The 144,179-nt window shown below is 37.5% G+C and overlaps 3 protein-coding genes across 5 annotated transcripts; 1 reads left to right on the top strand and 2 right to left on the bottom strand.

Annotated features, from left to right (window-relative positions):
* Positions 1 to 48,458: 48,458 nt before the first annotated feature.
* Positions 48,459 to 77,999, bottom strand: slc9a8 (solute carrier family 9 member 8). The gene is made up of 16 exons (XM_088937604.1): positions 77,643 to 77,999; positions 75,197 to 75,378; positions 71,959 to 72,039; positions 70,403 to 70,461; positions 65,981 to 66,064; positions 65,628 to 65,729; positions 65,061 to 65,095; positions 64,669 to 64,812; positions 60,407 to 60,545; positions 59,475 to 59,580; positions 58,661 to 58,777; positions 57,905 to 57,987; positions 57,202 to 57,313; positions 56,691 to 56,911; positions 52,236 to 52,382; positions 48,459 to 51,486 (listed from the first exon to the last, which is right to left on the bottom strand). Exons 1-16 carry the CDS (start codon positions 77,891 to 77,893, stop codon positions 51,373 to 51,375), a joined length of 1,977 nt encoding a protein of 658 aa, XP_088793730.1. The 5' UTR covers positions 77,894 to 77,999; the 3' UTR covers positions 48,459 to 51,372.
* A 4,949-nt stretch (positions 78,000 to 82,948) lies between these two features.
* On the top strand, positions 82,949 to 119,766 carry b4galt5 (beta-1,4-galactosyltransferase 5). 3 transcript variants are annotated; one of them, XM_088937666.1, is made up of 9 exons: positions 82,949 to 83,374; positions 104,686 to 104,808; positions 106,107 to 106,220; positions 106,912 to 107,036; positions 110,430 to 110,546; positions 111,233 to 111,420; positions 112,365 to 112,487; positions 112,800 to 112,901; positions 113,415 to 119,766. In XM_088937666.1, exons 1-9 carry the CDS (start codon positions 83,269 to 83,271, stop codon positions 113,560 to 113,562), a joined length of 1,146 nt encoding a protein of 381 aa, XP_088793792.1. In that variant the 5' UTR covers positions 82,949 to 83,268; the 3' UTR covers positions 113,563 to 119,766. The 3 variants fall into 3 exon arrangements, with proteins under 3 accessions (XP_088793792.1, XP_088793791.1, XP_088793794.1); XM_088937665.1 differs by lacking the exons at positions 112,800 to 112,901; positions 113,415 to 119,766 and having other exon boundaries at positions 111,886 to 112,443; XM_088937668.1 differs by lacking the exons at positions 82,949 to 83,374; positions 112,800 to 112,901; positions 113,415 to 119,766 and adding an exon at positions 103,892 to 103,992 and having other exon boundaries at positions 111,886 to 112,443.
* A 5,216-nt stretch (positions 119,767 to 124,982) lies between these two features.
* emilin3b (elastin microfibril interfacer 3b) lies at positions 124,983 to 136,006 on the bottom strand. Its single transcript, XM_088937697.1, has 4 exons — positions 135,472 to 136,006; positions 129,874 to 129,993; positions 127,964 to 128,286; positions 124,983 to 127,670 (listed from the first exon to the last, which is right to left on the bottom strand). Exons 1-4 carry the CDS (start codon positions 135,636 to 135,638, stop codon positions 125,857 to 125,859), a joined length of 2,424 nt encoding a protein of 807 aa, XP_088793823.1. The 5' UTR covers positions 135,639 to 136,006; the 3' UTR covers positions 124,983 to 125,856.
* Between the last annotated feature and the right edge of the window lie 8,173 nt (positions 136,007 to 144,179).

The raw sequence follows: 144,179 nt of genomic DNA, 5'->3' as shown, positions 1-144,179 counted from the left end.
CTATGCTGAAAAGAGAAGAAAGGAAACATAACTTTTCAGCTGTGGAGCTTTCTTCGGGTATGAAAGTTTTTTATTTAAAAAAACGTTTATAGATACTGTACAGTACGTGCTTCCACAGTCAGCCCTTATGTTGTACTGTATGAAAGTGGCTATTCTTGTTCTTTCCCACATCTGAAGAATGGAATTATAAATTGTGGTTATGTGTCTATATTCTTGTGGAGTGACTTAACATTTTTGACTTCTATTTCATCTTCTCCTCCAAAGGAGCGAGTTATCCTTCATTGCTGTGTTTTTCAAGTTTCTGTGAATGCCAACTAATAATACAATATACCCTGGAATGTGTGACTTGAATTCACCCATCAAAAGAACTGAATGCTGCGATTTTATTACACTGTAAGGACAATCAAATCCCTTTACTTCGGGGGACCCAACTCAAGTCTGCTGATGTTTACAGTCTTCAAAATAAGTACTGTAAAGTCATTGGTTTTCCTTGTGTGCTGAATTAAACAAAGGGGTCTCTTGTAAAAGTTGACAAGACAATAAATACTACTGCCTATGGTTTTAGCAGTGATACTAAAGTTTGTGTCTGTGAAATGATGGTGATTCTTAAAGGTTTTAAGTTTCATTTGTCATAAATATATAGCACATACTATACTCATGTTGACCTGTTCCTCCACTGTCTTCTATTATTCCAGCACTAGACCTCTCTTCACAAGTAGTATACATCTCTTTTGCTTCCTTCTGCCTCTATCATTGGAAATGATTTAAATGCCAAGCCGGTGGATGAGTGGAAGAGACACAAACAAAGGCGATTGGTCGGGCTGAAGTGAGGGTCAGAGCCAGAAAACTTGGTAAAACACAGTTCCTAGCCTGGGCAAATCCAGAAGACAATGATGTTAAAGCAAGCAGGGGCCGAAGCCAAGAATAGAAAAGCCAAGTAGGAAGTAGAAAACACAGCAGAGGTTAGGAATCCAGGCAAGGCAACACGAGAAAAGAGGAACAAGGACTGGAGAGGCTCTGAAACATGGAATTCATTGACAGAGCCCTGAGCAGTGTCAGAGCCGTCCTTAAATGTTCTGCACCACCTATTAGGGGTGTGGATGTAAATTGCTGGCAGGTGATGAAGATTTCCTGTTGGCATATGTTTTCATGGTAACCAGCATTGAGTGACAGGTGAATGAGAGGAAAGGTGACAGCTTGTTATGCATATTGAATGAAGAAAGAAATTTCAGAAGGCCAGGTTTTAAAAAGAGCAGAATGTAGCCGCTGCCGAAGACATAGTTTTAGGACACCCATACCCACACACAGTGTCCTGGGATGTTTAATGGCCAAGTAGTCAGGATCTCTGTTTAACATCTGCAAGAAAACGAGCAACTAGCCTCTACTGATGCCAACAAAGATAATAATCATGTTTTACTCATTAATACCCAGCAGAGTAATAAAGTTTTCCAAGACTTTTGCCCTCATCTCTTCACCTCTGCAATCTCCAGGAGCTTTGGTCAAGATCACAGAATGCTTACACATACAAAAATAACCTTAGTAAAGTCATAGGCAATCTGAGTTTCTGACTGTACTGTTAGCACTATTAAGCTTAAATATAAAAATCTTTTCGTAAGCAGGATGGAGAGATACAGTACTGTATGTGTCACTTCATTCCAAGTCATCCCAATTAAACATTCTTTTTAAAAGGCTGCTTTTTCCCTGCCCCAGCCTTGATTCGATTCTGGTTGCTCACTGGCTCTGACAGACAGAGCGCCACTTTCTAGACTGCAGACAACTCCACCATGCCAATGGACTGGATCCCCTACTGAGGCTGGATTTTACACTGTCTAGATTTCAGACAGGGGTGAAGTCACTTCTATAATTGCCTCCAAAGTGGCTTCAATTACAGAGTTTGTTACATCAGCATTCCAGCTAATCTATTTTGCCCCAAAATATGTCTGTGTATCCATAGTGTACCCAGTACCTCCCTACAAATGTTTTGCAGAGTGTCCTATAACACAAACCATTCCATCGCTTTCAATGTGACTGCTATTAACTGTGGAGGTGCCCTTTTGAATGGTGCTTCCCAATGACAGCTCTCAAGTTGCCATTTATCTTCTGTATAGAGTCAAAAAGATCTGTTTTGTAAGGTTTAGTGGTTGAGGCACCCTTTAACTCTTGAATCTTGATTGTGTCCATAGAATAATTTATGTTAACGGAAAGAAGTAGATCACATTTTGGTCATGCAGTGACTGTGATAATGTAGTCAGATACCTTTTCTCATATTCAGAACTCTATTAATTAGACCCTTTTTGTGCATTTTTTTCTGTAATCTCACATTATACAGTATATACTGTAGGGTTATACTGAGGTCTTGCACACTAAGTACTGGTAATAGAGAGTAGGAGTTGGGCCTCTGCCAACACTTTTAACTGGCTTCAATGTGAAGCTCTTTCAGAACACTAGCCCTAAATGTCACAGTAGATCTTGCAAATCAAATACATATTGTGACTTCTGGCTTAACAAAAGAGTTTAGATGGATGTTAATATTGATTTCTGTGCTTCAGTACATCGTAAAAATAATGTCTAATATTTTTTCCTTAATGAATTCAGAACACTTATTTTTAATTATCATTTTGCCCATACCAGTTTTACTACATATCAATCATATGAAATATGATTTGGTACCAATTTGGGATAACCATAATTTATAACACCAGCTCACGAAAAGCTTCTGAAAAGGCTGCAGGTTTCCACTGATATAATTGCACATAAGCTGCAATGGGGGTCACAGAAACTCAAGGACAGCTTTTCAGAAGCTTGGATTTGAACTTGAAATATTCAGGTTGTAACACTCATCCTGTACTCTAGGTGAAGATTTTGAAAACATAAGGCATTGGGCAAATGTATCAGTTATATAAATTAAAAATAAACCCAGCCAACTACAATTTCACTTATAAAGTCAGTTTTTAACATTCCTTTGTTTTATTGTTCAATGCATATTCTGTTCTGTATATAATTTTACAATAAGATTTTTTTTACCTAGTCATTAGCCACATATGGCCTGTGTCCCTCCAACAGCACTGCACAACTTGAGCAAGGTGGGCAAATTAGAGGGCATTGTCTGCCCTTCCTCTTTCTCTCACTTTAGGAGTAGTTGCTGCTAGCCCATAGGGAAAAGAAGTAATTGGTGATTCCTAATTGGATTTGTATAAAACAAAAAGTACCAAAGAGAAATACTTGATCATTTGACAATGACACTACAGTTTTCAATGTGGTAATACACCATATGACTGAACTATTCATACATCCGTACTGTACTATATGTTGATGGATTGTCACCTGGAGACTGGAGAATGGTCATAGACAAAAATATAAGATGGGACAAATGTTGTGACAATTTATAAAAAGGCCAATTGAGACACTTTTTTCTTAGGCAGCTCAGCTATTTCAAGGTAGAACTTTTTGAACAGTTCTGTAAATCATTTATTAAAAGTGTCTTAATATACTGTCTCACTTGTTGGTTTGGCAGCATCAGCTCTGTTAATTGTAATATGCTGGGAAAATTACTGAAAATTAGCAAAATAATTGGGGCAAATCACACCAACTTAAATATCCTCTACAAAGAAACGGTTGTGAAGAAGGCCAGTGTTATGGAGTGTGTGTATCATCCCATACATTGTGAATTTACACTACTCCCATCTTTCATCTCTGCTACAATATCTCTCTCAAACAATCTAAACTAATTCTCTTATCCCCTATGTATACTATTGTGCTGGTTTCTCTGTTGGTAATGTTTGTTTTCCTTGTTTTTGTGTTGGACTGTACCATTAAACAAATTTCCCCTAGAAGATAATGAGGCTTGAATTGAATTGACTTAATACCTGCTAACATGCTGATAACCCTGAATGCACACTTTTAGCACTGTTGCAACTGCTCTTTAAATTATTATTAGTTTCCTTGTTAAAAGAAATTGAAAACCTGTGACTGAAAACTGAAAAATTTGGATCCTTTTTCATGCCATGATTCTACAATCATTTTGAAACAGTTTTATCTCATAGTGTGCAGCCACTGATAAATAACTCTATGCAATACACAGGGTTTAACAGCTCCCTAGAGGCAAATGTCAGGACATTGTAGTGTTCGCTCTTCTCCGGGAATCATTAAACAGAAATCATTGTGCACAGGAACTTGGACAGCAACATCAGACAGAAAGAAATGTACATTTTAAAATATTTTCATTTGAAAAATATTATTTTGCAACTTTTTAAAATTTCAATAAACTAGCTGATGGAAAAACACAGTTTAGTTTAAACAACAAAGGACTTCCAATTGGGTTATTATTGTGGCTCCACAAAACTGTACTTTTTTATGTGAATTAATTACTTCAATTTTCAGTTCCTGGCAGAGCAATACGTCAGGTAAAGGGATATCAATTTATCTGTCTTTATACTTCACAACTACTCCACACAAAAAAGTGTTTCAGTTTAATTACTTTTTCCCCAGCTTTCAGCACGACATCCTCCCAACAAGTCATCACAGAATCAAGATGTCAAACTGATATAATTAATTACTAACCAGACACACGTAACATTGAAACCTTTCAAAATGATTGTAGAAATTACTGTAGTTAGGACACAGTGACACCATCTTGTCAACCTTTCATAAAGATAAATGTCTTTGTTACACTTGTAGTGGCAGAAAACTAGGATACAGTTGGATGGTTCTGGATCTAAGCAGACTTTTTAGTGCACTTCCAGTAGGAATCAGATTTAAAAGAACTGCAGTATGTTCTCTGTAGCATTTAAAGATATTTTAAAAAAACAGCTCCTTTAATCATATAAAACCTGTCTGCTGTGTTTATTTGTTGAAATCTCAAAGTACAGAAAACCTAGTTAATGCAATCCCCTCTATATTATACAGCAGTAATCCTTTAAAGCAATTCACAGGCTGTCATTAATACTTTCACATCCTTGCTACGTGGACATAAATATTTAAAGAAAATGTCCGGGGATGAAAAGAAGAAGCATCAGTTATAGGCCTTCTTAAGGGCAAACATATTAGGTGGAGTCCTAATTAAAATCATATGATCAGAACAGTTTTCTTCAATCACTGCCTCCCATAAGCCACTATAAAATCCAAACTTGTTCGTCGATCACTGTTATTAATTAGTAAATTAGCTCTATCAGTCTCAATGTGATATTCTGTTTCTTGTATCTGAGTATCTGAGAATGCCATATTGTGATGCATTTCCGTGTTTTTTTTTTTTTTTTTTTTCATAAACAATCTCTTTACTTTTTTAAGCCACTGCATATAAGGAGCAAGTGTTAGATGGGTCTTCCTCTGTCTGATATTTCTCTTGGAGTTGTTTTTATCCATTTTACCCATAGAAAGGGTAACATTTCTCTTTTCCAGAAACCATTACCAAAGGTGTGCCTACTATCAGTTGTGTATTTATTGTTTAACCTGTGGTCAAGGACAAAATATATCCAAATGAATAAATCATGTATAAACTTATTATTACTGAAGCTAACTTTCATCTGCCTTTTTCAGATGTGCTTTCTTTCAAGTATTGTTTTGTACTGGCTCACCTTCCCACCTTCTTTTTGAAGGTCTATACGCTTTAATGGAAACTACATTTCTAAGGGTAAGCGTTTGATTTCTACTACAGTATCTTTTTCAAGGTATTTTAACTTGTAGTGAACTAGAAACTACATTTTTGCAGTCATTGGTACAGTCACTTACATCAGCAAGCTAGGCTACAGACAATATCCATGTTCCTACCTTTCCTTAAACTTAAACTTCTTTTTCATCATTCTTTTCCCTCTGTCTCAGTGATCTGGCAGCAATGGCAGAAATGTTCCCTGACAAAATTGGTTAACCGTCAGGAAATAATCTTTCAGTTAAATATGTGCATGGTGAAGGTTTATGTTAAACGTACACAGAGAAATGAATTATTTAACCTAAATCTCTGAAGCCCCAGGCAGTTTCCCTGAAAGTACAAAGTTCATTTTCATAGTGATATCCGTGACAATAAGTGTTAAAATAAAGTGTTAGGATTCTGAGAGGATTCTGAAAAAAAGAAAGCAAATAGTCTTGTGCATGTGTAAGAACACGGATGAACACTCTTTCATTCAAGCTTTCTCTGTAAATTCCATGCTTCCAGGAGTGAGCATTGTGAAGCTACATTATAATCATTTTCAAGAAAGACAGCTTTGTTCTGCCCTTTTCATATTTAACTGGCTGAAATGATAGTTTCTTTCATTGAACTTTTTCTCTGGTTTTGGTTTCTCATCTGCTCTTTTTGTTCATTTTATATACAGTAAATTAAACTTAACTCTTCGTGGACACAGGCTTCAAAGAACTGTCCTCACTGTCACATACAGCACCATAGAGAAATGCTTTGCTCTTCATATTGCACATAAGAGCTTGGTAAGATATTAATTGAGGTGACAATTAAAGAAGGTTGGTCAGGGGTGGGTATTTACACAGTATATATAGTACTGTATATGAAATCTGATACAGTAACCTTTTACCCTTTTTCTTCAGAACAAAGGAAGAATTTTTATAAAGGAGAGGGCTATTCTTGACAAGTTCATTAGGCAGAAGAGCAAAGCAAATACAGTCCAAACATTCGTTTTGGATGGGGAAAAGAAAGGATGGGGAATTTGATGTGCACAGTGAATTGTTTTGTCATGGGTGTCACGTTCATATATGTGAAACGTTCTTAAACCAGATTGTAGCGACGTTGTTTGTATAATTGGCCAATGTGTTAATTATTCTGTCCCTTAAAAAGACTTCCATGCCAGCTGTCCAATTATAGAAGCAGGTGTCACCATTGTTTGAATTCTGATAGAGCTGTACGTAATCCCACACTACTGTGCTCCTTTGCCCTCACCTGTGATAGCTAAGAGTTAGTTGGCAGCTGTATGAAGGTGGAAGTTAATTCAATGACAGGTCCTGTTCTGTCAGTCCACCAGCCCATGTTCCCATCAGTAACTTTAGCCACATTTTCAGAGCAGAAAGACCACCTTCAGATTCTCTACACACTAATGTGGACAAAAAGTAAATATTTAGTTATTTAATTCACATGATTTCATTATGTTGCTACACCACAAAATGCATACAAAGTCTAAATTTATTCTTAAGTCCTAAAAAATGTATAGCGTGTAGTCTTTGTGGATATTATTAAATATCATAACTACAAAAACAGAAGGTTTCCACTTCCTAAGGTATCTTTAGTAGCTCCAAATTTAATGTTTGTTAATACTCGGTCCCTGCCAGCAATTCTACAAGATTCTGGTTTAAGAGGGGTGGATTTATTTCTTATCTTCACGTTTCTATCTGATCTGCTTTGACCTTTTTACTGTGCATTTCATCCATAACACATACAGTAGATCATTTCCATTTTCAAATTACTGTTGCATCTTCCTATATAGCTGGTCTCAATGGAATGCACATGAATTTAAATAGAGCAGGAAAATTTCAGAAATTTTCATTAAATGATCAATTATCTGCAATATATTCAGGATGCAGCTTATTATGGGTCACTGCCAATGTTAATCACAGCTCATGTCATCTATATGTAACCAATGAAGTGTCACATCCAAACAAATTGTGCGAAGCTGTCAGAAGTCTTTCTAAATAATAAGGAAAACTGACATTTCTGCTTGGAAACTGCATTTTATATGTAACCTCACTTCTGTCCCCCTTATGAAAATGTCCTTTGTTACTACTGGAAGAAGATACAGCATATTGACCTCATTCGTGGTATTTTGAGACATTATAACAGAGGACTTACTGTTTACGTTTACTATGTATGACAAGAGTTCATTACTCCTGCAGTACTGCTCCTCAGATAACTTTTCTGAGGTATTTATCCTATGATAATGCAAACCATATTAAAAGTCCTAAAATATTTTTATGTTAATAAACCTGTCCTGAAAGCAAAGCACTGGTATACCAGCTCTATAGAACTACACTGAATAATTACTAGTAGGACAGGTTTAAAACTTACATTAAATGTCTATGATTCCTCATGAATTCAATGATTGCTTTGCAATAGCCATTTGCTTCATATCAAGTTAATGTGACAATTGACTACAGTACAGCATATCTTGGAATATTCTGATTATACTGAGCAGCTGTAGTAATACACCATTATTCCATAGAAAGTCTGCTGTGTTGACTTTGTGAGCGCCCTCGTGTATTTTCAATAAACATATCATGTCCTCTCACAATCTTCTCTGTTCTTGGCTAAACAGGTTCAGTAAAGCTGCTCAGACCTATACTATTCCTGTAATATTGTGTTGGTCTGATAACGTTCCATGAGCCATTGTGTAGTATTCGTGTCTCTTGACATGAAAGTCAAGTGATGATTTCTGTTGGAGTATAACTCCATACTACTGTGAGCCTTCAAGCCTTACGAGAAACGTGTCTTTCGTATAATGGATGGATGATAGAAGTGACCTTTCTTTTTTCTTTCCTTTTCTCTCACTAATCCTCTTTTTTATATTTTTGTTAGTCATCATGTAAAGGTAATAAATTCCCTGTTCTTAAAGGAGAATGCCAAAAGGAGCACATCATGTATACTGTATCTTGAGTGTGTGTGTGTGGGGGGGGGGGGCAGTACTTTAATTTAACAAGCCAGGATCTTGGCTCCTTCTTTATTAAAGACTTTAAGCTACAAAGGTTTAATGCAGAATGTAGGGGGAAGCTGCAATGCCACATCGTACTTTTAAAAGATTGACAGATATTTCTTTTCAGAACATTACAGTACAATTGCTGATTTGATTGAAATTGGCTGATTGGTAAAGTACTGGTGTAAGTTAAATACTTCATCTAAATACCTCATGTACTATAAATACTTTAAAAAATATATTTTTCATTTATATTGAAACAGCAAATTATTTAATAAACACCAAAGAGAGAATTTAACATATATGTTCAATGGTAATTTTAACATGTAGAAGAAGCATTAATACTAGAATCCCTGTAGTAATCATTCTGATTGTTTTTGGTTTATGAATCCAATCCAGTTCCATTCAGATTTAATAGAGATGAAATGGATGTGCAGTGTATCAAACCAGGAAAAATGTTCTCACCGCAAAATTCCAAGAGTTGTGTTATAAAGCTAATGTATTCCTGCATATACTGTAAAGGGGAAACTACAGTAGAATTATCACAATTCATCACAACTGCAATCAGCTAGCTAATGTTTTGCCACCTTTTATCCATTTCAATGTTTACAATCGCAGCATTTGAAAATCGGCATGTCAATAATTATTATGTAGCAATTATGTACAGTCAACTTTAGGTGAATAATGATTGTTAGGAAAGCATGCCATTCAATGTCTGTGCATATTGTTATATTTAATGATAAACCTTCTTAGATATTTTTGGTATGATTGGCTTGTGTAATTGCCTCCATTGTACAATGTTTTAGAATGTAATGCAGCAGGGTAATAGCAGTGACCTAATTACATGGAAACCCTAGCAAGATAGAGTCTGTACAAAGAGCCTGTCATGTTTTCTTTATATCCTCTTAAATTCTTGATGGAATAGGGTATTAGAAAGTTGAGTTCCACATTAAAATTAAAGTAAGTTTAAGGTGTTGCTCTTTAATACCAGAGAATAGGAATTACATTTCATAAACAGAGAACAAAGAGGGTTAAATATGGCAATTAATCTAATATACAAAGTGCTGAATGCAAGTCATTGTGCACATTGCAAGTGGGAAATTATTTTATATGTTGGGTCGAGCCCTACCCCTATATAAAAATTAGAATTACCAGTCATAATCTGCTGGGCAGCTCAATGGCACAGCACTAAGGATTGCTGTGTCACAGTGCTGGGGTCCTGGGTTTGTTTTCTGGGGTGTTGTGGAGTTTGCATGTTCTCTGTGTGTTTGCGTGGGTTTTCTCCAGTGTTCCTGTTTCTTCCCACAGTCCAAAGACATACCGTACTGGTACTGTAGGTTAATAAGCTTCTGGGAAAACTGGGCATAGGTGTGAGTGAGTGCATGTCTGTGTGTGCCCTGGAATTCACTGGTGACTGGCGTCCCATCCAGAGCCTACCCTGCCTTCAACTCATTGCTTGCCAGGAAAGGCTCCAGCTCCCCTGCAGCCCTGTATTGAATAAAGCAGTCAGAAAATGTATGAATAGATTTTCTAAGCTTTTTCGTCCAAACGTCTGTACTTTAAAATCTCGTTTTCATCTATAACTGGGATCATCATGAACTGTTAAATGACAGGCTACTGTATCAAACATCTGGAGGCAGTATTATATTAGATAAGCAGCTTGAAGCAAAGGACCATAATAAAGTTTGGGAAAGGCTGAGCATGAAACACAAAGAAAGCACTTGTCAAAGCACTTCACTGAAATACAGACCATGTGCCATGTGTCAGGAACTACAGTATATCCTTACACCTTAAACATCCTTTTAAGTGAAGATCTGTACACATTAGCCAGCCAATCACAAAAACAAAAATCTTAGCAATCTTAATAACAATTGGTGAACTGTAGATGTTGTTATGTGTTTGCAAGATATTGGATTGTGAAAGCAAGGGACTGGAGATTAACATATAAATATGTAGAGTATGTCAAGGATAGATAGAGGTCATTGTGATATATGATATTCAATTACTTGGTAATTAAAGGCAAAGAAAAAACATAATTGCTTTCATCACATTGAATTTGCTTAGTGTAAGACATATTTTAGTATTAGGAAAAATAAAGATGAAAGGTGGGCTACTGTTGTATCCTGTTAGAATCACAAAAACTATTATAATTATTATTAAAACTATGATTAATTAATTCTAAAATTTCTAATGGCTGAGCCAACACATTTTAATACACAATTTAAACATTTAGGTTAAATCACTTTTATTCTTAAATTGCTCAACATACATTTCCATAACATTTGGATATGAAGTACTGAACATTTCATGTATGCTTCCCTTTTACATACCAACATTATCATCTTTTTGAGACATTTGGATTCATTTAAACTTTAATTAAAGTATTATTATTTTCATTGTGTTATTAATATTAATTGGGGTAGCACTTTACCATCTTACATTAGAGCATACATTATTTTGATTTTTAATTTTTGCGAAACCTTAAAGTCTTCAACCCATATCGTCTTTGAATTTGTCATTACATTGCTGTATAGGTGCAGGTAATACATTGTTTTAAACTATTTTTAAATGTTCACCCATACTTTTCTTCACTGGTACTCAGGTCACTGTAAAATGTGGAGCAAGATTTACAATAAATGACATTTGCAATGCTAATCAATAATAGTTTAAGAACCAAGAAGTGAGAAATTATTGGATCGTTATTCAAAGTATCGGTGTGTCCTAAAGATAATGTCATCCTTGCAGGAAACAAAATTGCTTGTGTGCCTTTGATGAAAATTATGGAAATTAGGCCATGACTTTGTGTTAGCTTAGCAGTGCAAACAAGCCCTGTTTGAGAAATTCAGAGCAACTGCTGAATTGGCTATTATAGAATCCTTCATTTTGTTTCAGGTTTTTTACAGAAAGATTGGGATTTGAGAATTGCATTTGTACACACCCTTTCACGAAGAGCTAGTTCCTCACTCAGACATTTGCATATGCAAAGGTCACAGGCCATCGTAGATCTGTTTGTCATTTGCCTTACTTTATCTCCACAATGCCATACAGTGAATTGACTGGAGGAGTGATTTAACTTTATTGTCTATGCTATAAGCTTGCAGGTACCCAGCAGCTCACAGCTGCTTTCCGCTAGAAGCAGAACATATTCAGGAAGACTCAAGCCATCCGACTAAGGAAGCACTTGTTCATATGGGTTATCTGTGGCATGTTTTAATGAAAGACTTGGAGCATTCATCCATTTTCTAAATGCTTCTTACATTTAGAGGAAGGTTGCAGAGGAACCAGAGTCTATACCAGCAAGCAATGGTCACGAGGCAGGGTACATTCTGGACAGGATGCCAGTCCATCACAGGACAGACACATAAACATGCACATACTCACACCAAGGGCCAATTTTCCCAAAAGTTGATTAACCTACCAGTGTGTTTTTGGACAGAGGGAAGAGACCAGAGCACCCAGTGGAAAACCACATGATAATGGGGTGAACATACAAACTCTACGCAGATAGCACCCCAGATCCAGAACTGAACTCATGGCCCCAGCACTGCGAAGCAGCAATGTAAACCACTGCACCACCGTACCACCAGCCTTGAAGATTAGAGTTATTTTTTTGAAAAATTTCAATTTAACAAACAGATAAACCTGTTAAGCATCGTTGGAACATGAAACAAACCCAGCCATGTTGTTGAAGTCCAACAAGCAAATGGTCTAGAATGGACCTAGATATCATCCTCTCATTTCTTATGTTCTTTTGATTCAGGATATTCACATTTGACACTATAAACATAATGTTAAATTCTAATTGCAGATCAATTGGAAGTTAGAAAGCTCATGTTTAAACCCCAACTCTATCCTGTCACTTTAAAAGACTGGCTCCATGCTTAGGAAATTGTTATGAGACAAGAACTGCTTTACATTTGAATGTGAGTTTAAACAAGCTGTCTTGCATCTTGGCCTATTCCCCCTGGCAGCCTTGGGCGTAAGAAGATGGCAGCTGCTTTGCTCAAATTTAGAAAGACCTTAACATGGGTCACATGACTGGTTTTCAGTCTCTGCGATGAGATGATGACATTTTCCTTGGTGACAGTATGGTGGGGAAAAATATTCTTGTAATAAGTAGTACATAGGAAATGCACCATTTTTTTACAAGTCTTAAAAATACATTACTGGAAACAAACAGCAAGGCTTAAGACTGCACAAAGAGTAGTTCATTCACAGGACAAGCCGCAGACCCAATAAAATGTGAAGTGTTTAACTAACAAGCACTTAACTAGATTGCTTTCCATAGCTGGTGTCAGAATGCGCTTTGGTAAAAAATGAAGAAAAAAACAGGATCATGTGTCAATGCAAGCCGTTCGAGCAGGTCAAAGACGCCTGAGTCTAAGCTGTTAAGAGACCTTACCTAGCAGGTGTCACTAGTGGAGGTTATATTACAAATTAAGTTTAATTTCTTTTCAGCTTCTGTGCCAAAGTTTGCCTTCTTTGTGTGATTTACCCAGTAAGGAAAAGTTCCCAAGAATAATAGAATGTGCTCTTTTAATTCAATTTGTATTATTTAAACTGTGATATATTCATTTATTTCAAACAATGGCTGGTCTTCAGGCAGTGTAAATACACAAAACTCTATTAATATTTTTGTTTTTATTCTAATACAATAACTATGACAACAAAAACTGAATCACTGGTATATTCCTGTTGTAGGTATTTCCGTCTGTTTAAAAATGGGATACTGCATCTTTGCTTAATCTGATCTAATCTGAAGTTTAGAGACAAGGTTTTATTTATTTAATTTTTATTTCTTTCTTAATTGTTTGATTCAATTTCAAATTGAAAATTGATCTAACATACGAAAGTATTTTTTATTTGATCAGATTTACAAACTATACCAATAACACCTAAAACTATTCACAGACATTTCACACAGAAGCAGTAGCTGTTCCACAAGAGCTATCCCTAATTGATTTTCTTTACATATCAAACATTCTAATTTCTCCAACATTTTTTGCACATCTTACACAAGTATTGCTTCTAAACAAAATTAAGTACCTGTGAAAGGAAAAAGGTGATTGAATCTATTGGGGTGCCTTGTAATTATATTGGACGTTTGGTACAAATCCTGTGAATGATTATTTTTCCAAATTAGACATAAGGCATTTTCTCCATAACACTCCACTTTCAATTAAATTAAAACGTTTGAGCCGCTGGTTTCTTTCATTTCAGTGATGTTTACTATGAATTAAGGATAGTTAATATACAGCATAATAGACGATGATAGAAAATAATACTGATGAGGTATCCCAAAAGTTGTAATGAGAATCCTCTAATTTCAGAACCATAAGCCCTTTGGGAGAAGATATTAACTGCCCATTACCAGGCAGATGACTGGAACACCTGCACAGTTTTCACATCAAGCCTTACTCTAAGTTACTCATACTGAAGCACATTTTGGCTTTTCTTGTAGCCCAGTTCAGATTTGCATATCCTGAGATAGAAAGATCAGACTTTTGTGAAGGATAACGACCAACACAGAGCGAGAGCACTTCACAGCATGATGTGGCTGGGTAAAAATCGTGGAAGTTCATCTGCCTCTCAAGTGCTGTTACCTAGCTCAGGAAAAGCTGTTCTTTTTAGGGAGAAAACCATTAGATGCAATGGGAAAAACTATAACTGGATTTTCATATTGCTTTAAACTATTTTTTTCTTGATTTCCCTTTAATGCATTAGAAAATGTAACACTCACTTCCACTTGCACAGAGGTCTTGTCTCCTGCAGTGTAAATTGGACTGAAAACACAATGTCCTTTCCACCTACTGTACATCATCAAGAGCTACAATATGTCATTTGCATCTCAATATTTTAAGATTGGAAAGAGCACCAATATCATTCTACTCTGTTGCCTGCTGTTACTGTATGTGAAAGGAGATACCACAGTGTAGACTGATTTTTCACACCAAATACAATCTCATATTTCAACATTAGGTGACAGCTATACTGCATATAGTGTCCTCTGTAATGGGTGTATAGCATAATCAACTAGCTGTCTGTCCTCTGTTATACTGTATCAGCCTAAACGACGCTGGCATTATATTTACACATTCTTTACACTACCATGCTCCCTTGGAAGAAAAATAGCTATCGACACAGGGAAGAGCATGAAATTCTGAGCATAACCCTTAAACTGTCACTCATGGAAATATAATTTAGACAGAGGAAAACTAATGATGCCTTAAGCTGCCACTTCACTGAGCCGAAGTTTAGAAAGATGTTCATATTTACCTTAACAAAATTGTGATACCCTACAGCAAGCATGTTTCAACCACCTGGTCAAACAGAGGCAAAGTGGAAAAAAAAAGACAGCTGGTTTTAAAGTGAGGAGTATGAAGCAAGTGACGCTTTATGGCAAATGTAATGCTATCTGCAGACAGCACATATACTGTATCACAATGCAGTGACATTACTACGGTATGCGATTTGTTACAGTAGAGTTATGTTTCTTTAGGATTTCTGTAATCTACTGTAACTAATTGACAATTGAGTATAAAGTCTCTATCACATGCCACACATAGATCGACCCATCTCTTATACAACCCTGACTTACAGTAAACTCTGAGAGATTTGAACTGATGTTTTGAAATAATTTTTAAGAAACTCATGTGATACAAAAATTAAAAGCTGGTGTTTTAGAACAATATTCCATGACAATTATAATATTCAACATTTTATATAATTTAGTGTCTATGCATTTTTCACACAACTGTAGACTAATGTTCAATTTGCTTAAAAATGCCTATTGAAAAAAGCTTTCTTGTAATAAAATCTAAAGCCAAAAAGGCTTTAGGTCAGTTTTCCAGCAATTTATTAAAGTGACGGGCTGGAGCGAATACATTTGGGAAGTTTTTAATATTAGTCAGATGTGTGACTTAAAAATAGCGGTGAACTTGAAGAAAGGTGAGGAGACGGATTTGAGGAAAGTACAAGGTGTAAGCTTTCTCTTAGAGCTCATTCTCACAAACGAGAAGAAAGGTGTAGCAATATGCATGTCTAGATTTTAGAACGGGTTTTTGAGTGTCCATCAAAACAGCAGTTTTCCTACCTTACTGGGAAAAGACGCCAGTCCTTATATAAACTCATGGATGACAAGCAGTGTCCAGAACTTATGTGGTGTCACCAAAGGTAGAAGAATGATCTTCTCATGAAAGAGAAACAGAAGAGAAGAGTCACGTTGTCATTGTACTGCCATTGGTCCCTGTGGCCGGCTGCTGGCTCCTCCTGGGGTAGTACAGCCAGAGATCAGCTGAACGCAGAGTCACAATCCAAAGGCGAAGATGCACTAGTCAGTCTGCAGATCTGCTGCTCTGTTCTCTCTGCCTCCCTCTCTCGCTCGCTCTCTGTGCCTGTCTCTCTCACGTTCTCTCTCACTGTGTGCTCCTGCATCATCTGACAAGAATGGCACGACATGGTCCGGCCTGAGGTACATTAACCCTTTAACCTCCTCAGCCAGCAGGCAATCCTGCCTCAGCTCCAGAGGTGACAGGTATGTTTAGCAAAAGACCAAGGAGTTCCCTTTATCTCGTCCCTCTTGTGTTCTTATTGTTCCATTATCCTTTGTGGAAAATACAAAGACACAATAAAAGTGAGAAACGGCTAGGACAAAAGGGAGAGTAAGGTGCGGGCTGGGAGGTGGGAGAGTCGGAGATATATTTATTTCTGGGTTAAATTTGTAAAGTGAGATGGAGTCATGTCAGTGTTGGTTAGCCTAGTAGCTAGTCCATCAGGGTATCAGAGGGTAGAGGGAAGTAAAGTGAAATACGATAGCATATACAGTAAAGCACTCATACCAATGTAATTATAGTGATGTATTTTTTATATTTCTGTGTTGAACATAAAATGAAAATCTGCATCTACCACTATGGGGGTAATGCTTGTATCTTTTTGCAAACTGCAATATGAATTGCTATTTTGAATGAAAATAATAAGCTTGCTGATGCCTTTATCTACTACATCACACATTCAAAACAATTCCTTTGATGTACAAATTCACACACTGAATTACAGACGTGACTGTGCATATTGTAAAGTAAAAACAGCTGAGATTATTATGACTACTGTAGCTCTCTGTCTTCTGTTATACTGTATCAGCCTATAACTGTACATTGCCCTTTTACACAGTAAAACATTGTGAAATAGAGATATTGTAGCAAATCCAGGAATAGATAATAGGATCTGAACCTCTGTGTGTTGAAGAGACAACCAGTCAGAGACGGGCACAGTCTTGATGTGTCTAAATAATCATCTTCCTATTTATGGGAAAATCTGTAAAGACTTGAGTGTTTTGGGTTCATTGGAGGAAATGCAATACAAAAATGTAGAACCAAGCAGTTGTGAACATTTTGCACATATTTCAAAATTATACAAAATGATGATGCATTAGTCACAGCTGAAAGGGAAGACATAAAATGTCTACAGTTTTCTGATGAACAATTTTCACAGAAAGGAAATTGAACCTCATCTAATCTACATGTTATACCCTTCCTAAAGTTTTAGGGCATATTCACATAGATTTTCTATTTTGTTGGGTTTTTTGCTGACACAGGGTTTCTTTTGATATCCATGCAACTGGAGGTAATAAGAAATGTGATTTGATGTGTACCACAGCTCACTTTACTTGCCTCATCTTTCCTCCTCGTGACAGGATGAAGAAAAAAGATTTTCAGATGAAAAACAGGTCTCGCCACAAATTCCGATTTTGATTTCTCTCTCAAAGATGCCGGTCCTTAAAAAAACATTTTCTACCACAGATTCCACACATACAAACCCAGTGAAGGAGTGCCATTATTTTTGTCTTTCTCATTTTTCTGCTGTTGTTTTCCTGTCTTTATTGAAACCCGTTTGCAGGCTAAGACCATATGTGCCCATTTAATATTACTTAAAATGATAAAGAAACTGTTAGCACTGTTGCATCACGGTTCTTGGATCGTGGGTTAGTTTCTGGGCTGAAGTGCCATCTGTGTGGAAAATGTTCTTCCTGTGTTTGTGCAGATTTTCACTGGGTGTTCCACTTTCTTTCCACCTTCCAAACATGCAAGCTGAGTTAATTGGTTCTCTAATCTGAGCTGTATGTTAGCCCATTCCTGGAATGGAATAGCATTTCAGTTAGGATGTAGTCCTGTCATAATATCTGTGCTTTCGGGATAGGCTCCGGGTTATCCTAAATTGGAATCAGAAGTTTTCTGAAAATGGATGGGTCTGTATCATCACTATGGCATTTGGATCAATGAGTATCGGTTCAGCTTTTAACATTTTAATGTGAGCAAGAAAATGAACAGGTACGATCCTTGCATCCTTACAGTCAGAGACAAGCAGATGATTAAGCCACCTTCATCAGAGAACACGGGATTGCGCATTTTGTTTTTTGACCTTCCAAAATTTATATCATGGCTCATAATTACAACTGACAAAAAAAACTTCCTGCTGTGAAAAACAGCAGCAACAGTTTGGAAACTTTATTCCAAAGCGCACCTTGGACGTCCTGGGTTATAAATATGATGGCTTTAACACTGATATGAAAGTCCATCAGCATACAGTACAGTATGTGCGCATTTTTTTTACTGACTTTTCATCAGCATTTAGCATTATTCAGGCAAACAGGCTGGTGAGGAAGCTTTTGGATATGGGAGTACATCATACATTTAGTCAGTGGATAGAATTGTTTTTTTACTGATTGACAACAATACGTGCAAGTGAGCTCGGGGAAATATCTTACGATCAGTACACCAAGGCTGTGTGCTGTCCCCATTGCTTTTCACATTGTATATTAATGACAACTGTTTAATTGTTAAGCTTGCAGATGATGTTGCCTTGATTGGACTTTTCAATGATGGTAATTACGAAAAATAACATTTACAGACAGGAGATAGATCTTTTTTATAATCTGTGTCAGGATAATTCACTGTTTTTAAAACAAAGAAAACTAAGGAAATGATTGGATTGATTTTAGAAAGTTCTATTCCTCTGTGTTAATGGAACTCATATAGAAACAGTAAGTGAATATTGAGTACCTTGGCAATATTATCGATTGTAAATTGACTTGAATTGCCAATATGAGCCACACTATAGGTTATATGTTTTAAGGATGTTCAAGACATTTGAATCTAGAAAGTACAATGTTGACACTTTTTTATATTATTTTTATTCAGAGCATTCTAACCTTTTGTATTCAGAGCTGGAGAGGTGTTTGTCCTTGCAGAACAAAAACAAGTTGAACAAAGTGATCAGCATTGGTGCATCCTTAGACTCAAAATATGTCTAAAGGAATGAAATATTCTTAATCTTGCACATAAAATCTAAGGTGACCTCTTTGCACCATTTTAGAATAGCTCTGGGAGGATGTACCAGGTTCCCTGTAGGAAAAAGAGAGCATTTACAGTACTTCCTTCACATCTGAAACCATTCAGCTGGTGAACAATGAAAAAGTTGTTTGCAGGTAGGGATCTCCTTCTTCTTGTTTTTAGACTATTTACAAGCAAACAAATTGTCTGTTTTTGAATCATATGGTACTGGAAGAGTTATGATTGAGTGATGTCGTTGAATGTTACTTTGTATTATGGTATTGTACTGTTGGTGAATTGTGTTATTGACATATATGTGACCATTTATGAGCGATGTGGAGGATGATGTCATAATGTTTGATTTTAGGCATGTCTCAGGTCTGAGCTGCAAAGGAATACGTAGAGGTAAAGTCTCCACCGAACACTGAAAAAGCAATGTTTCACAAAGTCTTTTTCTAGTGTACGTCTCCACAGCCAGCAGGTTTATTGCCTTCTGTCTTTTTACTTTTCAGTGGAATTAACCTCTACTTGTTCCTTTGTTACAATGTTTGCCACATTACCAGTTTGTCCTTGGTGTGGGTGCGTTACATGCAAAAAAAGAAGAAATGAAAGAATATCTGTCACAAAACCAGGTGTACAGCCACTGTTCTCTGAAGCATTGCAACCTTTTACAAAAAACTACTTAAGAATAAAATAGCACAGAATCTTTCTGCTGGGGAGATAAGCACGTTGTAGGCTGACATTTATTGAGTTATTGTACCTCTCTACTAAGTCTGTAAGACAGGAGGCAGTGGATGTGAGACAATGCATGAAATACACATTGCAACATGAATGCTGTCACCGTACAGAGCAGAGAATGAATGATACACAGTATAAAGTGGACTGAATAATAATTAAGAATTGCTGCACGTCTTGAATACTATTTAGAATTAATGTATCAATGTAAGGGATTGGTATAGCCAGGGTGCATCAATGCTCTTACAGTATAATGGATGACATCTATCTTCAGTGGGTGCCGATGAAGTAAAGTACTCATTGGAAAGGAGCACTTTTTGATATGCAAAATGTTTTATTAACAAAGCAGATGATGAGAATATGATTGTACAATGTAATTATTACTCTTAAACAAATACAGCGTTTGCGTATTTCAACATGTGTGGCATGGTGTAGTCTCTATTATCAACGTAGGCTCACACCTTTAGGTTCCCGGGTTTGATTCCAGTCTGGTGAGTGTCCTGTGTGGTTTTCATGCTCTTACTGTGTCTGTGTGGGTTTTCTCCAGGTGTTTCAGTTTCTAATGTCATGCTGGCTACAGCTGTGTCTCCAAATCACACCTCTGATGGGCTGACACCTCATGTTTGCAGTCCCATCTTGAGTCCAGTGTTTCCAGACTGTACAGTACATCTGCATTCAGATAACATTCAGTGCTGCAACAAAGTGTCTGTTACAGCAGTTTCCACTGTTACATATCCCAGAAAACAGAAACATTCACTAGACTGAAGCACAACCAAGCAACCAACATAAAAGAGCAAATACACAGGCTTCTCCTTTTTTGAAGTTGATTTAATCATATTCTTATTTATACCACAGGACACCAAGAGTAAATAAAATAATTAATCTAACCTTCCTAATCCTAATCATTTTGTAAATCTCAAAGCCTGTAAAGAATGCAGGGATGCTAAAAAATAAAAATAAATGTACTGTTATCATCATTTTAAGGCTTCCACCCTTAATCTGACAAGGGTGTGTGTGTTGAACTGAATGGTCGTTACTCAAGTCATTAAGTGCAGCTGCTACACCAAACTGGAGAACAGCTGGATGATGCGCAGATCTCCAGAACATCACAAAGCAGTTACCGTGTCATTCCCATCTGAAGAGACAAAGTGCTACGCGATAGGGAAAACAGCTTGAGAGAATGCTCACAGAATTTCACAAAACAGAAAACCGTCCCCAGAGACAGATGGGTTAAATCCAATTTTCATGTAAATGTGAAGGAAGACCACGTCTTATCACTTCATGTTCCTGATATCATTCCTTAAAAGAGCTAGTTACAATGCAATGGTAAAATAGTGCACACCCAAACAATACCTTGACTCTGTGTCTGCACTGTAATCCAAGGCACAAGGATGTGCTGAAAAGAGCTGTTAAGAGGGCAGTTTTCTAAAAGCAATGGAAGACATACTGTAGGAGAGCACATACACTATATGGAAGGTATCCAACAGACTTTTTTTTAAAAAAAAGCAACACCTCTAGTCAGGGTTGGGGATGATCAGAAGCCCATCCCTGCAAGTACAAACAAGCACAAGGCAGGGTACACTCTAGACAGGATGCCAGTCCTTAGCAGGTCACACACAGACACTGACATGCACACACTCACACCAGAAGCCGGGGTTAACTTCGAAGTATGGCTATGAACTGAAGGAGGAAACCGGATCACCTGGAGGAAACTCACGTGATCACAGGGAGTACATACAAACTCCATGCAGATAACACTCCAGGTCCCCACACTGCGAGGCAGCAATGCAGAGCATAACACATTCCTGCCAGTGCAAGCCAAGCCTTAACAGAAGCATCAGTACACTAAACCCAGCATTCTTATGACAAATACAAGTCAGACATGAATTGCTGTGGGGTTGCACTGTGGTCACATTTACTGCATCCTTCTATGAATTATTTATTCTATTCTATTATATCATGACCAGGAGCATAGTATTTGTACATAACTGCATGAAAGTATCAATGAAACATCAATGAAAGTAAAGTGAAGGCAGTAGGCAATTTGATCTTCCTCTATTTTACAGATTTATGCCACAAAGAATGTGTTCTTTCGGAGGAGGGGGCGAGTAACATACTAGGTTAGCTTCTGCACTCATATCCGAGTGTTATAGACATTGCTGTTGTGCCTTGATCAAGTATTTTATCCCAGGTGCCAGAGTTGGCCCAGATGTTTAAGTGTGGACCAGCATTTCTGGGGGGATGGACTGGCATCTCATCCAGGAAGCAAGTCATGCACTCTCTAGTGTCTCTACTACAGAAAGCAGGATGAGCTGTACCCCTGGTATGGACTATATCTTTTCACATATGAGTTCTCAGACAGTACTCTAACAACAAAACATTCTCTCATTTTTTTCTCTCACCATAAAAACATCCACTTATTCAGAGCAGGAGTGTTTTTCAATAGCTTTTCAGAACGAGAACTGAATGTGAAAGGCAGCTTTATTCAGCGAAACACAACATTTCAGAGGTCATGTTTCCATGGTGGTCTTGGACATTAAAAACACATTAATAACACACCAGCAGGGCTGCCTGTGGTGTATGTCACAAGGGTTCTAGCTGAGCACTTTACTTACAACACAGGGAACTTTGCACACCTCATTATCTATTATTCTACAAAGTCCTCTTTGTAGAAACACCGTGAAAGGTACAGCTTTGGAAAACCTCAGTACAATATTTGTTTTGACCCAGAAAACTTTTATGATTTCAATTGATGTGGAAAGTACAGAATGTCATTCTTAGACAAAACCAAAACTCATTGTTTTACATGAAAGATCTCTTTCATTTTTTTATATTTCAACACTGTTGTTGAACTCTTAAAAAGAAGCTTTATCTTGGGTTGAGATACTATCAGATTACAAAAGCATTACTAATGTCCTGTTTGGTAAGTAGCATTAAGAGTGTAATGTGATTTGGCACACAGCTGCAAGTTGTAAAATCTTACAAAATAAAAATGATATCTTAAGAGATACTTAATCATTGCAATTAAAAGCAAATTTTACTCTACATAAAGTACAGCAATAAAAAAATAAAAAGAAACTGAACATCATAAATATTTTATATGCAATTAAAATTCTACTTGCCATTGCAAAACCCAAAACCGAAAGAAGAGTTCTGCATCAGCATTGGTTTACTTCTTTATTTCTGTATTTTATCTTGAATGTTCCATTCAAGAGGGTCAATGAGAAGCCCTTCGTCATTCATTCTAAATGTGTTTTACTGTTGATATGCAGTAATTATGCCTTTGAAGTTTAGATTGTTACATGCGAATTACTTTAGGTTGCATCTTATTGAAGTGGAACAGATGAGCAAAACTGGAAAGTGCTCTCAGTGGTGGAGGATTCAAACGAGACATGCTGCAGAAATGCCAGCTTTCTAAAATGAAATGTGAAGAGGACACATTCCAGTATATTTTGTGATGTAACTGCAAACAAACATGGTTCAGAATGTGCTCTCTTATCTTATGCCCTCTTATCCTCTCAAACTCTGGGAGCATATTTCAGAATGGCTGGAACTTTTACTGGTGTAAATCTAGACATCTCCAGACATATTTCATTACAAGAGATGGAAATTCTCAAGGGCGCTGCTCTCCAGCAAGCAACATAATAATTTTACTGGTTTCCTATTTTTCATTAATTCATAAATCAATTCAACACTTGAAGTCAATGACAGAACTAGTACCAATAAAATTCATTAATATACTACTTTGTGATGTTTGACATCTTATTTTAGAAAATTAGGTGATGCAATCATACACTACTGCACTAGAACTCCAAGAAGTACTGTATGTGCACACAAGTGTAAACAAACAGTCAAGGTATCTGTGTGGGTTTAAATCTTAGAGTCACAATTCCCACATGTTCTTTAATAACAAAAGATTATATAAAACGGGATAAAGTTGTACTGTAGGTTGAGTGGTTTAGTCTTTACTTCAAATTTACCCATTTTCTGTTCGTAGTAGGAGGAGTAATGCATAGTTTTTTAAAATCTTTAGTGGTGAGGAAAACCTTTGCACTAGCAAAGCATGAACTCATCCAATAGAGGATAAGCTAGAAAGAGCCCAGCTGTGGTGACCAGCACTCCCAAGGTTTCACAAAGAACATTATACAGGTGTGTAATGCGATCCTGGGACTATGCCAGCTTATAAACAGTATGTTACATTATGGCTAGTAACATGCAGAAATATTGTTTAACTGAATTTTTTTTTTAACCAAAGAAACGTATGCTAAAATCATACAGCGTGCATGCATTTTAGCATGCCTTGTGTACTACTGTACATGTTGGCTTGGCATCCTGCTTTAAAAACAAGGGCATTTTTCCTTTAATTCTTTAATATTTCATGGCTATTTTTGCCCTGTAGCCAGAACAATTGGACAAGCTACTTCATAAAGAATAGTAAAAATACTTTTTAAAACTTAAACTTTATGACCAGTCTTACAGCTGTGGATCATTTTCTATATTTTCAAGGTGTGCCCCAATTATGTCAGTGCCACATTTGGTCTTATTTATATGCAAACGTATGCAGTAACTAATTTGCTCCAAAACTCTCTTCTTCATCTGACATTGCTTAGATAATTGTAATAAATGAGATTTAACTTTTAGTCATACTTCAGAAAAACACCCAAATTTATTAATTTAGTTAAATTAGAGTAATGTCTTTGTAGTTAATCATTTAGAACTGATTGGTTATGCATCTACTGTTATTGTTTTGTATAATAGTGTTTTGTTGGTTTTCTTCATGGTTTAATACGTGTTGCCTAGAGGGAAACTTATGAATTTGTCTTCATGAAATGCAGGATCCTCTCAAAAGCTGATGGTTCATTTGGAATTGTGATATAGTAGGTGCCTTCCTTTGAGTCCTGACTACTTGGTTATTAAAGAGTACAGTGTTAACCCATGAGTCTTGGCTAAATTCCTGTTGTGGTTTGTACCATCTGGCCTTCCTAGAATTGTGCTTTGGTTCAGGCTGCTCACTTCTACACGCAATCAACTGTGTAGTGGGACTGCTGGCTCATAATGGTAGCCTTTGATCATGCTAAGTGTTGCGCTTCAGTTGTTGAGGAGATGGGTCCCCTTCTATATGTGAAGTGCTTTAGGATCCATCAAGATTATTTATACTGTTAATGCAGTAAATGCAATGAAGGATGATTCATACAGTATTCTACTAATCACAAGTTTGTATCCGAGCAATTTTGAAAATATCTCTCGATATTGTACACTGAGCAATCCCAAAAATGCTGAAGGAAATTGTTTCCTGAGAAAAACATTCATATGGGCGTATTCTGTTCAACTTTGATTAGCAGAAAAATCTTTGTTGAAGAGTTTCAAATTTTAGAGAAACAGTATATTCCACAGTCTCACCGGTGAGTGAAGCAGTGTTCATTTTCCTCATATAAATCTGCTTTTGCTCTATTGTTACAAATATCCTCAAGCTCTGTGCTTGCTGTTCTTGTTGAAAGAAGCATATACATTTCTGTGACTCACATGCTACTCATGATGACCATTGCAAACAGCAAATTCTGCCAGCATTGTTTTTGTTCTTTTCTGAAAACTCTGATATTTTATTTGATCAAAATGAATGGTCTACTGTTTCCAAGCACCAGAAAGACTGCCAAGAATACTTTATGCAAAAGCACTTCAAATTATGTACTGTAAATGCCCTACATTTACTTTAAATGTTAACTTTTAAGCAGAAAAATCAACACTGCACATATCATCTCTCTGTACATTGATGTACTTATTTTAGATGGGTTTCTTTTGATGAAGATTTATTCAGTAATGCCTTTTTTAGATGGTCAGAAAGCTGAACACTGCCATTTCAGTTTAAATTAACATTCAGATGATAATAAGTTATCTAAAAGCCTGGTCATGGTTAGGGTTAAAGCAATCTGGATCTTAGTGGAGTGGAGCTGAAAGTACACTCTATGACTGCTCTCACCCTGGTTGAGACAGAAAACACTTCTATACCATGGGGAGTAGTTTAGAATTACCATACCAGTAGCAGATCTGTAACCAGATAGATCAATGGCAGCTGTGTCTAACAAGACACTGTCTGCAAATCCAAGTGGCCACTTGATGCACAAGTGATAAATCTGCAGGTTTACCTTGGCCAGCCTAGGTGAAAATTATGACTGGTGAGCAACATGAAGCCAATTTCATCCATGATGCATTTACTGTGGTACGGTATGTATACCTAATGAGTATATATACTCATACAGAAAGGGAATCGTGAGAGTATTTACTGTGCAGATTGAGGAAGCCTTTCTCAAAAAAGGGGAGTTATAGACATACAGTAGAATTACAGTCATAGTAAAGACTCAGAAAACCCCTTTGACATACTGTACGTCCCACTGCAGAGACCCTCAGGAAACCTGCTTTTCTCTTGTTTTCTCTGTTTTCTCCCTATTTTCTCTTAGCAGAAGTTTAGTATATTTCACTAAAAAGCAACTTACCTGAAATCTATAGCCTAGAATATTTGAAATGTGTGAAAGGTAAGGCAACCGTCGTATGTCTGCTTTCAACTTAACCTGAAAAAAAAAAACATTTGGTGTGAACGCAAGGAAAAGAACATAGTATGGAAATTTACAAGACTGTGAGAAACTGTAGAGTGCAATTCTAAAAATAGGGAAACATACAGTAACACTTCAATCATCTCTTGTTTATGATGCCTAGAGGCAGGACGAAACAAGGCTTCCAGTCAGAAGGGATTAGACAAAACTCTACTTATATTGTAGTCCTGTTCAGTTTGGTTTCTTCTCATTACTTCAAATATATGCACATATATAAGATTATGGATTTTTGTTTAACTTAAATCCAACAAAAGTATTTATTCTTTAAGATTAAAAACAAACAATTTATTCCAAGTGACACCAATTTGCAAGGGCTAAGCATACACATTCAGCTCGTGACCTCCTACTTTTCTGGGTAACAGTATTCCATTGATATATTGTAGCAAACACTTTTCCAAGAATAAGTTTCATCTCATGCATATACTAATGAATACAATACTAATGCATTTCTGTGCTCCAGCATCTGGCATTTTTACAAACTGAATGAAAAGTGCTGAATAAATAAAACAATAAATGCTTTAATTATTTCAACATCTTCTCTAGCAGCTGGGCAACACTCAGCTATTTAAAGAATGAATCACTAAGTAATGTCTCATTAATTATTCTTGTTACCATCCTGGCACATTCTATATATTGCACAAGTAAACCTGGTGCTGTAACCCATTCTAGACATAACTATTACTACACCAATGTGATGTAAATATATTCCATAATACTGTAAATAAAGATACAGTACACACCCTATTGGCCTTCTGTTGGCTTAGATCTGTGTTTTGTTGTTTCTTGTTTTGAACAAGCATCAATTCTAACTGAAATAACTGAAAGAAGCTACTACCAGGAAAGGCTTAACAAATGCCAGATTTAATAACATTTTCATATTTTTTTTATCCCCAGTCAAAATGGAGTTTGCTTTTGCTGAGAGGACGTCACTGCTTGTAAAATTTGCAGGACAAGGGTTAAAACCTATTATAAGTTTTATTATTTTTGTACTTGAAACATAAAACTAGGAGCAGTCCTAGATCTCTAGAGCCCTGTTAGGTACAAGGGCTTTACATTCTGGTTAAACAAGAATGTTTTTACCAAAAACAACTAATGAAACAAATACATTAGCTGTTGGGAATGCAAGGAAACTCAAGGTGTAAAACAAACAAAGCACAAGTAAGTGCATGGTAATTAGTGAAAAAAGTTCATTAACTGTGTCAGGCCAAGCAAAATGCATTTAGGTTGTGGAGATCTGTAGAAGATTGCAGAAATAGTTGAGCATACACAGAACAATGCTACAGAGCAAGTAATGTTGCCAGTCAGAGTTACAAACTGACATCAGCACAAGCGACAAGCCTGTCAAAACTACTGGAGACAAGCTAAGAGCCAGAAGCCATTTTCAAACTGAGAAACAGGTCAGGCAAACAGCAGAGCATACAGTAACCACATGATGCATGGCTAACTGGGTTGGGCGATATAATCTGTCAAGGAGCTGTGGATCTTCCAAACATATCACAAATAAACAGCTTGGCTTTTTAGATTTGGTCCCTATGTTCATAGTCTATTTGAATGTTTTGATCTACAGCTGTGCAGGCAAGGAAGCTCCCAAATGCAATGATAAGAGTCAAGACACAACAAGGGGTTTGAGAACAATCTTTAAAAGGGTTTTTAAATTACATTTTTTAAACTAAAAATGGTTAAAAAAAACTACCAGTACAGGAGACAGATCTAAAGGTCAATCAGAATTCCTACAGTTATGGAACAAAAAAAAATCCATACCTACATCATAGTTCTCTAGAACTTATTAAACCTGGAATCCTGAACTAAGAACATACTGTACTCTATTAATTCTGATCTATCAAAATATAGTCAGGCCAAAACTGCTCAGTTTCTTTCTTGCCATCAAAATCACATAGAACCACCACCATCCTCCTTTAGTGTAGCATTCTCCCTCGAGTATTAATTCACTTATTTTAAAGCACACTGCACAATTCAGTACCTGCTTCATGTCAAATGAATTGTGTATTTGAATCTTTCAACTGCTCTCCATTGCGTTGATGACCCTGCATCCCTTACAGCTTTACAGTAGTACAGCTTTCAAAGAAATATTTAAAAAAAAATTGCAACAAAAAGAAAAGCTTCATGGACAGGGTTGCTTACCTTGCATTCCACTCACATTCCAGTTTTCTACAGGTCCACATCTTTCCTGACTGTGGTTTAACAGTCATGTTCAAGTTTCTGCAGGACAAGGAGGGAAGAGAACTATTAGCACTGTGCCTTATCATTCAGTTGTATTTGTTTAATACAAAAAAATCTGTACGTTTAAAGTCACTATATACAATCAAAAGTGTTATGATACACTATGACTTTGACCATATCTTTTCAGATCTGTAGGTGAGGTGTCATCCATAGGGAAAAGAGGGAAAAAAGACCTTCAACTCTCACCATCTATTCATTGCAGTTCTGGTCTTGTCCACTCTGCAATACAACCAGAGGTATTTATGTATCGTTTATGTCCACTTTTCATGATGATTCTGTTCAAGCAATGAAGTTGTCTTCCTCTGAAGTGAAATGACAAAATCCCAAACCAATCTGAAAATTCCAAATCTGATGGCACAGCACTGTAGCAAGAAAAGGGTTTTAATGTGACGTTTCAATAACGTAAGAAAATGTAAAAAGATATGAAAGTCCTCCTTTGTGTTTCAGATTTAATAGTATTCTGAGATTGTTCTCTGAGATACAATGGTTGCATGGGTAAACAGGTTTGCAAAGGATTTCAATTCATCACAGTAAATTGGCTCCTTGCACATTTGGAAGTTTATTCCTTCACAACTTGACAGGTCTGAATGCAGTAAGCAATTTATGGAGGTGACATCACTGACTTTAAAAGCTTGACAGTATACTGTAGAATTCAGTCACGGCAGAGAATCCATCTTTTGGTTCTGTAAAATTTGCCTTTCTCTGGGAAGTGGCTCTGCGTCTGCTCTGAGCCCGTGAGCAACCACGATCCAGTCCTAACAGGGGCAGAGCAAAGCTGCGCACTTTTCACTGGTGCCAGAAACCGGATTTCACAGGATAATATCTATCAGCCACTGAAGTTGCTGCAGAAGAGAGGGAGGAATTTATAGGGAAAGAGGGGAAGAGGACTCATTGCAGTGAGAATGTCACATAAGTGAAACCTAGACAATGTGGAATTCTGCTGCGGCAGTGGCCAAGGTCTTTTGGCACAGTGGAGTTCGCTGCTGTAAGTGATCTTGATTGAACCCTGGCGAGGGCCGAGCAGAGCTTCACGCATTATTTTTACATAGAATTAATCCCAGCTGCTAGACTGAGGCTTTCTCCTTAAAGACATGATCTGGCCAGCTAGCAGACTATGCTGGTAGATGGGGAAAATACTGTACATCAGGACACACCACAGGTACCAGACAGGGGGCTTCATTTTCCATGCAAGGTCATTGCTAAGAGTGGGAGCAGCACACCTTCCCACTGAGAGTTTTAATAGCTTACACAAGATGATAACCGTAAATCATAATGCATAATCAGTCAAAGCAGCCGTAGACACATGCACTAGCTGAGATGGGTAGTGGAAGATTTTGAAAAAGTGTCTCACAGTGTGAATCAGGAAAAACACTGTGTGAAGACTGAGAGAATTGTATGAGTAAAGAAGTACTGAGAGGGAAACGAGTCCTGCCTGTGTGAGAGAACATCCAGAGGGAAAGAGTAACAGAGAAACGAGGAAGATCTGAAGAAGGAAGGGTTCTGCTCACCCTTCAATGCAAAAGGAGCAACAAATGATCTACAGTATCATCCCCGAGGGGTCCAGCCTCTAATCACAGCATAGCATCAGGCCACTTAAACCACCAAGAAGGTCACAAGCCATGACATCATGATAGGCTAAGAGCTAGCATTGTCACACTTATCTAGAGAATGGAAAGTATAGTCACATTAAATGGCTCAAATTAACAATCCCCCAAGAAATTCATTTTTAAGGGTATTGTATAGATTAAAAAACCTCCTATATGGATCTAATGGCTTTCATGAGAACTGCACATCTTCAATGAAGCAAGCACCATTCACTTGCATACATTTCTTTCTTTCTCTCTTATCCAGCAGATTTCTGGTGACCTAAAAAGGAATTTCCTAAAATATACTGTGGCAGATCCCAAGCTCTGGGAAGAACAGCTCGGGGACCTACCCACATTAAAACAGCCTTGGCGGCTCTGAAAAACCCCCTCTAGGATTAAGATTCTGCTTCTAAGCTCTTATTCAGGGAATCAGCATTTTCAGGGGATGGTGCAGTTTCCAGCATTTTGCGTATGTGAAGCTGAGAGTATGAGTGTGTCTCCAGCTTTTGCTGTGGGCTTCTTTCTCTCCAAACCAGGATGTGCTCTCACCCGCCCTCTCAATGGCTCGCCTCTCTGTATGGTCCCAGGTATTGTCTCAACTTGCCTGTGTGAATTATGATGCTAAACATACCATTTACAGCCAGGGAGAGAGTTGCTCACCTGTGAGCAATTAGGAAAATTTGTGAAGTCTGACCTTGTGAAGGTTAGAGCCCTTGACTGGGGCTCTAGGTAGCACTTCACTAGGGGCATTAACACATGCTATTGGTTATAATATGCATTTGTCATGTTTTAATGTTTAATAAATTACTGGGGCAGTTACAGAAGAAAAAGGCATAAAAGAAAGCTTTACAACCCGTGATATAGCTCTTTAGCCAATTGGAAGCACTGTAGTTAATGTTCTGTTAAAAATATTTCCCATGACAGTAATCAAGCAGTGTCCTGTTTTGTCTCGTCTCAAAGATTATACTGTAATGTGCTTTAACATGCTAGGCTCCATTTTAAGTTTCTGCAGTGTCTCACACTACTCTTGAACCTAGCTTTTAAAATGAACTGTTCACTGACACAAGCTGAAAATGCAGTATGCTCTGCCAAAGGAATACAAAGGCTAGCTACCTTTTACCTTTAAATGTAAATACAGTTTACCATCACATTTAAATGTGAAGCAGTAACCAAAGAGAGCTTTCTTGCTATGCTCTTATGAAACAGCTACCATATCCGCCACTGATATGTTTTGGTTAGAGATGGAAGTGATCAAAAGAAGAACTCTTGAGTGAGCCATGCCGATGTATTAGACTGCTATGCTCTGCAATAAAATGAAAAGGAGATACCAGCTTTTCAGAGCATACTTACTGTAAATAAACATCTTTATATCATTATTTCGTGATGTGTGTAACATTGACAACTTCCCTTTTTCCCCATTATTACCTGGGTGTTCTGACTTCCTTATCAGGCAGTCAACCACTAAAATAAAAGAGCTTAGGTATTTTTTTCAGGAAAAAAATAAATTTTCCTGCTTTACTGCTATTGTGTTGCTGGGGTGTGTATCTTCCGACTGAACCTGTGCTACAGCTCATGGAATGCTCCACATTTAATGTGGTCCTTCTGGACATAAATGTCTCACCTTTTAAAGCAGCCTGACCACAGAGCAATTGGATTCAGTGTGGACAACTGATGATCCGGTCAGAAAGGATGCCCTGGGAATAGCACATGAAAAACAAAGGTAAAAACTGAAAGTCTTGGAGAGACTGAAAGGGAAGCAGAACATGAAGAGGATAGATAGGCAGTCGTGGTGAATTAAGCAGCGCTGTCTGAAGGGGAGGATTGTGATTCTAGGCATGTTTCAGTGCTTCCACCTGAGTCTCTGTGAGGGGAGCCCAATCTGCACCCCAGCATTGGGAGCCTGCAGAGCTGTCACACTCTGCTTGGCCAGATTGGCTTGCCATGCTGATTGCATTGGCCTTGGATATTTTCAGTGACAATCAAAGAAAGACAGGGCTTTTGTTCTCATTTCTCAGTACCTGACCAATTGTTCCAAAAAGAAGAAACTACTGTATATCTGGTATAATAAAGAGCAGGAGTTTGACACTCTTACTCTGACACTGTAAGCACATATGCCACATACTGTATAGCTAAATCTACAGTATGTAGTCTATCTATGCATACTGTACACATTGATTGGAATGGGGTTTAATTTCAGACCTAGGGTGCTATCTGCATGGAATTTGTATATTCTCCCCATGTTTGCATAGATTTGTGCCAGGTGCTTGGGTTTCCTCCAACAGGCCGAAGACATACTGGTAGGCTTCTGGGAAAATTGGCACTGGCGTGAGTGTGTGTGGGTCTGTATTTATCTGTTTGCGCCCTGCGATGGATTGGTGTCCTATCTGGGGCGAATCCCACATTGCACCTGTTACAAGGTCATTTTGCTAAAGAAAAATTGTCTTGTCTTGAGCTCTGAAGGCTTGACAGTCTTGATTCCAGGTCATGGAGTGGAACAAACTCCCCAGAGAGTAATAGGGATGACCTACCATGTCATTTAAATTTCTAAAGGAAGATGATTGGTCAGGTGAGATTAAAAACCAGGAAGCCGTCTTCATCAATATCAGCTGTCTTTAAAGAGCACATCCTCTGGTATGTGCCTTCCCTAGAGGGAGGGAGAGAAGGAAACATCCTACTCACTGTGTAACCTTGGGTTTGTCCAGCTGCGTGAGTTTTGGGAAAACGTTTTCAGAAACATTTGAGAGTTGTTAATTAAAAATGTTTTTATATTGGTTTCATGAGAGATACATATGTTTAGCTGCCAGTAAGAAGATTATCTACCTCACTATTATAAGGGAGGGACTTCAGGAAGAAAGAGGAGCTTAAGGTTTGTGTTCTGTTTTGAATATTGAGTAAATAAGGAGCACAATATTTTTCTATGTAATGAGTTCAGCAGTGTGTCTGTTTCTCTGAGCCCCACCTATACAAAGAGCCAGTTACTGTACCCTGCCCTCAGGTGTGCCACAAATAATAGACTGCACAGACAACCAGGGAATGGATCCCTTCTATTTTCTGTGTTGGTGCGCTGATGACTAGGAGGAAACGTGGCATTTAACACTTCCTCTATAGCCTTGAGCTGATAAGAAAGCTCACTGAGCTAAATGCCCTCCTCTTGTTTTTATACCTTTCTTAAGTTCTTTAACAGCTTTCTTCAGTGCACATACTCTATTTCAAGCTGCATACACAATATCAAGGACAGATGGATATTTTGACAGACATCACAGGTGTAATCTGACATTTCAGACTCATTCAGAGAACTCCCCATGTTACACAAGCCAAAGATCACAGGGCTGGGGGCAGTTTATACAGTGGATGTTTTTAAAAGACTTTGTTTATGCATGGAAATGTACTGTATACTGTGACAATTTTTTCCATTTCCTCAATAACATGTCCTCTCTGCTTAGTTATAATTATTGATTTCATGGGGGCATATCTTTTAGAATGTTCCACTATATGCTCCTTGTCTTTCCCAATGGTATTCGCTAATCACTGTACAGTAAGGTCTTAACATTCATGAAGGTTTGGAACAGAGAACTGTCACGAATAGCCAAATGCACATATAACCAAGTCCACCCCTACAGATTTACATATCCATTTACAATATACATACAGTATATACACAGTAGTACATAGTTACATATGCTTTTTACTACAGCATAGAGTATGTGTAAAAGACATACGGCAACACACCCCTATATGATAATTCAAGTACTAATGAATTTAGACTGTCAGTGAGTCATTTCCAGCCTGTCATTCCCCGCACTGCTGACACAGAACCTGGAGCGTTCATTACAATATAAAATCAAGATCACATCAAGATGCAGATGCTGTGTAGTGGAAACAGTGGCAGGGGGCAGGAGATGCTCACTCACTAGCTAGATTCGGCTCATGACCCTAAGCTGGCGTACCGCTAATTTAAAAGTTGAGGTTAACAGCTTTCAGCTTGATTTCATCCTGCTGTGCTTCTCTTCCATCCCAGACCCCATCAGCCAGACCGAATTGTGAATAAGCAAATTTGTGAAGGTGACCACCTACAGTGTGAGGTCTCACAGTGATCCTGATAAGACAATCCCCTTTCTTTTTCAGAGACATGAAGAAGCACCATCAGCCTCTGTACCTTTAGAGAACTGATCAGCTTCTTCACTTCCAAGTTAGTCATTTGCAATCAGAAAACTATCTCACAGCCCTAAGCCCTAAGCCCTTAGCCCTAAGTCAAAGTCAGTTTTATGCTCTTTGAGAAGATGGTACATTAATGCCTCCATTAACTGCTCACGCACATGGCAAACAATTTCTTACCTAAAAAGCTTGAGAATTACCTTCTCAATGTGGCTACGATTAATAAGGTTTAAATGCCCTTTAAATAAGGGCAACATTAAAGGCAAGCACTCAACATTGGGATCCCTGTTAAGATTACGTTTTAGATACTGTGGCTTGATCATCAGAAATAAAATGCCTACTGAAGTTAAACAAGTTAAAAAAGGAATTATATATTAATGTCTAGAAAGCTGCATCCTCACAAAATATCTGCTATTTACTAGAATATTTTTAAAATATGCAGTACATCAAAAGCAAAAAGCTAACTGTTTAATCATAGTGGTCTGTAAATGCACCAAATATACAGTATAAACCTAAAAGAACTGGTAATGTACTAAACTTTACCACACAGTTGTACTAGGTATTTTTTATGAGAAATGTGTCGAGTGAAATAATTTCTTATTTTTCAAGATAGGGTGTAATGAGTACTTCAATGGTTCTTTCTTATGTCTGCATCTCCCTTTATATGTTATATAAGTGTAACTAATCAGTTTACAAACAAAAACATACTGATAAGGATCCAGTTTTTCAATAATTAGCCATTACGATTACACAGTATAGGTGGTATTTTCCAAACAGGCCTGTGGCTTAAAATCAGAATGAGAATGTTAAAACATCTTTTTACCTTCATCTTTTATGACAGCTACAGTACATGAATTCTCACAGATTTGACCTCATTTGCACATTTTGTTTGTTTTCATTAATTTACGATTCCCATCCAACATAGTGACAGTCTATCATGAGAAAAGGGGAAGTGGTGAGCAGAGAGTTAAATTGAAAACTTAAAGACCCTTGAGTTTCCACATAATACAACATCTTTCTCTTTTTTTGAGTGCGTGAAGTGGTTTGGAACTAACCATATGGTATAGGCATCATTAAAGGTACATCAAGGTATTCTGTCAAGCAATACATTCTTCTTGTTCTTTTGTACACAGCTAGAAGCATCAATTATTATTTTCTTATGTCCCTCCAATTGTAGAGTCTCCATTCCTGCAGGAGAGGTGATGGCTGTATGGCTGTCCTCTGAGACACTTGTCTGGCCATCTGTCTCTTAACCACACGCAATTCTGCTGCACCTGCACAAGGGCTGCACAGGGGGAGAGGACAAGCACAGCTCTCATCCATCACTTTAATTTACATGCTCCTAACGAGCCAAGTCAAGTTTACTGTGGAATCCCAGTCACAGTTGCCCATTAACAGCCAGCCCTAGACTGTAGTGTCAATTGACACTCTGTTGGGTACTGCACTTCAGTGACGGCTGAAGTGGATCCCCTTCTATATGTCAAGTACTTTGGTAACATTTGGGACAACTACAGCTGTATATAAATGCAAGTAACTATTAATTCTTATTCCTGTTAATACTATATTCCTATCTGTTTTTATCAGCCAGTGACACAGTTGCTGCATTAATAAACTAATAACTACTCTTTTAATTTTAACCACTGCTTTGAGTGAACAGCTGATCAGAGTTAATGATCTAGGAGAGTCAAAGCAATACTTTTAAATTAAGTACTTTTAATAATATTTGAGAAGCACTTATTTCTTATATATGAATAAATAAAATGTTTTCTTTTCACTTCTGGGGTGAAGGTAAATTTACCTTGATTGATCACACAAAAACAGGACTTAGTGTACATCATCTCCATCTTATCTCCATCTTCATGGAACAGGGTAAGGCATTTAACAATGTATTCATACATTACTAAGTAAATACTGTAACCGCTTAAAAAGTTAACTGTCCTTATCATACATTTTTATAACCTCCAACATATGAATATGAAACATCTTCCAGGCACTGGCTTTCTAATTAATGCACAAGATACAGATCCATCAGGATTTTCCAATACTGTTTTTGACAAACACTATTTCAAAAGACTGACTGACAACACTGTTAAGAAAGACTGCCAAATGCTTTAGATATCTTGTTTAAATTAACATTACATAATCCAGTAAGAAACAATTCAAGACCCAAGCTCATTGGCTAAAGGTCAATTAAATGTAATAAATGTAGTTTTGTATAAATATATTTAAAAATATTTTTAAATATATAAAATCATTTGTGACACTCTTATAACCTACTTTTTTGGTTTTGTATTTTACATTTACATTTGTAGAATTGATCCTATATCAATGCAGGTAATTCTACATGATGGAAAAAGCAGAGCAACAGTATTAATATGTCTTAGGAAGCCTAACACCCGAAGGGTTGTGGGAGCATGCAACAAGCTGCCATTTTGTCGAAGTCCGTGTCCTGGCGTCTTGGATCAATTTGCTACTAATTAATAGAGGTGCTAACGGCCTCCTCTATCATTTGTAACTGTTGTAATGTTCTCACATAAGTCACCATGAAAAAAGAGGATGTCAATCAATGGTGAAAAGGGTGATATTAATAAAAATCTGCACCACTACTACAAGCAACATCATTTTGGTTTACACCCATTATAGTTTACTTATTAGCAGATGTTTCAGTCTTTTGGTAAAGTGAAGAATTGGAAATGAGTCTCCCGTGGGCTTTTTGCTAATTTTCAAGTGTGTACTATCAGTAAAAATGCGAAATCTCATTTATCATGCATACTTTTATGGACAAACAACAGCTGTTTAATAACGTCAGTTACTGTTACTTGTATCTATGACTCATAATCACATTTATTTTCATCACCACTAGTTTTAAACGATATGGTTATATTTGTGTTTTCCTCCTAGAATCCACTGTATTGGACTAGCAAGTAATAATGACTTTGAGAATGGTTAACAATGCATACATACTGTACTTTCCTTTATTTAATCATTTTATTCTTGATATTACTATTGTAATATTGCAAACACTGTAACTTCAGAGTGAAATGCACAATTCAGTGAAAATAAGTATTTTTTTACTGTACTAAGTTTGTATGGGATACAAACATGGTTCAGATAACAAGGAATTATTTTCCATAAATTTACTCCAGGCTGTTGGATGGATATCATTCATCTCCTTAACTTTATAAGAAGTTTTATTTATAGATCATCTCTTAGATTACTAATTTTAAAAATTCACCCCAGTCACCCCACTTCTATTCAGTAGATAATTATCATGACAGCTCCTATAGAACTAAATTTATCTCGTCCAAAGGAAGTAAATAAGAATATGGTCTTTTTCAAAGTTCTGCAATGCTGTGGATTAGAAAGGATGAAAGACCTTATTAAAAAGCATTATTTATAGCGCAGTCTAACTGTGCCTAGAGAAGACACGTGTCTGAGCAGGCAAGGGGCAGAACTCCATAAAGAGCTTTATTTATGGAGTTTAATTTTTCCACAGTGCAGAAAAATTCCACCGAGTCGAAAAGTGTTGAATAAGATATAAATATCATGTATTTCCCTGTTTTCCTAACTTTTTAGGCTCCCTTAACACAGACAACAGTGACATTTTTGATAAGGGCTTAATAGATAAATACAAAATCACTGTCACTTTTATCAGCTTCTTTATTGCAGGGTTTATCATTGACATTTATTAATGGTAGTTTAATGCCCTTTGCAGAATTAGTCCCATCTATAAATTTTAAAAAATCAACAGCTATCCTGATGTTTCATCATACAGTATGTTCAGATACATATTCAAGCTTCAATGTGAATTCTTATGCATTAAGATGATCATGTTGGGCACATACTGTAGGTGAAATTAAATGTTCTCTTGTAATAACTGAATAATTCTATAGATATGTACTGCCTCTAGGTGAAAGTCAAATAAAATCAGAACCATACACTAGTCTAAATGTCTTCATATGTTTCTATTTTAAACCCATAAAAGCAGTAATTACTCTATATTGTTTGCAACTGCATAGTATTTTTCACTCTTTTCACATGGGACCATATCTAAGGTGCTACTAATTGACAGCAAAGTTGTTCTAACCTTACAGCTGTTCTATCAACTAGAATTTCATGTTATCCCGCTCAGACTGCTATAATGGAACAATCTCAAGAATATTGTTCATGAGGTGAAAACATAAACAAACATCAACAAATCTTTACAGCTAAATTCAACAAATATCACAAGAAAATCACAAAGAAAACAAAAGAAACACAGACAGAAATGTTTTGCTCAGAAAAGACTGTTGTGTTGCATTATCAACACATACCTGTACTTGGTAATGTTTATGTCCGAACTTAGATGACTAGGGGAGGGAGTAGGAATCACACTGTTTTCCACTCATGTCTGTTACATATTCCTTTGTACTGGCATTTATAATAGTGCACATTCTACAGTATCTGCCACTGTACAGCCTTTCAAAACGCCTGCTCTGGCTAGGTACAGATTTTGCAGAAAATGTCTGATTTCACAGTTTTAGCGTCATGACAAAAGCAAATTCCCACTGATGTACTGTACATAAACCTGCGCCAACTACAATACATTTGTGCATCATTTCCAGCTCAAGTAGACCCAATAATAATTGCTCTTAAAGGGCATTTATTAAATATTCAATGATGGGAACAAACTGTCTAAATATAAATTGAATTAAGATGTTTATAGTGTGCATAATGCTTTAAGTTAAACCATGTTGTACTGTACATTCATAGTGGATAAATTAAACTCCTTTAATGAGAACCTTATGACAGAGTTACCATTGTTGGACTAAGAATATGCTGCAGTGTCATGTCCGGTGAGGAAAAACACAGTTTTATCCAATTACATCAAATTAAATGGATACTGACCACTTAAAGAAAGCACGAAAGCTTTTCAAAAACATCAGAATACAAAGAACATAAAGCAGAAATAAGACAACAACTGAGTAACCAGGATCATCCATCCATTTTTGAACTGCTTCTTACAATTCACAGTCACAGGGGAACCTGCAAGCAATGGACACAATGCCTTGTTCACTCTGGACACGATACAAGTCCATTGCAGGCCACACAGACATGCACTCACTCAAACCAGCCAATTTCCCCAGAAGCCAATTAATCTAACATTATGTCTGTGGACTTTGGGAGGAGACCCAAGCACCCAGTGAAAACCCACATGAACACGGGGAGAACATGCAGTACAAGTTTCATACAAGTAGTACTTCAGACAAGGCAAGGCAGCAATGCTAACCACTGTGCCACCAACCAGTATCAGTGAGGTCAATAAGACACTGCAATATTTACCTCATAGAAGGCTATGACAAAATACCTGATTAACTATTTAATCAAGCATTGAGAAAGAAGCACTTAGCTACATTCTCATGTCAGACAGCTTCATGGAGACAGAACTCCACTTAATTATCCAATTAAGGGCAAGCAATTAAAACTTGTTACAGTTTTCTCTAAAGCCAATTAATTCAATGCAGTCTTTAAAAAGAGGGATCTGGGTGCATGTGTACAGCAACTGCACAGATATTCAGCGAGGTATTCCAGATGTTCTGATGAAGATCCAGATGCTCCAGATGGCATTAAGGTCCCTTAATGGGAAGTCTGGATGGGGATGGGATATGGATGAATGCCTGGTGCATCTAGATCGATATATATTTACCACATATTTCCACAGATATGCCAGAGGTTTGTTTCTAGTAGTTTAAAAACAATTAGCCCCAGCTCAATAGGAGTGAATAATGTAAAAATAGTTGAGTGTTTTTTTTGTTCCTTAAAAGCCTGCTATAACCTTGTGCCAATGTCCTCTTTACCTGCCTTCCTTAAAAATGAACCTCTGCTCCACTTCCACAATCTTCTACATAATTAAGCTTTTTTTAAACACTTTACATCTACAGTGCTATAAAAAGAATGTTAATAATGCAATGCATAGGATAGCTTAGATCCATTAGCTACTCATAAACACAAATTATATGGGCTAAATGTCTCCCTCTTTCTCTCGAGGGCTGGAGAATTGCTTTACACCCTTAACTGGAAAAAAAAAGAAAATATCTTCAGGGAAGTGTAGTAGAATATAGCCAAGGCAGCAAAGCACACGAATCAAGTATTTCATGGGGTAAAATGCCTTTTTATGTTAATGAAAACGTTCCACCACATCCACAACCACATCCACATAATTTTCATTTTCTTTACTTTTTCCTCCAGTTTTCCCTTTTCCTATCTGTCTGCCCGCAGAAAACACTATCATTCTTATCTCCAATAAAAATAAATCCACACTGCACACCTCACGAAACACAGGAATATCAGCTTAGTTTTAAGCAGACAAGCCTAATCCAGCTTTATGAAATGGAAAAATAGAGATAGAAAAGATCATATTAGTAACTTTCATTTTCTTTTACACAATCATGGCTAAATGCTATTCATGCTGTTCAGCAAGTATAGCAAACAATACAGATGAACTGAATAATTCACTTTTTTTCACAACAATAGCCCCCAATATGCCTGTCAATACTTTTTTAAAGAGAATATTCAAATCAACACCCAAGTCATTTTTTGTAAACCACTGAACAGAACAGTCTAGTTCAATAATATACTGCATTCGGCCTTGTTGTAGAGTGCCAAAGTGTTCAACAATAATTATACTTGGTTTTATCTGAAGTTTATAATTTTGCTGAGCACAAAATATATTAATAAGACACCTTATTTTTCTCCTAACCATCCAAAGTATGCAAGTGCTTAGCAAATTAACATTGCTCTTTTAAAGAAACATCACAGCTGTAATGCATTGGTAATTGGTAATTTTTATGTCCACGCTTAGTGGACTAGGGTAGAGTAGGAATCAATGTTTAAATATCAAAGGTGAATTTCCAATGGTGAAATAATCATACTGTATATCCATCATCAGAAAGCCACTTATTCTGGTGGCCATCGCAACAAGCTGTGACTTATCCTAGGTCAGAACAGAAGACCGCAAGGCAGGAAAGAGAGCACACAAATGCTTGTATAATCACCAGATAGGGGATAGGTCACCCGTATGTTGTATAGCTATAGAAAAAGAGAGAATGCAGAATAAACAATCAAAACTAGCCAGTGTCAGATCTTTGAAATGGCGAGGAAATGAAACACTCAGCAAGAACCCAGGGAGACACTCATTAAACCTGGGAGAACATGCAGACTCCACACAGATGAGTGCCTGGGGCAGGAATCACACTGACCATGGCATTGTGAGGCAGCAGCACTCGTGGCTCGTGGCTCGTGTCTCCTTGCCAGCCTACGCTACTATGCTTTAAAATATACTGTAAAAAATACAGCTTGCAAAGCAGTGCTGGGCCAAAAATCTCTTGTGAAACAAATATTAGCCTATCCGAAAAGCCCTCAAAGACACAAGTAAACACACAAATATTTTCCATATGAATCTTTGACCAAATAGTTTAAATAGTCATGACTTCAAAAAGTCTCCTTCAATTCAGGCTGTAAGATTCACTCAGAAATCAAGCCCAGTGAGAGAGTAGAATGTTTGATCAGCCAGGTCTTATAAAAATGAACTTGTACTATAAACATGTAAAGCACTTCTTTTTGTAAAAACAGCTGTACAGTATATATTTTATGAATGTATCTTGTTTTTAAGCCAATGTTCTTCACCTGCAGTGACCTGTACAGCATTGTAAAGAAATCAAGGTCAATGCAGGGTTTATTCTAACACACCATCACTCTTTTCATACAGTGCTCGACACATATTCCTCTAAGAGGCATGTTTAAAGAAGATTCTTCCACTGCTTAAGATCGTATTTGAGATTTACACCTACAGAGACAGTGGAAATTGGATCCAGTGATTTATGTGCAAAATAGGGATTATCCTGGATTATCTAAAAAGATAAACAGATTCAGTAAACTGCAGCATTCTCTCACTCCTCTATCTCAACCACCATGGGGCAGTGAATGAGAGAAGTGAAAGGAGATTAACTTCATCTTCCAGTGGGGTTAGATGTCTAAGCAGGCCAGAAAAGATTTATTTTAGGAGATATATTTGTATATATTTAGCACCAAAATAAATGTATTTCTCTAAAGACATAAGTAAGTTTTTTAAAAGAAGCATGGAGATTTTGTAACTATGGATGTCTTGCAAGATGAAACTGTGACAGTAATACTGTGGAAGCCTTAATGCCAGACTTGAGCCCCACTGAACATCTGTAGAATAAGATGGGATGACATGTGGCAACAAGGGCTCAGAAGCCAGTGAGCAGGCCAATGCACAAAAGAGTAAAAGCAATGTAGTGCAAAACATGCATCACAGATGTTCATCTTATATTACTTTCCAACAGTGGCCATACACGTGACTAAGATGAGACTTTCACACGAACCCCATTGTTCACGAATGCTAATCAGCATAATGCATGAATATCATGTGTGTTTGTTGAAATGTCAGTGCACCTACTGTTCTATAAAAACATTTTAGTCATTTTTCTGATGACTTTGAGTTTGTTGCATTATAAGTGATAGGTTTCTTTTGATACACATTATATACAGAATGTATAATGACTTATATATTAAATATATATATGTAGTATTATACAAATACTTTTTTACATATAATATGACAAAAACAGATTTTTTCCACTTGATATGCATGCAACTGACAATGTACAAAAAGGATGGATGCACGTTTTACCCCAGTTTTGAAAGGGGGGAATATACAGTAATTTCATGAGAAGAACAAGTCATTCAGTACATCACAGCTTGCCTTGTCTTCATGCACTGTTTGTTTTGCAGTGTCATGGTGAATTTTTGGAGCATTCCAGAGTATTAAAGTTTTGGAAAACAGGGAATATTGAGAGCTTTATCTTTCATGGTCTTTAAATCCCATTAAAAAAAACAAATATAAAATATCCATGCAAATATAACATTGACAGAATCCTGTACTGTATGGAGACACCTGAAGAACTAAAGACAGACAGTTATCATGGTCAGATTCTAATTTTCTTTTTTGTACTGGAGGATACAGACACTCGCGGATCGACCATGGGATTGAAGTGTGTATTTTCTTTAGACTAGAAAACAATATTAATTTAACCAGTAATAGTTTAATTTCAAAGAACCATATGCACTTGTCTTTTTCCAGTTACTGTAGGTGCAATTAAAAGTCTTAATTATACAAACTGTGTAACTGGGTTTGATAATCCCATTTATAAACAACTTTGCATTCTCTGCATCTGAGAAAGTACGTTTCATGTACACTGAAAAATGGTATACAGTATGTCTATCTTCATTAACCACAGATGTTAAAAAAAAGTTATTATACTGCATTTTAGGAAATAAAAGAGGCTGAAAGTACTTTGATTCTGAGATTTCCTTAAACAATTTTTAAGAGAGATTGGTTTTGATGTCATACAAATTTATTTTCGCTTTTTGCAACAGAATCATTACTGCACTTTAGGTAATTTGCTGATTATTAACTTTTTCACCTCACTTACTGTACCTCCACTCCAAATAATTGCTTTAACGCGTTGAGAAAATTTAACCCTCAGACAACAAGCACTGGTAATTAAACTAAACTGCCTGTCATTATGTTTGACAGTCTCAGGTTCTGATTCCTCTGTGAGCATGAATCACTGCCTTCCTCACCTAATCTTTAACCCTCTTCTGCGTTTGTGGAGACACACGTCTGAGATGCCGATGACAGGCTGACACTTTTGATGAATAGCCGTGCACTCTTGGACACAGCGACCCTGTCACAGGGTGCTGTCTTAGCTGATGATGAGGTTGGCAAGTATAGCTTGTGTATAGCTTCTTCCTTTACTTCACTTGCTCTGCCAACAGAAGCATTTAAACACTCGTATGACGGATTTATCTCCTAAATCAGTCTGCTTCAATCTCACTAGAATTGAACCCAGCCTGTGAAATATAGCTTCCTACACTATTTTGTGCGATAAATACCACTCACTGAGGGTCCTTCACCATTGACCTTGATTTACTGTAAAAAGTTCTTCCTCCAAAGTGTCCACATCATATACAGCATATTTATCTAGGCTGGAAATGTAAAAAAAAAAACAGAGTGCTATTGTTTTGGCATTCAGAACAGAAACACAACTTGGTACTTGACTGAAATCATAAAGTTAGGCATAAGTGAAACATTAATTAGTTGGAAGCACATTTGTTATTAACATGGTTTTGTAGCAAAGCTGCAAAACTGGCAGGCCACATTTACTGAACACATGGATATACATTTGACTGAGTGTATCAGCAAAGCATCTAAAAGGAACCTGTTCTAATTTAATCTCTAAGAACACAATAAAGGTTACTTATTATGATGGATTTAAGAGATAAATCTTTCATAAAAGCGTTACAATAATTAATAGAGGGCATTTGACCCATTTAGCCCCTTCAGTTGCTGGTAGCTAATTGATATCACTTACCTGATGAAGAAATACCATCTTCAACAATGTGAGGGAATTGCCATCAAACACGTTTTTTTGATTCTCAGTGCTTAGTTCTTAGATGCATCTCACCTACAAATACATCTAGATGTTGGTCAACACAGCAAATCACAGAGAATTCCAGTGAGGGAAATTAGAACAGCTGGTGTCTGCTCTTGTGTTGGAACAACAAAATTCTTGCTCCTGACACTTGGAAGTGAAAATAAGTGAATAGCTGACAAAGAAAGGTTAAAAATATATATCTCACAGGTTCCACACAAATTACAGCGTTTAAACTTGCCTTGGTGGATCTGCAAAATGGTGGAGAAAAAGATCTATCTGGATGTCACTGGACCTAGCTAAAAAAAATTACAGCTTTGCTTATTTCTCAGCCTTCACAAGACCTATAGTCAAACAGTTGAGATATTGAATGGAAAACATTAGTAAATTGAATGATCTACTATATTCATACAAGAGTAGTTAAAACTTGCAAAATTACAAAAGTAATGACTTCTTTTAATCCTAAAGAAGACAGACAGGACAGCTGGAGTCGAGTTACTAGAAACCACACATGTTCCATGGGCCAAATAACCTAATCTCAGATGACTTCTCTTTTCTTACTCTATAATGCATCAGCTCTAATGCTCTGACTGCATGGGATGAACAGGATTACTTCTATAAAGAGACAGCCTTCAACCTTACTTAAACAAATCACATTGAACTAAAAAAGACTTCTGTTCATCTATTGAGCTGCATACTGTATCACTAACAACCAGTTGTTACATTCGTATAAAATCACAGGGATGTCTGACAGAGGAATAGCAACCTTATGGACAGCTTGCTAATTAGCTAGATTTCAAAGCTGAGAGAGGTATTATTCTCACATTTGTGATCTTACAATACTCTGACGACCCTGATCAGCTTTAGTACTATAGTATAGTGCTTTGCAATAGTCCCTCAGAGGTGCAACACTCATTCTCATCTGCAGCAAAAAAAAAAACCTGTTTCATCTACTTTTACTCTTTCACTCAACACTGACAGGATGAACTCAAAGGTTTTGGCTCAGCATCTCAGATAACCTGAATAAGGCAATGAATGAAGTAAACAACAGATTTATTCTGGTGTAGGTAACTTATTTTGTATTTCTTCCACAAACACAAGAACTTAATCCCAGATGGGCACTAAGTTTTCTGATTTGCAAATCTGGTTCTTATGAACCAGAGTTCTAGGAACAAAGAACTCCTCAAATTCTGTCCTTGAGGGTAATAGTCCAGTACATCTCCTTAAATCATATTTCAAACCAAACAGATTCTAACTTTTGCGTGAGGAATAAATTGGTGTGCATTGGTGTAATTGAACCCTTCTTGAGTTCTATAAAATGATCTGAAGAGTTGTGCTTAAGAACCAGATTTGAGGCAAACTAGAATGCCCATGTTTAACTCATCATGAAAATGGATTTAGTGAGTTCAAGGTAATGGAGAACTGCAAGGGTTAACAAAATGGCTTTTAAAATTTTAATTGCAAGTTTGATTTTGCAGATATCCCTGTTGCTAGTTTTATTCTTAAATTAGTTAAATTCTTACATTTGAAAATTTTAAAATAACTGTATTCTGATGATTTGTAAAATAAAATGTTTAAATTATCTTCTCATGTGGACTGAAATAAACATGGGGAAAACTTCTATCATCAACAGTCCTATAAACTTCCATCTTATAAAATAAACCTGTCAACAGTAAAAATACTGCCTTTGCAGCCTTAGCTATAAAATACCTCAGACTTATTTTAGAAATGTATAGAACAGACAATGTCATTCAGAGCTCTCAGGGACATTACTCTTGGTACAAGAGTATTCACAGCCTCTAGCTACTAATGAAACAACATTGTAATATAATATCAGTGAATATGCTTTTCATAATAAAAAACTTCAAAAAGGAGGAGAAACCATAAAATATACAAACCAGAAATCAACTACTTTCATATAGTCAATTGAACATACAGTACAGTATGAACAAAATAATTATGGCAGCTAAGAAGTTATAAAAACACCAATGTTACACTTATCTTCTTCTTATCTCAGCCACATCTGAAGATTTAAACTAAGATTACATGCTTTGATAGTGTCATAAAATGTATAACATCCCCTCTCTCTGTGTGTTTCTGTGTTCCTCACTCTGTGTTTAACCAAAACCACACATCAGTAGTCATTAATGATAAACTGCACAAAATATCCCTGGTAGAAAAATAATATATATGTGATGTTTTTCTTCCCAGCCATTACTTCAATTACCATCTAAATTTGGATTTTACAAATTGGACACATAAAAAATTCAACATACTTTGCCTTTGATATTTTAGAGTCCTAAATGTAATTTCGGAGACATAAAAATTATCTGGACCAACACTTGTGAACTCAAGAGTTTTCAGTACTTTTGTGTTGTCTTCTCACAAATATACAATTTAATATGAACTGGGCTTCAATTAGAGAAGACGTAATGATGCCGTATGTGCAAAGATACAATCATTTACAAATTTTCCACAGTGATTTTCGTGAGTACACCTCATATAGATAACAGTATAATCCCGACCAGTAATATCTTAAGTGATTACTAAGCACTTAAAATAATGATTTCTTACACTTATATTTTCTGGACATTCACTCAAAGTACTCTACAGGTAATGGATATTCCCTCCACCACCACCAATGTGTAGCACCCACCTGGATGATGTGCCAGCAGCCAAAGTGCCCAAGTACACGCACCGCACATCGGCTGTCAGTGGGGAGGAGAAAAAAGTGATCAAGCCAATTCATAGAGGGGGATTATTAGGAGGCTATGATTAAAGGCCAGAACACTGGGGTAAGTTTCTTACCAGGTACTGGTACTGGTAATAACCAGGCTCACACCTCATATACTGTAGCTCATATACAGTAACTGCTGGTGCTTAAATTAATGAAAAACAAATCAGACTTTGATTATAAAACAGTGGAGATATTAGTTCACAAACCTGCCAGTTTTCCCCTTTTAATTACTTTGCATTTAAGTACATAAAAGCAGAGTATTTTTTGCCAAATCAAGCACAGCCTTTAATGTTTCAAAATGTAATGTATGTGGGATTTGTGCAATAAGGGTTAACACAATAAAGAAGGAGTATTAGTTTAAGTGTTTGTAGAGTATTCATAGTGATTGTTTGCTTTTTTGTGGTGCTCAGAGGTGTTTCATTTTATGTTTGCAATGCTATTGTATGGATAAATTAGGATACATTTTTCAAATAATCTGATGCAGGACCGCACTACTCTGTAAAACTGCCAGGTGGTGCAGTGAACCCTAAAGTACCGCAGCTTTGTGTGGCTGTCTTGAAAATCTTATGTTAATGATATTATACTTATTAACCCATTAGTGCTTTCCTGTGCTAATCATACTATTAAGTTAGACTAACAGATTGTCTTTAATTACATACAATATTTAGAAGTGTTAGTAATTATATAAATAAATAGTAACTAAATAGTAATTAGAAAATAGATAATTTTATTGTAGATTTTCATTGTTAAAAATATATTATACACGGAGGCTTTAAAATGTATTGTATTTAAAAGCAAATAAGTACATAAAACAAACAAAAAAAGACCAATAATGATCTGTAAAATTTTCAAAAAATGATGGTCACATACTGTAAGTTGCAGTGGAGACAGTACAAGTCTAAACTATATACTGTAATGGGTTTTTCTTTAATGAAACACTTTCACCAAAACAGTCATTTTGTTCAGGTTTTCCTTCAGCATTTTTTATTCATATTTTTTCATTTCAAAACACTTATGGTTTAATTGGTTTTCCTTCCTCTTCAAGCAATTATGACATCAATAATTTCTTTATATACATTATATGTTGCAGTGTAAACTATGCAGGTTTATCCATTTTATTACTTCATTTATTATTAATATTATTTAATATTTAGCATACTGTTTTATATACATTTAATAAAAAACATGTCTAGGTGTTGTTCCCTGCACCATTCCATAGGTCCTTACAACAGGCCTTAGCCACGTTCATGTTTGCGATAAATGTTACACAGAGATCCTGTCTGAGTAACAAGCTTTAGAAAAAACAGCAGATAACAAAACAATAAATTCAGAAAACCCCTTTTGTGCTGATGAGATCAGTTTGGAAAAAACTGAAAGGAAACCTACTCAAAAACACAGCTATTTGTCTTATAATTCAGTGTTTACTTGTAGTATTACATTCATACAAAAACAAGAACCTATCAATTATGAATGAAAAAAAATGTTACAATCAGGATTCATTTTAAAATTGTCAGAACAATGCAATTTTCTTAAACTGTCTGAATATTATTAATTAACAAATTAGTGGAATTTCCAGCCACCATAATCTGCAAAAGAAAGGGGACTCGAAGTTAACACAGTTGGACAGCACTCTAATGTGTCACATTATCAAACCCAATAATTTTTTTTTCAGCAGCAGACCAGAATACAAGTGTGTGAATTTCTATTTTATACACATGGGATATCAATATTAATTTTAATTCTAGTACATAGCTGTATAAAGGTAATATTAATCAAAACAACTGGCAAACATCATAAATGAAACTGTCTCTGTGCAGCTAGAAGGACAGCTGAGATTTTATTGTCCACTTCAGAAAGGTTTTGGAACTCCACTTTTAACAAATAAAATATGTTACATTTAAAAATTGATTGCCTTACTAATTTTAAAAATTTCACTCACCCTCCCCCCAGAAAGAAGAAATAAGTTCACATCCACAACTTAACAAGCATTACATTCATTCTTGGGACAATTTCACAGATTATTTTTTCACATTTTTCCCCAACATTGGGCTTCACTGAACTCAGGTGTGATCACCATTGCTCGAGTGTCAATTTACAAAATGTAAAAGTTTATTCATCTCAAGGAAGCTGTTAGTGCGCCATTTATAACATTGACAACAAGGCTGTTGTGACAACCTTCAATCCTTCAAGCACCCTAAAAAGAAATTAAGTCATTACCAGTGGGGAAGCCTGACACCACTGTCGCTGAAACAAAATAAAGTTGTCCCACTGGACCCTGCTACATTACACAGTCTTGCCTTCCTTCTTACCACAAGACTGTGTGATGGAAATAGCTTGTCATCTGGTTTTAACTGAGCTCAGCGAGACTGAAATGGGAGATCTGAAAGGTTTGATACTGTAGCTGAATTCACTTTCAAGAGCATGCTTTTAAACTCCAACAGCCAATCTGCGCCTAATGTGTTGAAATACCTGCAGCAACTTCTTACATGAAAAACAGGGAGATCAAATACTGAGCTCTTGCAGTACTACAAGTGAATTACTGTAAGTCCTTTTTTGTATAGCAGTAAGAAACAGAAAGCAGAAATAATTCTGGGCTGGTTGTATAAAAACACAGGACGTGGGTGGAAATGTATGAAACTATTTGGTAGTTCTCTCCACAAATCTGCTTAAAGTAAGAATATAACTTCCCTGCAGTGGAAGCTAAAATCAAGTAATTAACCCTTCTAGAAGTATGCACTTAATGAAAGCAATCTTAATAATCTTGAGCTCAGCACTCAAGTCCAAAAATGTTATTTAAACAGAGAAATCCAAGGCTTAGAGGTCAAGGCTCATAAAAGTTTTTTTCCCCCCATAAGATCATAAAAGAGTAAAGATTAAGATGCTTCTGTAACACATGTCTGGAAAGCAAAAAAAAAAATCAAAGATTAAGCGTCAAGATAAGCGTTATAGTTTTCATAGTTTAAGTCCAAGTTTTTTAAGAGCCCTTTTATTTAATCTTATCAGTGTTTTCCTGCAGTCAGGACAGGGGGTTTGAGGGGGACAGGTGGAAAAACAGATCCATCTAGTGAAGACAAAATGTAATTGCAGGCTTTCTGACCTGTCCCCTATTGATAAACGACTGATGCTTGAAGAGACCCTGACCTTCCATACTATCAGTACTAAATTAAAGTCAATTTTTGTGGTCAAGAAAAATCAAACTATCCTACAAAAATTTGAACATTTTAATTATAACCTCAGGTTATTATGACCAGAATAACAGGTAACAGCACCTCAACCACACTGAAGATACAGCGATGCAGAGATCTTCAGGGAGGTGCATGCACACTTCAAACAAACTCCTTGCTCCTTCCTACAATTCCAAATTAACTCTGTATTATTCATTTATTATTCAAAGTAATAGCTGCAGCATCCAATGAAAACACACCCTGTTCTCTATTCCTTACAAGTAATCAATAAGTAATATCAATAAATAATCATTTGCACCCAGAACCTTCCAATAAACCTTCTAACCTCCACCAGTATTTCCACTGACATATCAATGTCAAGGACTGCTAATGATTAAACAAGATAAATAAGAAAATAAATTAAAAAGGATTTAGATCCCAGAAAGTGCATAAATATTGCTTTTTAGAAGCATCCATTTTAAAAAGGATTCTCTTCCAATCTGCCATATTAACCATTTTGGTGCTCTGTAAAATGTTGTTTCACTTGTGTTCTTTGGGCACAAACTCTGCAGAAAGAGCAAACTTCTTTAGGCTGTTTTGCAAAGAATGGTTCTCACTTGTAAATTGTGCAGAGTGCATAGAACATGGATTTCACAGTAGCTCAGCACAGCGGAAAAGCCCCAGCCACTGACAGGGCCCCTTCACAGCAGTTCAGTTTCGTCGTCCTCATCTTCAGACCCTGATGGACCCTGTCTCACCTCTTCATACCACTTGTTAGTTAGTGTCTTCATCTGGATCCGGCCATGAAGCAGGTCCTGGGAAGATGGATGGATGTACAGAGGAAGATGTTAGCCTGTTTCCAGGAACATGCAATCAATTCTGGACAGATTTTCACCTCAGTCATAAGAAACTTAAAGGAATCTGTTCCCACTACTGTATGTATCAGAATTTCGACTCCTCATGGCTGTGTCAAAGCAGATATTTCTTATTCAAGCTCAAAGAAGGTGATGCTTTGAAAGTGCACAGTTGCACTGGTACTGTACAGTATATCCATCTATCGTGTGTTCCAGTATTCATGGGAGCGCACTTTATACAAATGTTTAATTAGCAATGTATAAAGTGGAAGAATACAAAACATTCTTGTTAGAAGTATTCTGTTACCTTATCTTACATTGCAAATTGCATAACAATCAATAATATTTATTTAGTAAATGCTCACCCATTTCCCACTGATGATTTTAGGATCAATTTATTTGAGAGAGAATTCCTCAGCTACGCATGAGGATGCCGTAGCTACATTAATGATATGAAAAAGCAGGCTTGCCAGGATAAGCTCTGGCGCCCTCTGCAATCCTGTACTGGATAAAGCAGTAAGAAAATGGATGGATAAAACACAAGTAGGAGGTAAAAGGTTTTTATAAAGGACAGATAATGATCTAATCTGCCAAAAATGTTTTTAAAAAATGTGAAAATTCAGACCAGACATATATACACAGTATATAAAAGCAATGAATTCAGAAATCCTGAAGCAGGAGCAGGAAGAAGCAGTAGAACAGAGATTCACCTCCTGTGTGAGTCTGCGAGTGAAGAAAGGGTTCAGGTATCTGGCATCCAGCCACATAAAACCCTTCAGGTCCTGCCTCTGGACAAGCTGAGCCTCATACTCCTCCTCTGTCAGCTCTGACAGGTGTTCCGATTCAATTGTGTTACCCTGGAAACCACATAACACAGGAATTCAAAATGGAACCGCAGCAGGAAGCAGAAAGCACACAGAGGCCTAGTTACTAACCAGTGAGGACACTATTAAAATCTGAACCGATATTAGTGATGTAAAATGTGAGTCAGTGAATGGGGACTTTTTTCCCCCAAAAAGCCATTCCATCATACAGTAGCTGACTATTTACTTCACAGAATGCAGATACTAAAAAGGTCAATATACTGTAAGCATGAAGAGGAGGTTTCTTGGAGCTTTACTATATGTCCTACGTACTGTACTTTGGACTGATTTATTTCTTCCAGTTTCCAATTGCAACCACACCCTCTCAATGAGACAAAAAGATAGGCATCTGAAATACCAGCTGTGTATTTCTGGATTTGGTATATTTGTTTCTTTGCAGCCTCATACATGGATGCAGCTTTCCACCCGTAATACAAACGGTATCCATCTTGACATACATACATATCCATCTGTTTTAACATACAAAGTACAGTCACGCACAGAAAGCAACCCAGAGCATATCCCAACATTGTATGGTACAAGGCAGGGTTACACCATGGAAAAAATGCCTGTCCTTTGCAGGGCACACAGTGATCATTTAGAGACACCAATTAATGTTGTCAGCATGTCTTGCGATGTTGGAAGGAAACATGTGCACCTAAAAAAAAACATACAAACATAAGAAGAGCATGCAAACTCCACACAAAAGAGTTCAGACTCAAATCAAGAGCTGTGATATAGCAGTTAATGGCCATTTCCCCAAGCCTATCCCTAGGAAGCAGGGCAATATAGCATAGTCAACCCAAAACATCACAGCCAACAATACAGATCTCTTAGACCTCTGAAGGGCTGGGGCCTGAATTTGCAAAATTTTAAATTACTGCACTTACAAAACCTCACCCAGAAGTCTAATCCTATTGCCACATTGCAACATTGTCAAAAACAAAAACACCAAAAACAACCCTCAGATTGCGCAATCAGATGCAACATACAGTAAATCTTACCTTTTTAATTGTCTGCAATCTTTTACCCATTCATTATTTGCCACATATATTTGCTCATCCAGAATAGTTTAATCAAGGTCCAAATTCTGTCCTCGGATACAATAAATCATGATCCATAATACACCTAAATATGGTAAACACTCCCACATATTCTAGGAACATCTCCATTGCTGCCTCCATACATGTATATAAGATAACACAAGGTGCTTCTACTTGCAAATACTCGTAAATTGATGCTGAATCAGGTACTGATGTTCTCAGTACCTGTCTTGAATGTTCTGAATGTTCTCATGCATAAATGATTCCATTTATTTAGAACATTTTCATCTCTTTTTTTTCCCCCAACTGAGATTTGTTTCTAAAAAAGTAAATCTGGTTGATCATTCTGCTTTAAATTTGGTTTTACATGCTGTATTTTTAAATGAAGTGCACTCTATCAACTGTACATAAAAAGTAATCATAAGAAAAAAATATACATAAATGTACAAGAAAAAAAATCTGCCCAAGCAATATGAAAATCAACAGAGATAAGATTAATAATTTCCCACTTACACGCAATCAGATGCTTTATTCCATTTTTACAGTCAGAATTGTCTCTGTGTGTATATATGAATATACAGTATGTGCGTGTAGTATGCATATAGCACAAAAGGGTAGGTAGGAACTTTGCAGTGTTTATAACACTTTAAAGTGTGTTTTTAAAGTTTGTAAATTAAAAACTTTTTAACAGTAATTTTAAACTCTTTAAGAACCCTGGCACAATAAACATGCATGTCTCATGTATGCAGTATGAAACTGCTCATACTGTATAATTCAGAATGTACAGTATAATTCTGATTATACATATAAAGCTGGTTTAATGGCTTGAAGACATTGCATCATTGAGCAGCAGCACAGGAAAATATAAAAATTAACAATCAAGTGACAACAAAATGTTCTTTTGTTACTGTCAATAACAAATTATTTATGCTCTACTTCTTGGTCATTTCTTTTTAATTTAGAAAGATAGTTTCTTATAAACCACTTCCTATTTTATGGTCACTAAAGCAAATTGTCTATTCTACCTTATTCCTAATTGTTTTATCCAAAAATGTCTACATTTAGTACAATGAAACGTATGGAGTGTGCAATGAGTATAAAGAGTTTTAAAGAGTTTAATTTCTTGTTTAAACTCTGGGCTGCATGCACAATTCAATTCAATTTAATTAGCACATCTCCAAGGTGGAGTCTCAAGACACTGCCTTGGTCTCAAGATGGCATTTTAAGGTTCAGATGATGGTCTCAATTTCTGCACATGTATGCAGGTTAATGCCCATTTAACAATCTTATTATATTCTTATTCATTTTCACAGATTTGTTTTCTTAATTGAACACATAGCAAGAAAAGTATGATATAAACTGTATATATAATAGCATCAGTTTTACACTGGTGCCCCACAAATAAAGGAATGCGAATAGCTCTCCCGTTTAGCAGACTTGCTCTGCCAAGAAATACATTTCCTATCGTAGATCTGTTAAAGAAACACCAAAAAACAATAATGATATTTTCACAACATATGAATGCTATTTAATTCAACAAAAAGATCTGAATGTTTGTAAAAAGCCTTCATTGTTTATATTTGTATCTATTGTGTTAATAGTAAGAAAATAATAAACAGTATATTTTTAATATTTCATTTGAAATAATATGTAAACCTGCTTATAAGCCACAAATTGAGTGGCTAGCGTAAATCCCTGGATATTCTCTACCTATTCGCATACAGTACATCCATACCGGGAACTGACAGAGACTGGCTTGTATTGCTATTGCTCTACTGTACATCACTGTTCCACTGTTTGGGTGGGAGAGAAATTGTGTCTTAGCCCGCTGCTACTGCCACCAGGTGGAGCTCTTATGATTACACAAACCTCCAATAAGAGAGCAATTCCATTTGAGCACACGTTCCATTTGTATTTGTTTCTCTAAATTCTTGCACTTTTCTTATACAGTATTTTTACATAAGCTCAGCAGTTCCATCATAAAGTTCTAATCAGTACCCGCCCAAGCTAAGAGCAATCTTAGTCATTCTGTGTACACTGCAAATCTATATTACAATGAAACAACAAACAGCACACCTTGAAACTAAAGTTAGTAATAAATGCAGTAAAATTCTCTGTTTGTGTCATGCTTACAAGACCTCAAAATAATTCTTCCACTGTGATTTTTAATAGCTTAAGAACAACTAAAGCATTTTATCAAAAGCAAGTGAACAACAAATGTTTAATGCTGAACTACATTCAGCTGAATGTGTTTATACATAAAAGCTGGAAGCGTTTCAATGTAAACATAAAGCTGAACTGCAATAAATAAAAGAATACCTGGTGGTTTAATATGCAATTGTAAATATTTACCGAAATTCTCAGCGATAAGGCTGGAGATTAGATTCCTTTTTTTTCCTTTTAGTCTTTGGTCTTTAAGTTACAATACATACACGTGTAAGAGAATTTCCTCTTAAGTGATTCAGTAAATAAACTGTGTGCGCAATATAGAAAATTATGATAACCTACAGTACATCAGCTCTCTGCCTGTTTTTGCTGGCTTTGTATTTGCCAACAGTATGAAGCCGAAACAAAAGTTTAAACCCATTCAAACTGTAGTCTTTCCTGACAGGGATGGGTCACTGCAGCTTTTGTTCAATTTTATCGGTTCACAGTTGAAACTTTTTAAGTTTAAGTTTGATACATTTTGAAAGTTTGCATTTCTATCCATAGTGGAATGAGCATCTTTAAGAAAGAAAACAGACTAATGTTTGCATTGAAGGAATAGCCATATAATCCCAGAACCTGGGGAGATGATCTTTCTTTTCTCCACCAGTAAAACTGAGAACAAGATGTTTCGGAACTTCATCTACTCATAATAATGCCTAACAAAATAATAAAGGGTATGTGGCTTCTCTGTTTTTTGAAGATGGACACAGAATGTAAGCCATACTAGAACTGAACCTCAAGTCAAGAGAGATAACCATCACCATTCCAAAATACCACAAACGAAGCTCATCTCACCAAACAGCACTTTCTACATACCTATTACCTCAGTGTTTCCCTTTTCCCAAAACAACAAACAGCACCCATCAATAAAAGTGAATCTAAAAACTTCAGTTTGTTGACGTAAGAAATGTTACAAATGCGAGGAGAGTATGGGCGTGAACAACATGGCTATTCACCTTATTCCATATTCCTGCAACACTCTGGATAAAGACTTAAATGCACTTCTACTTTTGTGGAAATGGGATAGACGATATAGGCTCTTTTTCTTTACCATTTTTTCTGTCTTGCTCAGATTTATATCCTTCTTGTTCTTGCGGTGACTCTGGCTGTCTTCGATGTCGATCAGGCGAATGAGGGGCATTGTTCCTCCCCCTAGCAGCAGGATGGTGAAGAGCACGATGATGATGGTGGTGGTGCCAATGAGCTGCCGTTTCTCAATTGGCTCCAGACCCAGATGGAGGCTCAGTGCATAAGGGATGGCCCCTCGCAGACCTGCAAGTCCAAGTGCATGAGAACTGGGGTCTGGCTAAGCAGCAATGGAAGTTCCTTTCACAAAATTTGCATTGAGATCTTAACTCATTTCTCCTTGATTTTAACAAAGAGATTACATCCCCACTGCTGATGCATTTTATAAAAGGGTTTTAAGGTTTAATAAAAAGTATTGCAGTTTGAAAGTTTGTTACAGTCCATTAAACTCTATATACTATCCATGTAATGCTACTATCAACAGGCTGGATTGCGTCATGCTACAAACAGTCAGAGCAGGTCTTGTGAGCTCTTACCACTGAACCACATGATGAACATCATTTTGGGTGTGATCTTATGATCCCTGAAGAAGTTGAGAAGGAAGGACAGGGGGAAGATATTGACAGCTCGACCCACCAACACCAGCACCTACCCAGAAAATACAGTCAGAGAAGAGCAATGGAATCTAAATCACAATATGAATCAGGATCTGACCCCTGATAAGCTACCGCCAGCTTCATCCATTTAATTGTCCTCTAAGACCAAAGACATTTCCTAAAAGATGACAAATCAATCAGATTCTCCTGCTGTAGGTCCTGGCATTGTCTCAAAGATAACAGAATAGAAAAATGAAAAAGTTTAACATTTTCTCTTCCGATTAATTTTCATTTTTCAAACTCCATGAACAATTTTCCATTGTATTATTATGTACATTTATGTAAAAAGCCATGTTATAGAGCCATTCTAAAGGTTACTCAGATTTCAATTTTGTTTTCTCCTTTGAGCATTTAATAGAAAGTTCTTATGGTATTTGTATGAACACAAACATTTACTGATTTTCATCTGTTCAAAAATATTTAAAATATAAAGGTCTACTGAAAACATAAAATTGCACAGTCCCAACACATTTTTCATCAAGTGATGCAGAATCAAACCTCAACCACTACTATACATGAAACAGTTACACATTAAAGCATATATACTGTATGAAAGCCTTTGACTCACAAAAACATTACTTACTATGCACCAGATGACAAAGGAGATTTCAAACTTGTGAGGGAAGCTGAATATGGACATTCCCAGAAAAGCAAAAACACAGGTCTCTGCAGGGGTACAAATCACTGGAGTCACACCAACAGTTTTCAATGTAACACATTCTTGCACAAATAGTTGCAGTATTTAACTACTTCAAAAATCAAATTCAAAACTTGTCTATATAAAGTGCTATGGAAGAGTTAAAAATCAAATTCGCTGTACAAAATGACCACTGACAACAATACAATCTAACTTAGCTGACAAACATTTTACACCCAATATTACTGCATAGAATCAACTGATTAAGTTAAAATTAAGAAAGACTGTTAGTTGATTCCCTGTGCTACTGTTTAAGCTTCTCCATAGGAAAGACTTTGCTTAAGTCTTTATGCTGGTAAGCAGTTTAGAATAATGTTTAAAGGAAAAAGTAAAGGAATGAAAGCAAAGCAAAAAAACAGTATTTTGGTAGTTCCACTTTTACAAGTCTATTTTAACAGAGGGCAATTCTGTAAAACATCTTTTTTTGGTTATACAGTCAGTGCAACTGAGACCAGAAGTCATTTCCTTCATGTAAGTGCATAACCCTCTTCTTCTCTTCTTCTGTAAATAAATGTTAGTGCTACACAGTTACACTGACTAAGTATCCAATTTTATTGCCAGAAGAAAGACATTGTGTGTGAAAGACATGTGAGAGCAAAGAGAGCCAGCAGACAGACGTGACTGTGCTGGGGCAGGACATACCACACATGAAAGCCACAGTGCGCAGAGTCTGCTGCATGAGAATCTGGGTCACTGGAGACAGGTTGTGGTGAGTGTAGTGAGACATCACAATCCCTGAGAACAGGATAGCCATAATCCCTGCAAGGAGTGAGGCAAGACAGCAAGACATTCACAAAGTGTTCAGCTTAGTGGGAGAAATAATCATTCACCAAAAAGCCTCTCTTCCTACAAGACTTCCCCTCTATGATACAGCAGGCTTCTTTGCCTTGGTTTGCAGAGAAGCAGTACCCAAAAGCATAGCTTGCAGTACAGAAAGCCACACTCTAAATTAGCCACAAGGGAAAAAATGTTCTTGCTTAGTCATTTAAAAAAAGTATTTTCACACTAGTGTTTTGCTCTCCACTATGTGTAGAAAACAGTCATACAGCATACATAAATAAAGACATTCTTTGCATGAGAGTAAATTAAGGGGTTTTATTGCTTTGACGGCGATGTATTTTTTCTGCCTTCCACACCTGTTGGCTTTTAAAACCTTCTCTTGAGCAGTAAACCCAAGAAGGTGGGATTGTGACAGGTGCACCACGAAGCGGGAGCTGCTGTTAAACAGTTAGCAGAGGAAAGCACTACTTATGCTATTTAATTTAATGCTTTAAAAGTCGGTGTGGATAAGGGTGTAAACAAATCAGGAATTAGTGGACTAGGGATTGTGGATGAATAATAAAGAACAATTCTGAAGTGTGTACAATATTTACACTGTACAGCAGTATTTATTAGAGCACCTGTGAGAAAAATGGCACAGCGGCAGCAAAGGAATTCAGAGATATATTGGACTCACCAGACAGCTTGATCCCCTCAGCAAGTCCATAAGGGAGGTAGGCAAAGATTATCATCATCCCAAATTCTAGAGAGGGTGTCTTCCTGAGATCAAAGTGCTTCAATGACTGGGAGAGAGGTATAATTAAGGAATCAGCAATTGGTTGATTATTAATTTAATACTCAATGAAACAATTAATGTTAATGACACTGACTTTCAATGGACTAAATATGGACAGTGCTATGGAAACTCAATACATTATCAAGAATGGTATTTCGCACCAAAAATGAAATTCTACATATAATCTAGAGGCCTACATTAATCAACCCATCCATTTTCTACCCTCTTTATCCAATTCAGGGTGGCAGTGGGTCTGAAGCTTATCCTGTCAAGCAACAGACGCAAGGTGGTATACGCCATGGAGGGGACACCAATCCACCACAGGGCACACACAGACAGACAGACACACACACACTCATGTCAGGACCAATTTTCCCAGATGCCAGTTAACCTACCACAATGCCTTTCCTCCTTTCAGAAGACATGCCACACGAGCATGGGGAGAACATACAAAATCCACAAAAACAGCACCCCAGTTCAAGAACTGAACCCAGAGCCGCAAAGCAGCAATGCTAAGCACTGTGCCACCACGCCACCCCATCCAGACGACTACATTCATGGAAATCTCTCCTTCCTAAAAACATCAGTTGACACAGATCCCATATTTTTAGTACAGTATTTAAGAGGGCGACAGACAGGAAGGATCAAAGCATGAAACGGGCACCACCAGCTTTCTGATGCATATTGACAGAAAAAGATTTTACTTGGTTTTCTCTTATGTTCCTTTCTGTTAGGATCGCAAGACTGTGTTAGTGTAAAACTGGACCAAACCCGAAAGCACTAAGTACTGCAGATTTAAAAAAAAAAAGATCCATGCACAAAAAAAAGCATACGAGAGCAGAGATGAGGCCGGTGAGGGTGCCGAGCGCTGCAGAGCCGAAGAACATCTTGAGGAAGTAGCCCAGGGCCTGCAGGAAGGTCTGCCAGCCAGTGACGTTGGCGTTCTCCGAGCGAGCGAAGCCCTCGGCAGTGCTGGGTCGGGAGAGAGGAGAATAAAGCAAAGGCAACACAGCAACGAGAGGGTTTGAGGAGAACGCATGGAGGAGGCACAGAGCATGAAGGGGAGGCTAAAAAGCCTTTTAAAACGGAGCAATTTTCTGTCACTCTGACAGCGCCAACCTGCTAGTGTGTTTTCCTAAGGCTTTCAAAGCCTCACTTCACAATGTTTTAAATTACACCAGATTGCCAGGTATGCTTTCTAGCGGGTGCTTGAAATCCAAACAACATACAGTAGCTCCTGAAGGAAGCCTTTTGTTATTGTGCTGGTTGTTATTACTGTTAACGTTGACAGTCTTTCAGCGACACTTTTCCTGCCTCACGCGGCGTCTCTTATTTGGCTTGAAACTTATTTGGCTGCAGTTGTTTTGGAAGCCTGAAAAACTGATAAAAAAATAAAATTCTGGCTACACAAGAAAAGACCACAATCCTCTGCCCAGCGTTGTGAGGATAAAGAGTGTCGGCGCACAGGAACTAAGCTTCCGAGTCTCTGTAAAAGGTCACTGCCACTTCAAAAGAAGAGCCATAAGCTGCGCATTCATCGTCTGCAAAATATCAGACCTAAAAATGAAGTTTAATATTAATTGCTTTATTTTAAGAACAGGTAAATCTACATTCTTAATAAATATGTGACATTTTATCAGCATGCAGAACAGTTGTGTTTTTACACATGCAGAGGTACCCTGGGAATTGACGGAAATGGAGAGGCTTCCTGGAAAATAAAGTTCAAAAGCGTGATGCAACAGTTTGCCCTTTGGTTGAATTTGCTCCTGTCAATTATTCTGCTCCCAAGATACAAACTGCTTTTGTCACTGTATATCAACAGGATGTCTATACTTTTTTTTGGTATTCAAATCAAGGCACTCTGCTCCAAGATTCATATTGTAGGACTGCAAAAAGAATAAAACTTTCTGCATTTTTATTTTGGACTTATAAACCTTCGGGGAGTATTTGGGTACTTTTACTTTTTTTTTCTTTTTACTGTGCATGAGTCTATTCTTCTTTACCATCTAAACCTTTGCAGAAAAATTAGTTACAAGTCAGAGCTAATTCAGCCTTTGGTCTGTAGAAGCTGAGCACTACCAAGTACCTTAGAATTAAGGCAACAGTCCATAAAATCCATGTTTTTGTATAAATACACATGGTACCATTTGCTGCAATATGCTCCTTTGCTGCAAACTTCTGGGACAGGTTTTACTATAAATCCTTTACAGTGATAAAAAGAAATCACGAATGCTTCAATATACCAATGTATTTAAATACTGTATGCAAGTACCCTAACTGATGTATTGGACAACACAAACTTTCTGTAGTTCAGTTGTACAGCTTTCCTATTGGACTGCATCACACTCAATACTTACAGCAGGTCAAGAAGAGAAACAATATTGTTCTCTCTGAGACATTCATTGCACAAGCGTATATGCTAATTCAAACTTTTAGCATATACGCTACTAGAATAGTATTCTAAACACAGTTTTACCTAAATTACCTAAATATTAAACACCTAAAGTGGACACAAGCCATGCGCAACGCAATGCGTAGATTCACTTTGTGTACCTTACGCATTGCTTAAACACCCAACCTATTATATAATCTGATACTAACAGGGTCAATACGATTATAATCATATACAATTATGCATTATATAATCTAATCAAAAATTAGAACTAGTAATTTAACGCACATATTTCTGAATTGGACCGATGATGTCAAAGAGACCAGCACAGGTCATTAATATCAGCTTGTGTGGAATATAGACTTTTATTGTTGTAGTACTATACATTATTACAGTAATGACCTAGAAACCAAGGGTGTACAGCAGTGTCCTATACAGGATTTGAACCATGTCCCTCATCTCTGGTGTCTAACCACAACTTGCATGCTGCTGCTTGTGTGTCAAACCCGGTAGTACTGCACAGTTACTGAGCCAGTTGAGCATGCCTCAACACTGCTGGTCCAGTATGCAAGGGTTTGTCTTTGTGATGGCGATCAGAGCAATCAGGATATGGCACTATGCAAAACATTCAGACCACATATCCTGACACAGAGTTCCAGCAGGCAGCTCAAATCTGTTTACAGTTTTTCTGAGGTGCAGCTGCAGCAGCTAAATAATGTATGTTCTTTTTCATCAATTAATGCAGGAATAAAATGCCATTTATAAACTTCCACTTGCTTAGCTAGTATTTTTAAAATCTATTAAAGTAAAACGGCACTGCTAAGGAAATATTTTTCAGCAATTAAGCAGCAAGGATCTAGCTGTATTTGGCCTTATTTATTAGAAATTAGGGTGTGCCTGTTGCCATTTCTTTTGTACATTCAAGCTACAGTATGTAACATTCCTTAAACTGCTCTCATGCTCTCCTGCTCTTCTCATTTGCTTTGGTTCCAAAAGGTTTACTTTGGTTTGCTGCTAAATCTCTTCAGTTTAACAACTGAAGAGTTAAAAGAATACATACACCTGAAAAAAGTTCAAAAGGCAAAAAGTTGTTTCTTCTTTCTATTTTTCCACTATGAAAATAAGCTTTACTTGTTCCTTTACTGCCAACGCGTGCTGACGCAGGTCCCCCCTCAGACATTCATTAAATGTCAGTAGTAGAACCTCAAGTTATTCCTTTACATTGTAGAGCATACAGGAAATTCTCAAACCACCAAGAAATACCTCGGTATCGTCATATGGCACATTTAACCCAAACTTCCCCACATATGCACACAAAATGCACAGTTAGATTTTCTGACCAGAGTAGCAAGAAAAGAAAAGGCACTTTTGAGAGATATGCTGTCAGATTTTCTTCTTTTCAATTCCAAGAAAAAGCCAGTAAAAGTGGATAAAGCATACAAGCTGTATGTGTCTGCAAGTGTCTAAGAAATAAAAAAAAAATGACCCTTAGGAAACATTCTTCCTAACCAGCGGGTAAAGAATTATGTCCATTTCCTGTATGAGTCAGATAATAAGTTTGACAGGTTGAAAATAAACAGAATAAAAGTAGGACACCTGCTATTCTCTTATCTTTTAAAAGTTAAAATCATACTGTATGGTTTAGGCCAGTTAGATGGGCAGAGCACTGCCATTTCAACAGCAAATCTAAAAACAAAAACACTGTGGATTTTAAAGCACTAACTGCAGAAAAAAAAACAGAAGCCAAGCAATACCCGAGATGTGTGTGTTCCTGACCACAGTTCTTTGTGGAAAACAACAACAAAAATCAAGAACAAGTGTGCAAGCCCTGCACCAGGTAAATTTCACACCTGCTGAGGGCACTAGACCATTCAAGCACCTGCAGTTTAAAGACATATGTGAATCTTGAATATGAACTGTAATTACTGCAGATTGATAAGCACTGCATAGGAATTTAGTGTGAAGAAAATGAATAATGTTAATGCTAACTGTATTCTTACAAAGTATTTAATTATTAAGAATCATCTGCTTTCAAACAGAAACAAATGTTGAAAATATATGATAGGTACAAAGATGAGATGCATCTATGAATTGAATTTTTTTTTAAATATGAACAAATTCTTCTATTTTGACTTTATGTATACTCATACAACAAAACTTGAGAAATTTCAACTTGAGAAAACAACTTTGTTAAAACTGAACCCAGTAATATCACTTTAACATTGTGCAGGTAACTGCCAAAATAAAGGACACACTTGAGTAAATGAGGGATACAAAGTATTCCAGACAGGTGTGGTTCCTGAGCAAATTAAGCAATTATCATCCCATCATGCTTGCATGCTCACATCAATTTCCCTACGGGGTTAATAAAGTCTTATCTATCTATCTCTATCTTGGTTTCATATAAACAAATGGTGGAGAGGACCAGTGTTTTGGCTCTCAGAGTTCCAGACTTGCAGAATCTATGCTCAAGCACACTGATGCTGTTCTGGGGGCTTGTGGCAGCCCAAGGCCCTATTAAAACACTATGTTGGCGTTTCCTTTATTTTGGTAGTTACCTGTATTTAATATGATTACACTTCAGATTTTTTAAATACCGTATACTGTAGCTTTGAAAACAAAACAAATGCAAATACAGCCGTTTACAACAAATTACATGTAAGATAGTGTTAGGTCTTTCTAGTTCACAGGAAAGGAGCTTACTTGGTCAGTACAATGGAAACAGCATCATTCAGAATGCTCTCTCCAAACACCAGCATATTGAGCACTGGGTCCACATTCAGAGCATTGAAGATGGCGATGGTTGCCACTGGATCCACAGCAGAGATAAGAGAACCAAAAGCGAAGCTAGAGATTAAGAAATACAGGCAGAGAGATTTCACAAACATCACAAACAAACTGCACGACTAAATGGAAAGTATTTGGTGCATAAGGAAAAGTCCTACTATTTAATGATACAGTATATAACTGCAGGCATGTAAATATTTTTGTGGTCTGTAAATCATTGGTAGCAAAGCATTAACAAATGCGCAACTTTAAGAAAGTAATGGTAACAGTTATTTTTGTATACAAGGTCACAAAAAAGAAAAACTTACCTGTCTGTCATTGTCATCTTGTAAATAACATCTGCCTGAAAATTTGAAAGAAAAAGAATTGGGAAACATTTTTGCATTTAGCATGACAATAGTTTTCCTGAGATTGGAGTTACAACTAAGTGAAGAAGCTGGCAATATACTCAAAAAGAATTTGCAACACTTTCTTTGAAATGGTTTCTCTTCTACTGTGTGGGACTGTAGATGTCACTAATGCAAAACATAATACAGGTGTTAAAGCACTTACTGTAAGTCTTACTAGTTGGAACAAAACAAATGCAGTTCTTTTGCATTAAAAATACTTCTTTTCAATGTAGCATCGATGCCTTTTCTGTTAAAAATAGCATAGTTGCCCACCAATAAATGCTAAAACAATAAAACATGGAGAAACCTGTAAAAACAGTTTATTTCTCTTTAAAAATGCCTTCACTGGAAAGCCTAAACCTAAATATCAGTTCTCTGTAAAAATAAAGCAAATGTTTTTTTTTCTTTTTTTCTACAAGGTTCAAGAAATTTACGAGACTCGTCAGAAAAGTAAACTAAAATAAAAGTATTTATAAATGACAGCACCTGTCCAAGGAAGTAAATGCCTCCTCCCACAATGAAGGCTGATATGGCTGTGCCAATCACAGCAAAAAGGGTGATGGAACCAATATTCTGAAAAAAGTTTCCCTGGAAAGAAAGTGAGCGCAAAATGTGATTTGGAAATATGTCCCAAAAAATATGAGAAATCAAAAGAATTATGAATAATTTAATAATCCATAAGTAATAATTAAACATGGGTTGCTTTATTTTTAGTGTACAAGAATAGGTATGTCAAAGGAACGCCCAGCTGGCACAGCAAGCATCACCTAAATGTCACACAAAGGACCATCTGATAAAAGTGAAATATTCAGATCCTTCATGCAAATTATCCTCTTTACCTTATGGAGTGAATATCCTGATTCAAATATAATCGGTGGCAGTAACAGAAGAAAGAACATGTTTGGTCGAAACATCTCCTCTTCCTACAAATAGACAGACAGAATTCCATTACTTTTCAGTTTCTTTAAATGTATAGCCTATAGCATAAATCTGCAGTATTGGGCATAGGTCACTAAGAACTCACAGCTGTCCACAGTTACCTTAGCTGAATTAAAAACATGTCATTATGGGTGAGACTTTTACTAGGGCCTTCAATTAAACTCGGAACCTATTCAACCGATCAGCACTTGTTAAGGAGCTCACTTAAAAGATATTGCTTTGTAACAAAAATTATTGACTTCTTAAAAACAGGAAAAATTCTCCGAAGATACAGTACATGTAGTGCTTGAGAGGAAAAACCTATGCAGCAAAGACACATTTAAAAAAAAAAGATAAAATGTTGTGCATTACCTTGAACCAACATCATGGCATTCATTTTAAAGTAAATGAGGCATTTATTCAAAGGCTGGCTATTACATTTGAGATTCTAAAATTCCGTGTGGGACATTAACAGTGTTTAATCAGTTTTTTTAAAGGACCAGAATGTTTGCATGTTACAAGATGTACCTTTTTCTATACAAAATGTTTCTATACTGTATGTAGCTTTTATTCAAGAGCAGTAGTGTCACAACAAAAATGAGGCATTTACTTAAGGTAGGTTTGAATCAATCAAGGTAGGAGTTAAATTCAAGGAACATTTTTAAAAAATAACTAAACACTGATTAATGAAAAAAAGGTTAGGTTAGGCTTCTGCTAACCTTATCCTGAAGACATTGCATGCACTATAATAGTCAGGGAAGAAGACAGCACAGGGAAGGTGGACACACCTTCAAATTAATCACTGTAAAACAGTGCTAACAGCTTCTCAAAACATTTACACCTTAAGCTAATAGCTCCAGTAGTAATGCAAGTTGCCAGCTAGTGCCCCATTACAAATCCCTGTTATTATATATGATGGCCTGTGACATCAGAGGTTTATCAGCACGCACAAGTTCCACCCAAGCTGCAGAGATAGGAGGTGACCTGACAATAGCTGTCCTCCCTGACCTACATATCCTGTTACTGAAAGCTATTCACAAGCATCACTACATCAGATCAGCTTCTGCCAGTGAGGAATGGTGGCTCATCCTTACTACTTGTTTAGCCAACCCCCCCCCCAATGTGCAGAATTATGAAGCACAAAGAGCCAAGGAAGCCAAAAACCCAGCCCAAATCTGCTTCTACTACTCCCATAGTCCATACTTCTAGGAATAAATTACCAGTTAAGATACTTGATGAATACTAAACACAGGGCACAATGTCTTACAGCTAATCTGCTAGGATTCCCTGCTATCATGCCATGAAATGTATTATCTAACGACATTCATTTTAGGCTGAATTCTGGGAAATATTGAAGAATTTATTTATAGCACTTCACATTGGTGTTATTTAAAATATTTCTGATGATAGAGAACTGGTGTAATTTGAAAACAATGGCACTGATATATTTAAACTAATCTACTTTCTTTTGTATCCTTTTTTTGCTTGAAAGATTTGTGAGGCTGACTTACTGGACATGTCATGACAAAAGCATACACAAAGAGCAGTACCAGAAATGCAGACTGATTTAATGACATAATGAATCAGATAAGATTAAAAGGATTCAAGGACACAAAGGATTTGGCAAGAGAGGTATGACTGCAGAGCCACCTTAAGATACGATCTATTTAATTACACAGTGAGAGTGAAATACTGAAATTATAAGGAATCTTAAGTCAAATCCATAAAACCTCTATTTGGCAGATAATGCATGGTTGTCTTGAGAAGCACAAGACAAACTTTCATCATCTATCCTGGCTATTACAACCTTTGTATCAGGTCTAAAACAAGTGGAGAATGCGAGACACCCAATTCAAACCAACACACCATTATCATCATTACTATCTCAATCAATGGTGGTTCTGCAAGAAGATTGGAAAAGAACAGGGCTGCAGATATTTCAAAACCTTGAAGAATACAGCCCTGTCCTGCTCAATTAGTTCTTGTTAACCACAAAGGTTTAAAATTGTATTCTGTGGAGGTTCCTAGCTGATTGGTCAGTGACTGTGCAGGTCCTGGAAAAGAAATAAGTGTGCACAACATCCAGAATGATTATTTGGACATATCTTTAGTGGTGGGATAAGTTACTTTTAAAAAGTAATTTGTTGCAAGAAGGGATTTTTTTTTCAAAGAATAAGATGCTGGGGAAAATTGGTCTTCATTTTCCATCCCAATTTCGTTTAAAAAGTATTATTAATGTTATTTTTTTTAAATGTAACCAACTTGAAAATTACACAGGCTTGTAACTGTGAAGGATTGCACTTTAAAAGTCACTTTCACCAGCACTGTCTTTATGTTTGTCAATGTAGCACACAGCAAGGCTGACTTTGATTATCACCTCTAATGATGCCAAAATTAGTCACAAATAAATTGCAGAAGTTAATCTAAAAAAATAATTAAATTCAGCATTACTTTTAGCTAGTTCATATTCTGCACATAGGGAAAGGATTTTGGTCAACAAAATCAACAGGTTTAGCCTACTCACAAAGCACAGATAAACACATATTATAAATCCGTGAAGCTCTATTTGTAAATGTGTGTTATATACTATGTGCTTTCAACTACTGCTGGCTGCTTTCAAACCCTCTCTTGCTAATCTGAACATGTTATTAATTTGCACTTTCTTTGGCTAAAAGATATAAAGGTATGTATAAAGACATATATAAACCATTGTAAATGTAACAGACAGTATTCAGCACTCATAAACAGATAAATACAGTATACAAGATGGTATCGATTGTGGCACTGGGTGCTTTCTGCACAATTTGTGTTTTCTTCAGGAAATTGTGGTGGTGGGAAAGTCATTTCAATGTGTTATTCAAAGAAACTCGATCTGGCCTGCTCTGAAAATATACAAAAATAACTTGTTAGTGAATGGGCTTTTGCAGTTGCTGGAATCAGTGACTCAGCACAGGGCTCGGTGCTTCAAACAATAGTTTGTTCTCTCAACATAATGAGGAGAGACCCTGCATCAGTGATCTGCAAGCTCGAGAATGTTAATTAGTGCCTGTGGATGTATTCAAATAATTGGAAAAGGAGGCAAAAGAGGCAGATGGTAAATGAGGCTTTCTGCAATATGAAGAAAGGCCAACAGCACTTTTTGACAGTTATGTATCTCTGAAGGCACACCGTTTGCTGTCAGAATGAAGCAACGAAATGATGAAAATACACAGTAAATATGCTTATGAAATGATGGGTATATAAACAATACAATTTCATTTTCTACTAACAAAACTTTCAAACTTTTTTCTCCCATAAGGAATAGCATTTAAGAATTCATTAATACTATCGCAAAGTTGAAGTTAAGAAAGGAGCCTTCTTCAAAGGAACATTTTGTAAGAGATTTTGCTCTATTCTATGTTAATAATTTAGTAAAATTTAATTTAAGAGTAAAGAAAAGATCATTTATAAAGGCAACATTATTATTACTGACTGCTAATAACTGAACCAGTACCACAGTTTAGGAAACTAGAAGCCTAAGAGGGAGAGCTTGAGCCATGTAACCTCTACCAACCCCGTACCAATGTTGGTTTATGATGGATCGGCAAATGATAATATAATCTAGAGTTGTGTTATCAGTCTCAACACAACTGTTGTTTACACTGACAAGGAATTGCCCAGCTGACTTCATTCCACCAAACCCTGCCAGCTTTCATGCAACACAATGCCACTCTTAAAGATGCCAAGTCTCAAAGTCTGGACTTGAATCAGCAACCTCCAGGTTATATCTCCAACCTTGCAATCTAATCATGGCCTCATTTAAACAACAGTAGTCCCTATGCTGCCAGTTTAATCTTGTCCAACAAGGTCAACCTGCTCTTTCACAGTATCATGACCCTGGGTGTCTGCAATGAAATGGTTTTGACTTTTTTGACAACATAAGCCCCCACTTTGCTAGAGCAAACACCTTTTGCTTTCAAACATGTCTTCCTGCATGATTTAAATGATACACAAATCAACCCATGAAAATGAACTGCCTTCTGCAAGTACGGTGGTTCACTGTACTCTTTATAACTGGAGAGCTTTCCTGTTTATCTGTGCTGATTGCTCCCAAACACACAGTGTCAACTGCCTGCTCCGATACTGAATTTCAAAACTGAAAGGAAACATCACCCCTTCCAGTACTGCACACCAATGCAAACAAGTCAAGGCAGACAGATCCTCCACTTACTCTGAATTTGCATACAAGCTAAACTGAAGCCAGACCTGTACAAGTACTTTTCTTTCAAACAAATAGTTTTTCAGGGTGGCAACCATTAATCTATATACATTTTTTGTTATAAAAACTAAACCTTAAAACCTACCTTCCAATTTGCCAGCTCTTGGAATTCTATAATCTTTATGAAAGCACCCATTAGGATACCTGAAACAAAATGAAAAATTAGTTAAGGGGATTACAAAAGTGTCTGCGGTAATAAGACAAATGACCATTATTAAAATTATTTTCAGGGACCATTCTGGTTTATAGCCTACATACACAGATGAGGAACAAAGATGAGATGATAAATATTTTCAGAAATACTGTAGAAGGTACTTGGTACAGAACAATTTTCCATTGCCAGTAAAGGATGTTGCTTTCAATATGAAAAGCAATCTCTAGAGCAAATTAAGCTACCACTGTAATCTGCACACCTAAAAAACAAATACAGATTCAACATCAATGGCACTGCAAATAAAATATACATATAACTGCTTATTTCAACAATAATTGATTGTATTGCATCTTGGCCTAAACAGGATTTTAATGACTAATTGTTTCTGACAGGAAGGAGAAAACAACAGTTTCAGCTTTCAGCATCAGGGAAAAGAGTTAATTAGTTTCTGTGGAAAGACAGGGTAGGTAGCCTGAGGCCACAGAGCAGGGGCAGGAAGGAAGAGAAACTGAATTCAACAGAATCAAAAACTTTAGTTATCTGCATAGATCTTCCATTCAGTCGATCTGTAGATACAAAGGAAGCCTATGCACATTGGAGTCATCAACAGACCAAAGTTGAAATTACACACAAAAAACACTTTGAAGGGGAAAGAAAGGGAAGAGCTGTCCAGTAGTAAAAGGAAATTACTACAGTGTTACTTGTCATCCCTTTTCCATACAAAATAGATCTCCAGTCTTGGTCCTGGGCAGGTCCTATCTTATATATGTCTTAAATGTCTCCCTAAGTCACCTGTTTCTAAAGACTGAAAATACTTGATAAATTAAGTAAATAACATGTTCAAATAAGGGGACGCTGGTTCTTGAGGGCTGAATGACATTCATATTTTTTGTACCAAGTAATCTCCAAATAACTTCATTTAACTACCTTCTTAATTGATCACGATTACATTGTTCAAGTTTAAAAAAATTAATGAAGCAATGGTTAACTATACAGCCTGCCAGGACTGCGCTTTTCCAGGATCAGGGCTGGAGACCCCTTAGAGTAATGGGTATATTGTAGTCAGCACATATTTCTCACAACAAGGTCAGCACAATTTAGGAAGGAGAACTGAAGGAAATACTTCATAAAGAGGGTGGTGGGAGTCTATGTTGTTGAAGTCAAAGCATCACTTTTTTTAATACACAACTGGATGAGACCCTGAGGTTATCTTGCTACTAAAAAGCAATCATTAAGTAATCATGTTACATGAGATATAAGGTGCCCCCTTGTTTGCAAACAATCATAATCAATATCAAAAGGAAGGATGTTTAACATGGTAGCGGGGCCAGAGTTAGCCTCACTGACCCCCTACTGTACCTGAAGAGGTGTACTATACACATAACAATCAGATGTCATAAGAGTTATTCATGGATGAATATCTGAATATCAGTTACGCTGAAGACCATTGTTAAAAGAGGTAAAATTAAAATAATTCTGTCACTTACCAAGAGAAACAACTGCAACACTTTCTGGCAAGAAATGCAGTTTATACTTAATAAGAAGATGCACCAATATGATGCAAATACCTAAAACGACAAAAGGAAATGGAACATTAAGACAAGGATACCAAATACTCATTCATCACCACCTGAACTCTTGATAAAAGTAAACATATTAGCATATGTTTAACTCAGCCTTGGAACTTCAAAATTGTGGTCCATGTTTGCTGTCCATGACTCATACAGTCCTGAGTAAAAATATATGAACCCCATTGAGTTTTCACATATTTCAAAACCAAAAATGTTATGAGATCTCAATCTAAGACCTAACACTAAATAAAGTTAACTTGATGCAAGAAAAGACGCATAACTTGATACTCTTTCAACATGTATTTTCCTCACATGATGCAAGATCAATATTCAGGTGTGAAAAAGTATGTGAACCTTCAGGTCCAGTGACTGGTGACTCTCTCTTGTGCAGCAAGAATTTCAACTAATTATTTCCTGTAACCACCGATTAACTCCCTCACATTGGCATTGAGGAAGTTTGGCTATTCCTCCTTATAAAAAAAAAAGGCTTTAGCTCTGTAACATCTGAGGGCAGTCTTGCACGGACAGATCACTTCAGGCCCTGCCCCAGCATTTCGATGGATTTTATGTCCAGACTCTGACTGGGCCATTGTAAAACCGGGAATTTCTTCTTCTGCAGCTGTTCCGATGTAGAACTGCTCTTCTCTTAAGGATATCCGTCTTGCTGCATGACTCCCCCTCAGGTTCAGCTTCAGGTCATGGATGAGTGGCCTGACATTCTCCTCTAGAATCTTTTGCTACTATGCAGAATTCATCCAGGTCCTGAGGCTGCAAAGCAGCCTTGACAGCTGGGCAGAGGGTCTTGGTTTTTGCTAAACATAACATTTCTCACTGAAGCCAAAGGGTTCTGTCCAGAGAACACTGTTCACGAAGCCCTGTGGATCATCTATGTGCTCTTTGGTGAGCTTCAGACAGGCAGCAGGCATGTTTTTCTTTTTGGAGGCCAGTGGTTTTCTCCTTGTTGTCCTTCCATGCACTCCAGTCTTGCTCAGTCATTGTCTGATGAGTCCTAAGCACTCACTTTAGCCAGTTATGCACTTCCTTGGATGTAACTCTGGTGTTTGTTTATAACTTCCCTGATGACTTTCCAGTTGGTTATGGGAGAGCTTTTGGCAGGATGACTGCTCCATACACTTCTCTTTAGAAGACAGCTGACATATAATTAATCAGGTTATTTTATCTCCATCTTAGATGGAAAGTTATTTTAATACAAACCAGGAAAAAGACTATTAAATGTCATATATACTGCACTGCTTTCACATTAAAGAAATAAAGTAATTGTTCCTCACATAAACAGGTCTATTTCTAAGCCACATCTGTTAAAACTTTTACAATTAATTAGGACTATTATCCCTTCAAATTATATTAAAATTAGCATCAGTGCAGCACAGTTCTAAACACAGAGTTTGGTTGCTACTGGGCAAGAGAGCCTTTCTTTTTCCACTTAATTTAGCAAGTCCACAGATGCCATAACTGTTAAACATTGAGAACTCACTGAACAACACCTGCTTCTCAAAATCCTACTATACTGTACCATAGTCAAGACATGTGCAGTCATCAAAGTTCATTATTTCACTCAGTTAAAGAGCAGAGAAATGGTCAAACACATTGGTAGGTCAAAACAAACATCAATTGCTCCATGTGCATTTTATTCTGTGAGCAAACATTTGGGTTTTAGATCACTAACAAAACTTACCTGCACCTAATTGTAAAACTGCTTCATACTTTACAAACTGTGTTTCTTGTCTTCTCTTTAGAGCATGGAATAAACCTCATGTGTTCACTAAATAACTGGACACGTGAATAAGAATGGAAAGCAAGTGAACTAACAAGAGGGTGTCCATGGTAAATGAGATCCTGTCCAAATTACAAACCATATCTCCACATTAATATTAAAGCAAAATACTTCGCTGTAGTACAGTAGATTACTGACACAAGGATTAGTACTCAGCACTGGTAAAAGTGTAAGCATAATTATTAACATTTTAACATCCATCAGTCCAGGAACTTGGCAAATGTGTAACTTATTTTTATGTCATGCTAACACAATCAATTCTGTATAAGCACAGTGAAACTGTGAAAGGCAGGAATAAACATGCACATAAAACAACAAATTCTGTGATTCTGTATGTTTTGAACTGGAGCAAGTAGAGTCAAAACCATTTGAAATGTGAAAGTGTATAATTTGGCTACTGTAATAGTCCAAGCTCGGCATATGAATTAAAAGCAGTCCCACCTATACCGCCAGACATGACAATAGATTACAACACTTGAGTCTGACTCCTGAGAGACATACAGTACCTGCTGTTCATGCTTAGGATTCCAAAGTGCGCTTTTTATATATGCAGGCTCTTCAACATGCTTATTTTTGAGGCTCAAATTATATGACAATACATCTTAATGTATATTACAAGAAATATTGCAGTGTCCGTTGAATGCAAAAATATTTTCAATAATAATGCACACTCCAAAAGCAAAACCATTATGCTTTTATATAAGATTCACAATTATAGGGCCCTATATAATACACAAAATACATAGAAATTAGATTTTCAATGTGTACAGTTTTAGAACTATCTGCTATTTTCTCAGTTGTGTACATAACTTTTTTTTATTTTACTAACTGGTCAAGAGTGCACAAGCAGAACTTAAAAAAGTACTGGGTAAACACATTCTTGCAGATTCCAGGGAATTACATTTTACACTTGACCGAGGGAAAGATTTCAAACGTCTATTGTTTACCTTTACCAGTGTTTGTAATAGTTGAGGAAAATTGTGTTGCAGCTTTCAGAAATGGCTCCCAAGTATAGATAAGACTTTATTGATCCTGAAGGGAAATTGAGGTGTTACAGGAGCCCAGCCCATGACAAGCAAAAGAATGTATATGAATATAGCCTGCTGGAACATCAATGACTGGAATATGGACTACAGAACCACAGTCTAGTACAGAAATACAGCCTGTATAATAAATATAATTTAATATACTGTACGCATTACATTTGTTAATTGAGTACTTACATGAAATAATGTGATCCTATTGCTAAATTCTACAGTGGAGACTCTGGGGGTTCTTTTCCTAGTCAGTATTAATCTGGTGGACCATGTTCTAGTGGTCCAGATTTACTGATGTGCCCCACCCCACTATGGGACTCACCAATCACAAGCAGGCTGAAAAAAATGGTCATCCCACTGGACTGCTCTTCCTCCTGGGCCTGGACCCCTGTCTGCACTGGCAGGATGGGCTTTGGAGGTGTGGGAGGCACTGGGGTTGTTGTCTTGGCAACAGCAGTGGTGATATGAATTGAATCATTACCAGCATTTTCTGTTTCATTCAGCCTGCAAAGGAAACACCAGAGGAAAAATAACAATGTATCTTGAACACAATTCTAAACTTTCTTATTTTTATTTTTTTCCCCCCCATCTGGGATAAAATGCCAATGATGCTGTAAAGGACCTACTGTGGGAAGCAGTCACTCATTCCAAGTGTTCAAGTTTTTTTACCCATTTACAGGATTTAGCTCCAAACCTGCATTCATGTACAGTGTACTGTACTGTACAGAGTACTGTGCAATTGATAATACTGAATTCTCACTAGTCTTCAGTATAAGACTCACTAAACAAACTTCTGCCAATTGCCATTCATAAACTCACATTTGTGACTTTCACACACTTTAAAAGTGAGAGTTTTGAAGTGGTTGTGCACAGCAAGACCATGTGACTGAGTGGATTCCAGTCTGAATGGACAGCAGTTTTATATAAATGTGCTTAGTAGGTTATAACCTTGAGCAACATGGATAAATACAATTTTTAAACCATTTGAAATGTGTTTGTACATGAGTTTAAACCAATTGACTTGTAAATCTTACACACAATGAAAGTTGTATTTCAATATCTATAAACAGCATATATGTAAAATACATAATAAGAGTGTTCAAATTTGTGGGTGCATAGTAATAATGACACTATATGCTTAAAAGAAGAAGCAATAGAATAGTGTAATTTTTTGCTTTTCAATTATTTTATTATTTCACCTTTCACTCCATTATTTACACTCTTCCTTACCAATGGAGGAATTTTGACATGGGTTAACCACTAAAGTTTGTAACCAGCTGAAGTGAAACTTGACTAAGACACTCCAATAGTTTTTTTTTGATAATTTGCTTATCAAACCCCATCATTGTTTTCTATTTAAAAATAGACCATTTGTCAACCCAAGCATCACACAGATACAATCACCAACATTTTTAAAATAATTTACTAAGACTCAATAAGCATAAGTAAGCACAAAGGTTGATAGCATTGTATAATTTAAGAATTACAGAACCTTTTTAATCAGCATGTGTTTGTAGATGGATTTAAGAGCACCTGAATATGCTGGATAAATCTGAGTGAATATGGGTCTGTTATCCAAATTTAATGCTTCAGGCAAATTTTCCCTAATGCATATAAATTGTAATTGTTACAGAGTTTGCACTTGGATGATTAGGGACTAATTAACCTATCCTTAATTGACATGTTAATGTTATGATGATTCATTCTGGATGCTGGATTTGCAAAATATGTTCTAAGTAATGCTTATCTTATTCACTTGTAATGGAGGTATTATGCCTAAAAATAATATAATAGCGAAGCTTTTTATCTCTTTCAGTTGTGATTATCTTGATGAATTTTTACACATATGTCAGTTTTAAATATAAGATGCTGGGACTGTATTTTGCCCCAGTCTGAACCCAGACCCTGTATTACTGTATATACTTGCTACTTTAAAGCTCTCACACAGTTCTTTCATGCAGACTTTTCACTGTATGACATTTTCAATTAAATATAAAATATCCTTACGGATTTAAAATTGAGTTTGACAGGCTATATTGTAAGTTTCATTCCATTGACAGAAGCACAAAACAAAAGTTTAACAGATTTTCAGATGACTATTGCAAATGAAGCAGTTAACATGTTAATTAACCAAGGAAAACAATTGCAATCAATTGTGTTGAGGGATCTTTCAAGGTTCTTCAACATGGGTATGAAGCTGTAAACCTGAAACACAACTACTATGATGTAAATTGTGCAGAACACCTCCTCATTGAGCTGTAGTAAATTATATATGACCAAATACTTAGAATTATTTTGCATATATATTACTGTATAACTGCACAACTGTTATTAGCTGTATGTGCCTGGGTATCAGTCCAAACTGATTCACTGTCCACAACAGGTGTCTCACACTCAGTTCATGGAGAGCCTGAAGTCTTCTGTTTATTGTTCCATCTGAGCATATACAGTACTTACAAAGCTGGTTAAATTATTTAATTAACTGTATAAATGTAATACTTCTAACCAGGGTCTTAGGTGTTTCATAGGCATCTTTATTAATAAGAAAGTGAATGTTTTAAATCAATTGCAAACAACCTTAAGGCAAAATTCTAAATGCCGTATATTTAAGACAATAATTAGGTTAAGTGTTTAATTGACTAGTCAGTAAATTAAAGACAATAAGCCCCCCACGTCTACCCACAACACCAATTTGAAATACTGTATAAGTGAAACTGAACTCAAGACAAAAATGAAGGTAGCAGCAATTCAAGAGAAAATAAAGCTACCTGATGGACTCTTCCAGGAACGCTTTTCCTTGCACATTTTGATTTGTGTCTGGATCCCTCTCTTCACCTCCTTGATTAACACCTGTCGTATCACCAGCTTTACTGATATGAACATCATTCCTTGTGTCGTCTTCAGCTCTAGCATGCGCAGATATATCTTGCCTTTTTAAGCCGTGTGACAGACAAGACACCGACAGCAGCAAAAAAAGGCAAGATGCCCCTTTACAGCGCAACTGTTTTACAACACGCATCGCTGACGCTTTTATTTAAAATACATTTTTTAGCTGTAAAACAGGCTCCGAAACCATTTTATACCCAATTATGCATATACCACATCACCACTCCAACTTCCTGTTCAGCCCCATTTCCAGCGTGCCTGTCGGGAAGTGTAGTAATCATTTCTTGTCGTGTGGTTACACAGATATTTCCTCTAGTTGTTTATTATTGATACTCTTAAAATCATATCAACAAATAAGGGATGCATTAATTGAAAGGGATGAGAAATAAGATACGGGTAAAAAAAGGGATAAATATTTATACGTTTGGACTACTATTCCCAGAGAGCATTGTTCATACCTGAGCTCATAGGGGGCCTCTGGTTTTCTCTGGGATTTGTAGTACAGTATATTTGAAAGATGTCTTTTTGTTTTAACCCACACCGTGACGAATGTTGACTGTTTAAATATAGGGTGTTTTCGTATTTCACTTTAGAGTATGTTTTGCCTGCAAAGTATTAGGTGATGTATTGTAGATACTAAACAACATATTCTCATTGGATAATACATGTGCAAAACAACGTGCTAAGACGTGTATTTGTATTGGTATTTAAGTGATGTGATGGTAACTTACGGAAAGTTGTGGTGAATTAAGAGTGATGAAAGAAAGGCGTTTAATAATATAAACGAAGAACAAAGGGCGGAGTTATTTAACTGCTTTCATACATTAACGACCCAGTTCAGTTACGTTACTGTTATGCCTCCCTGATTTTGTCTGTACTGTATGTCTTCATTCAGCTTATCTCTCTCTGCCGGATTCGAAACAAATGAATGTGTAGCTCCAGTGCCTCAAACTCACAAAGCCTAACAATTCAAATATTTTTACATTGTATATATGCTGGTAGCTAAACCTAACTGAGCATTAAGCTCAACTTGAATGAATGTCTAAACTGGAAGGTCTGGCGTCTTCTGGTTTTTCTTCCAAACTTGCAGTACTAGGCAATTGAAACCTGTTTTCTTAGACACATATAAGTGATTTTGAAAGAGTACGACTCAAAACACCGTTGATCTAATTCAATAACTATTATTGGATAATTAATTTTCTTATTTTATTTACTACTTATTGCATAATTTTAATACATCTCACCAGGCTCTTGCAGGGTAATTGTATATGTAATGAAGTGAGGGGCATAATGAACTGTAAAAGACCTTAAGAAAAATACACTATAACCATCCTTCTATTTCCTGAATGGGTGAATTTTCTCATCTTAGAACCAGTCTAAGCTGTTGCCATTGATTTTCCACTGATTTCTAAGTCTCATTATGAAAATTGTAAACCTTTGCTTTGAACTCAACCTGTAATGTTTCAAAACTTTCCCTAATGTTTCCCTCACTTCTGTTTGAACCCCTGGCCTAGGTAACCACAGAATAATAATGGTGCAAATACAAAATGAGATACCTTTAAGATAAGATACCTTTATTTTTTATTTTTATGCAAACCTATTTTTTCCTGCTGGTTAGTGATAATTAGCAAGCAATTAATGCACAATTTGATGTAAATGTTAAGCTTTTGTTTAAAGACAAGGTAAGCAACCCTTCCTGTCCTGATGTATCCTGTTGATCTGGAGCCAACTGGAATCTCAGGAGTTACTGTCTCCACCCACCATGTCCTTCCCTATCTTATATTGGATTTCTATGGAATATTCTTACAATACTGCTGCCATATGTAAAGGGATATATTGTACATTACTTCAAGTCTGCTGTAGTACAGATATGAGAAGGTTAGCTCGGAACCAGCGAGAATAGGCTATATGGGGCAGCAATGAAGATAAAGGTCTTTTTGTGATGCTTGTGGTCTGCTTTCACCACTGACACTGTCTTCATTAAAGAAATAAGAAGTGATCGAGGTCCTATTTCTGTTGTGAGTCACAAGGAAGATGACAAAATGCATAGTTTACATTGTAGTTTATATTGCAAAAAGCCTGTGTTTTTATGTTTCATCTGAATTAAGTAAAGAATCTAATGAGACAATGAAACAATCAATGTCCATTTTTGTTGAAAAGATTCATGAAAACACTATACTCTGTACATGGTGTGTATTACAAACAAGCTGTAGGTAAGTGCACTGCCATTGGTCTTTACATCAAACATCAAACACATGTACTATGGAGACGATGCTCAGCTGAAATTATTGAGTGCAAAGTTAGTGCAAAGCAATTGTACAACTCAGATAAATAATTAAAGGATATTGACTTTGCCTTGGGACTCACTCCACTGCCTGCACTTGTCCCACAGGAAGTAAGCTTTCTGTGTGCCAACAGTGACAATTTCTCATATGACATTTTTTAAGCCCACCAATTAATTTTGCTTCTCAGTATAAACAAGGCGTTACTGTATATAATCCTTCTTATCTTTGCTGATATGTGAAGAATTTGCTGATATGTGGAGAATCACTGAAGGCAGTTTAATTTATTGTGGGCAAGGAAATGTGATCCTGGAAAAATGGTAGGCTATTAGCACAACTGGTATCATCTAATAGTAGCAAGAATTGTTGTTTCATTTAACATTTTGCTCTTGTCTTATTAATACAATATTTGTTTTATTTATGGATCAAAGCTCTTTTGTTATGTAATGAAGCTATGCTTCTGCTTCTTTTTATTTTCACCTACCATAATTTTCCATTGACAGAGATATGATTATTTTACCTGAAATAGTCCTGCTCATATGCTCATAGGCAGCCCAAGAAGCACAGGAAAACCACGCATGTTCGCATTAACTTCAGAAAACTCCTCATTCCTGTGTGCCATATCCTCTCCAGCCAACCTCCCTGCCTTAGCTCTCACCTTCACTGTATGCTTTCCACTGTGTTGAACTCAGTAGTGCACTTTCTTAAAACCTTTATCTGAAACCTAGATTCACTTTGACAGTGAGCAAAATACTACTTATCTGCCCATATGTCCCCAGAGAAAGATCATTGATTAATACAAACCAGTACTGACTTCCACTGCTGTGCATAAATCTGAGACATCTTACTCACAGTCAGGTGCAAAGTGCTGTACGTTATAAGCATCAACAATTTACTTAACGCTTATTTTTTTATCTGTAGTTTTTACCACAGATTAATCGTAAAATGAAGTTAAATTTGAATGAAAGGAAACCACGTTCATTATTTAACAACCTTTAATTCATATTCTCCAGCTTCTTCAAACCTTTTACAACACAAGGTTTACAACAACAAGATTTACAACAACACAAGGCAAACTATATCTGCCAAGTATTGTAGTAACTGATTTGTCACATTCACCCATTCAATTTAATTAAATTCATTTTTATGTGGTCCTGGTCATTAATACCATGTTTCTTTATATTGAAGCTAAAGACTAAGTTTTAATTTATCAGCATTAACTGTTATCGTAAAACACAATGAACACAATTCCAGTCAATCACCACAGAGTTGTGTTTATACATAAAGAAGGAGTGAAAAGATTAGAGCAATGGAAAATGTCTCTGTTGTGTATGAAAACTTAATTAAATGCAAAAATCCAACAAAGAAAAATAAAATAATGAAGTCTGGAAGGATGCATGCTCAAGAAGAAACAGAAGAACAAATGGATTATAGAACAAAGAAAGATCTGCAGGAGTTTTGAAAGTGTAAAGAGGTAAAAATGGTAATGAACCAGGCACACTGGAAGAAGAAAAGAACAGCAGTGGAGTAAAAAAGCAACAGAACTGATCCCAGTACAGGGTCACAGGAAGAACTGGAAACATGGAGTAACCTGGAGAAGGAATGAGAGTTTGAGACCAGAGGAAGAGAACTGGGGAGGGGCTCTCATCCAACACACAATTCTTATTTAATTGAAACAGGCAGTTGAGGATTGTGCCTGTCTTTGGATTGAGAACTGGCTAATGTTGTCCCTTTTAGACAAAATGGGGAGCCAATGAAAAAGATAAGAAGAATGTTTATTTAGCTATAAAGTTAAAAGTGTAGAATTTAAATCAATGGATGTCGTATTAAATTATACCACTGCACTAGTATAATTATAATTAGTAAGACCTCACTTAGAATGTTGCCTTTCTAAGTTTTAAGGATTATGCTGTTCTGGAAAAGAGCAACTAGAGAAATTACCAGTCCTAAAGATCTGAATCGTTTTGGTCTTGTACATACGGTAGAGGAGACCTTTTTCAAATATGCCAAATCCTCAGAGGCATTGCAATAAAGTTCATTTACAACTAAGAGCAGGAGGAACTTTTAACACAAAGGGATGTGATGCTCTAGCAGTCAAGCCATGTTGTCAAAGCTAGAAATCACTTAGATGGGAATGACATGATCTCTTTTATGATCATATATTTTGTTACGTTAGATTATCTGACGATAAAGTTCATGAAGGTATCTTGGGTGTTGTTTTATCTAGTAGTGTGTTGCTGAAAGGCGAATGAGATTATTTGCTGTAGATGTGGAATTTCCTAATGCATTATTTAAATTATTCACTTTTTATGAAAGCACTGCATACTACTGTGATAAAAGATTACATGGTAAATGTGCTAGCAAGGACTCAGATACATTACCTTCTATTTACACGAATACATGAATTACATCATAATACGTGAACTTTTAATTGTTATTTACTTTAGTTTTCAATGGAACGGATTACAATAGTTAAAGATACACTGGTGTCAAATGTCATGCCAATAAAGTGTGCGCACTACTCCTTTTCTCTTACAGATTACAATGCCAGAGTCCAAGTATTATGTTCCCTTGATGTTCTGTGGCCCTAGACTATTGTCGCTACACGCTCAAAGACCCACTTTTCTGCCATTTCACCGCTGCATTTTAATGTATTATTTTAATATTGCAATATGAATAATTTAAAATATTAAGATATTGTCCTGTCATCACTAGTAGGTTTAAATTACTTGTTGTCATTATCTCATACACGACGGATAGATGGTGAAGCTGAGCACTAACGAATTTAAAACGTGCTGTAATTTGGACACTCTCCCTAACTTTGAGCTTTTTCTCTACCGCAATCCTTTTCTGACGATCCCTAAACCAGAGGTATGGTTAATATGTACGGACGCTCCTTGCTCCCCATTCATTTTTTTTCCGCAGAAGCGGCTGCGGCTCCCCCTCAAATTGAGGCTCTAGATTTAACCTTAGGTGCAATTTTATTAAATAAAACAATAAAAAAATTAAGCCGCAAATGCCAGCTGTAAATAATACTATTACGCCGTGATAAGATTTGAATTTTAAAGATTTGATTTAGGAGCTATCTGGCACTTCCTCACTTCAGTGACAGGCGTTATCTATTCTAATACTTCCACGGTGTAGTACAGCTCGGTAAAGATTTTATGTTGTAAATTAAGTAGGATTTTTATTTTCCATATCGCTTTTAAATTCAATTTCTTGTATAATGCGGAAATATTTTCGAGTACCGAAAAGGTCATTATTTGGTCTGCTGTTTCTGTTTTCTCTCTCCACCTCCGCAATTTACTTCATCTATTCAGCACCGGGAATCGGTAAGGGATTTATCCTCATATTAAATTAACTGATGTTAATTGAATATAATTTTATATTGATGAGCGTGCAATACGGAGTAATGGAGTAATAGGCATTCAGTTGGGGAGTAGTCTGTGCTTTGCTTAATCTGTGAATGTAGTAATCACACAGCGATTCTGCACCTGTGTCCGGTAATGAAATAGGCTGATATACTGTCTCTGAAATATATACTGTACGGAAGGAAGAATTCATGATGTTCATGAGTTCATTTTTACAGAAACAAAACATGCATTTTTATGTTGAAACGGGCAGCCTGGTACGGTTAATATTCTAGCATTAAAGGATTATCTTCCCGTAATATAAGCTAAACTAATATGTTAATGTTTTAACTAAGATTCTGACTGATTAGATGAAATTCGAATGGTCTGTCTGTATACGGTATGCTGATTCACTTACCATTCTCATTCGGTATAGTATTGCATGTTTATAAATTTAGCAGTAGACATCGCTGTTTTCGACGCATCGTTATGATTATAATAATTTGTAGTTGTCATTATTATGACCATTATTTATTTAACTGCAGGCTTTATCCAAAATTGTTTTGATTTCCATCTATCAACGAACCTTAAAATAAATACATAAAGCAAATATGTACAGTATAGAGTGGTTAAAGCAGTAATTTAAGATAATGTAATACAACGCCGGAAACAAAAGGAGGTTCAGAAATTGTTACAGTGCTACGATGTATCATAGGCTTTAGAACACTTAATTATTATTGCTGGAGTTATTATTATAGTACTGAAATAGGAACTAGTTCAAAAGAGCCTCCAAAACAGAGACGTATACTCTGTGACCTAGGATGTGTGTATAACACACCAAGGAAGATATTTTCTCTGTAATTGTAAATCGTATTCATTATTTTAAAATATTAGTATTTCATGTATATTTTGCAGTACTTTTTATATTAAGGCAGAACACTGAGAACCTACCATAAGATGCAAGGTTGAACTGTTATCTGCGGATTAGGGACTACGTTTTCACCCACAGCTTGTTAACCCCGTAAAGTGCAGTAGATGGTTTTTATTTGTGCTTTGATCAGAAAAGATTTTCCCTTCATTTGGGTCTCAGTAGTTTTGTCACTGGGGATGTTTTTTGTGTTTACTTGGGAGACAAAATTCACACTGGTCTTTCGGTCCTTTTTGAAGCAATATCGGTAAGCACTCTGGTTGGGCCTTTACTTTCAAATCTTGAGGGATACTATATTTCAGCCATTTCACTGTTGCAGGAAATTCAAGGCCATGCTGACACAACAAGAAAGAGCCATAAAAATTGGTAATGTAGCTCCATGAGCCAACATAGAGCTACACTATGATTATTTTTTGTATCATTTGCAATTGGAATCTTCAGGGCCACTGTAATGTGTTTTCCCTTGACCTTCAAGACTGCCTGTGACTTGTTAAAACCAGATTAGTGTTGTGTAGTGCTCATTTTTTTTTGTTTCAAATTCTCTGCAGGTTCAAACAAGACTAACAAGTACTATAGAGAATTTGAGACAGAAAAAATCTGCACTTCTACATTTAGAAAAAAAGGGAATTCTGTGGAATGTTGTTCTCTGTGAACCAATCCCAACTCTAAACGGTAAACTTTAGTGTCATGGCTGAACAACACATCTGCTAGAGAGGAAAGCAATTTTGTATGATGTTAATGAACGAGAAATATTAAGCAGGTCAGGTCTGTGTTTTGCTGAAAACTGAAGGTTATGTTGTTCCTGTTCAAGGAAAAAAATGCAGCTCACTTTTAAATTATCTAAAGCTACAGTATCTATATCTAGATATCTGAGATGAGAGTGCATGTGTTTATTTTTCATATAAGGAAGCTTCCTTAACATTGCATTTTTTTTTGTCTGTGTGAACTGTTTAATATGTTTGGTAAAGTAAGAGAATAACAATTGTATTCAGTAATATTTGGTTTCAGGAAAGTGTTTGTATACATTTACACCAGATCAATACATTCAGCATGTACTAAATTGTTTGAAGACATTCCTGGCCTAGGCAATGCTCAGCACATCTATAACTAAGGGTGTATCAGAGCTAGGCTGGTCGCAGCTGGATTGTAATAGAGCAATTTAATTAAAACACAGGAGAATCCTGCAAGATTTCATCAAGCCCTTTATACGAGAGGAAACACAAGAGCAGCATAGTGCTTTGAGTAAGAGGAGTCACTCAAGCAGGAAACTACTGTATTTAGGATAGCCCATCATTACTGAATCTTGATCACAATGCACTTTACTACCAGATCTGAAGAGGGCAGTGATTTACAGGTATATGTTTTGAAAATATTTATTTTTGTATAAATATTTTTGTTCTTACAATATGTGGTAACTGTATTAACGTAACGTAATCTTAACTTGCAAGTGTTTTGTTTTATGAAATGTTATGACCACAGGGTATTAAATACCTCTACTGCTATTGCAAAATCACGAAATCAGTCGGATTAACAGACCACATGTCCATTTTGCGCAATTATCAGTTCAGGAGTTAGAAAAATTTCATGTGGCCGTTTCTAATGAGGCGTATATGTCACTGCCTCTTTCGGGTGAACTTTCACCTGTGAGGCAGGGAACTGTTTGAAACCAACAGACTGACATGCTCTCACTTCTTGCAGTGTTGTTGCTCTGCTGCTGATTATGGGCAGTGGTTTGAATGCTGAAAACAAAGTATATTAGGTGCTCTTCGCACTTCATGTTCATTCTGTATGCTGGTCACATACACTAAACAGTGAATTTCAAGAAAGGAAATTCCTCATTTCAGTGTGCATCTGCTACCATTGAGGAGCCTCATTTCCCCCCTTCCCAGAATCATATTTACTCACCACATGTCTGATAATCTTCATTACAAGCTTGAGGAGAATGAGAGGGGAAGCCCAAATGAAAACAGGTTTCAGGGCCAAATTCTAATTCTGGAGTCTACAGTACGAATTGTGCCACATGAACTGGTGACTAATATTTCTTACTATTGTACTTTCAAATAATGTGTTTCCCAACAGAATGCAGTGTTGAATATGATGGGTACTATTGGCAAAACAATTGGAGGAAAAGGAAGTATTATGAATATCCTGTCATTAAATTGTTAGTCAGTCCATCAACTCTTAGAAGGAAGTCTAGCAATAGTTAAAATTAGATTTCCTTTCTAAGATGATTCCTGTTTGTTTGTGCTTAAGATGTGATTTTATTCACTTCACTAGGGTTAATATTTTTAATTTTTCTGTCAGGACATATCTGCTGCTTTTCTGGGAATCTCTTGGCCAGGTGTAGACGATGGGGAAAGTGTATACCTATCTGACTTAACCATGATCACAATCATGAATCATAAGTACATTTTTATTTGATTTCTTTAAAATGTAGTGTGGAACCCCGATTCGCTATAAAATCATACTAATGCTACTGATCTGTTTTGTTAAACTACAGCTAATGTTTCTTGAGCTGTTTAGCTAAAATATAGATGATAATGATTCTCGTCTTAAGTGTGGCCTTTTGCCTAAAATTGCTAATTAGGCAGTATATACTCCATCGGATGAGGGTACTATTCAGATTCTGTTTGCTAGAAGTCCGAGGCAGTACTGATACCCCTTAAATGATTCTTTGTCTGCTCTGCTGGAGAAATTGGCGCACAAAAATTACATGTTTTTGTTTATTGACCTCTTTTTAAACCCTAAGTACAGGCTTGAAATAACCACCTTAGTCTGCATGGTCAGGCTTTTATGGTTACTAGTTGTTTAGTGCCCTAGGACTGAGACTGATTGAGGAGGTTGCAGTGCTGATTTATGTGGTTGTTTTATCCCTGGTATTAAAAATGAGATCAAATTCCCTTTTTGGTGGTGTCATGCTATCCTACTGCGTAGTACTCGCAGACTTGCCCATTAGGGTTTGTGTATGTGTTGTTTGAGGCAGATTAAGTGCCTCTTGAGCCAGAGATACTGAGGTGACAGCGTGTAAAAGGCCAGTTTCATTCCTAGACACAGTAAAGGTCCTGTAGTACCTGACATTAAACCAGTGAGGGTGCAAGCAGAGGAAAGTCTACCGTGGTGTTGTATGTTGTTTAATATATTACTTGATGATGCAGTGCTGTTACAACAGTTGCTAATCACAAAGTACAACCCTTAGTTAGTAATGTTTTTCACATCGTCTTAATCTTTAGGAGAGTTATAAATGCTGAGTACAGTACATGACTCGTAAGAAAATGTTTCCCTTTGAGGGCAGCTGTCATAGGAACTTGATTACCAAAAAAACATCTGGATTCAATTTTTAATGTAGAATGCATGTTTGTCATTAGATCTGACACCCAGAAAAGAATATTTAGATGAGACTGTGATTTTCTGCATCTGAGTGAGTTAAAAGAAAACAATAGCATTAATGAAATGGTGAATACCACAGAAAAGTTCAGCGCCTACTTTTCTTTCCTGTAATTACTTATTTTTGCTTTTCTTGTCACATGCTTGGAAAGACAATTACGGAATTGTCAGGCCATGCCTGTCTGAGGACTTGTAATTTTAATCCTCCTCATGATGAAGACTTAGTGGTTTGCAAAAACCTACCTAATGCAACATAATTGCAGGGACGGACCAAGGGCAGCCAAAATGCCTGTGCTCTTTTGTAAGGGTATAGGTACTGTACAGTATATAAAATCACAAGAGGATACAGGTTTTATTTTATAGATGCCTTTACTAAAGCAAGAAACATTTCAGGTGTGCCAATGCTTTGTGATCATGCCACATCTGGAAAACAGTTTAGAAGACAAAAAAAGAAAACCAAGATATGGAAGTATCTAAATGTTAATACTTCAAGTATTTGTATAAAGTTTATAAATGTACAAGATTTGGGGGGGCACACGATCATTGTGTATCGTGTGCCCCATTTAAAATGACAGTGTGCATGCCTCTGCTCAGAGACCAGCTTCTATGTTAAGACCGAAGGTACAGTATGCAATGTATTGTGACTTCCAAGAAGAAGTGCAACAGAGGCCTCTCAAAGTGCTTTTTGAAACAGTATGGACTTTCTTGCCTCCTTATGCGTTACTGTAAAGACCATGGAAAAATATTCTTAGAGAACCTGCCGTTGTAATGGAAAATAGAGTAAGAAAACGTCTTTTGCAATTTAAAGTGAGGTGATTTATAAGATACCTTGACATCACATATTTTATTATTATTCATGAATGTTGCTATATTTATGACTTTGGTGTGTATTTTAACTATGCTAATCATGTTAGGATTAGCAAGGTTAATGGTGAAAGTCCAAGGGTGTCTGAATGCTCTCTCCCATTTTTAACAATAGGATTTAGCTGCATATCAGTGTTATCAGGTGAGTCATATCCAGCACTGTATCCAGCACTTTCTGACCTTTTTATAACCTGTAATGTATTTAATAAAACTCAAGACCTTGTCAACAAAATCAGTAGGCTATCTTAAAGGGAAAAACATGACTTGTGATTGAAATACTACAGTAGGCATTCATAAACTGTAGGTCACTGAACCTACATAAGGCTTCAATAAACAAAAACTAAAAAACAGGCTAACAAGTAACTTAGAGTGTAAGTCTGGTTTTAAATGTAATGAAAACACTAGGAAGAGCTGACTAACAACCCTATAAACACTTTGAACTTTGAAGCATTTTCTACTGACTTATTTATCATGCAGTAGATATGGCTTGTCCTGTCTGAACTTTGCAGAATGGGTTGATGACTTAATTAGACCTTATAAACTATATTCTTTAAGCTTTTCAACTGTACTTTGTTCATACTGTACCTTCTTGTAACAATCAAAGCCGAGCGGCTTTCCATGCACATACGTGCACGTACCAGCCCTGACTTCAGCACGCCACTCCACTCCAGCCACTCCAGCCGCTTGGCTCCAACACGCCCGGAGAGTCACTCCGGCTGCACAAGTGTATGTCCCAGCCCTGGCTTCGACACAACCAGAGAGTCACTCCGGCTGCATACTGTACGTGCATGCCCCAGCCCTGGCTAAAACACACCCAGAGAGTCACTCCAGCTGCTCGGCTCCAACACACCTGGAGATGTACGTGTACATCTCCCGGCCCTGACCTCTGCACACTGAGAGAGACACTCCGGCTACTCAGTTTCAACATGCTAGTGGAGCCGCATGGCCGCTCGGCGAGAGGCCAGCCGAACCTGTTCCTCATTTACAAAGTTAAGATATTTCCACCGCCTGTTAGTCTGAGGCTGAAATCAACATGCATGTTTTAGTTAAAGCAACAGTCTGCATCACATTTCTGAACAGCAATCCCACTCATAATCATACTGTGGCTTCTGTTGTGGAGCTGACAGTCTGCATCACATTTCTGAACAGCAATCCCACTCATAATCATACTGTGGCTTTTCTTGTGGAGCTGACAGGTGTGTCCTGAACCAGCCAGAGAGCTGTACCCTGTGGCTTTTTTTCTTTTTTAGGATATAGGATATGTCATAATAAAAAGACTTTATAAGAAAATACTTGAAAAGTGGAGATATTGTTCTTTCCCAATACCATATTTCTCAATGAGTTCATTAAAGGGTATGAAAGTGGTGTTCTGAAGAATGTGACTCAGATACCTTTTTGTTTCCAGTCTTTAAAGAGAATTGTTTTATTTTTCATTCGAAAGTCGGGGTTATGCCAGATTGGAGTGCATTTGCAAGGTGTCCATGAGGATGTTGCAATTTTGTTGATTTTCCACCAGGCTGTCAAGGCTGTTGAAATTACTGTATTCTTAAAACAACTATATGATTTTATAGTAGTATTAAGTGTTAAGATTTCCTTACACTCATTTCCTTAACTGTTCTATTTCTGTCCAAAGGTATTCCTGTTGATTAGGATGAAGCCATTTAGTGATGTATTGTAGCTGATTTGCCAAGTAATAGTAGTAAAAATTGGGTGCTTCTAATCCTCCTTGAGTTTTGTGTTTCGGTAAGGTGGTTAGTTTTTTGTTTTTTGTTTTTCCTATAGAATTTACGTATTATTGAATCAAGTGACTGAAACCAGTTAGTAGTGAGTTGAATTGGGATCATTGCAAACAAATAATTGATTTGAGGTAGGATTGTCATTTTGATGGTTGCTATTCTACCAATCATGGAGAGAGGTAAGTTCATCCAGCGCAGTAAATCATCTTGTATTCTTCTTAACAGTGGGTCACACTGTTAAGAAGAATACAAGATGATTTACTGCGCTGGATGAACTCACCTCTCTCCATTTAAAATTTAGTTAAAACAACTCTGAGTTTCGAGGAAATGTTTATGCCAAGATACCTGATATTGCCAGTAGAGAGGGGAAGAGATAGTTTTCGAACTGCAGCATTCCAGTTGTCTGCACACAGAGATAAAATTGTGGATTTATTCCAGTTTATGGAGTAATTAGCTTCTTGAATAGACTCTGATGGATCTTGTAAATAGAATAAAATATTGTCTGCATAAAGACTGATTTTTGTGCTGTATTTGGAGGCTTTGGATTCCCTGGATTTTAATATTTTGCCGTATAGCAGCAGCAAGAGTTCAATACAAATGGCAAATAAAGAAGGTGATAGAGGGCATCCTTGCCTAGTTCCCCTGCGTAATGCAAAACTTTGAGATGTTATTCCATTGGTTGTGAATTTAGCCATAGGTGAGTTGTATAGTATCAAGTGAGTAAATGATTCACCGAAAACACAGTTTTGTAAAGCGGTAAACAAAAATTTCCAATTTACTTTATCAAAGGCTTTTTCTGCGTCTAATGACATTCTTTTCAGACTATTGTTTTTAGAGAGATTAATTTAATTAAATAGTCTGCGCATATTGCTTGAGGAGTGTCTGCATTTAATAAACCCTGTTTGATCTGGATGTATTATGAATGGAGTAACCTTCTCAATTCGGGTAGCTAGTGCTTTACTGATCATTTTGACATCTGTATTAATGACAAATAAAGGACGCTAACTAGAAAGCAGGGTTGGGTCTTTGTTAGGCTTTAGGAGTACTGAGATAATAGCTGTATTCATTTCTGATGGGATTTCAGAGTTTTATTTCAACAATCATTCTAAGAAACAATGGTGTGATTGTTTGCCAAAAATGTTTATAGAATTCAGCAGGGAAACTATCAGGTCCTGGAGCTTTGTTATTTGACAACTGATTGAGTGCATTATGTAATTTGTCAGATGTTAATGGGATATCAAGTTCAACCGCTTGTTCTTTTGTTAATTTTGGAAGCTTGAATCAATAAGAACTGAATCAATATCTGCTTGATTTGGTTCATGGTCTGAAGTATACTGTATAAATTACTATAAAAATATAGAATGTACAGAAAGTATCGTTTATGTCCCCTGGTGTTTGCATTGTATTCCCTGCCAAATCTCTAATCACTGGAATAATTGATTTTTCTTTGTTATGTTTTAACTGATTTGCCAAATATATTCCTGATTTATTATTATACTCAAACCTATCATATAGGTATGCCGCGGTGGCTTGTGGGTAGTTGCATGCGGTACGGGTTTGTACCGTGCAGTTTGAATGGCTGCATCTGTAGGTTGCATAGTGAATTTTCAGTGTTTCAGTGGCTGTTCACTTAGTATGACTGGCTGATTTCTGTACAGAATGTGACCAGGAGCAGGAAAAAGATTTCATCTGTATTAGTTGTGGTGCTTGATATATAGAACTGTACGTTTCTAAGCTTGAGAAATCTGTCAACGTCAAGACTGACGAGATTAAAACATGTATTTTTTCCTTCCGTACATTTTATTGTAAATTAGTACCATCAGACATGTAGTACAGTGTTGATTAATGCTGCTATCACAAGTGTATGTTCAGGAGCTGCATGTTTTAATGGGTTTGTCCTCTCCTTAGGGATGATTCAGCTCTGGCCCTATGTATACTGTCCTTCAACAGGAGATTGATGACGTTTAGCAGTTTCCCTTGTCTTAAGCCTCTGGCTCTGAAAAAATTAATTCAGGTTTCCAAGGGTACTGGCGATCCTGGAAAATTACATGTTAAATTTCCTTACAGAAAAATGACTGAAAAAATAACACAGTGACTGTCCTACAAAAAGGAAAAAAGAACTGAGGTTTACAGTAGCCTACCCTGCACTCACAGCTGTTAATATTGAACTATGTCTTTGCTTGTTGAGTAGTGAAGACGTTGAGGAAGAGTATGAAGCTGAAGACAACCTGTTCTATTATGGAAAAGTTGACTGCCATCAGGGCTTAAATTATTTTTATCGAAGAAACGGAGCATAGTATATGATGTGTGGACAGGGAGGACAAGGTTAACAAGCTTTAGTGGGATTACAATGTACAGTAATGTATCTGGGAGAAGAACAATCCTCTGTTGATGTGCCAAGAGTATTAGAGCAGAGAGCTTACAGCTTAAGACCGTTATCTGCATGTTCTGTAGGCCTTGTCTTACGACAGGAACTTTGGAACTTTATATAAGATGGCATCAAGAATTAACTAGTGCTAAGGTTATTCCCAAGCATTTTGGAGTCACGGTCCTTCACAGTATGTGTAATAGATTCGCTGCATTTGTTTTCTCATTTGAATCCTTTTTAGTCATCCTGTAGTAACAGGTACAGCTTTGCTCTGCCCTTGCTGGGATTCAGTCACAGTTGCTCATGGGCTCAGAGCATACACAACACCACTCCCTAGTGAGGGGTAAACTCTGCTATGCTGCTGGATCAGGTACTCTGCTGAAGGAGAATTCCAGGTTTGAAGGGTGTGACATCAGTGCCACTGACCCCTGACATGCTGTCACAGCAAACAACAGTACTTGTTACAAACAGTTACTATTCATGCTGTTGTTAATGGTCAAAATACTTTTGGTAATGGTCCTAGAGCTCTGTAGTTATATTTATTTTCTTAGGTTAGATACTGATTACTTAATTATATGAATTGATATCATCATTGTATTTTTAAGAAGAAAAATGTATTGACTGCACCTCCAAATTGTTTGGCATTCCGTTTTTATTGTTTGGAACCAGGTATTGTTAACATGTAAACTTGTTTGCCACTGCTAAAAAGACTTGATACATACACAGAGTTTAGCATGGAAATCATTACCCTGCAATACTGTATACTGCATGTAATGTGTTATAAGATGTTTCTGGCAACTTTATTACTTCCAGGCATTCTAATGAGTACTATAGTAGGTGACAAGATTCAATTAACTGTAACTGTCATACTTAATGTGAAAGCCTATTAAGGTTCAGTGCACTGTCAAAAAAAGTGCACCGCCCTTTAGACATCTATGCAAATTATTATGCATCTGCCTTGTTTTAAGGGGATGCTTCCTGGAAAAGTTATTTAAATGTATTAAACAATGTATTACAATGCAGTCCAATGTTTAAACCGCTGAGCAGTTCCAGCATACGATAACCCACAGTTCTTCTTAACATTCTTAGCATTAGGTTTCTAAAGTTAAATACTGCCCAGTTTTACACCAAGATTTATGTATTTGTAAAAATTCTCCCTGGAAGGGAGGTTTTAATGTTCCATTCTTGAGACTAAAAAGTACAGAAAACCCAGGAAAAACTGTAATAGAGTGCATGCTTTATAAAATATGGCTACAACTGTTTCTTTCATAACAGTTTAGTTCTTTTTGAATGACCCTAACATTTGCAGTTTTTTTATGTCAATTCACAATTGAGATAATTTTCCCTTCATAAATGAGGCCATGGTTCAGTCTGTTGTTCACCAGTAAAGAGAATGAAGAGAGTTCTGAAGTTCAAAATCATTGAACATATTCCATTCATGATAAAATCTCAGGAACATCAGCTACAGTATATTCATGTTACCAAAACATAGGTCTTTTTCCTGCAATACCTAAAGACAAGATCTTTTTTCTCCGCAATCAAGAAGTACTTCAGAAGTACTACACGAGAATGATTGCAATAAAACCTTGGCTGTCACTTGGTCATATGGTAGTCAGACGTGCAATCATAAACCACGCACGATTTGTCCATGGTTGCTGCATAGACAGTAGTGCTAGAAATAGTGGATTGAAGTTAGTGTGAGTAGGGTAGAATGGTCAAGGCTCATATTAACTATTCTATGTTTTCGCCAGTGGCAGTAATTTGGTCATTTCTATTGAGTTAATTATGAACTCCAAATAATAAATGTACTGTAGCAAATACCTTCTTGTGACAAGCAAGGATTTTGATCTGCTGTACTTTGATGATGCACAGATTGCAATTCTAAGTACAACATGGTTTCTATGTAATTCTGGAGCCTTTACTGGTGATGCCTTGTGTTATTGAGAAAGTCATTTGCATAACATACAGTACCACAGGATCAAAATGTAGTCGGAGAGAATGAATTGAATATGGTTGCAGTCCTTGGCATAGTTCTTGACCACAGTTGTGAGACATTCTTTTGATTCCTTTCTGAAAAGATACAAATAGACAGTACCTCAGAAGTGTTGCATATCCAACTGCCATTTCAGTCAGAGTATCGCAGTATGTACAGTGGAGTATAATTTTCTGCACTTTATAAAACCAGTAATAATAAATATAATAATAAACTTTATTTTATGTAGCACCTTTAAAGGTGGCTTCTCAAAGTGCTTTACAGAACGACAACAACAATGAAAGAAAGATATACACAATGAGAGGAGATAGTAGATGGGGGTATTACAATGTGCTAGGAGCAAAGGTTGCAATCAGTTGAGTAAAGGGCCTTCTACAGAAGAAGATTTTGAGTGTTCATTTGAAAGAGCTTAGGGAAGGTGACTGACTCATTGTCAATAAAGTGTGTTTTTTTGTTTTGGTAAAGGGAGGAGGCAGAGCTGATGGTTTGAGTTTTAGAGGCGTCCCTGTAATTCCCCCTGTGACACATATCCATGGATCCGGACAGCCTTTGGGGGGATTGTGCAAACCCACTTTCGTTGCACATCATGTTTTTACCATGCAAACGGACTGGATTAGCCAGTTTCTGAAGTATCGTTGAAGTCATACGAAGCCAAGTTCTTCCTGTTCAATTTATCATTGAAACTGGCTGTCACAGATACAATAATATTTTTTAATCCTTTATTTTAGCCCAGTTTTAATTGTATTTTTAATTTGGTTTATTTTTTAGAAGAGCCAAGTGTACAGTGCTTATCTGCATCATCTTACTGGACTATGTACTGCATGACAACAACAAAAATTAAAATGAAAATTAATGACAACTAAATCATTTTAACTGAATGCTTTAATATAACTGTAGTATTCTTCCTTCTTCTATTGTCAGGTCACTTATTTTGAGAAGCAGAGTTGTGACTTAAGTCTACAGGTATATCTCTTCATTGACGTCTTCCTGTTTGTGTTGTGGGGTTGTGTTATTACGTGCAAAAGCATCAGTATTTTTTCCTGAAAATAAGGCGTGGCAAGATTGCGTTAGCACTGGCTCATCTGCATTCCTTCAGCATTGCTTAGACCTGAGTTATGTACTATACTGCAGCACAAAAAACATTCATTGATAATGTTTGTTTCTTGCACATTCAAGGAGAAATTCTGTTCTCCAGTTCTACATCTTAAACATTGGGCATCATATTTAAAAGCCATACTGCTGCTAAAGGGTTTCTAATGGGGAGAAAAGTGTCAACAAAACCATGGAATATGGTTTCTTTCCCCTTTTAGAAATCCATTATTCAAAGTGTCAGTCTGTGGAAATGAAGAACAGAGATAAGAAGGCCTTCCACATGCTTCTCCTTCTCCAAGAACACATGAGGTTAAACACGAGAGGAATTTTACAGAGAAGAAATGCCTAAGAATAACACAGTTATCAGGGAAAATGAATTGAATTGGCTGCCGAACTTTGTAGCTTTAACGGGGGACACCACAAGGGCTTCTTGTCATATGACATGCACATGACTTGGTTTCATGTGATAGTGAGCCGTGTGGTCAGGTCACATTTGCACTGGCATTTCCTTAAGGCAATCCCAGTGAAGGGCTGCCCTGGGCTATGGTAGCACTCTGCAGTGTCCCATGACTCTTCTTATTGAGAGTGAGGGGTATTCTTCCCAGCAAAGCCTACGCTTGTCTTCTGAGACTCAATGGAATCACAAGGTAAGAGTTAAGTTTGACTGGAGAGACAACAGCCCACATTGTTTGCAGTGTGTTGCAATTTGATTAGGCCCGAGTGAATTCTGATCAGGCCTGATTGTCAATTCTTCACTACATTCTCATTTGCTTTTATTTTACGTTCATGATAGTTGTATTTAGTTGAGGTTTCCACATTTGCACATGGATATATAGCTATGAGACACAGTCATGGTGGTCTTATCTGGTTTAATATGAAGGATCCTGTTCTCTTTTATTTTTTAGTCTCATGCATCTATTCCTTGGTTCTAGATAGACAGCAGATGTAAAGTGTGAGTTTGTAAGGTGTTTGTTGGACTTTAGGCAAGTTTCAGTTGGCACCATGTGAGCAATGATTTTCGGTTCACATGGGAGTGAATCATTTTCAGCAGAAGATAGATGGCAGGTTGAAGGGTATGCCGTCTAGCTTGTTTCCTAATGCACTGGTTACACCTTAGGCTACTTTTCAAATGGATTTTCTGAGGCTCCAGCCTGAGCGTAGCATTTGTGGAGTTTTTTTTCCATTGCTGTGTGAAGCAACTGTTTGTTTTAAAAAGAAAATCATGTCACAAATGAAGAAAGACTTGTGCCACTAGTTTTCTGAAAATGCACCCAGCATCCTCCTCCAGCAGGCTCATTGATGTATTTCATTGAAAAGAGAATAACTGTTGTTCTGCTAGGCTTTGGATTTTATGTTATTGTTGTAGGTTTCCTGGCATATGGGAAAGATCAGTGGGAGGGACAGTAGCTTGTTTTTACAATTGATACATCATTTACTTTAGAAAAGTCAAGACAGCAAAGTCACAGAACAGTAAAGCACACACTGTGGATTTCAGTGCTAGTACTGTGCAGTACATGACAAAAATATAATGAAATTTAATTAACTAAAATCTCCAAGTCATTCAAACTGGAAAGTAGCAGAAATGCTGAATATTTTTTTTCTGCACCTGTGAATAAGCATCACAATATCAATACATTGCTTCAAATAAAGCCTCCTTGGAACACAAAACTCACTGTACTGCACTTGTCAACAGTCAACAGGAATGTTTGGGCTGTAAGCCCACTGTGTTGAGCATTACGCTGAACCAAACCCCAGTGGGAAAACCAAACAAGACTGAAAATGAAAAGCAAGGAACAGAATGTTTCATTTCCACTGTTTGGACACTGAATGTGTTCTAAACTCGCACGTGGAGGTGTCTATTGAAGATCCAATTTCAGAGCATCAAAGATTGCTTTGTTTAAGAATGGTACAATATGAATAGTTGCTTTGGTAATCTGTAGTTGATAATCCCTTGAGCTAGCAAGATGCCTGGCAGTTAATAATTTCCAAAGAGATGCGTGATGAAATCTACAGCTCTCAGTGCCAGCTATGCAGAAAACTAATTTAAAGGTTGGACTAGAATTACAGTTTGGGGCAGCTTTAGCTATAACCATTGAACAAAATTACATTGATCACATTATATAGCAAATCTTATAGAACTGTATGCTTCTGACCCATGGGGTATTTGTTATAACCATTATTCGAAAAGTTACTACTTTATTCTTAAAGTAGATGGGTTTTCAGCCAAATTACATTAACATTAAGGAATGTCCTGCCCAGGGCTGTAAGGGAAAGTCCTCCAGTGCTGTTTTTACTTTTAGATAAAAATGTTCACATAGGCCAGTTTACTTATCACTTCTTGTGGTCTTTTTAACCTTTCTATTTTAGCTTGTATTTAACGTGCCTGGTCTTATTCGTGTGTTTTTCATTGTTTTTTTTGTAAAAGTGTTCCTCCTGTAAAGTGCTTTCTGGAAGAAATGAAAAAGGGACCTTCCGCTGCCTTGAGCATTAGGGGGGCTGACTGCTGGTGGAGTCGTCTGTCACTCCTCACCTGTGGCTGGGGTAGCGCAACACGTGGCTGATCATTTGCAGAGAGCCTGCAGGCAGTGTAGGCATCAATTTCTAAAGTGTTTTTTGGGGGGGGATTTTAGGCATGTTTCAGGTGGCACTATAAAAAAAAAATTCTTACACTTATATAGAGCTTTCCTGGACACTCCACTCAAAGCGCTTTACAGGTAATGGAGACTCCCCTCCACCACCACCAATGTGCAGCCCCACCTGGATGATGCGACGGCAGCCATAGTGCGCCAGTACGCTCCCCACACACCAGCTCTCAGTGAGGAGGAGAGCAGAGTGATGAAGCCAGTTCCTTAGATGGAGATTATGAGGGGGCCCTGATTGGAAAATTTGGCCAGGATTCTGGGGTAACACCCCTACTCTTTTCAAGAAACGCCATGGAGAGTCAGGACCTCGGTTTTATGTCTCATCCGAAGGACGGCACCTTTTTTGCAGTATTGTGTCCAACATTATACTGGGGCATTAGGATCAATACAGACCGCAGGGTGAGCGCCCCCTACTGGCCCCACTAACACCCCTGGGGATTCAGAGTCAGTGGGTCTAAAATGAAAAAAAACTGGTATAATGTCACATTATGCATAGTTGATAGTAATAGTTGTCAGTCTGTAAAAGAGCATCTCTGAATCATTAGTCATTTTTTTTAAATGTGTGCTAAAAATGTGCCATTCAAAGTTGTTTTTTAAATTCCCTTTTTCAAAGGTACTGTATGCTCTATCCTCCCTTCCCTGAATTAACCACATGCACAGTCAGATAAAATGCTGATTTTGAGGGAGAGAAATGCTGATCAGAGTTAAACTGAAGGGGGATGGCAGTTTAATTGCCACAGTCTAGCAGTAAGGCAGTTTACTGAGTAAGCCCTGCAGACCAATAGCCGTTAAGTACAAAGTAGGTCCTCTGTCTCCTGCAGTAGTTTGATTTCACATTGTCTGTGGGTATTTTCAATTTGCTAATCTTACTGTGGCCTGACAGCATATTGCTTAACATTGCTTAAACAGTTTGGCGAGAAATACAGAATGAGTTTTAACTGTGAAGGAGAGGAGAAAACGGCTGTCCACTGTGATGTAGCTTTCTGTGCACTTATTCCTATGGATAGAAAGCTGCACAGTTACAGTAATCTTTGAAAGTGTGCTTTTCATATGCTTCAGCAAAACAACTGCAATTGGTTGTTGGGAGAAAATCATGTAAATCAGAAAATGTCATGTATGACCTGTGAACTCTCCATAATGATATATGAGATCAAATACAGACAGTGCTGAAATTATGGTGAGTCTTCAGAATAAAAACAAATACAGCTCCGTAAATTTACATCCGTTTACATACGTAACATAAGAACAGTTACAAACAGGAGGGGGGTAATTCAGACCATCTAACCCTTTAGTGTTTAGTAGTTAATAGATCTGAGAATCTCTTCTAGTCATTTCTTGACAGTCAGGCTTTTTGTTCCATACTTCCACAATCCTGTTGTGTAAAGAACTGCTTTCTGATCTTGATGATTTAAATGCAGGTACACTTACAGTACTTTACTCTTGTGACCTCTTGTTCATGTTTCTCTGTTTCACTAATGAAGTTTTCACTTTTCCTGTGTCTTTGAACTTTCTGAACATTTATTTGGAAAGTCCTTTGAGATTGTGCTTACTCTGCATAAGTACTTTACAATTGAATGTGTTTGCTAGTTAATTAAATAATTGATTGCGAATTGTTCTGAAAATGAAGGCGAAAAAGATTAAGGCTTCGTTTTCTCTTTTTCCACCGTTTTTCCGCTTGTGAAATATTAAGAGTATTTAAGCGCGTGTTGAACAGAACCCCAGAAGCAAGCTGGATAGAAAGGAAATGTCTTAAAGACAGGTTAATCACTCCTGTCCAGATTACTTAATCTTATAGTACTTGAGTGGTTGACTGTTTGTGATTCATTGTTAATGAACAAAGCTACATAATGTGTATTAGTCAAATATTTTATTGTATACACAGCCTCGGGATATACAAAAAACAGTTGGAAAATGTTATACCTTAAATTTACTTAGTGCATTTCTGACTTTATAGCATGAACCTGATAGGAAAGAGGTTTCTTGCATTGTACAGTATCTTAAAAGTCTTTGAATGATTGATGTATGTTTTCCTTTGCCCATTAGGCTTAATTATTACCTGCACTTCACAAAGAGAAACCACATTATTGTTTTAGCAAAGTGTCATTAGCTGCAGCAGAGTTTACATGGGTTTATACAGTACAGTAGTATTTTTGCCTTAGAACAGTTTTTTTTTTAAGAGGTCATACTGTAGTACAGTTGTGAACAGATGTGTAGCAGTTTGATAAATGTAGTTTTATTAAATGTAATATTTCTTGGTAGACCATGGATGTTAGTCATTGACATTTTAGAGTTTATTCATCATGCATTTGTTCTGGGATATGTTCTAGTGAATTACAGATGGAGGGAGCTTATACTGACCTTACATTTACATTGATACAATATTTTGCAAACGTGTTAAGTTTTGAGTCTAGTCACTTTCATGTGATGATTAAAACTGCATTCTAATCATAACCTATAATTGCAATATACTGTATATCACTGGACAAATGAAAGTTTACAGGGGCCTAAACGGAGGACAGGCTATGGTCTCCTAGCTACAAATTGTAACTTGTGACTTTTGAATTAAAAAAAATGCCCGGCCATAAAGGAAAACAAAATTCTCTCACATGAGGTCTGGCTGTTCTAGACCTACTAACTCTTTTAACCTTTTACTTTTTACTACTACAGAAAATTGTAGATGTTTAATTGATTGGAACAAAATACCAAATGACTTCTAATAACAGATTTTAATGACAAAAAGGCTACTGCTTACTCTACTGCTAAAAACAGTAGATACATGTAGTTTGATGTTCTAGACTGGGTTTTTGAGAACAGAATGTAGTAGAACAGGCCTACAGTATGTTACAGAATGTGAAAACTCTGAAGTAAGATTTGTTTAGCTATAATTATAGTAGAGTTGGGAAGAAAGAATTGGCCCACCCTTTCCATTCAGAATGAAAGATACTGTAATTGTCAGAAATGAGGAATTAGGAAGGAGGAAATTTACTAGATCTCAGTTCCATCGATCCTTATTTGTGGAAATTGCTCCAAAGCGCAGCTGCATCTTTACTTATTTATTTGGTAGAACAGAAGCAAAGCTCACTTTGGCCTAAGAAAAGCTACTGTATCAGCATGCTACCCAGTATCTTTTTTTATACTGATATTCTGTTTTGTACCATCTAGTGTTTTCACTTGAACTAAAAATGTGCTCTTGAAGACTGTTATTTAATCTGTTGCTAAAAAAAAAGGTTTCATTCTTACAGCCTTCATTGGAACATGTTCTGATGCAGTTTCTAGAAGTAATACATGAACTGAAAATAAATTGAAATTTGTATCATAGAGGGCACAACTCATTTTTAATATCAATCTGTTTCACACCCAACAGTTTTATCAGGTGTGCAGATGTTTTTACTCATTTTGAAGTGACTGAAATGGTCACTAAAGAGCAGTTCAAGTGTCAGTTTTCCTGACACCTTACAGCCTATATCCCTCTGTTGGTAATGAAAAAGATAATAACAATAAACGTAATGTTACCTTAGAATAAATTAATAAGCTTGTTCATTTTTTGAATATGTTCATGTGTTTGATTTTTTTATTGGGACCTGATTGAACATTGAAGTTAAACTCTTGTATTATTGCTTAGCAAAATTTGATTTTTTAGTGCTTTGTCATTATTCCAATCAGAGACACTCAAGGAAGCACAATGTGCGTAAGTCGCATATTGAAGCACAAAAATAATCTTTGGAATGATTAAAGCAACACCCTATCTGTTCCTAGTCTACAATCCCCATGGTAGTTTTCCATACTAAAAAATTCATTTCCTGAAAAGGTTCATTATCTCCTGTCAGCTGTGCTTGTTGACTAGAGATGTCAAAGCAGTAAAGTTGAGAATATATTATGACTGATGTACATTTTTCAGATAAAAAGACACATCACTTTGGAGTCCATAGTCCTGGTACTATTATCTGAGACAAGCAGTGACGACTTTATGACTAATTAACAGGCTGGCTTGAAGGGAGAAAATGTTAAAGGTGTAGTTTTTTTTTTGCAATGGTGAGATTCATTACAATTCCAGACCTTCAAAAACCTTGAATATAGGCCTGAATAAAAAGTGAGGGAGTTCTCATATAAAATTCCTGCCTGAGCCAAAATATCCCACAGTGAAATAGGAAAAGTTAAAACATTCATTCTTTGAATTGACCAAAGGTTTAAATGAAGTTAAGAGCAAGAAGTCAGAAAGGAGGTTTGAAGCTGACTAGAATATGATGGTGGGGAAGGCTTTCTGAGAACTGATAGTGTAGATTATAGAGGCTGGCGAGGTCAGGTGCTACCTTAGCGTCAGTACATTTGTGTAAAAGCATATCACCTGTCATGGTGATAGTAAGTGAATGTTGGGTGGTGTTGGTGGGGTGGGAGAGTGTGCTGAACAAATTAAGGTGCAAAGACCTTCATCCTGATGAGTTGGAAACACTGAGGGAAATTTTACTGCTTACTTCTATTATTCTGTGTAGTGTGATGTCTTTTTCTTGGTATTTCATTAGGAGTGGCACTGTGACAGTGCCACTGTCCTGTTGTCTTTCCTGCAGCAGTCCAACGTGTTTTAGTGAGTCTGTTTCTTCACTGACTTCAGACAAGAGAAGGACATTATAGTGGTTTAGTCCTGTGGTTCTCAATCCTGGAATACCCCTGGGTCTGCTGTTTTTTCCCAATTGGAGGCCATAGAGTGTACCTTTATTTTCAGAAGGAAGTATTGGGGTAAAATCTTTTGGTTTTGTAGAAAAAACACTTGAGACCCACTACAGAACTGTCTACTAAAATAAACTCCAGTATCTCTTTTGTGGTGTTTGTTGGCTTCTTGTTAACTTAGTGATTACACAGCATATCAAAAGATATGCTGTAAGACATGTTAAATAGCCACCATGTGGTGACAAAACACTTTTATGATAAATACTGTTACAAATAGGAGGTAATGAAAATAAAGAATCACAGAAAATAGACTGAGTGGATTAATCAGTAATTAAATAATCATAACCCACAAATTGTAAAGATATGCTAAGAATATACCCGAGCGAATGGTATAATTAGAGGCACCTGAGATCTCTGTTCTCTGGCACAGGTTTGGAGATAGAGTAATAAATCAGGCAGGCTGGGTTAAATATGTATTTTGTAATAATGACAATAACACACATGAGGAACACACAACACAAAATACAGCATACAAGTTACTCTATTTACAAACAAGGCATCTTAGAGGCCAACATCCTGGATAAGCAAAAAAAAGCCCCAGAGTGCTACTAAGTATTCAAATCCTACTGTACAGTATGTAATACCAAAACAGGCCAAAAAAACTGCCTTCTAAACCAAACAGATTTCAGTCCACAGTTAAATCTCTCTATAAATCTAAATGCTACAAAGTAAATGGGAAACCTATCTCCCAATTCTAAAAATGCATTCACTAACCAGGAGAGACCGTTTTTAACCTATGGATTATCTATACAGGAAACCAGTGTTTTCTAAAACAACAGAATGGCTCTGTTAACAAGGTTCAAATACACGAATCTGGTATTAAAGCCCGATCGGAGCAAGGACCTTCCCACCTGGCACTGTGGTACAGGTCTGTCTGTCTGTTTTCTCTTCTGTCTGTCCCTTTTTTCCTCTGTTGTTACATAATGTATACCTGGACTGTTGATGACTCTTAATGATTTACCAAGAACTTAATTAACCTGGGTAAACCATATGATTCCTTTGATCAATGTGTTTCAGACACTCTACAACAGGGTGCACAGCTCAATTCCTCTCTTGCATTGAAAATCCCCAGAGCTGCTAATGTTGACATTAGCTAGATGTTGACCACCTCTATCAGTAACAATAGTTTTAATTGTGGAACATTTTGTACAATGTTATATTGGGACCATAAACTTCCTAAAAGAGATATTGTCCAGGCTAATGTGAATTTGGGAAATGCAAGAGCTGTCATCCTTCTCTGTGTATTTAGTATATTAGCCATAATGGAAGATTATTAATTGTACTATGATTTGAGGGCATAAACTGCATATTAAAAGTCTTTTTTTTTTGTTTTAGTTTTGTTACAGCATGGATATGTTAATTTTTTCAGAAGAAATCCACTCCTGGATATCACAGCATTTGCAGATAGAATTTTCTGAATTACGGGACGTTTAGTTTAGTCTCGTAGCTTTGATCAGTTTGTTTCAGACGCCCTACCATAGAATAGTAAAGGGTTCCATTGTGGTTACTCTGTTCCATACAGTGCTATAGCAGTACTCACTCCTCCTTTTCTTTCTTTCAGTGAATGAGTACTTGTTCATGGTCCAAGCTCGGGGAATCCAGTTCCGAGAGAACATGAGGACAATTGGAGCACAGGTTATTGAGCAGGTAGTCCGTGGGGCTTATAGCACCTTCAATGGCACAGGTAAGTCTTTGGTCAGGGCATTCATACAGTTAGTTGATAATGGAGGAATGATTTGTGTACATAACGAAATCCCACAGAATGGGATCATAGGGTACACATTCCCCATGGTGAAAGATGAGAAACACCACAGAGTATTGATATCGGCATTGGCCACCTGGATTTATACCTCAGGAATATACTTCTTGATCAATGGTGGGATCCCCTGACGTTATTGCCCTCTAGAGCTGGGGTTCCCAGCTCTTAACCTGTGGGACTCTGGACCCTGAGGACTTCTTAGTCTTCGTAAATTGTAAATAACCCACTCTTCCTCTTCCACAGTCATAAACTGGTCGGTGACTTAAAAACAAACAGAAATGATAAGGTCTAGTGCTGGAATGGCTGCTCTGGTGTGTGCAGTCCTGTTCCCTGAGGTCTCTTTCATGTCCACCAAATTTCAGTGTTCTCTGGGGTCCTATTTTCACAATATAGCTGCTGTTTGACCTAACAGTAACCCTGTCAATCTATGGTAGCACCATAACGTTTTATTTTTTAACATAAAAAGTTGGTCAACTAGATACTGTTTTTGTTGTTAAAGAGGTCTGTTTCCCGATTTGCATTTGTTAATTTATAAATTCCACAATGCCCTCCTTAATTTAAAAATAAAAATTGTCCGTAGTATGTAGTCATAATTATAGTACCTAGCTTTTGGTTAAACAGGTGCAAAAGCCTCTTAAAGACATACAGAAAGATACTCATTTTAGATGGGCTGGTTTTCAGCATGTACTGCGCTTTGTACAGGTGTTCTTTTTCTGTAATTGAAGCGTCGGTTTCTAAGCACGAGAGGAGTACTTTTCACTAATGAGAAAACTGATGGCTCATGTGTTCTCCAGTCGTGTAATAGTAGCACACTGTTTGTGTAAAGGCTGAAATGGGCCATGCATACTTCTGTCAACTAAAGATTTTGTTGCAAATGATGTTAACCGAGGAACTTACACTGTGGCAATTAACACCAAAAATTGTTAAAGAGGAAATGGGTATCCTGTGTGGTTTAAGTGTAACAAGAGTGTTTTAGAGCATGCCTTTTAACACCAATATGTATTGACCATCTGAATGTTTTATTATATGTTTATGTACAGTTTTAACAATATACAACTATTTGCAATTTTTATTTTTCCTATGAGCATTAAGAAAGGTTTGTATAACTTTTCAATAAAAATATCTCTACTGAATGCTAAGTTTTATGTGCAAAGGGATCTCTTCCAATGTGCCTTTTGTCTTGGTTTAAAAAGTACTTATAGTTTATTTATTCCTCTGTACAGATTATCCTTATGACTTTAACATCAGTGACCCATACATCCAAACTACAACTTTCCTACCAGAGGGCTTTACATATCATCCCAATGAGACATGTCCGGAAAGACTCCCCTCAATGAGTGAGTGTCAATGTTACAACATCCCGGCACTGTTTCTTTACTAAATCAGTAACCCTTTTTGACTGTTCTGACTGGGTGTACCCTGCCTTGCGCTCTTTGCTTGCCGGGTAGGCTCCAACTTCCTGCGACACTGTATGGTATAAAGCCGTTTATAAAGACACGACATGTAGCCAACAGAACTTTGATCTTTCTGTCCTCAACTAGTTTAATAAACATGCTCTCCCCATGCCTAACACCTATCTGTAGGTTAGAAGTCTGTGATCCAGAGAGACATTGGAAAAATATACAAAACACTTCCATAATAAGCATCGTTAATGATTTGTGGGCTCGATTGTTTACATTCCAGAAAGCTGGTCACTTACAGTATGAGCAGCCTGGATGAGTGTGAATTTCAATCCCCAGTAACATTGTTAAATCTGAAATTGGTTAAATGAACGTCTTTTCAAGCCAATAGTCCAGGTCAAGGGTTTGAAAACCTGAGAAAGTTAAGGACTAGTGAGCCCTATGTCATATAACTTCACAAATATTAGCTGTCATCCCTGTGTGGCCTTATTAGTAGCCATGGTGTATTGCCTGTGACTTGGCTCATTTCTTCTTCTCAGTTCTCCATAGTCAAGAAATGTAAGAATGTCCAGAGGGCATGTGCTTCTGATGCTGACCTCTCCTGCCCGTGTGTGTGTCTGTGTCTCAGAGGGCGCTGTGGATGTGAACATGAGCGAGATAGCACTGGAGGAGGTGGAGCGGTGGCTACATGAAGACCCTAATCTCCTGCCAGGAGGGCACTGGAAGCCCAGTGACTGCATTCCTCGCTGGAAGGTGAGATGCCTTGACTTTCCTCAAGGACTCCAGGCTTCAGCTGCCAGAGCACTGTGACCCCCCCCCCACCACGGCCTTCGGCATCTCCCTCCCTTGTCGAAATTTCCCTTTTCTCACCCTAGTCCATTCTTTTCAAAAAAGGGAATTACCTGTCTTTATTTTTAATCTCTTGTCAATATTTACAAAAGATAAAGGACAAAAAAGTTGACAGGAACTCAAAGAGCTTTTGTTTCTATATAAGTATCCAGCCTGATTCTTTTTTGGGTGAGCAATGGTTTTCATGGAGAAAAAAGTATGTGCTACAGTTGCCTAAGCAAGTTGTGCGGTTGTGTGTGTGACTATGTGCTTGGCTGCACTGATAGCACACTAAGCAGGAGGTCTTTGGAGGTTGCCTAGAAACTCCTTAATGATTTGAAAATGCAGCATCTGCCTCTGTTTTCCATATTTTTTTCTTTTAAAAGATGTAATTAGTACTAAATTTTAGACTGTTGTCACTGGTTAAGCTAGGAGGAAAATCTTAGATTGTTGTGCATTATTCAGAGAGCTTACCTCTAAGTGGTGGCCCTTTTTAAATATACTTTTACAAGCTTAAGGAGAGTAGCAGATGGAACTGTTTAATTGGATGCTTTCAGTTGATCAAAAAAGCCCTGGCATACAGTGACAATTTTCTGAATAGATGTCTTTCACTTTAAAAATGAACAACAGGTGTACAATTGCAGTGCCAACTACAAACTTCCAGTTACAAGTCCAGAACCTGCTGTCCCTGTTCTCATTCTACAAAATATGAATGATGTGCAAACCCGATAGCCCTGTTCTTAATATTCTGTAATGAAGTCTGCATTTATAAAAGGTTTAAGCTGTAGGTGTCCTGTGGTAGTGTGCTTGGATAATGCTTTTCAAGGTCTTGGGGATGTATAAAATTAGAAGACAAACTAAAAGCAAAACATGACAGTTCACTTTAGGTAGAAGCATGATCAAATACAATTATGGAGAGAGGCTCATCTGAGATTCTTCAGTGACTGAAGTGACATGGAAAATGTCCACATTAGAAAGATCAGAACCCTATTACAAACCTTTGACAATAATTCTTATTTCTTTTTTTGTAATTCTATTATTAAATGAGCACAATAGAAATCTTCCTAGTTGTAGCACATTTGAGCAGTTATCCACATTCACCTTTGAAATGAGGATTTCCTGATGTTAATAATAATGCACAAAATAGTAACTGACAGGTAACGAATTCCTTTTTTGACTCTTATATGAAATTATATGGAACTAGCTGTGCGTATGACTGAAAAAGCAGAACAGCATCAGTGACATTCTGAACAATTGAATGGTGATTACGTTTTTTTCCCCATTCAGTTGTTTCTAGTAATGAATGATTTAATGCACAAACCTAAAGCCTATGGAGCCTGTTACAGTATGCTTTAGGATGAAAATAAAGAAATTAATCTTGCAGCCCACATACATTTTATTTAAATATTTACCCAAGTTACTTTGAACTGTTTGACTCTTCTTAAAGGCTTTCACTACAAAATGTACACGTGCTCTTGGTACGTATATGAAAGAGCATTACTGACCTGGAGAATGGCTGTCAAAGTGATATCACTGCATGAAGCTCAAAAAGTGACCAGAACAACTGAATTGCATTGACTGATATGGGTATACACATGTACAGTATCTATGGTTGTTTTTGGGTCTTGTTTAAACTGAGAAATATTCTTGCAGTGCAGTGACATTTTGAAAGAACCGGACTCAGGATGAGCAGTGTGTTATGACATCAAATGCATAAAGAGAACTAGAGAATACTTTAAGTTGTATCTTGATTTGTTAGGTATACCTGATGAATGACCTACTTCTTTTCCTCTGAACACTTACAGCAGCAAAAGCCAGTAGTGTCTTACTCTTACTGACTTCAATTATGTCATTATCTTATTTACTGTTGAGTAAATTTTAATGAGCTTGGGTATCTTTTTAAAGTTCATTTTAATTATTTTATCTGTCTCACTTGAACCTGTTCATTGAACTGAACAGAGGCCTCTAGAATTTCATGACTAAGTCAGCCAAGCTACTTTGCTTTAACTGGTAATGGCAAAATAAGATAAATCTAGCCCTTCAATCTTGTTTTCAAGAGATTATTTTATCTCAAACTATAATTTCTAAGCTTGTAAATTAAAAGCTCATTCATACTTCATGGATTTATGGTAAGCAACAAAAAATGAAGAGTACACAATTGCTGTAGCTCTAGTGAGCAAAATTAAAGAAAAGAGAGCATGATAAATACTGGATCCTTTGTATTTACATAGTTGCCATTCAGATGCGAATTTGAAAAATTTACTGTACATTTTTGTCTTAATTTTCTGACATGTTTGGCTATAGATGGTTCTTTAGGGCTGCAAAACATACAAGAATTTCTTTTCTGAATTGTCTAGGATACTTACTGTGCTGAAATAAAATTGTAATAGCTACTCAATCTTTCTGTCAATATGAAATTTGACTGACTTTTCAATGTTATTGTTTTGTCTCATTTCTGGCTGGGTAAATTAGTCAGAAACAAACACAGACAGTGCAGTGTAGTTAGGTATTTGCTTTTCTATGATCTGTTGCTCACTTAACATTTTAACAGCTTATCTTACACCCCATGTTGAGGAAATGTTACATCAGCCCCCACTATAGGCAGAGCTTCCTTAATCCAATATTTCCTTAGACAAGACAGAAACCAGGTAATGAAACTGGAATCAGGGAGAATATCCTGCTCTGGCAAGATACAGGATTTGGTGTTTGGAAGAGTGGTTATGTTATAGTGTTGCCTTAGGGGCTGAAGGCAGTAGAACTGAATGTGCCATGATTTGTTGTGCTGGGATGATTGAGTACATGCTGTGAAATTAGACTCTGCTGAAATAGAGTGGTTCTGCTACTGAACCACAGCAACAAGGGTACTACATCATTACTAGTCCACTGTAGCCATAATACTATGCCCACAGGAAAGATTTAAATGTACAGCTGTATGGATTTTTTTCACAATCTGCATTGAATAAACACAGTTTGTAACACATCTACAGTTTTTTTTATATTTTTCCTCATTGTCACCAAGCTCAATGACAGGACATCTCAAAAGCCTGTTTGTAGCCAGTCAACAAGCAATCAATTTTACAGATCCTGATCTGTGACAAGGTGGTGACTGTGCCTTTTTCATCCTAACTTTGAACAGTCTCACCCCACCACCACAGTGTTTACCATCCTTTGTGAAAGCAAGCATCTCTTTCCTTGCATTTAGCTTTTTTGGTTAATAAAAAGGTGTAGGCCTTTAGAAAGCTACTGGAGAATGCCACACCTGTAAAGAGGGTTGGGTGCACTGTGCCTGGCTCACTGTGCTGTTTCCCTGTGCTGCAGGTGGCCATTCTTATTCCTTTCCGAAATCGTCACGAGCACCTCCCAGTGCTCTTCAGACACCTCATCCCAGCTCTGCAGAGGCAGCGGCTTCAGTTTGCCTTCTACGTTATTGAGCAGGTAGGACTCCTGTAATCCCCATTGCTTTAGGCATTGTTTCAAAACCAGGCTCAAAGTCAAATGCTTGCCAAATGAAACTAAAGCCATATTAACAGTGTGGAAACGTCTTTGGTATGTTTTACTCAACCTTTCCTCTTACTAAGCTGGCTCACACTAATTACTTAACATTGCTTAATACCCTTTTGGGCAAACTCTAAATTATTCACGGCAGGGCTTTCCAATCTTCTACACCAGTGACTTGTTTTCATTGTAGTGGCAATTGAAAGCTATTGCAGAATAGCAGAGTAGTACTCGTTTGGGATGATTCTTCTAAAAAAGACAAAATTACAGTAATGGGAGTATCTGCTGCAAGAGGCCCCTTTTGCTTGGGGTGCAGATCTTTAGTGTGGGAGCACTCACACACAGGAGATTTTTAACCAGAGGAATTAGTCATTCCCTCCCTCAAAACTATGTTCCGCTACTATGGGTGCTGTTGTACTGCTTATTCCATCTTAATGTTTCAGTGTAATTTTTCTCAGTGGTGGAGCTGGGGGACAATGTGTAGTGTAGGGTAAAGCATTTTAACAGCTTCTTCGTAGGGGTACAAACCTACTGTACATTGGCAAGTACCCTTTTGAAGAGTAATTGAGCTTAGCTGGGGCTCCCCCTGCTGTCTGAGCTCTGGAGTAACACCAGGTATTTCTCAGGCAGGAACGCAGCCCTTTAACCGAGCCATGCTGTTCAACGTGGGCTTTCAGGAGGCAATGAAGGACCTGAACTGGGACTGCGTCATCTTCCATGACGTTGACCACATCCTAGAGAATGACCGCAACTACTACGGCTGTGGGGAAATGCCCCGGCACTTCGCCGTCAAGCTCAATAAGTACTCCTACATGTGAGTCAGCCGCCACCCCTACAGGAGTTCTGTAAAAGCCTTACCACAGTAATATCCATCCAAAGAAAGTCAGAGCTGCCTGTTTTACGTTATTTTCTGCTCTTAAATGGAATGTACAGAAAGTATGAAATTTGAGATTCATATGCACTATAGATTTGCCATTCTACTGATACAAGGTCCATAATATGTGATCTTTCCCGCTCCTCTTGCAAATCCAAGCTCTTTTTTGCATTCCTCATCCTTAAAGGCAGACATCCTTATAAGCTGCACATGATAGTAACCACAAAAGTAATTGGAAACTGGACCATTAACCTGTCAGAACTGCTTGATTTTGATTGGCAGGTCTTTTCATAGAATTAAAATTAAAATTGGTTTCCATTTCCTTCAAGGACTCATACATTATACTGTATATGAGCTTTAAAATTAAAAACAAAAGTGATAAAAAAAACTTTTTTCTTCCACTAGCCAACTACGACTAAAGATTTCCCAAGCTGTTGGCGGCCAGGTAAAGTTGAAAATAGTTGTCAAGAGTTCTTGCAGCTTTCGGGCCAACAGCCTTTCCTGTGACTTGGTGTCCTGCAGGCATGCAGTGATATCTGTGGTGCAAGGAACAGGGCGTGGGCTTGTGCTAAAGGAAGTGCCTTGTGCTCAGGCCACCCACGCAGCTCGACTGGGTCCAGCTCCAAACGGCAATCTGGTTCTGTCTTTTAGACTCAATTCCTGCAAAAGCAAATGGCCAAGGAGCCTGCATAATGCCAATGTGGGAGTAGAAGGTGGTTGTACAATAATTTGTGATTTCCAGAATTGTAAAGAAATACAGTATATATTTTCATTCTCTGACCTTACTCCATCATAATGCAACTAACTCTATTATCCAGAATACTTAATTGGACACGTTACATGGCATAATGGAAGACTGAGGCTGGTTCTCTTTCCCTCTTCAGGCTGCCATACAATGAGTTCTTCGGGGGCGTCAGTGGTCTGACTGTGGAACAGTTTAGGAAAATCAATGGCTTCCCAAATGCATTCTGGGGCTGGGGAGGAGAGGACGATGACCTCTGGAATAGGTAAGAGGAAAAGAGTACCTCTGTGGAATGAACCATTTTATGGTTATATTACTTCTAGATAACACAGTGTACACATTTATATTATGGATCTTGATTTTTGGTATTAATAAGTATTCTTATTATTGTCTGTTTTTAAAATATAGTTTTACTGTCTTTTGTTTGATGTATTGTGATGAATACATTCGTTTGGAAGTTATTACTGATTAAAAAATTCATATGATTTACCCTTTGCAACAAATGGTGGACTGCCATACCTCTGCACCCCTCAGTCTGCCATGATCATGCTTTGTAATGTGGATTTGTGTCTGGCAGGGTTCAATTTGCCGGATATACTGTTAGCCGGCCTCCGGGTAACATTGGCAGGTATATGTCGATTCCTCACCACCACAGAGGAGAAGTGCAGTTCCTGGGCAGGTGAGAAACTCTTTATTCCTCGATTAGCCCTCTGCCACACTGTGAACATCTGGACTACAGCTAAGACAACAAGCAGTCAGGGCCCTGTACAGCTGTCTTTACCATTGCAATAAGCCAGTACCATAATTACCAGAGGAGCCATGTGCCAAAAGTGAAGTCAATAGAAAAGCAGTTGCAGCCACACAATGAATAGAACAGCTAGGCAATACTACCTTTTTGTCAGAGTCATAAAACTATCAACAGTAAGCATTGAACAAGTATTAATCAATATATTTGTCTAGATATTATCTTCCCTATGAAGTGTCATTACTGGGAATGGTATCAGTTCAGTCCTGAATGTTGTTTTTTTTTTAAATGTTTATTTCTAATATTCTTGTTGTAGTTCATTGCACAATGATCATCCTCAGTCTTTTATTTCTGCACAGTGTATTGCAACAGTTGTCACTCTCAGTTTGGTAGGCAGTTTGTTGGGCTGTATTCAATGCATTGCCTGCAACGGATCTGTCTTTGCAGGTACTCTCTGCTGCGACATTCCAAAGACAGGCAAAGCCGGGATGGACTGAACAACCTTAAGTACTACCCTCTTGTCTCCCAGAAGGCCCTGTTCACCAACATCACGGTTAACCTGAGCCCAGAGCTGGCTCCTGTTGCCGACTACTGACCAATTCACAGAGACGGCTACAAGTGTTGCTTTACAACAGCACAAGCACTCGTGAAAGTTTCAAGCGACGCTTAACATAATCATCGGGTTTAACACAACAGTCGCATTCAGAGACCTTTTATTTTTGGTTCCTGGGGTTGAGTTTCTGAAAGGAGGCTTCACCTATTGATCCAGCAAATATCAATAGATTGTGTGTCAACACAACCTGGCACTCCTGCTCCACTGTGTTTTTTATTCTGTTTTTGTGCCTCCACCTGACAGCGGGCCTTGTTTAAAGGAATGGTGGCCTTGGCCCACTCACTTTCATTGACTTCATTCGTTTCTGTTTGCATTGACTTTTGTCGTACCAGCATGCGAAATGGCAAAACGTGCTCCCATAGGCAACACCACGGAGCAAAACAAAGTGCACAGCGTCTTGTTTGATTTATTCCAGTGTGGAGGTCTCCTTTCTGAATGTTCCATTATTGAGTAACACAAACAGCAAAAGCGATATGATTCCAATGCACATGCAAACATGACCAACACGTTTGTTGTGCATTCGTACATCGGCCATTGGGATGGGCAAAGGTCCTTTAACATGTGCGGATTTGGGCACGTTACCAGGACAGAAAGCGTGCGTGTGCAACAACTTTGGTTCTCTCTTATCCTTCACACCAGGGCGTGGTGTCATTGTCCATACGGTAAGAGTTTACCCATCACAAGAGAATATAGAGAGCACGCATTCCACCAGCTCTGTGTGCTGAAATGTACACTGAAGAACTTTCCCTGCACTGAAATGAAGAATATTTACAATTAATGTCAACATGGGAGCAGCATTTAGGGACACAGCAGCTGGTTCTGCTTGTGGATTGTAGGTTATATAAAAAGAACCTCTCTTGGAGGGGAATAGAGACACTGGGAAATAGTTTAAGGAAAGGGAGCGTCTTGCAATGGAATTAAGAACTTTCTTTTGTGGTGACTGTTGTCATGGAATTTTGTCATGCATGGAGGACACTTCCTGGACAAAATAGCTGAATCTGTGCCACCAGTCTTCCTTGTCCTGTGGGATTAGCTACTGTCTGTACAGCACTACGTCCTTTAACTTCTCAGAACTGGCCACACTGAAGCTGCTATTGAAAAACCAATCTTCAGAAACGACCCTTGATCTCAAGCAATCACTCAAGTGTCCACTAGTTTCTGTGTCATCCAGGGTTGGCGCGCACACTTTTGTTTGCTGCAGGCCATTTCCAACTCTTTAAAGAATGTATTTGAATGTACAGGGGTGTATTTATATGCTTTACTAGCAGTGTAAAATATCTGCAGGTGGTGGATGGGTTTTTTTCCCCCCAGAAAAAAACAGTAGACAAGTGAAATATTGTGAATATCTAAAAAGCCAGCCTTCAGTGGCCTTGTGCATTCACAGCCTCATGCTTCATATTGTGTCCAGATGAAGGGTATCCAAGAAGTTGCTTTGATTACTTCACCAGCCTCCTTGAGCAATGTGCAACCGATTTGCATATCACTTCTTTAAAAAACAACTTCAGAAAATGTTCCTGCTGGAAGGCAGAGGTTTTTATTTTGAAAAATTGTTACTTTCGCACCTTTTTGGCAATGGTGTATCTAACATGTCAGTGTTAAACTCTGTATCCTGTATATGATATATAGTTCAGTGTGAAACAGACAAATTTACCTGTCTGGGGTTTCCACATTAATTCCACTTTTAGAGAATGTAAGATTTAAATGCGTGTATTGCTTGAGGCTGCAGTGTAACACTGACATGTTCTTAATATTAGGTTTCCAGCATTCTGTGTATAAATAGAAAATACTCTGGGTTTTGGAGGAATCGGTTGTACTGTAATAACAGTGGTTGCAGGTAGATCTATAACAGAGTAGACAGTTTTTAGTATTCAGTCATTTTTGAGCTGTTAATTGTTGGCCACATAAATTATCCAGAATTCTCTTTCAACTATTTAATATTTAGTACTGTTAATGGAATTAGGATACAATGACATTGTTGATGCGTCTGTCCTACAAGCACACAAGCCTTTGCAACTAAAAATAAATTAAAAAATAAAAATAATTATTGAAAAATTAAAAGTAAAACAAACAGATTTACTCTGCAATTTTCTTTACCATTATTTTGTTCAGCCTCCACAATACAATAATTGTAGTGAAAACAATGTGAAATCAGAAGTGCTTACAGCTGCTTTTAATTTTTGTTTTCTTTGAATTTCACTGAACTGCAAATATAATCCTAAATTATAGGGACATGTAGAGTCAGATTTTTAAACTAAAATACTTTGAAAGGAACAATGCTTTTGAAATAAACACTCTTAGTATATTAGTTTTTTCCAAAACAGCACATTTTTTCTTCTGCTTAATTAAAATGGCAGCTGATGCCACAGTGTGGTCATTTACAGTAGATTTAGAAAATAGAACTAGACTGTGTCCTCCAACTGCCCTCAACTATGTTCAGAAGTAGATCAGTTGTGATAACAATACAGTGACAGTCCTCAAAGCACAATCCTCAAACACCTACCAAACCATAACCTTGAATGGAAACTTTAATTAAGGTTTATTAAAGATGTTTTAGTGTTACCCCCGTGAGTTTTTTTAAGCAATACAAAGAATTACATTAACTAATATGTCTCCCTCTCACACACTGGCCTGTCCAGTGGACCACAATATGTGCTAATTTAATGTAGGTATTCAAAACTGTTTTTATTTCATGCATGTATGACGTTTTAACTTGGGAATACTTTGAACATATTAGTCTTCTAAAATCCTTTAGTTCAGTTCATCCTTGAGGTCTTAGAGTCTTGTAGGTTTTACAGGTACTGATTAGAACCTAAAAGCAAGATCTGACTTTTTAGATGTTGCCCTTATTACCGAAACGAAGGTGTAATATTGTGAGTTGATGATGGAAACTTTGAGACTAGCACACTCTTTGCAGTTACAGCACAATGCTTTACCTAACCCAAAATGATCTGCACTGCTCCAGCTATATTTATAAAATGTCTGTTTTTTCTATTGCAACATTGATTTGATGTGGCTTTTAGTGTTTTGGAGACCAAGTAGAAATATTTGTTTTGCCAAGTTAGAGACTTGCTTATTACATGTACATTTGTGTAACTGCAGAGCTGTATTCCACAAAACATTGCCTGCTGTTCTCAAAGCTTTCATCATAAACTAGCTGGAAATGCAGAAAATGAGAAGGCTATAACACTTTTATCAACTATCAGTGCTCTTGACAAAGGTGGCTCAGTCATACTGCAGCTCTTATTTTTGTTCTGTTTTGTAGTAGTGTTCTCTCCCCACACAGTTTCAGTGTAGAACACTTCAAGGTTGAGAACACTGTTGAAAACCTTGGGACACTTTTTTCTTTTTTGTTATTTGACCTTTACAGAGTTTAGGTGTATTACCAAATATACCTTAAGCCCACTCATAATCCAAATGAACTATTTATGGAGTCTGAACCCAATTAATTCAGCCAGTATATGAGGCTGTTTATGAGAACAGGCAAAAAGTCAAACGTTTTCAACGGTGTATTTTCCTCAACTTTCACTTGGGTAAATCTGTGCTTCATTCCAGGGTCTGGAATGCAAGGTTGTGTAGCTGTAAACCTGTCCGTAAATCTAGCGCAATCAATGATCTTTTGTAAATAAGAGACCCCCTGTGACACTGAGCTAATTCATGGAGTAGAAACCCATTAAATTAAATGGAATTGTGGTATTTCTAATCAGTTATGCCTCCAAAATGAAGTGAATTCACCTATACAACGTGCCCAAAACGTATTTGTACACCTAGGTTACTAATACCTCTTGGAAGCACTTCTAATGCCTGTGCCAAAAGAACCTCCTGTTAACTGACACTCTTAAAAGCAGTCCTCAAAGCTGGCATCCGAGATTTCTGTCCAACAAAGCTATTATAACAGAAATAGAGATGTGATAGTCTCTATAAATAGAGGAGAGGGGTACCAGATCAAGGCTGGCAGCAAATGTGCATTTTAACCCAAAGGTATTGGAACAGAATGCTCTGATCCATTTACACTGCTTACAAAATCTGGCATCTCATCTGTGGTTCAGTATAAAAGCATAGATTAGATAGGGGTCTGCAGCTCCAGTCCTGGAGAGCCACAGTCCTTCAATGTTTATAGGCAGCCTTGAGCAGAGATCTGGAAAGCATGTTAACTAATTAAGACCTTGTCTGGAATCAACAGAAGTCAATGTGGCCCCTGGGACATGATCTGCAGGCCTCTGGCTTAGAAAAATAAACCTGGGTTCTACTGGTACTTTTTCTTGAGTAACTGAAAAGCTAGTGCTGGTTTTATCATTCTTTCACCTTGACTGGTTTATCTGAAAAGACAACACAAACTAAATGTTTCTTTTTTCTAATAGCCTTGATTTCTGATTAATTGTGGTTTACATTTTGGGGATAAATAGTTTTGTTGTAATAATATTGCACAGAGGCAGGCCTCTTTTTTTAATTTTTGTTTTGTTGAAACGGAGCAGCTATGGATTTTTGACTCTGTGCTTGGTGTATGTTTTCTTCCCGTGGGTTCAAAGTACAGCTCTGTTTTTAGACAGGGCACCATTTTGAATGAAGACTGTAAAGGAAATAAAAAATAGAACATTTATGAAGAAGACCTCCTTAAGCACCTCATTTAGGCTCTTGTGCTGCTGCTGCTGTTGCTGTTAATACCTCAGTTTTGTATAGGCTCTGTGTAATTTTGATTTAAAATTACTTTCACTGTTTCTAAAGAAAAGAACCTGTGTTTTTGTTCGGGTAAAGAGTTGGGAGCAGGTGAGAAAGGAGTATATTTTAAAATGTCTGCTTTCTTACTTCAGAAATTTTCAACCAGTCTGCAACACAGTATGAATTCATGTAGCCAGTAATGTTGAGGTGCTTACTGGGGCTGCTTAATGAAAGTGTTCTAAATCTTGTCTCCTATATTTAGTCTGAAAAAAAAGTGTTCTGTTGTGCAGAGTCATACTGCTACATGAATCCACTGAAGAAATGTCACACACGGGCCCTCACTGGACTGCCTTTGCTCTAGACTCAGAGGAATCCAATTCAGGCAACTGGAATGAAGGGATAGCTATTCCCTGAATGGTTAGGGGCCTTAAAGACTTAAATTATTTTATGCATTTTTATTTTTTATAAATTTATTTAATGTTCAAAATAAAACCGAAAAATTATACCTGTATATATTTTGTTGTGTGTTACATGTAGGTCCTTACATAATAGGCGTTATCTACCCAGGACTTTAGCTTTGAGTTCCCTTAAGCAGTGCTGTTTCAAAGAATAGTGTAGTTAACGGAAAAGTTAAGGTTTGCTGTTTCTAAACCATGTTTGTCCTAAAGCATGTTGGTCTCCATTCCCATTTCCTGTCCCCTTTTTAAATGAAGCTCAATTTGATATGCAGCCTTATACTGTAGAGTTAATTACTGATAGTGGAATAGTAATGATCCAGAGGTCACATCCAGGGTCTGATGTCTGTCTGAGCCCAGTAGAGTTTGTCCTCCCAGCAGATGTGTTATTTTTTTTTAAAAGAGGATCCTTTTTGTACCTCTTTTCCTAAGGGAGATACTTACCCCCCCCCCCCCCCCCATTTCAAGACCTTGTTAAATTGGGAATCCCAGATGCAGTAGGGTCAGAAAATCTAGAGGGAGGAATTGTATGCGATCACCAGCTGATCAAGGGCCAGAGCCAGTTAGGTTTAATTTTCACATGCTTCACTAACCAAGATGCTCAGATTCCTGCATTTAGCTGTTGGCTGGTTGGACAACATTGAACATAATGGATTCCCTGTAACATCTATCTCTATGCAACTGCACTATTACTATTCCACCTCCAAATTCAAGCTCGTGAGTATAAAAGCACACACAATATGCAGTACAAGGGTCTTATACAGCTTATAATGGTTAAAGGGTTTTCAGTTCAGTACTTTAATTATCTTGACATCTTAAACTTGTCCACATTTTCCACCATTACATTCTAAATAATAAGATGGCTCACTGGTGTATTTAAAGGTTTCTTCTGGACTACCCCTGCACCTTCTGTCCTCAGTGCCATATTGGATGAACAATACAACCTTTATAATGAGCCCATTTGTCACATGCATAATTGAAACCTTGTATCTGTACTATTGCATATCTTGTTGACCATTAAGATTTGTATGATGCAGTGTTTTTTTTAATCAACCAATAAAATACATCAAAAGAACAATTCTCTTCTGCTGAAAATAAATGCTTTCAGTGAGTAAAATGTAAAATGAGGGCTTCTTCATTTGGAGTATTTGGGGTATGATACATTGCACTGGCCTTTGCATTACTAGTGCAATGCACAGGGAAGCTACCTACTAACTCCTTGTATATATTGGTATGCAAATGTTATGAGACTACTATTTGGAATCTTTCTCTATCTCTTTGGACTGCTGAAGCATTGTCTCTACGGTCATGGTTTTAACAGTGATCACAATGTCCAACTTTTATCAAGAAACATATGACTTGAATGCAGGCACAGCAAAAGAAGTAGCCTGCATAATACAATGGTGATGCAGACCAAATAACCACACTTAGTCACTTTCCATGTGCCTTTATATTTTAAAATTTGTGTTTATTTATATTTTTTAAACTGCCATTAAACAGTAATTTTTAATCAGTTTTTAAAAGGACGAATCGGATACACCATATACCTGTACTGCTGAACATACAAAACATACTGCATTACAGTTCACAGACACCGAGACGTTCAGTTGGCTGCTCTGGAGTTTAACAATCTCAATAGAAAGAGGATAGATACGCGTGGGTTAAAAATTATCTTTCAATCCAAAGTCACACTTAACGTCAACTGAAGATGAGCTTGTCTGTCTGGGGGCCACTAATCTATTTGACATGTACAAGAGGTGTCTGCTGAGTTGCACTCAAAAATGTTCTTAGCCTACAACACCCTTACTATCTGTTGAGCTTTATCAGAAATGAAAAGAAAAAACAGCTCTTCTGTCCTTCACAGACTGACTAACCTACACCTATCTGAACAGATAAGATTAAATGTGCATTATTTACTGAGAGAACATGAGACTATGCTTTCTTCATTTCGTCTTGCCCCTTTTCACACTAGCAGAAGAGATCTTGCTGCATTTTTCTTCAATCTATGCCAGTGCCCAGTGTCAGCAGACTAGTCTGTCTGTAGCATCTCCACCCACTCTGTGGACAGGGCCATGTCACATTAGAAGGTGCCCTGGTAGTAAACAATGCATTAACACAAGAGCGTATTCTTCTGACAATTATTTCCTTTGAACAATTGAAAGGATTACAATTGTGTGGAGGTTTGGAGTAGAGTTCCATCATTGCTACAGAGCTCAAACAGAATGTTGTCAATAACCCCTGACCCCTCCCCCAGTTCCTTATTTTGCCATATCACTGGAGAACAGCTTCAATCCTATGTTTTCTTTTTGTTTTTACTGTACTTCAGCAGGTTCACTAAATATTTTGCAGAATGCTTAGTAAATTTACCAGGTTTGAATGAATTTCTGGCCTTGTTGGTTCTTTTTCCTCTGACATTCTTCATGTTGCCAGCATATCACATTTTGGCATTTTAACTGGCATGCCTTTAATCTACTAGCTTTTGGACCAAGATCCTCAGTCTCTTAAGTTGTTGCTCTTCTGGTGAAGGCTGAGTGACTCATTCCACCTGAATTTGAAGTTTTCAAATTCAAAAACTTTATTGGCATGACATGAATTCCAGCATCTTCCCTAGTCATTTCTCATAAACACACTTTCTGCCTCATCATATTCATATTTTTGTTTCTCATAGATGCTTTGTACACTTAGGCAATGCAATTTTAATTCTGACACTCCACAATGCCCAGATCACCAACTCTCAACTCTTCACCAAGTATAGATTTACTCTGTGGCATCATATTCCCTTTTCATTTAACTTTACTTTCTTCTCTGTACTCTTACACTCTTCACTACTGCTCTTCAGGCTGATGCTATTAGGGATCTTCTCCATGCCAAGCCAACCTCACTCCTGAAGGTGCTAACACCTCCCGCCAGCTCTGGTCCAACAATGCTGAGCAAACAGGCTACTGACATAAGCTGCCTGACCAGGACCTGTAATGCACCTCAGTACAGTACTTGCTATATCTTCTTGAAGCTATTTCAGCATACTGATTCACACCAGACAGACCACCCTGTTTCTAGCAGCCACAAGCTCTCTCATTCCCAACTCAAAGCCAGAATGAACCCAGTCTTCCACACCAGTCTGCATCAACACCAGTTGATTACTCAGGGGCGTGGCTAGTTCCATTGAGAGCCTATCCTAATAGCTCTTTCCCTCCCTTGCAATTCCTTTCCCACAGAGTGCTGCAGACTAAATCAGTGCAGCTGCATCTCATTCTGCAGCCCTTTTCCAGTCACCTGGCAGCCACAGACTCAAGTCCCCACTATTGGGCTTAAGTTAGTGAGCCAAGGAGAGTGCAAAAATATGACTAGTAATATGTTATATTCTTTTAAAACATCTGCCTGTTACATCTTATGTGGAATTTTGGATGGTTAGGGTTTTTTAGGATTGGCACTTATTCAGCATTTTGCAAACTTTGTCTGCCAGGTTTGGCTCTGGCTCACTGTAACACTGTACTGGTCAAAATGATAATTGAAAATGGATGTATGTTTAGAGCTTGCGAACTAGGAACAATTCGGTTGGTTCTTGGAACCATACAGTGTAAAAATACAGTATTACAGCTCCGGCATTGTCTGGAGTGTGTATTTTAGGTAGTGTTTTCTGTTTCTTGGTATTGCAATTTGGTCCATGTGATGTTGTAGCAAATAGAAATGAAATCAGGCAGTTTTCCTTCAAGAGTAGGAAATGCAGGTGTCTGAAGTGTACAAAGACAGCAGCCATCTGCTTCCCAACATTTCTTTCATTTAACTGCACTTAGACAATACAAATGACTTTGAGGGGCTTATAGACATGAGAGAGGGAAAGGAAAAGTACTTTAACAGCACTGCATTTGAGGAAAAATGATTTACAGAGACTTGAGATGCCACTCAGACTCAGTTGAAGCCCTATTATCAGAGCTTTGCTTCTTATTCCCCCAGTTCTCTTTCTGCTATCTACAGCCAATAATGAAAAGACTGGCCTTCAGCACTTGGGATTTACAAAGTGCCTTTGTCAGTTACATTATCTACTTTACAGTCCTGTTCCTCAGAAGACTTATGGACCAGTAGCAGATTTATCAATCTTAGTATTTAGTTCTGGGCCATGTTGGTAATTTGACAAGCAATTAATTTTCAAGTGCTTTCTTTTTTCAGTTTCCCTGTAAGTGCAAATCTGCTTTTTTGTAAATGTTGGTAGTTAACTTTAAATAAAAGTATAACCATTGGTTGCAGTAGGTTATAAAACTGTTCTTGTATTCTCAGAAAACATGCATTCCAAAACCTCCCATTAGATCTATAGAATTGATACCACCCCAACAGAGACAGCACACCACAAGCCAACAAACTGTTGTAGGAAATCTGGCACCAAGTGATTCCTTTACAGCACTAGGAAACATTTTAATGTATGCTGAAAAGAGAAGAAAAGAAACACAACCTTTTGGCTGTGGAGCATTCTTCAGGTGTCAACTGGTGTCACTGGTGTCAATTGACACCTGAAGAAGCCTCTACAGCCAAAAGGTTGTTTCTTTTCTTCTCTTTTCAACATGGAATAAACCTTTACTTGTTCCTTTGCATCGTACACATGCAGACGCAGCTACCCACTTGAGAATTTTAATGTGTTCTTTCAACAGCATAATAGCTTAATTTAACACCAAAAAAAGTAAGCACCAATTTGTTCTCATAACGCAAGTCACAAGAGACATCCTCAGAGGCTCATATGATATTTCACAAGACCTACAGTATATCAAGATCCCTTTTCCTGCCCTGTCACTGACCCTTTATTCTGCTTGGCTCTCTCAGCAAGAGGCTGTAAGAGGTCTGAAAATTAAAAAAAAATAACCTTGACATCACAACTACATGACTGCTTCTTGAATTGTTTATTTTTAAACATCAGCCATGTCTCAGTGGTCTTAAAGTGTATCTGTTCTTCATTGGTGTAGCATCTATTGCTCTTTAAAAAGCAAATCCATTGTATAAAAAATAGGATCAAAAAAGGGATATGGTTTAAATCTACAGTACTTGTTGGTGAAAAAAAAAGTGTGAAGTTGTAGGAGACATCACAGGATACATGATGTTTTGTGGATGATGTTATGCAAGAAATACTGCAGGGGACAGCCTAGGTACAGAACTACCACACTTACTGTAACACCTCACTATAGGTCTCTGTCTCATGGTGCCTTCTCTCGATGGCCTGTTTGAACAGAGAGCTTCTGTGGGATTTGCTCTTGAGAAAAACACAAAACATCGTGGATACCTGGATTTTAGGTCATTCCAGTTTTCATGACTCTTTCCATTAATTAAAACTTGCAGAAAATCCATGTGCTAATAGGATAGTACTGACGTCAAGGACCAGAATGGATTTTTTAATGCATTTAATTTCAGCACTGCTAAACTGGGACCTCCGCATAAAACGCGCTCAACTTACTGCATGGTAATTAGTGATTTAATAAAGCCCGTGAGACACTCATACTCCGGGCGTAAGAGAATCTTGCGAAAAACTGTCAGGTGTATTTGGTTCTACAGACAATTGCAACCTGTCTAATTAATCAGCACAGTGCTCTCAGGGCCTGAAGTCAATGCTGTCCTTCTCCCAGAGGTTTCTGGTAAAGCTTTTTAGTAACCTCAGCCCTTGGAGCTGCGTCACAAGAAATACCTCCCGTGTGCAAATCAAGGATAATCAAAACAAAAACATGACCGTCAGCTCTACTGACATCACCTACGCGTGCACACACACAATACAGTATAAAAGGTACTTTAAACTATAATTGTTTACATATTTGTATTATATGTGATTTAATCGTAAAGGATCAGGCATGCTTGTGCTATCTCTTGGAAGACTCAGAATATCCTGTTTGCTTTTTCATCAGTACAATATATTTTTGTATATTCTAAAGAAACTTTGCTAGCAAACGAAATATCTTCTAACAGTGGATATGTCTAAATAAAAAAAGTTAAGAATTATGTTTTATGAAACTTGTGCTTTGAGGAAGCGTAAATTGTGTTTTAAAAGCAGACGCTGAGACTTACGTTGGGGCCGTGAGAAGCGTTTCCTGTCATTTTCTCCCCTGTTGTTGCTGTTTTAATCAAACGCCTATGTGCTTCAACGGGCCTTACACTGACTGACACGACGGCTCGGAATTACAGTTCTAATCTTCAGGATTTTAGATTTATAAAGCCACAGTTCATAAGAAGGGCTTTGTTTCTTTCCCAGTTCATCCTTCGAATCGGGACCTTGACTGCAACCAGTGTCAGAATCGCATTTCACAAAAGGTTCCTGGCGATTGTTTTTTTTTTTTTGCTTTATTTGGAAGAATCATTAAAGATAACCATTCAATATATTTACCGTCAAAATGAGTATTTTGTAAAAACGGGATTGATGACTTGCCCCTCTCAGAGTAAAGGTCTGAATTTTGAAAACTCTATTCAAAACAAACGTGCAGTTGAAAATGAAAAAACAAAACAAAACAAATGCAATGTCTCTTGTTATTTTACACCTTTTTAACTTAATTGGTTATCCATCCATGGCAGTTACAGTATACAGTATATAGCGCTGAATTTTCCCAAAGAACACGTGGAAAATATTTTAATATACTGTATGTGCTTGACTGGCACCTTGTGGTAATATAGTGAAATGTCACCAACTAACTGTACTGCAGTACTTCATGTTTCCTTATCTACCAGTCAAAGGCCAAAGATTTTTCACTTTGCAGATTTATCGGGTTTTTTTCTGAAATAAGAAACAAAGATATAAGATATACAATGAAAACTACTGAAAAGCCAAATACAACAAAAGGACAAATTAATTTTGGACAAACTCGTGTTTTTCCACACAAAACAAATGTACAAAAATGTTTAGCACCTTTGAAATTGAAAATGTAAAACAATTAAAATTTTAAAAAGAAATAGAAATGACTTGCCAGTAGAAACCCGTAGCAGCTTAGTAATTTCTGGTATCGTTTTGCTTTAACAAATGTTACCAATATATCACATTGCAGTCTCTCTTCCTTTATCTTCATATAAGTTAAAACTATCATTTAAGTCCATATAAAAGTAAAAAAATGCCCCATTAATATAAAACCTGGACGAAATCTTTTTCATCTATACAACCATGAGCACACCCACTCCACTTGTCGGTGAGCAGAAATTAATGGTTTTAATGGTTTCCATTCTGTCCTGCTTCTCCTGTTTTGTTGAGGCAGTCTTTAAGTCCGTCTTTCAGCTCAGCTAGCTGATGGGAGTGGGTAGACAGAGTCCCCTTCACCTGCGAGAGGTAGCTGTTGGAGTGGCTCTCCAGCTCCCCACGGATCCTTTCCAAGTCGTCCGCCAGCCCTCCCAGATTTCCGCACAGCCCTTCTACCTGCGTCACTCTTCCATCCACCATGCTGAATTCTCTCTGGACATCGAGGGCCGTGCTTTTGCAGCCCTGCAGCTCTCCAGCCAACCTGCGCTTCAAAGTCTGCAGCTCCCCCTTCAGCTGATGGAGACGGCGCTCGCTTAGGCCCAGTTGAGAGGCCTGTTGTCCCACCAGCTGCTGGATGCCATGGACCTGGTCTGTCAGCCAGAGCTCGTGCTGCTGCCACGTGGAATTAGCCTGGCTCACCTCTTGAGCGAAGAGGCCAACAGAGTCCTTCAGGCCCTTGACGGTGCGATTTACAGAGTTGAAGTTGATCTTCAGGAGTGTGATTTCGCCTTGAATGGAGTCTTCCCCTTCCATCTTGACCAGCCTGTTGAGGACCTGTTGCAGGGTGCTGTTGAGCTTATTCAGGTCATCCGCGTGGGCATCCAGCTGCCCGGAGACTTTCTTTTCTGTGTCCTTGCACTCCTCCATCTCTGTTTGGAGCTTTTCCACCATCCCAGAAGCCTTGGGACAGGCCGAGGAGCACAGGATCTCTAGATTAGTCAGTTGGTTTTGCATCCCACTCAACTCTCCCTCCAGTTGCCTCCTTATAGCCTCTAGATCCGTCTCCAAAGTGGGAATTTCCAGGCCTTCCAGGAGAGGAGGATCAGTTGTGTTCTTCGATAAAGTCACCTCTGTTGCATTTAATCGTGCTTCAATCTCTTCCAGGCGTTTAGAACAAGTCTTCTTTCCTTCAAACTTACTATCAACCAATTCTCTCTCCACAGCACTTAGCCTGATGTCCAGCATTTCCACCCAGTCGGACACATTCCCTATAATAGTGGAATGTGCGTCCAGTATGGGTTGAAGTTCTCTGTGAGACTCAGTTAGGCCCTTCAATGACTCCTCGATCAACAAGACTCTGTTTGAGAGACTTGAAACTTGGCCACAGCAGCTCTCTGTCAGAGTCAGGCCCTGGATCTGAGCTTGTAGGTTCCCCAGCTCCTTTCTCAGGCCTGTTTCCCTTCCATCCAGGGAATGCTGTATCATCTCCTGCCCATTGAGCTGTTCCTGGTGACACTGGCGCTGAACCTCCCCAATACGTGCCTCACAGTGGTTCTGCAATCCAGACAAGCGCTTTTCAAAGCCATCCAGGATCTCTGCCCGTATTCCTGCCAGCTTGGTATCTATAAGTTCCTCCAGAATTTTCTGCGAGGTCACGGGAGAGGGTCTTCCAGTGGCAGACTCTAACAAGTGCTTGAGCTGCCCATCATGGCCCAAAACCATGCCATGGAGCTCATCCAGCATTTCGCTCTTGATCCTCAGCTCATCCTTCACCTCCGTCACTTTCCCTGCCAGGTCTCCAAAGCCTGGGAAGCCCTCTCCACCCTCCAGGCCATCAGGGTTACCATCGGGAATTACCCCAAAGCCCACGGTAGAGTCGGAGTGGCGTGGTGGTAAGCTCAGGAGGGAGCCCAGCATCTTGTTGGTGTCTTCCCTCAGGGAAAGGCGCAGGCTGTCCTCCAGGCCGGTCACCATGCCATGCAAGGTGTCAAAGCCCTGGGACAGTCGCCGCAGCTCTTCCTCCATCCTGTCCAGCCGCTCCCCAAGGACTCCTGTGAGCTTGCGAGCTGCAGTAGAGAGAGAACCAACAGTATCATGACTGTTGTAGAGATCTACAGGCTGAGTCCTCTGGTACGGTTACAGTACTCTGAGCTGGCTGCCCGTTATTGTCATTGAAATGGGAATCCAGTGAAACTGGGGTTTGATACATCTCACTATCTAGCTCAAAACACAAATAACATCCAGGATTTTTAATACTAGTAAAAAAGCTTCCATGTTTCATGTAGTGGTGCCTGGTACCTAAGTACATTATTACTAGGAACTATATGGGTCAGTGTTTGACGGAAGGCAATTCACTCACCATAATAAGACTTTTTGTGCCCAGGTGGTATGTGCCCACTAGGGACAGATTTCTGCTCTGGTTGTCCCACAGGGAAAGGTTTCAATGGTTCGAGGTGACCTGTGGGGACGGTCTTCTGGTCAGGTGGTACTCTAGGATGGCCCCAGGGTTGCCCCTTGAAGCCAGGAGGGGTCATAGAACCCATAAACGGGGGCATCATCTCAGGGAGTGATGTGGGTCCTTCATGGCACCCCTCCCCTGAGTAGCCAGGACAGCATCTCCACTCCAGCTCTGTCACAGTCTTGTAACCCACCTTGTACTTAGGTTTATAGAAGGTCCGATACCTGGGAGAGGAGATTTGAAATTACTACCCAGAGCCGCAAATAAATTAATTTCATGTAGTCAGTCCATCCCATAAATGTTATGTCTTATGAACCATTCAGAAACATTGATTCTGCTACTGATTATATGTTTTAGTTAAGTTAGTAACAACTGGAAATATGCTCCCTTTATTGCTTTGTGAATATCATTTGAAATACTTACAGAATGAGTAGTTTACCAGTTTAAATATTTTTTTTCTGTTTCAGCCTTATGAAATAAGCTGTTCAATGCATGTGTATTTTTGTGATTTCAATTTTTCTTAAAACATGAGCAGAAGGATACTGTATATACTATTCTGCTGCAGTGTACAGTGTGCCCTTGTTCTAAAAGATTATGTTAATTAAATGTGCTTTACTCATTAAAAAACACTGTATTGAATCCTTTGAATTTTAACTTGAAGACATCATGTCTTTTCCACACATAATTTTTTCTCACACTTTTAATGCATTGTAAAATCAAGTTGACACACAAGAGGTCAGTGTTCGATTTACATTCCCGTCACATTGGAATGAACTTGTTCAGTCTTGGCTTTCTAAAGTACAGTGTATATCTGAGTGACTTATTTTACTTGGAAAGTGCATGAAATACCAAGTAGAGTGGCTACCACAGAGGTGGAAGACCATGCGAAATCTCTTTAACACTGACCTCTTCTGATATTTTGTCATGGTCCATGTCTCTCTCAAGATAATACGTAAAGAAGCAAAGCTTTACATCATGGATTTTCAAGCTTTTTTTGGTAGGGTGACATTCTTAGTAAAGATCCTCTATTTAAAACAAAAAAAAATCAAGCAGAATTCTATCATTCTAAATAATGCATCTTTCTATTTGTCAGTCTATCTATGCTTCCACTACACCCATACCTGATTTGTAGAACAGATCAGAAAGACAGCAGAGCTACTGTTTACAAGACAGTAAGCAATGAGGTGGTATGCCCATCTCCATTCCTCAGGTGTTTAAAGTAGCCAATCAAACCTCTTTGTGAGATGGGAGGAATGTGGAGGACATGGAGAATGTCCACACAACCACAGGAAGAACATGCAAAGTCCAGAAAAGGAGGCCTCCAAGCCTGGAACAGAGCTCCATATTTTGACTTTGATGTCCCTACTATTTATAAAGTGTTACAAACAGAACACTAATCAAAAGTTATGTGAGCATTGTTAGAGCTGACCCACTCTAGATTTTACACCCCTTCATTACAGGTGGCCCTACAGTATGTATGAACAGTCTCTGAGAACTCCTGCAATAGGAATATAGTGTCTGTATGAGGGATAGTTGAACCAGAGTCCTGCAGGTTTGACTGGCAGCTGATTAGCACCTAATAAAACTGCTTCAGCTTTTTTTCCAAATAATTAGTTCAATTAATGAACAGAGGTGGATTGAAAACAGAAGCTTGCTGTTACACTTGAGGATTGTAATTGCCTATCCAGGATCTATGTATTCCAAGTGCATTAGTACCCTTCCTCTGCAATACTCGGGAGGACCATTGAAGATATCGTAGCTGGGGGGTGAGATTACTGGTGTTCTTTAGGTTTCACTGATACTGTACTTACATGACAACTGGGCATTTCTGTCCCCAGGTACATTTGCTGTACTCGGCCTTAACATAGGTAGCTGTCCCATCCTGTATTGTGCATGAGATATTCCTCTGGACAACATATGCACAATAGTTTCTGTGGAGAAAAAAAGGAAGCAGAACAACAGGATGTTTTAAGACAGACAAGACCAGGTTTTGAATGTGCTTCCAGTACCAGATACATCTGCAATGAAACAGCTGTATGTAAAAACCTTAAGAATACAAACAGAATAAACAGGGAGTGTATTTATGTTTATGGAATGTTTGGATTGAATCGTAACTTCAGAGTCTCTGAGTTAGCAGTCTTCTACAGTACATCTAAGGACAAAATCAACCCTTAGGCTTTCAATTGTCGCTTACAGATGCTACAACACAGGAGCAAAAAAGTTCCGATAATAGTTGCTGACACTTTCTAGAATAAAAAAGGTGGAACACAATCTTCATAAAAATGATGTGAACGGCCTCCAAGCACGCAGATAACCGTGTGTATTGTATACAAAAATGCATTATTCACTTTTCAAAGTTTGCAGCTGGTTTTGAATTGTTTCAGCATTGAAAGAAGCTCCTGTAATTCTTTTCCAGGCTCTTGGCATGGCTCTGCCAAAATTCACAGGCATTGTTGTAAACATTTTCAACTGCTGAAATATGAAGATAATGAAACTGTTCATTTCAGTTTTTATTTCTCCTTTTCACTGAATTATCCTGAAGAGTCTGAAATTTTTTCTTCCATGTTAATTGGAATTATGCACAACTGCATTTTAATTTGGGATTTAAGGAGCATTTCCATCAGCTTCTAACAACAGCTTAAGACCAGTTAGAAGGCCATTGGAACAGTTCCTAAAGGAATTTCTGCTTGAAAGGTTTTAGGATTTGATGATCAGATTTACATTGGGGGAACTATACTCGTATAGTACTCATATTTTTCAAAGCTCCTACACGGTAATTCAGATGTTCTTAAAATAATTCTTCTCACCCTACTATGTCTTTGCTACCTCTGTCGTTCTTTTCTATTTCTCTGTTTCAAAGCATTCGTTTCCCTGCCACTGGGGAGCAGTGTCCTGTTGCGAAGTTCAATGAAGGTGCAGTATTCCCTTTGTTTAAAGAAGGTGCAATAATTTATGCTGTTGAGAAGGATTGCTTATTTTGTTTCAACCTTGGGCAGAGCATGAAGATTGCAAAGGGGGTGGGTGCATTGCTTATTTTTGTTGTATATATACAGTACATTTCATTTGCCAAAAAGCCTTATAAAAAGATCTTGTAGTTTAATGGAAAAAAATATAGCAAAAAAATCAGGTGATTAACATTTATAATTTGAGATCTGTTGCCTCATACAACATGATGCTTGGTTAGCATTCATGTTGTCATGGATTTAAAGCCTTATACTGTATAATTACGGTGGGTAGCTGCGTCAGCATGCGTAGGCTGCAAATGAACAAGTAATACGTTTATTCCATGCTGAAAAGAGAAGAAAGTAAACACAACGTTTCGGCTGTGGAGCCTTGCTCACACCCGAAGAAGGCTCCACAGCTGAAACGTTGTGTTTACTTACAATACTTCAGAAATATGCTCTTAAGAATGGGAAGTGTTGCATTTGATTCTGTATCCCTTTCATGAAACTTCTTTGCATCGAAGGCCTTATGCAAGCAAAGCGAGCGAACCTCTTGCTGCTTTAATAATATTTGCATTTTTCTGGGTGAATACCTTTTTGGTAAGTCTGGTCCCACTGTAAATATTTTCAGGATACCATTACAGTTCACAAATCCCTCCTGCCCGTCCCCGGAGTGAAGGAGAATTCCCTTTAAGATTCCCATATGGTGTTTTTTGTCAAATATTATTGCAAGCAGCTTTTTTTCTCCCTTTTAATGAAATTGTAAATGGGGGCGACATTCAAGAAATGAAATAATGTGATCCTTTCACCTGCCGCCACGAGCAGCCGACCGCAAGCTGACCTTCCTCAGATTTATTGGTGAGGGAAAGAAAAATCCTTGTGCTGTGGTTTCAGCCAAGACTTTCTTTTTATGACATCTATTTTGAGTGGTTTGGCAGGTTTAAAGTCTCAAACCCTTTAAATAATGACATTAACACCTTCAGCAGGTGAGGACATTTAAGCAAGCAATTTGAAAAAGCAGGAAATATAATACTGATCGAGTGTCATGAGCACAGGAGGCTCCCTCTTCATGTACAGTAGAATAGGTCTACTTGAGACATCAGTGTAACTTGAGGCAATGCGGCGTAACAAACTTCAACAGGATGATTTTGTTTTGGCAAATGTCTTTAATCTGCTGGCAGGCTGATTGTCACTGCTTGTTTACTTTATCAGGAGATGTCCCTGTCCTACAAATGAACACAGATGAGATGTCAAAAACTATGCAGAAACATTCGGTCTTTCCTGAAAAAGGAACTTAGAGGCAGGCATCTATGATGAATGTGTTATACCAAGTTCTTCTAATACTGTTCTGTCCTGTTTTGTTTTCACTGACAAACTCTGAATGTCTTTCAGGAACCGTTTATTGTACGCACCTGCCGAATTCCTGTGTGGTTAAAAAGTCCTAATAAATTGCCTAGACTGATCAAGTGAAAACATTTGACTGCATTCTAACATTTATTACTGAGAAAGTGAGCTTTATCCTTCGTCTGAAGAAAAAAAAACTTTGATTTCAATCCTCTGCTCTTTATACATGACATAGCAATGAAAATGAGATCTACAGCAGTTCACTTCTCATTATGGCACTGCAGAAGAATATTATGTCAGACTGAGGTACTGTATTTATTTTGGCTATTTACCATTTCAGCTCAATACAATGGACCGCATTTTAGCATTATGTAACAGGGCATGTGACTGCTATCATTAAGGTTCTTCTGCTTCAAGTTCTTATTTTGCAACTTTTCAGGATAAAAAACTATACAAGTCTAGAAACTCTGTGGGTACTTCTGAGGTATGGGACTTAAGTCAGCAATGCATTTAAGACAAATCATCTAAACACTCTTCAAAAATAGTATAATGAGTTTATCAACCAGATCATTACAAAGACTGCATTGTATTTTGATTAGAAATGATTTTAAAGTGAAATTGAAGTTGTGGTAGGAAACAGAATAGCTCTGCAAATTAACAAGCTACCTATATACAGTAATGTATGAACCTGTTGCTCACTGCATTTAGCTGCTATCTAGCAGGCATCTACACTGATTCTATATGCTGTATATTACTTGCCCAGTGTAGCTAAAGATTTTGGTATGCAAATCCTAGATTTGCTGGTAGCTGAACGAAGTAAATCCTCTTTCACATTAGTGGTGAAATTCACGTGTTCTCTTTCTCCATTTTAATTGCCATTTTGTTTGGTAAAGAAAAAAGAACCTACTTAAATACAAGATATGCTACAGTATTTAAGAACACTTATGCATCCCTGGAAAATGTTAACTTTAGGCTTTAAATGCTTTGTATTAAGATGTAGTTACCATGCTACTACATTTCAAAAAGCAAAGTAATTTTGCACAGCTGTTATGTTTGGTTGTAGTTATGTTTGTTAATGCATAGCAGAGACTCTTGCTGTACTTAAAATTTAGTTGTTTTTCTTCAGGGAAATCACCATTAGAATAACTAAACAGGTCTTACTGACACAGCCCCTGACCTGAGCCAAGTTTGAACTCTCTGGACTTCAAGAGTTCAGAGTGCTATGTCACCTTGATCTGACCCGATGATCAAACCCAGACTTTGGATACATGTACTGTATAACGTATACTGGAATTAAGAGGGGAACTTGGCCAGAACAGTAGGCTGTTCTAAAAAATTTCTCTTTAAAATCCACCCTTGGCTTTGCTTTTATACATATTTCTTCTGGAATTTGTCTTTGATAAAAATATCATTTTTATCAAGCTGTCAATTTAAAATTGTGACTGAACTGTGAAGCCAGTTGGATGCTGAATGAATTAAAGTGCCTGGGTTCCCCTTGTTTTAAAAAAGTTCTTGTTAATAAACTGTATTTAATATAGCAATATTTAATTAATTAAGTGCAAGGCTGAAAAAGGTGCATACTTGTACTTTTGTAGCACACTACTATGACTTCCAAGTACAAGATAAATGCAAGATAAAATTCTAAGTAATAAGAATGAGTTTGCATTTTCAGGAAATCTTTTCAAAAAGCGAAGGATGGATGGCAGAAAAGACTGGGGGGAAGATCGGAGCCTAATGAGGTGAATTTAAGCAAAAAAACTTCTTCAGGAATACAGTATGGTGTGACCTTTGTGATCATTGTTTAAGATGTCACTCCAAATAAGTGTTTGCTCATCATGGACTCTCACCAGGAACCATTTGTTTTAAAAAGGGGGGTGAGGCAGTCAAATCATAGGCTCGGCTGCAATGAAGAAAAATCCCCAGTTGCGAAGGAGAAGGAAAGATTCTGCTGCTGAGCAGCGTTACTCAGTGTCTCTCGGATCACTGCACGGGTGTTCTTGTGAGAAAGGCCATTTGATCTTTCTAGAGGTTCTATGTTTACAGTCTAAAGACCTTATGCTGACATACTGTAACATGTCACTGTTTTTTATGAATCCTTCTGGGGCACTCCAGTGAAAGCGAGGTTTTGACCCTACTATTAAAATCACTATGGGCAAAGGAAATAAAATCAAACTGGTGAGAGCCCATACACAATTACGCCCAACAAGGGCAACAGTTTTTAGAATCGCTCAGAAGACACAGGGCAAGAATACTAGAGAACATGTTCACTGATTTTCAAGTTGCACATCATCAATATGAGGCAATCTCACTTCTGGATTTATCAGTCTTAAGCACAGTTGGGGCTAATATTAAGCTAACACTAATCAAGCTTGCCAAAACAACACATATTCGTAGACTTCCAGTACTCAGGTATTACTATTTTAAATTTAAAGTTGAATCTGAAATATGACCTTTTTAGACTCCGCTGGAAATTCGGTTAAGTTAATAAAAGAAGTTCACTCCAGAGTTTTGCCACAAATAAAAACGGCTATGGAAAACCAGCAAGCAGTATGCAAGCCATCTGAACAGATACAACTCTAAAGCTAAGCTGAAGAAAAGCAAAGGATTCGTACCCAGTTAGGTCTGTGAAATGCCCAGATTGTTAGAAGCCTGTGCTTAAGCATCTCCATAAGAGAACCCTCATGACAGGAAGAATACTAAGGTGTTTTTCAGAAAATCAGAAATTTTTCTGAAATATATCAGAAACTTTTCACAGGGTGTATTCTGGTATTCATGTATTTGTTAAATATAATGAAGGACTATTGAAATCATATGACCTTATAGACTTGTATGGTAAAACAATGATGTAAGTCCAAAAATATCCTAAGGTACATTTAACAAGGTTCTACAACCTCTGTTTTCTGTCAGTCATTGACTGTCCCTTCTTTAACACTGTTATCAGATCAGACATTGGCTACACAGCCAATCCACAGGCAGTGAGATGCAAGTCTTCAATTGTCTTCTTTCCAGTTTATTATATAATTAAAGTCACAACAATATCCGTAATCTGTGTAATTGCACGTGAAGCATACATAATCTGCGCATTCATTACAATCGTGTTACAAGGACAAGAGGGGTACTCACTTGTGTCTGCCCATGGGTTTGCCAGGAGTGTAATGAGGGCTGGATCCAGATTTGTACAGGTTGTACCTGTAAGGACTGCCATAGAAGGTACCTTTGGCATCAATGAGAGTCAGGAAAACTCCAAACAGAAATGGATGGAGAACCACTTGGAAAAATCGCAGCTTCATTACTGCACGGTAAGTGTGTTCTCAGTAAAAAAAATCTGAAGAAAATAAAAAGTGTCAGCTTCTGTTGAAAAAGATCCCCCTTTCTCCCAGAAGAGCAGGTACTGTATTCAAAATCCTGGCTTAGTCCCAGAACTTTGAAGCTGACCACATGAGATTTCAAACAGACACTAAAGTAAATCGCATCTGCAACATCTGTGCTGCATCATCACCACTTGCACTGTCTAGGAGGGGTGCAAAAAAGGCAGAGAGAAGCTAAGTTACAGAGAAAGAAAGTAAGAGAGGGAGACAGAGAGTGGCAGATGGAGAGCTACTGCATGAACTAGCCTTCTTGATGCTGACCTGCTAACTGGGCTTTCTAAGCCAGCTCTGCTTCCCTCCCAGCTACAGCCTGCTGGTGTCTCTTCAAGGGGGCAGGCAGCAAGGAATGGATTTGCATATCCCGCCCAACCTCTGCCTTGAAATGCTATACACAGGGACACCAGAGGGAAATAAACCTTTTCTCCAATTAGATTTGAGAGGAACAACATAAATCCACCAATCCCTTTCCAAGCAGTCTCTCATTCTCCTCCCTTCAGTCTTTCTAGCAACTCGACTTCAAAGGCAGCGGGGAGGGGGGGGTTACCCTGCACAGGGTACCCAGATGGGGTAACTGTACATACTGTACTGTACAGACTCCCCCCCATACAGCCCTGTGCATCCTTACCAAAGCAAGGAAAATTCACATGTAGTCTGTTTTTACTGATGTTTACATGTCCATATGTCTGCCTGCCTTTCTATTTATTTGTCTAGGAACAAGTAGAGTTTAATTCCCCATTGAGAATGTAAAAGAAGAAAAAATAATGTTCTGGCTGTGGAGCCTTCTTCAGGTACAGGATAAGGAACTCCTTTCTTCTACAAGCATACAGTTGCTATGAATTATGAACATGAATATTAATTAGCTCTTGGCATTTCACAATGCTGGGAGGGGGTCCAGAAACTTCTAATTCTGCCTTTTATGTACATAAAGTTTGAGTTAGCGGCTATGGACAGCTTTTTTGTTTTCTTAATAGGGCTGATCAGCATAACAATTTAGATTACATTGTGGTAGAATATTTTCAATTCCTCTACAATATGTAAGGCATTGACAAAGACTGAAAAAAAGTCAAACCATTGGACTTTAGAACGAACAGGGAAACACAAACTAAATTTAAAACCAAGAACTGGAGACAGTTGATACCCAGTTATGTTGCTGAAGCCAAATATGCTAGGTTTTTCAAGAAATGTCCTCATCAATTTACTACTAACTACCAAATGCCTCCTCTCATTTGTAACTGTTCTCATGTTCTTTTGTGAAAGACTAAGAAAAAAGCATGTGGACATCTTCCTTCAATGTTTCTGCCATAATTTAAACTTGAATGTGTCAGCTGTTCCCAGCTAAATGAGGGAGCTCTGGGGAGACAGATGATCATGCAAATGGCTGAGGAACAATGAGCCCAATCTGACACACTCTACAAATACACTGAGGGTGAACTGCAACAAGAACAAAAGCTTCAGCTGGAATTGAAGAAAGGACTCGAAAACTTTATTTATGAACAGTCAGCCCACCCAGCTCTCCAACTAAAAGCATAGACAAGAGGTGTGAATTCTGCAGCAAACACCTACAGTATTTGTATTCTTATCAGTCAGTGCATAATGGTAGAAGCTTACACTATGTTAAGACAATGGTGAACAATGGTGAACTCCAATGTTGCCTTCAAGAAAGCTTGCTTGTCCAAATTGAAACAGGTGGATGGCAGTAGAGAGAATAAAATGTCTTTATTGTTTCTTTCTTTTTTTAGGTTTACAGCATCACTATCTCTCTCTGTGTACAATTCTACACCTGTTCAGTAGCACGATAGCAACAACAAACAGGTGCAATGATCCTACCACGAACCCTCACTTCCTCATTGTAAGGAAATTAGTTAGAAAGCAATTAAATTGAGCAAATCCTTTCCCAGTAAGACAGTATGTATTATATAGTTTATAATTCAATAGTGCACAGTGAACTGGGAAAACAGGAGTTATTGATTATATACTTCACACTGGTCGAAAAGAAGAAATACTTTTCTGTCAGAATACACCCAGAGTCCTTTGTGAGTAAGTCCATGCAGGGGGGTAAAATCAGACATGGCCCACTTTCTTCTCCTTTCTTAAATATTTACAATAGAAAAAATGTGTGAAAAATTATAGAGAGGTTTTGTGACAGTTCATAATGATGGAAATAAAATAGGTGGACGAGGGTCACAACAGTACGATCTATAAACAAACAGAGACAGATATAAATAGAGAACAATGTCTCCAATCTCCTGTACTCCTTGTAATGGAGACGAGGAAATATCGGATAATAATAGATAATTATTTTTGAAATAATCAATTCTAGCTGGCCTGGGCTAAAGCAGATCCTTAACATCAGGCATTTAGCATCTAACAAATTCCAGGTGGTATGATCACAGGCCTTATATGTCTCTTCACAAGACAATTGATGCTAAATGCCAGTATCCTGACTGGACCCCAGTTTTTCATACCACTCGTGATCTTGGCTTGTACCCCATCCTCATGAGGCCTTGGTCATTTACTTGGTCAAACCTGGGTGCAGACACAGGTACAGAATATCCAGAATAGCATCAGAAAGCACGTTAATTAAATAGATTCCAGAATGTGATTAACATGCATAAAATGTCTGTATGGTTTTTATTTGATGTGGCAATTTTCTTTGTGATTAGTTAAACATGTTGGTCAGAATCCCCCTTTGTACAGTTTAAGAAACATCTGCAAACAGTTTTGGATAAGGAGGCTTATCTATTTTAAAAAATCACTTCCATCTTGTTCAGTCAACGGAAAGCCAGCATTTCATTAACATGTTGACCATTTCTATCACACCTCTTGGAAATGTTAATCTTTGGCAGATAGGATTGAAAAACAAAATGTTGAGGTAAGCTCCAAAGCTATCGGTTTAATTTTAACTTTGTAAAAGCATTTCTCGTTGTGAAAGCAGTGAATAGATGTCAGTCAGACTATACAGGTCATTATCTTGCTGATGATCAAATACTGTACACCAGGCAACAATTGTAGACTTTGGAAAGAAGCCTGAAAAAGTGATGGTTACGAAAACAGTGGTGGACATATATTCATCTGATCCCTATGTTAAAGCTACCATAGCTAATGTACTGTAGTACAGCACTTATTAACACAACAAGGTTTTTTATTCCTACTATTACTGTTACTAGTCTCATCATATTTTGTCTATACATTTCCCTTGTCATTTGCAATCAAACATTACTGAGCACGGCTTTCAACTCTATTTTATATGTTTGTCTTGTTTATGGGTAATAAGGAGAAGTGGTAATAAATGGTAATAAGTCCCTTGCACTGGCTGCAGATTGAGAACTTACTTTGACTAGAATGTACAAAACATACAATCAATCCAAGGGAAATCTGTCCTTCATGCTGTTCTTTCAGTAGTTTCATTTTCTTTTCAGTGGTGGCTGCTTTTTGATTTTGGCCTTAAACATCTTTACAAGGCATTTTTAGCAAGAGTTCAGAGTTGAAGCAGTCGCTAAGAACCAGTCAGTGTATTTGGATGCTGAATGGCTTGCGCACAAATGGTCATGGTATCACTAACAGAACCTAACAGCTAAACATATACATTGCCACACGTCATTGTATACACATTACAAGCCTGGAGCATTATTGTGGTAGCAGAAAGCATGTGTATTTATCTCAGCCTCAGATTTCAATTACTGCACTGTATTGTACTTGTCTGTGTGAGGAATTGGATAAACATCAGACCAGTTGTTCACCTAATCATTGGTGGGTTGACCCTTAGATGAAACATTAAACCTTAGCCATTAACCTTTTAATACTGGCTTTTAAAAAAAATCTTATTTTGTATTGGCCGTACATGCATAAACAGAAATAAGCAATGATTTATGGAGTGACATGATTAAAGTGTTGTGATTTCCTGAAAAAAAGGAAAAAACAATCACAAACCTTTGACGTTCCTTGCCTCAGTTACTGTAGAAAGGACACAATTTTGAAGATCAAAGAAAAATATCGCACAAAGTTCAGTGTTCATCGTTAGATCTTTTCCCATTCCATTTATGAAAACAAAGTTAATGTAAAACAACATTCAGTATCATGTACATGCATCTTAAATGTACATATGAATAATGAGCTTTAATCAAATAGAAATATATACATTACTAGCCAATAACTTTTTATCAATGTCTACAAAGAACAGAGGAGGGAAGACCTTGATTGGATGAAGTACTGTATACTATATAGCAGCACAACACACAGCAGTCAGATATGAATACAAAACAAAAGGCACTGGATTGGCACAATTTGTACCAAACAGGCACACAAATTGGTGGGATTGAAAAATAATCCAATAAAGCAAACTAATGGAGTCGGGAACAGTAGCAGAAGGAGGACAGCAGGTTTTTGGCAACGGCTTGACAAGTCTGGGCGGCCAGACGTTAAAGAGGCTGCCCATGTCACCACACTGCGACGAGCTGCATGTTTTCAACCCTCCATTTTCTAGTCCCTGCTGTCTGTGCTCGGCAAACATTGATGTTTTCTTGCAACACATCTGGGCAGACCTGTGGAATCCACACAGCCACTGGGTGCAAGGGAGGGTGGGAGGGCAAAGGGACATTGACCTCAATCATTTCATTGACTTCAGCCATTTCCCCAGATTTTCCTCTCTCTGTGCCCTTCTGATCTCAGGTTCGATTTCCCCGCCACTCTTTGCTTAATTAGATTAATACTAATGAATGCACCTGCCTAACTCCTAACACATCACTTGACAATGGCTATTTGTCTTGCTTGTAAATATTTACAAGTGCTTGTAAGCATTTGAAGAAAACGAAATGATTTAAAAACCAAGGAACAGAAATATTACTGTTTTCGTTTGCCAGCCTTTCCTAGACTTAAAGACTAGGTGTAGGCAGTAATGAATGGTTCTAAAATTTCAGACAGCATTTTGGTGATAAGAAATCCTGTGTATTCTCTGTTTAAATTGGAACGTTGGTGATGCTGGTGATGTGATCTCCCAGCATGACCGAAAACTTTCAGCACACAAAACCATGTAGTTTTGAGGAAACACTTGATTTATGTTATAATTAACGGTTGCCTTGCGATTTACATGCAGTACTTTGTAATAGATTATGTACTTATTAATGAATGCCAATTATATCAGCTCCTTTTTCTTAATTACTCAATATGCTTGAAGGGTGGAGGAATAAAACACTTATAACTGTATCTAACTGTATCTTGAAATACGGAGAATATTTTAAGCAAAACTACCATCTTGTACCCTAGGCTAAGGTCGTATGGAAGGCTCAAAGTGAATTATTCATCAGATACACTTCAGAGGTATGGAACATTTTAAATAATAAAACCTTCCACACACCTCTGAAGCAGTCTTGCAGGGGTAAGGGGGCCCTTGTCATAAAGTGATGTTGGTTGGCCCTTGAGCCCTTGAGCTTTTCCTACATCACCGTCACTGAAAATCTGACCTCAACAAGGCAAACAAAGCAATGAGCAAAAACACAGACAGCCAGTCTTTCACTCTTGACAGCCCCTGCCTGAAATGGATTACTATTCCTAGCCCTGCATGCTCAAAGTAAAAGTTTATTTAACACTTTTTGCTTCCGTTAATTCATACTTTTCTCTGACAAATATGATTTTGCAAGTGACATCACCCAGGAGCGCCTGTGTTCAGGAAAGCTGGGCAGGATTTTCCAAAGGCCTATGAGACAGGGAGGCACTTTGTTAATTCACAAATCAGCCTGGACTGAAAGCTGCTATGTTCCTGACAGGGTGAGAGAACATTTGCGCTCTCCATAGCAAATGAAGCATAGCGTTGGACTACACTAAGAGAGCGACACTGTCCAACACGTGTCTGAGTTCCAAACCAAAGTCCGACCCAGGACACGCAGAAAACAAAAGAAGCAGAGGAATAAGAAACCCTGGGCCTTGACAATTGTGCACACTTGATTTGAATGCATTTCTCATTAAAAAAAAAATTCACTGCTGCAGAAATTTGGAGTAGTAGTAGGAAAATACAGAGCTTTCATTCCAATGACTTATTTATACTGTATATTTACTGTATGCATGCACATAAAATGTCTCCTGTTTGCTGTGCATTTTTATTCCACCAAAAAAATGTCAGTTATAGGATATGAGATTGCCGAGGATTTGTAATCATTACTGGGCCTTGCACATGCCATTGAGGTCCCTTTCTTCAGTAGGTTAGTACTTTAAATCAAATGAGCATCTGGTTTTAATTACATCCCCCCTCCCCATACCTCATCATTGAAAACCAGTAAGCTCAAACACAATGTCTCTCTTTATTTAAAGCAAGTGCCTAACTCAATGGTTTACCTAATTTCCGAAATGCTGTTGGTCCAACAGGCGGCTGCAAGCTATCAACCCCTGGTCTTATTTTCACTGAACACAATCTCTTTTCTGCTCTGCTCCCTTTTAAATGTTTTATAGACTCATATTAAGGTGCATGACTCACTGGGAGCCATTATATTACTATGGCTGGTGTGTGTGTTGTGGAGTAGGACTGCTCATTTTAAATTGGGCACTGTTCTTGATTTGGAAAAGGGCCTATTTAAGAAAAGAAAGCATAGTATATTTTCTAATGGTCGAGATGGTGGAGACATTAATTTTGTTTTTTTCATTTCAGATAAGCTCCTGCTTAGACAAGCCTCTTTTTTTCTGCAATGCATTTTTCTGCTGTTAAATGAAATCAAAATAATTTAACTAGCAAAGGCAATTATCTCTTTGATCATATTTCTTCTGTAACGTGAGTCCAAGATGTAGAACCTTGTGGTTTCTGAATGATGGTTCATATAACCTTCGTTGCGAAAACAATGTATATTCAACACCCTAGACCTGCATTTTATCCAAATTTAATTTGTTTTGAACTCAGGGCAGTATGGTTGAGTTAAAGTTAGTAACTGCAATTCACAGTGGATACTAAACCAGACACCTCTGCTTCAAGTACTGAAATATTTCAATGTAAGTTGTGCTTCAATTGAGGGGTTTCCTACCTGGCAACAACTCATCTTTTCAGCACATTTAAGAACTGTAATATTCAGACTTTACCTCTTCAAGTCTGGACCATGTTATTACCCGACTGCGAGTCTCCAAGTGGAAGCTCATCACTGAACAGACAATGACAAGAGTTTGGTGGCATTGTGTCAGCCACGCTATCCTAAGACTTGGCCTCCAATCTGAAGCTTGCAGAGGGCAAAATTGTGAAATAGAGGTACAAGTAGTGGCAGAGCTGACTGACAAAATGCTGAGCCCAGATGAATATGAGTATAGAAAAGCAGGATGCACCCCACCTTGTACCAGTAGCATACTGAGACAAGCTCTGTCGCCCCTGAGACCCTGAGTTGGATGAAGAAGTTAGAAATTGGATGGACAGATGAATGGATAAAAAAAGACCTACAAGGGTTGAGTGTTCTAACACTTCTTTAAAACTTTTGATATTATTGTTGTAGTACAAATGAACTATTGCATTTATAGAAAAAAAATCTTTGTCATTTGTTTCGTGAGAATATAAGACTATATATATAAGAATATAAGTGTAACTGGATATCCTGATACCCTTTAGCTGTCATTGTTTTTGTGTGGTTATTTTCACCCCTATCTGTTCATTACCAGAAAGCCACATATGCCAAGGGGTGCAGCAGTAAGATGGAGCCCGTCCCAGAATCATGGAGAACCTGGTAAAACTGAGAGCACACAACTGCTCTTTGATTAGACAGGACTCCAGTCCATCACAGGGCACAGGAGAAAGGGACACTTTAAATTAGCCAATTCAATTCTAGCCAAATCTTTTCTCTCTGTACTGTTGAGAGAAATGAGAAAACTGGAGGATCCAGTGAAAATCTCACAAATGTGGAGATTATGCCTACGCTCTACTCACACAAAGATGTGTGAGGTTAGAATCAAACCCAGGACATTGGGCCTGTGAAGCAGCAGAGCTAACCACCACATCACCATGCAGCCCTGTTATTTTCACCTGCTGTCTCGATATCAGCTTCTTCAGAGTGGAGTTTCAGTGTTGTTTTCTTGTATAAGATATACATTGGCAGTATTTCCATTAGCAAACCTATAAACATCTGTAGAATCCAAAATATAGAGAATGGGCATCCTAGTTTTTAAATTGGTTTTTTTTACTAGAGTATTAGAGTATCTTGACCATTAAGATGAATAAGTGTTTAATATAGTCTGAAGAGATATCACTTAAAAGTAGTTATAATGTAGATAAAAATAAACTGTATTTAACAAAGTACTGTAATTAATAGCCGAGCTTCAGATAAAGGTTGCCAATACACCTGTGAGCCTCTCTGCGTACTGTACAGTATATAAATAGAATATACTGTAAGGAATTAATCTGAGCATTCTGTTGTAAAAGATTATACACAGTGAAGAGATGAATAGGCCCTTGATTCTGAATTGTTTGGGGAGAATATCTGAGTTCACTTTTTCTCACTGGAG

Source organism: Atractosteus spatula, chromosome 19 (genome assembly GCF_055471065.1).
Source record: "Atractosteus spatula isolate fAtrSpa1 chromosome 19, fAtrSpa1.hap1, whole genome shotgun sequence".
Lineage (NCBI taxonomy): Eukaryota > Metazoa > Chordata > Actinopteri > Semionotiformes > Lepisosteidae > Atractosteus > Atractosteus spatula.
This window is presented reverse-complemented; position numbering and strand designations above follow the sequence as displayed.

Bases quoted from the DNA above. Each gene is read 5' to 3' on its own strand.
- slc9a8 (XM_088937604.1), bottom strand. From the start codon at position 77,893: ATGCGTGTTGTAAAACAGTTGCGCTGTAAAGGGGCATCTTGCCTTTTT. The intron at 75,379-77,642 runs GTAGCTTTATTT...TTTCCTTTGCAG, and splicing joins TTCCTGGAAGAGTCCATCAG to GCTGAATGAAACAGAAAATG. The intron at 72,040-75,196 runs GTGAGTCCCATA...TTGTCGTTTTAG, and splicing joins TTTCAGCCTGCTTGTGATTG to GTATTTGCATCATATTGGTG.
- b4galt5 (XM_088937665.1), top strand. From the start codon at position 83,269: ATGCGGAAATATTTTCGAGTACCGAAAAGGTCATTATTTGGTCTGCTG. The intron at 107,037-110,429 runs GTGAGATGCCTT...CCTGTGCTGCAG, and splicing joins ACTGCATTCCTCGCTGGAAG to GTGGCCATTCTTATTCCTTT. The intron at 110,547-111,232 runs GTAGGACTCCTG...GGTATTTCTCAG, and splicing joins CCTTCTACGTTATTGAGCAG to GCAGGAACGCAGCCCTTTAA.
- emilin3b (XM_088937697.1), bottom strand. From the start codon at position 135,638: ATGAAGCTGCGATTTTTCCAAGTGGTTCTCCATCCATTTCTGTTTGGA. The intron at 129,994-135,471 runs GTGAGTACCCCT...TTTTCTCCACAG, and splicing joins AAACCCATGGGCAGACACAA to AAACTATTGTGCATATGTTG. The intron at 128,287-129,873 runs GTAAGTACAGTA...CTCCTCTCCCAG, and splicing joins CAGAAATGCCCAGTTGTCAT to GTATCGGACCTTCTATAAAC.